This window comes from Pelodiscus sinensis, chromosome 25 (genome assembly GCF_052426305.1).
Source record: "Pelodiscus sinensis isolate ZL-2025 chromosome 25, ASM5242630v1, whole genome shotgun sequence".
NCBI classification, from domain to species: domain Eukaryota; kingdom Metazoa; phylum Chordata; order Testudines; family Trionychidae; genus Pelodiscus; species Pelodiscus sinensis.
This window is the reverse complement of record NC_143076.1, coordinates 20,033,956-20,155,851: the sequence shown is the minus strand read 5'-3', so window position 1 is coordinate 20,155,851 and position 121,896 is coordinate 20,033,956. Positions and strand designations below refer to the sequence as shown.

The following is a 121,896-nucleotide window of genomic DNA, read 5'->3' as shown; positions in this document are numbered from 1 at the left end:
CCCAAGGGGCTAGCAGAGCCCTGGCAGAGGCATTCATCCCTCACCGTGCCTCACATTGCCACCGGCCTGGCTGTTCCCTGCACAGAACCACACAGCACAGCCGGCGACTGACTGTCACCCCAGCGGCCATGGCGAACGGCTGTCCTGCAGAGCACTGAGAAGCCGAGCCCCAGGAGGTCTCAGTGCCGAAAGCTGACCTACCTCCACGATTGTTGGAATTGGATGGCGATTAGGTTTCAGGGGTGTATTTCCACTGCTACTGACTGAGCTAAGCCATACTTTAGACCAGGGGTGGGGAACCTACGGCGTGGGGGCTGGGTGCAGCCCCTGGCTTGCCTGGATCGGGCCCCTGAGGGTCAGGGCCCCTCCCAGCACTTGAGAGCCCGTGCCGGCGCTCCAGACCCCCGACACCCCACCGTGAGGCTGGAGCCCACAAAATCTAGGCGGGGTTCCCCGGCCTCTGGTGTGCGAGGGGAATGTGGGGAGCATCTTTCTCCTTTGCTCCTCACTCGGGGGCCATGTCAGGGAGGGGTGGTGGGTTAGTTTTCGCTTCGCAGTGTGTGCGGTCCCGTCTGATTTTATTGCGGGCAGCAGCCCCCAGCTCACACAAGGTTCCCACCCTGGTGTAGAAGGGCTGACAGGTCAGCGTCACGTTCCCTGCGTGGGCGCCGTGACCATGCAAGGCGCGCCCCGGGCTCTGCAGGCCCGCTGGAGGATGCCGGGGAATCGACGACTGGGATGAGCAAGCGAGCCAAGCTCCATCGCGCAGACAACCAAAAAGCAGCAACTCGGGCCAAAGAGGCGCCTAGGCTGCATCATTCAAACCAGAGGGTGAAAAAATCAAAGGCCCCACCTCTGTTTCCAGCATGTGCGTGCCGGAGCGATGGGGAGTAACGACGGCGTCACTGCCTTACGCAGCTCCAGGCGACATCGGCACCCTGCTTTTGCGGGCCAGTCACGTGGCTGCAAAATCAGTCCCGTCTGTCTGTCCAGCAGGGGATCTGTTTGTCCAGCTTTTAAAGCCAGCAGGACCCCCGGGAACCGCGTGCTCAGCTGTGCGTAACAGGCTGTGGGGCTTCCCTGCATTCACTCCGGTTTGAAATAAAGCAGGCCCGTTAGAACCTCAGCCCACCTGCCAGCCCCCTCCTCTGGAGCATTTGCCGCGTTTCCTCTTGAGTGCTTGTGCGCACTCGGGGCAGAAAATCCCGGGGAGCTAGTGAGACTTTACAAAGAACTCTAGAAAACTGCACGAGAGTCATAATTCTTCTTTTAATGTGACCCCAAAAGTAGAAAAGAAAAGTTAGTTTGACGCCCTGCCCGTTTGCAAGGATCTCTAGCAAAGCACTTGGTTTTGCTTGTGCAAGATTTATTGAGAGGCTGGGAAAGCCTGAGATACTTTCCAATGCTGCCTTCTTGGGGGCAGGGGTAACGCGGGAGGAGGGCTGTAGCAACCCTGTCCCGAACAGGAGGAACCCCTGGCTCACAGTACAGCTAAGTCATGGGGAGAGAAGCAGAGAACATGCACAGGCCGGAGAGGAAGGGCGGCACTGGGGAAGGAGCAAGGCTGAACTAAATCTGCTCCTAGAGAGAACGCTTGGGAGGGCCCCGCCGCGCTCCACGCATGGCCTGTGGGCTCTTTGGAAGTTACCTAAATGAATACCGCGGGTTTGCGTTTGTCCGATTGCCTGGCGCGCCGCGGGCGCTCTTCACGTTGGCTGCAGCCGGGCTCTAGGCAGGAGCTGGACCCAGTTCCCGTAGCGGGGCGTGTTCTCTCCGCCGGGGCTGTCTAACCGATGATCTGCCGGGGTCGCCCGTAGCCTGTCATGCCAGCCTGCGAGGCCCCCTTATTGGAGCCCATCTGTAAGCCGATCACATTCTTCCCTTCCTTCAGCTGGCCGTCGGAGAAATCCCGTTTGCACTCCTGCGCCTTCCTGGAAAGGGAGCGACAGTCAGACCCGGGGACGGCCCTGCCATGAGGCCAACTGAGGCGGCCGCCTCAGGCGCCAGACTGTGGGGGGGGGGGTCGCTAGGACCCAGAGTGTAGAACATGGTGTCTGCTGCTGGTGCCGATGGAGTCTCCTGCGCTGGATGCTGGGCTGGGGGAGGCTGGGCTGGAGGAAGGAGGCACCAGAGACACAGGCAGGCAGGAGAAAAGGGGGCGTCTTTGAGCTCCCCGCCTCAGGTGCCGCAATGTGCCCTGAGCTTGGCTCTGCCGTCCTGGGCAGCCCAGCCCGAAGGGTCGCAGCTGATGGATGGGGGGGGGATAGAGCAGAGATGGGAGGGGGCACTGTGCCCTTCCCCACCACAGCCCAGCCGGGCTCTGCACATCTCTGGGCTGGTGGGGGGCTTCCCTGGATGGAGCCGGGCTCAGCAGCATGGCCCCTCCATCTGGAACTGGCACTGGCCCAGACCTTTCCACTGGGCTGTCGCTTTGCCCCCAGAACGGCTTTTCTCCCCAGTGCTCCCTGCCAGGCGGGAGCGGGGCCAAGCCCGACCCTGGCCGGGATAATGGGGTTTTGTGATGGGTGTTCAGAGCCTGACAACTACCCGGGGGATTGGCGGGTTTTGGGGAAAACCAGACCCCCCCCCCCCCCCCGCTGGAAGTCTCAGCTAGAGCAGCGCCACAGACGTGTCCTGCCCCAGAGAGCTGACGGTTTGAGGGTTCCGCTTGCGGGAGCGTGGGGGGGAGCGAGAGACCCCATGCTCCCGGCCTGGCGCCCGCTGGGAGTTAGCTACCCCTGAGACCCCGTGCTCCCGGCCTGGCGCCCGCTGGGAGTTAGCTACCCCTGAGGCCGGGCTGCGGGGGGGGGGGCGCTTGCTGCTTACTTCATAAACCAGGAAGGGTCGCCGTGGTAATGTCCATCGTTCTTGGTGACCGCCAGGCTGCCCAGGGCCATGACTGTCCTCTGCACAGCCGCTATGTCCTTGCCTGCAGGGGGGAGCGGGTGTCAGCCCTGCCGGCTGGAAAGCTCTGGGACGGAGCAGCCGCCTGAGGCGCTGTCCTCCGCCCGCCACGCTGGGCAGCCTCTCAGCTGCTGCGGTGCCCGCAGAGGGGAGGGGCAGTGCCGGGCGCGCCTGGACCCCAGGAAACTGCTCTGTTGCCGCCCCGACATGCACGCATCACTCCTGGGGCGCCTCCAGGAGGGCGACCCGATAGCCTGATTTTATAGGGACAGGCCCAGTCTCTGGGGCTGTGTCTTATACAGGTGCCTATGACTCCCCTCCACCTCTCCCCCGACTTTTCATGCTTGTCTGGCGCCAACCCCTCAGTGCTCCAGCTCCGGCCTCCCGAGACGCCCTCTTAGCTCCCGGCTCCTGGGTTTGCTCTTTGGGGCTGAGCTGTAGAACATGCCTGCGAAGAGACCAGGCGTTGCCTGCTGGCGAGTGAGTCTCTGCCGGAGCTAGCCAGCGCAGCGCCGGGATTACACGCCAGTCACAGCAGGGCCTATCCTGTTTACATCCCCGTCCCAAAGGGGGAGGAAGCCCAGCTATGTCTCCTACAGGGAGCCCCTCGCGCCAGCTGCGTTTCCTCGCACGCCCCATCCCTGTCTCCCTCTCATGTCTCTTGGTTTCTGCTTGGACGGAGCTCTTGGAACAGGGGCCGTCTCTTGTTCCGTGGGGCCCTGGCAGTGGCGGGGGCTCCTGCAGGCTACGGTAGCCCAGGTGTGCCCCCGGCTCGGCCCATCACACCAGCCGATGTCCCCCTCCCGTCCCTCCCCCGCACCTTCGAACAGGTCGACTGTCTGGAAGATGTCGGTTTTCACCACGCCGTAGTCCTCTGCTGCCTTCAGGAACTGGGCCACCTGCTCCATCTGTTTGAAGACCATGGTGGGTGGAGGCTTGGGGATTTTCACAGGCTTGGAGCCCTCTGGGTACAGGCTGTTGACCAGCTCGCTCAGCACCTGCCCGCAAAGGAGAGGTGGGTCAGCAACGCGCGGCGGGCAGGGGCCGGCCCTCGGGCGTGGCAGCAGGGCATTAAACGGCACAGTGCCCAGGAGCCAGCAGCCAGCCTGGCCGCCGCCCGGCCCTCGGGAGGGCAAACGAGCCGCACTTACTATGCCGTTCTTCAGCCAGACCTGGAAGCCCAGCCGCCCCCTGTCGGGGCGTCCCACGCCAGGCCCGCACTGGGCCACGATCCACTCCACCAGGCGCTCCTCCAGCTCATCGTCGTACTTCTTCTCGATCTTGGACTGCACGTCCCTGCTCAGCCCGTAGGACGGCCCCTTGTTTGCCATGGCGCTGCTGGAGCGAGCCCTGCGGAGGGGGAAGTTGAGAGAGCCCTGCCTCTGGCGCAGACGCTGGGCTGTTCTGCTGGCTCTCCGCCACCCGCTCAGCCCCTCCCGGGCCACGCAGACCATGTGGTACGGGGGAGGCCACTTGCTGCCCACACGTGCTAGAGGAGTCCCATTCTGCAGCCTGCAGCGGGATCTAGGGGGACAACGGACCCCCCCCCATTTTATTTGCCCTCCCCAGCACATCCCGCGGCAGTGCCGGAGTCTGCACGCTGCGCTAGCGGGGGCGCCAGCTCTCGTGGGCACCTGCCGGCCCAGATCCCACCGCAGGAACAGCCCCCTTCCAGCCGCCAGCCTCTGGCGCAGCTGTGGGCGATGCTGCCGGAGGGGCGCAGCCCTGGGAAGACACAGCAGGTGGACTGAGCCGCAGGAGGAGCCCAACTCCGGCACCCTGGGTCTCCGCGAGGCCCCTGGAGCAGGGGCGTGGACAGGGCAGGGGAGCCTGGCTCCCGGTTTAGCCACCGCCCAGCAGGTAGAGCCGGCGCCTTCCCCTCCCCGCTGCCCTCTGCCATCTTGTCCTGGGGATGCCCTTACATGGCCATCGGCGCGGCTCCCGCGGCCTCGTTTTCCAGGGCTGCCGCCTCGTGCCAGGGCCGGCCCAGCCTCAGGGATCTCAGCAGGGCCTGGGCTGCAGAACTGCTCTGCCTTTGCCACCTCTGCGTGAGCCTTTCCCAAGGACGCCGCCCGAGCCGGGCAGCCACCACCGCAGCACGCGGGGCAGCTGGGCCATCCACCCACCGGGCGGGGCAGCTGCAATTGCACCCGCGCTCCCACCCCGCAGGCCCGGGGGCATTCTCGGGGGCCCTGCGACGGCGCCCGCCCCAGGAGGAGCGGCTGCAGCCTGCCAGGGTCAGGGGCTGGCTCAGCGCGGGGAGGCAGGCAAAGGCAGGGCCAAGCGCCAGGGGCTGCTGCAGAGCCAGAGACGAGGGCGGCCCAGGGCCAGCAAAGCAGCCAGCGCGTGAGGAGGGGCCTGGGCCACGAGGCTGGGGCCCACCGGGAGCTTCGGCTGGGTTTGCCGCCAGGCTGCGGGCCGCAGGACCAGGTCACATCAGCAGTGAAGGCCCTGGGCCGCAGCTAGTGGAACTCCTCCAGCTAGAGTGTTACTTGCTTCTCCCTCGGGGGACTGACCCCGGCCGGGTGCAAGGGACTCAGAGCGGGGCCGCCCTGGGAATCTCTGCAAACAGTCGGGGCTTTGAGCCCGGGGCGGGAGTCACACCCACCCTCCCATTGCTGGGGCCGGCAACGGCTCCCTGCTTACCCGCTGGGCATTAGCCCGGGAGGAGCCGCCTGCCCACGGTGGCTTGGCCAGAGGACTCTGGCCGCAGAGGCCCGTCCAGGAAGTCCAGCCCTCCGCGGTTAGCGGGTTATGCTGTGACCGGTTAGCGCTGGAAACGGCTATTTCCTGCCCCGAGACGGGACGGGGCTGCCGGTCGCGCACAGTGCACTGCCCGCCACCATGCGCTGGCTAACGAGACAGGCCGAACGCCCCTTGGCCGCGGAGCCAGGCCCGCTGGAAAACCTGCGCGCTTCCCGGGGAGCTTCTCTCACACATGCCCCACGGCCGCCCCAGCAGGAGGCTGTCTCCCTGGGGACACCCGCTGGGAGAGGCACACGCCCCTCGGCTTGACCCCTCGGGCCCGGCCACGCAGCCCCCACCGCGCCACGCTGCCGCTCCTTGGAACCTCCCAGCTGGCCATGCCCGGAGGTGCCCCTCTGGCTTGGCCCGTTCCCCCATTGGGTGGGGCGCAGGGGGGGGGGGGGGCATGCACTGACAATTGGCGCTTTCCCAGTGAGCTCCCAGGAGAAACGGAGAAACCTGCTGGCTCCCCAGGGGCCGCGCCCGGCCCGGACTCAGGAACGCCCTGGCCTGGGCTGTCAGAGTGCAGGGATCCGGGGGGCGAGGGGCCGGCAGCCCCCCCTCTGGCTGCACGGGGTGACGGCCCTGGATAAGCCGGCAGAACCTGCCCGTCAAGGCCGGCTCTCCCTGCTGCAGGAGCCAATTGTCACCTGCATTGGCCCATCCTGCCGGGGCGCCAGCCTAGGAAACGCGCCCCCGCTCCGGCGGCCAGCCACTTCCGCCTCCGCAGCATCTCAGAGGGCCAACCTGCCCTGCTGGCTCTGCCCAGGCCCCCCTGCATCCAGTCCCCCTGGGCGCGGCAGCTTCCCCGGCCCCGGCCAGTAGAGACCTGCCTTGACACAGGCTCCCCGGGACCAGCTCCGGTGGGGCTCGGAGATGGTCCAGAGAGTGCGGAACAGCCAGGCCGGGGCGCGTCCCTTTCCAATGCCCCAGGCAGACACGCGATGGAGCTGGCCGCTCCTTGGGTGCCAGGGGGTTCCTGTTGGCCCCCGGCAGAGGGAGGGTCCCAGAGGACGCCAGGCCTGCAGGGAGTGCACCACCCCACCCTCCCCTCAGGGGCTGCACGAATAGCACCCGCCGCACAGGCAATGGCCACGGCACCCGGGGTACCTGGGGCAATTCCTGCCGCCAGGCCAGGACGAGCCCCGCAATCCAGCGGTGCGGAGGAGACCAAGCCTAGCACGGGGCGCGTCGGGCCACCGTGCCCTCGCTGCCCTGCCCGGCTGGAACGGCAGGGGCGAGGCCGGACGTCTAGGAATTCCCAGGGCTGGGCGGCCTCGGGCGAATCCCCGGCACCAGGCTGGCTGCGTCACAGGGCAGCGGGGCCTGCTCCCGGTGCCCGGCCACTGGGCCGCTGCGGGGAAGGCGCCGGATCGGCCCAATGCAGCTGTGCGCTAAGTGCAGCTCCCGGCGCGTCTGCCCAGGGGCGTTTCTCGGGGCCCAGCTGGCTTCGCCCCCAGACGTGCACCCTGCAAAGGGGCGAGGCGCTACCCAGCGGGGCTGTGTGCCCACCGGTCCTACGGGCGGCCCACGAGACCCGTTGTTTAGCGTGGCCCACGCGCAGGTGGCCAGATGGCGCTGGTTTCCGGCGGCGCGGTTGTCTGCCTACCGGCGTTCCTAGAGCGAGGCGCCCGTGAAGCCAGGGCGCTGCCTGCGCGGGGATGGCACACGGCATTGCCTGGGGGCCGGGCGCCCCCTCTGCGGCCAGTCCCAGCCCTGCCACGGTTCCGTGGGCACCGCCCACGCGTTCTAGGGACGCCAGCGCCCCGTTGGCTGAGCTGGAGGGCCGCTCGCTAGCCTAGCTTGCCCATCACCACTAGCCATTGCCACGGGGGGCGGGGCTGGCAGCAGACACAGCCCCCGCCCCAGCCAGCTTCCTGAACTCGCTCTGGCAAGTGGCCTGTCGCTTTGGTGTCGTGCTCGGTCCTTTGAGAGCCCCTGGGAGACTCCTATCGGGCGGGGGCTCTGCTCCCCCCCCCCAGTGGCTGGGCCAGGCACACGAGCCCTGAGAGCCCCTGAGCCCCACCCTGGGCACCGTTTCCAGCCCCGGCAGGGTCCCTTGGTCAGAGGCCATTACTTCTGCCAACTCCCCAGTGCCCGCCTCCTGCCCCGCGCCCCTCTGGGGCTAGCACACCGTGCACCCGGCCGGGCAGGGCTCACTTCCCGCCCCCGGGGGCCAGGCATGCAGTGGGAGAGACAGACAGAAGTTTCGCTTTGGGCCGGGAACCTTCTTCCTTCCTTTAGCGAGCTGGCGGGAGCCCGCGGCTCTGGGAAGCATCGCTCGGCACAGCTGGCTGGGCGGGCACCGGAGGGGTCCTCACAGAGGCACAGAGGCCCTCAGCATCCCCCTTGCGCTCTCCGGCTGGGACACTGCTCAGCACAGAGAGGGGACAGGCCCCGCAGCCAGCCCCCGCCTGCCAGTGCTAGCACACAGGGACGAGGGGGGTCCACAGGGAGCAGCCTCCCCCCAGCACACCCCAGAAACCCGCCTAGGAGCCAAGGGCCCCTGTGCCAGGCTTTGCAATGGAGAGCCTGAGAAGCCTGCCACGTCCACCACTGGCTAGAGCCCCTGGCAAGGCCAGAGCCCAGAGCAGGGCTGCAGGAGGGTGCCCCGGCTTCCCCCGCTGGCTCGGCCTGCAGTCTCCTTCCCCTGCTCTCCCCGGCTGCCCGCTCCAGGCTGCCAGCTGGAGGATGCACTTACAGAAGATGCTCGCGGTGGACACGCTGCTCCGGAGTCTGGGCTCTGCAGACGCTGGAGGCTGGCCCGCGTGCTAAAAGGCCAGCTGTGAGGACAATGATGTCACCCCCCCCCCTCCTGGCTCTCCCTCCCGCCCCCGCCCCGCCAGCCCCTCCCCAGGCCCCGCATCACAGCAATGACTCCGTGCCCAGGTACCATATTTGGGGAAAGGCTGGGAAAGACAGTGACTCAAGAGCCTGCGGGGCGCATTCCCCACATGCCTGAGAGCCAGGGGCGCGGGGCTGGGGCACAGCAGGGCCTGGGGGCTGATGGAGCAAGTCCTTTTATAGACAGGAGCACGCCAGGCTCCAGCTGAATGCACAGGCAGCTCCGTGCTCTGGACCTCGGAGCTGGGTTTCCGGCGTGCGCTGGGCAGGGCTGAGCCTCTCCGGGCCGGGGCAAGCGGCTGCGGAGCGGCCAGAGGACGAGGCTAGCCCCCTGGGAGGCAGGGGGACCATGTGGCTGGCTTTCCGGCAAATCCCAGGGTCGGTTTCGTAGAGAATCCGTTCCTGCCTCGCTCAGCAGGGCCCCTAAAGAGCCTTCCCCCCGAGGGGCCTGTTTGCAGAACCGCCCGGCAGCCGCCCCCGGCCCGGCGCTCAGCCCCTCGCAGAAGGGGTGTCCAGGGGCATGTGTGAGAACAGACGTTGTGGGGAGTCGGCCTTGGCCCAGGCATGGCAGGGGTGGAGGAGTGACCGTCCCCCGCACGCCTGTCCTGCCCAGTGGCCCTGCGAGCGCCGGCAGAGAGAACGAGGCCACCTGCGGCGTAGCCCAGAGCCAGCAGCTTTTCGCTCATGCCGGAGAGGCTCCGCACTAGGCTCCGGGAAGCCGCTCGGGGCTGGGAGCGGCCGGCCGTGCCCAGGAGCTTGGGAAGGCCCACAGCCCAGGCGTGCCTGCCGGTGCTGCGGGGCGCGGAGTGGAGGCAGGAAGCGATTGGCTGGGCTGCCAGGGCCTCCCGGCTGACACAAGCGGCAGGGAGTGCGGGGTCTGGCCTCCAAAGGGGGCTCTGCCGGCACAGTGGCCCAGCGCTGGCCCGGGGAGGGGGCTGCCATTCTCTGCCTGCCCGGCCCCTGAGCGAGGGAAGAGGCTCCTACCGGCACTGACCCAGCCCAGCCCGGCTCGGGGGCTGAGGCCGGACCAGCTCGCAGCACCGGCGGGGGGCGGGGCGCATGGCCTTTTAGCTGGGAAAAATGCAGTTTGAGCAAATGCCCAGTACCAGGCAGGAGACCAACCCCACCCCCGAGCGGTCACAGCCCCGGTGCGAGGTGGCACTGGGCGAGCGCCACCCTCTCAGCCGCAGGGAAGCCGCGTGTGCCCCAGGGCTGCCCTGGAGCGGGGTGCACGTCTCGTCCTCCTCCCCCCGGGGAGTGAAGCAAAGTCGCTGGGCCTGAGTCTCCCGGCGCGAAGGGTGCCCCCTGCCGAGGCCCATTGGCCGCCCCACGCCGGGTCGGAACGAGCCCCACGCACACCAGGGAGCTGCCGCCGGGCTCATGGGAGGAGGGTCGGGCGGGTGCTGGTTTCCGGCGGGGCCGCGCACCCGTTGCTGCCCAGTGGCAGTGGGGCACGGAGCGGCGCTGTCTGAGGCGAGGCGGCGAGCCCCACGCTCCCACGGCGGGGGGGAAGGTGCAGCACCCGCTGAGCCCCACGGTTCCACTGCTGGACGCTCAGGGGTTAACGAGCCGTGGTCCTGGCGCCCTGCCCAGGCCGCTGGGCCAAGCTTTGTCCTGTTGCGAGGCAAGTCTTCCAGCAGCGCAGCAGCGTGACGCCGCCCGGCTGGCTTGGGCCGCGGGATGGGAGCAGCTCTAGCAGGCTAGCAGCCCGGCTCTCACAGGCAGAGCTGCGGGCAGAGCGGCCCCCAGGGACTCCCACCCCGGGGCTGCGTGGTGCAGACAGAACCAGGGGGCTAGAGGCCGTTTTCTCTGGGCTGGAGGGGGAGGTGGCTATTTGCAATAAACCGCTAGCGAAGGGCACGGCCGGCTCATGCGCCCACCTTCCCCTTTGGGGCAGAGGCGGCAGGGTCACCGTCAGATGGCTCCGGCAGGGCTCGTCTCGCCCCGGGGCAGTGTCACGGGGGGAGCCCAGCCCTCCACGGCCGGGACGGAGGGGCAGGAAGAGAGCTGTGGGTGGAGGACCCAGAGAGCATCCCGGCCAACCGTTTCTGAACACCCACAGTCCTCACCCAGCAACACCCGCGGCCAGGGCCCCGCCGGCTCTGTGCGGAAAGCGGCTCCTGCCCAGGGGAGAAAACTGGCTGCTGGACTCCGCACCAGCCCCAGTAGCACCGCCAGGCCTAGCCCCACAGGGCGCCCCCACCGGAGCCCCCGGGACAGGTAGGGCTCTGAGCTGCGGGACAGGCTTTCAGACACAACTTGTGTCTGTTCGGCACCGTCAAAGCTACAGCTCGTGGAGCCAGGGACGTGCACCCACAGCGAGCCCTGGGGCGAAAGGCCGAGACAAGTCCTGGCCTGCGCACCCATTGGCCACACGGACGGAGCCTGCTGCCTCTAGCAAGCGGGCTGCTCTGCTGAGTGCTGGTACAAACGGCTCCTGCCCCCCGCGGGTTAACCGTGCCCCTTCTGTGCCGGGCAGCACCCCCCTCGGACCACGCAGAGGCAGCCTGGCCCTCAGCGACACAAAGGCCCCTGGGCAAAAGGCCCCCGGTTCTTTGCAAGCAACTCTTGTCTGCGGCCCAGCAAAGGCACCGCTACAAATCCATCATTTACCGGCGGCTTGTCGGCACAGGGGAACCTACGAGGGCCCTGTTGCAAGCCGGTAACGCGCCGTGTTCACAGCCATGGTGCATCGGGTGCTCTTAAGGGATAAAGTGGCTATATTAAGTGTGTGTGCCCTGATGCTATTAACATGGACAGGTGCCACCAAGCAATGCCATCACACGGGGACGTCCTCTTCCTGCAGGTGGGAGCTGTCCCCCCTCCCTGGCAGCCAGTGATGTTATGCCAGGCTCTGCCCTCCCCCACCTCCCAGCCCAGGGCAGGCGATGGGAACCCATCCCAGACTCCTGCAACCAATGGAAATGAGCGGGAGATAAAGGGACGTGGTAACAGCCAGAGAGTGCCTGTCGGCACCAACACAACAGGCGGTTTCAGCGTGCGAGGCTGTAGCTTGTGGAGCGAGGGTGTTTCCTGGAGGGGTGGATCCTCTGCAACACACTGTCCTTTGTGGGGAGCTTCCTTTAATAGCCAGGGAAAGGCGCGAGCAACAAGCCCCGGCCCTGGTCTGTAGGGGAGGGCTTCCTGGAGCGTACCCATTTCCCCACTCCCCTTTCCAGTGGGATCACGAGTCTTTCCTCAATAACCCTCTGGGGTCAGCACAAGGGCTGCGCGGTTGCCAGGCCAGCCAGACAAGACGGTCTCTACGATGAGGGATTAATGGCCACACAGCAGATATTCAAAAAGGAAACCGAGAAACCTGTCGCAGAACATTTCCCCTTGCCCGGGCACTCACTAAGGGAGCTCAAAGTCGCCATTTTATTACAAGCCAGTTTTAAAAACCAGCTTGACAGGGGAGCCGCAGGCTTGATTTCATTCACCAGTCTGTTACCTGGGTAGAGGTTTCAACAACACCTTGAACTGCATTGCCCACTGTGCCGTAGTGGGGTACCTTGCTGGTTGCTGTGCTGGGCAGTGGGTTGTGAGTGACCTCCACTGGCTGCTGGCTGCAGCACGGCCCAGCAGGGCAAGGGATGAGTCATTATGCAAGGGGGCTTTGAACCTGTCTGACCAGTTATCTCCCAGGGAGCGGAACAATGGGAAGAAGGGGAGTGGAGCCCTGGCTGGGGGCAGGGCTGGGAGTGGGTTAGTTTCTGTCTGGGAAGCAGGGGAGAAGGAGCTAGGGAGGGGGCTGGGATTGTAGGGCCCAGTCACCCCCCATCTCAAGCCCCAGTTCCTGTAACCAGATGACATCTGTGCTGTGCTGTATCCTGGAGAAGCAATATACTCCCTCTGTTCTACTGGCTGGTGGAGTCTGTTTGTTTCACTATGGGGGTGCAGGAGGCAGGGGACCCCAATGTGCCATCACACCCGGTATTCCACAGCCCGATGACACAAAAAGCCGAACACCAGGAACTTATGAGCACTTTGACCTGTGGAGGCCTCTGCCTACTGTCAGCTTCATGTAGCATGGGCCCTCTGATTGGCTGCTTCGCCCATTTTTCCCTCCTTTTCTTTCCCTCCCCATCTTCTCTTTCTCTGCTGCTGACTCGGAACCTGGCCCCCTTGGACTCCAGTCAGCGGAGGAGGCGGGCTGTGCCCACCCAGGCATGCTCCCATCTCCAGCTTCTGCTGGTCTCCAAGGAGCCGCAGGACTAGTCACTGATATTAAGTTTTTTCAACTCTCCTGATGCACAACTGAGCTGTGACACTGTATTTGTGAGGCCCCTCCCTCCAGCCGGCACTGCCCCCAGCCTCCTGTCTCCCTACCAGCCCCTGCAGGCTTCAGCCAGATTCCTTCCCTCTGAAACCATGGCACAGCCTTGTATCTCACGAGCACGCTGGGCCAGCCCAGAGACAGCTGCATTTCCGCTCTACGAAGCGCCCTGCTGCACTGGGCTACACACAAGCAGCTAGCTGTGCAGCTCTGTATCCGGAATGCACATGGACTCTATTGCTCTGTTCCCAAGCCCTGGCCCTTGGGCCCTACCTGGCTCCCACAGCCCTGGCCTCCCTAGCCAGCCCACCACACAGCCTGAGCCCCCGAGGTGCTCTGGAGGGCTGTTATACAAGGGCTGAGCCGTGGTGATTGGCCGAGGAGGAAGGGGCGTGGGGGTGGCAGTGGGAAGTTTATTGAGAGCAGGTGGCAGGCAGAGAGGCTCCGGCTGGGTATGGAGCAGAGGCAGGGGGCGGAGCTGAGAGCAGGTGTAGCAGCAGGGACAGGTGCAGAGCCTTGTAGCTCAGTGCACAGGCTGTGGGTGGGTCGCTGGCTGAGTGTGGGAGGGCAGATGGGGTGTGCGGCGAGTCAGTGGTAGAAGCTGGGAGTGGCCCTGTGGGACAAGGGTAGGGTAGCTGTAAATACCCCCCCCCCCCCCCCCCCCCCGGCTCTCCAAGCACTCTGCCCGGCAGGGCATTGCCAGCAGCCCCGTTCCGGAGCTGGGGCCCTGCGTGGGGAGGCGATTCCCCAGCTCAGGTAACGAGGCTGCTGTGGAGTTGCCAGCTGGTGGTTCTCTGAAACCCTCTAGCAGCCCTAGGAAACCCGGACCCCCTGGCCAACCGGGTCAAGTGCGGGCGGTGCCTCAGGGCTCGCTTGTGCCAGCCAACCGGCCGGTCTCTGTCTCCAGCGACCCAGCATCTCCGGGCGGAGGCTGGTGCCCATCTCCACGGCTGCCCCTTGCGTGAGGAGGGGGGAGCAGAGATGCTGCTGGCGCTGGGGGTGAGGGTGTGCGCAGCCGGGCGTCGCTCAGCGTGAGACAGGCTGAGGAGCCGGCGAGGTGGCCCCAGGAGTCGGATGCTTGCAGAGTGCTCCCTCCAGAGGGAATCCTAGATACTAGGACTGGAAGGGACCCTGAGAGTCATCGAGTCCAGTCCAGTCCCCTGCCCTCGCGGCAGGACCCAGCACCATCTAGACCATCCCTGATAGACATTTCTCTAACCTGCTCCTAAATATCCCCAGAGATGGGGATTCCACAACCTCCCTGGGCAATTTATTCCAGCGTTTGACCACCCTGAGAGGTAGGAACTTTTTACTAATGTCCAACCTAAACCTCCCTTGCTGCAGTTTAAGCCCATTGCTTCTTGTCCTATCCTCAGAGGCCAAGATGAACAAGTTTTCTCCCTCCCCCTTGTGACACCCAGTGTCGGACGGGCCTATAAGATGGGGCCCAGTGCCTGGCGCGTTCCGCATAGGACTGGCCCTGCGCCCCACGTAACCCACCCTGGGAATAAATGCCTAGAGCTGCCTCGGGGAACGGAGCCCTGCCGGGATGTGAATGTGCCTGCTCTCGGCTCTGTCCCTGCGGAGAGGGAACCCGACCCCCGGCCCCGACTCTGCGTCTTCCTAGCGACTGCGCTCTCCCGGGAGCCACATTTCACATTGAACCCAAGAATCCCTCCCGGCCTTCAGCCTGGTGCCTGGGCTCCCAGGGAGCCCCGGGGCTGGGGTGGGGGGTACATAAGGAGGAAGAGCCAGGCTGCTGCTGATCCAACAGGCGTCTCCCCACCCTGGTTCGGAAGCAGAGAGGGGCAGGGTCCACACGTTGGGCTCCGCCAGGGCCAGAGGAGAGGAAAGGCCTGAGGGTTTTCTGGGTCAGGGCTGCCTCTGCCCGGGCTTCCTGCCTGGGACAGGACCTGATGACGTCAAAGCCACGGGGTGCGCAGCGGTTGGGGGTGATGTTCTGAGCGGCGCTACAAGCCCTCCCAGTGCGGCGCACGCGGGCAGAGCTCCCCTCCATCCCTCCCAGAGCCGGCCAGCCCGCATGCAAACTGGGCCCTCCCCAGGGCGGGTACACTGGGCCAGCTTTGGGGTGTTCGCCCCACTCACTGCTCAGTGCCCCAGGCTGACCGGGATCGCTCGGGAGGTGAGCATGTGCCCACGCTACGGCAGCAGGGAGGGCTCTGAACTTTGTCCCTCTAGAGCTTGATACGGGGGCTTCCCTGCCCCAGACCTGTAGCCAAAATGGAGTGTTAGTGTTGGTATCACGACTGTAATAAGCCCTCTAATGACTTGCTGAGAGTTCTGTGTCCCCCTGCCTCTCCTGATTAGGCAATGTTTGCTGTAGGATGTTTTTGTTAGCATCACAGATTAAGTTGTCTTGTCTGCATTGCAAAGCAAGGAGTAAGGGTGTAACTGCCTGAACCTCCTTGTTTAACAGGAAATTCTCTGCGCCTTGTTTGGTGGGGCCAGTATGTGGGGCCTGCAGCCGAGCAGGCTGGGATGGAAGTTTCCATCCTTGGAGTACGTCGCCTGGGACCCTGCAAGAGATGCCGGAAGAGAAAACCGCACGCGAGGGAGAAGAAAGCCAGCGCATGAGCCGCCGAGGAGAACTGCAGAGGAAACCCCCAGATGAGCGCAGCAAGGCCTGCAGCACGATGCTGCACACCCCACAGAGCAGAGTTCCTAGAACAGGTCCACGCGCCCCAGTGTACCGCGAGGCAGGCAGAGGGGTGCGTGGACAGAACAAACGATTCTGCTCCCCCGCCCCTGCAGAGCCCGGACACAGCTCCCGCTGCGGCTGCCCCCTCTCCCTCCAGCACGCCCGTCCCACGGGGCCTCTGGTGCCTTGCAGCCTCCTCCTCCACATGTGCAGGGGCCCCTTTTGCAGCTGCTGCTGGGAGGGGGAGAGTGAGGAGCCGCTCCCGTTAAAACTGCCACCTGCAGGGAACCCGGCTCAGGCTCTGCTGTTCCCCCCCAGCCCTCGGGGTGCGCTTGGGCTCTGCTGCCCCCCATACGCTGCTGCTCTCTCTCCCCTGCGCCCCTCCCCAGCCTGCTGGGGAAATGGCAGAGATTAACCTGGCAGGGATGGTTGGGGTTTCTGCACCTCTCGCCTCCTCCCCCAACCGCTGCCCTGCCAGTGGGAAGCCTGGCCTGGTACTGCAGCTGCACTGGGCTCCCCGCTGCATGGGTGGGGGGGAGGGAACTGAGCTGTCTACCCTCTCCCCCTCCCCAGGAACAAGCGCATGCTCCCTGGAGGCTTGCTGCCAAGCCAGGTAAGTGTCCCCCTGTGTCGTAGCGGGGGGTACCTTGCTGGTTGCTGTGCTGGGCAGTGGGCTGTGAGTGACCTCCACTGGCTGCAGCACGGCCCAGCAGGGCAGGGGATGAGTCATTATGCAAGGGGGCTTCAAACCTGTCTGACCAGTGATCTCCCAGGGAGCGGAGCAATGGGAAGAAGGGGAGTGGAGCCCTGGCTGGGGCCAGGGCTGGGAGTGAGGGAGTTAGGTTTCTGGCTGGTATCATGGAGAAAGCAGCCTAGGCAACGGGCTGGGATTTAGGGGCCCAGGCTCCCCCATCTCAAGGGGGGCTGAGGCATCCTAGGCCTGCCCTGGAACCAGATGACATCTGTGCTGTGCTGTATCCTGGAGAAGCAATAAACTCCCTCTGTTCTACTGGCTGGTGGAGTCTGTCTGTGCCATTACGGGGGTGCAGGAGACGGGAAAACGCCAACGTGCCATCACACCCCCTGTGACGTAGTGTGGGTACATTGCTGGTTGCTAGGGTTGGGCTGTGGGTGACCCCCACTGGTTATTGTCTGTACCACGGCCCAGCAGAGTAGCTGATGGGACAGGGAGGTAACCTATTCGACCTGTTACCTCCCAGGGAGAGGAACAAAGGGAGGAAGGCAGAGAGCAGCCCCTGGCTGGGGGGGCAGGGCTGGAAGTTGGGCAGTTTTCTGTCTGGTATCATAGAGAAAGCAGCCTAAGCAAGGGGCTGAGATCTAGGGGCCCAGTCTCCCCCATCTCAAGGGGGGCTGAGGCATCACAGGCCTGGCCCTGTAACCAGATTACATCTGTGCTGTGCTGTATCCTGAAGAAGCAATAAACTCCCTTGATTCTACCAGCTGGTGGAGTCTGTTTGTGCCACTATGGGGGTGCAGGAGGCGGGGGAACCCCGACATGACATCACACCCCCCTCATGCACAGACCCTGCACCCAAACCCCCCTCACTCCCCTCCCCTTGCCAAGACCCCACATTCCCAGCTTGCTCTGACACCCTGCCCCAAGACCCCTCTCCTCTCCCTCCTGGCCAGACACATGACCTTATTTACCATTTGTTTATTATCACCCTTACAGTTTTGTGGCCTACATTTTCAGACTGTCGTTGGGGCAGTATTCCTGGGGGGGTCGTAGCGCATTTCGACTGCAAGGTCCAGTGAGGTATTTTTTGTTTGTTTGCTTGACCAAAAAATCTTTGGTGTTCCCCCATTAAAAAAAAATTGTTTGGTTTTCCTCGGTCTTAAAGTTTAAGATATACCGCCCTAGCCCAAAGAGGGCTCTCAGAAGTATAAAATGGGGTGTTCTTGCCATGGGACTCAGGCCCGCCAAGCCCAGCCTCAAATCATGATCAATAGACCCCGACTCCTCCCTTGTGTTCAGTCTTGGCCAGTAAGCTTGCCTTGCGCCAGGACAGGTTGGTAACTAGAAATCCCGCGGGGTGGGGGGGTGAATGCAGGCGCTGCTTTTTCGTATTCTCAATAAACAGGGCATCTTGCCGTTCCCCTGGAGGAAAGACCCTGTGTGCTTATAAGCCCAGCGGAACTAGGGCCCTGCCACAGCAGCCCGCTGCCTGCACGGGGAGGAAGACAACCCCCAAGCCGGGGGCCGCGCTCTCCCCACTCAAGTACCTTGCTGCCACTTCTGCCCGCCGACTCAGTCACAGAATTGGCCTGGACCTGGGTCACGCTGGGCCTGGGTCTCTCACGTGCGTGGGGCGGGGGAGGGTTTCAGCACGGAGCAAATGGAGGCCAGCAGCCTGCCCCCCATGGAATCTGGGCCCCCCATGGAAACTGGGCCCACCGCCGATTGAAGGGGAAGTGCACCACTGCAGGGCTGACAGAGCAAGGCCTGCGGCCGACTGGGGCCCCCTTCCCGCCCCAAGAAGAAAGGAGCCTCGTGGGTAAAGTGCAGCTCAACGGTTTTATTGTTCCGTTCTCCTCGTGTGGAGGCAGAACTGTTCTTAGAAAACGCGGTGCAACTTGGCTGACAACATTGCACAGGGAGTGTAAAAATACCCTTGGAAACATTGTCCATGCAGTCCAGACCCGGCCCAGCGCGGCCATTCCAGCGCCACAACTCCTCTCTTCCCCTAGAGCCGGACACGCCCCGTTCTGGAGCTGTGTGTGTAACCAAGGCCCCTCCGTGCTGCCCCCCGCCGAACCAGCGCTGAGATGTCGGGGGCCAGAACAGAGCCCCGCAGCGAGAGCACATTGGAGCCGCAACCCAACCGGCTGTCCGGTTAGAACGCAACGTCCCGTCTGCAGTGTAAACAGCCCGGGGGCTAGCAGAGGAAGTCGCTTAGTGACACCCTTGCCGCAGATACGTGTGTTGACCCCGTGCTCAGTACACACGAGCCAGCGGGTGCCCAAGGCTCCACCAGGAGGAACTAGACACAGCTCCACTGGACATCCCCCCCCCCACCAAAATTAAAAACAATAATACAAATTAGGCACTGAAGGGAGCCACGTGCCCATGTGCTTCTAGACCCGCGATGCACCTGCCCCGGCGCGCAGGGGGGCCTCTGTCTGGGCACGCGGCACCCGCGGGGACGGCGTCACGTTGGCGAGTGGTGCGAGCGGCACTTCCTCCTCGGGAAAGGCCACACTTGTAACAGCAGCAGCAGCACCTTTGCGAGAGTCACGTTCCTCGGGGAGCCGGCGGCCCGGCTTCCGGCTGTGGGTCAGGCAGACCTGTGGTCCATAGCGAGGGTCAGAGCCTGGGCGGAGCGTAGGCACCAGTGACCACCAGTGAAGACAGCAGGGACGGTGGGTACGGTCCAGCACCGACTGGCTAGGGATGGACACTCCCTCGGGGATCCCCCACGGTGCATTAGGCAGAGCGGGGGCAGCAGCCCACCCCAGGAACAGCGCACGAGCGACCGACGGACGTTCCAGAATCGCCTTTGCCCATGGCCAGGCCTCACCATGGACGGCTTTCACCCTCCCCTGCTCAGGGGGCAGGGACGGCCCTGCAGGTGGGGGAGGGGGCAGGGACGGCTCTGCAGGTGGGGGAGGGGGCAGGGACGGCTCTGCAGGTGGGGGAGGGGGCAGGGACGGCCCTGCAGGTGGGGGCAGAGGCTCCTGCCCCTGGACCGGACAAGGGTAGGGGGCCCCAGAGAGGCTGCAGGGAGGAAAAGCCTTTCCTGAGCCCAGACAGGGACACTTGTACAAGGCCCGGCGCTCCCTGGGACAGCCTGGCACAGTAGGGGCTGGGGGGGAGGCTGTCCCGGGCTGCCCAGCAGGCAGGTTTCGCTGAGGGCTGTGCAGGTCCTGGGGGATGGGAGAGGGTAAGTGGCCGAGTGGCGGGGGAGGGGGGTTACACATGGCTCCCTCAGCACCTGGCAGTGCCCCGGCTTGGTCCATGCTGATTTTGGGCAGGGGGAGCATTGTCCGACTTGCCCGCCCTTCGCTCTGAGCGGCTCCCTGCCCTCCCGCCCCCCACGGGGAGGCAGGCTCCTGCGTCCCTGCGGGCCCCGAGCGACGGGCTAACACTGTCTGGGGGAACTGGCCCAGGTCCCCGTGCAGCCCGTCTTGCCAGGGTGAGGCCCGTGACAGGAGAGAACCCACCTGCTGCCAGGCCGGACACCTGGCACCAGCCCAGGACTCCAGCCGGGCCAAAGGGGCAACAGCTTCCACGGTGCGACCAGCCTCTCCCCCTCCCCACCCCGTGTACAAGGCCCTTGGCAGCAGGCGGGGGGCCTGCCCGGCAGCCCCTGGAGCAGCGAAAGCAGGGAGGCGACGTGCCCACAGGGGCGAGGCGCGGTCTGCAGGCAGGACGCCGCAGGGGAGGCATGGCCACGAGTCCCAGCGCCAGGAGCCCTGCGCCTGGGATGCTTTGCCGTGGCCTCGCGAGCTTCCCGCCACGCCCGGGGCCACATCGCAGAGAGGGCCCGGAGGCAGCCCCTGGGCGGGGTGATGTCCCCTCCGGGGGCCCCGGTGAACGTGCCCAGCCAGGCAGGCGGTGTCCGGGCGAGGGCCTAGAAGACGTAGATTTTGTCCCGGCGGACGCAGTCCAGGTCGTCGTCCAGCGTCAGTAAGACCTGCGAGGGCACGGGGAGCCGAGGTGAGGCCGGGGCCCGGCGTGTGGACAGACACTTTCCCCAGCGGGGGCAGGGTGCTACAAACTTCTAAGATGGCACGTTGGTGTTTCCGGGTTAGTACAGCTGGTGGGGGTGGTACCTGTCTCAGCTCTCCACTCCCCCCGCCCCCGGCTATTTCAGCACCGGGGCTGGCCCAGACAGGGTCCCATGTCCCAGCCGGCAGAGGGGGCCTCACGGTTGCTGCAGCATCCAGGGACAGAACAAGGCACCTGCCGTCCAACCCTGGCCTGGCTGGGGCTCTCCGCCGGCACAGGAAAGGGGCCGTGCAGGACAGGCGCTCCCACTGCTGGCTGACAGGCACCACGTGCTCCCCATAGCCATGGGCAAGTGGCTCTGGGGCTGCCCATGCCAGCCAAGGCGGGCGGACTCTGGGGAGCAGTGGGTGCTCCTGGGGACCCTCCGAGGTGCTCCCCCCAGGCCGGGCAGGGGCGGGAAGGGTCTTTCCGTGGCTGAGCAGGCACGGCCGGCACTGGGCCGTGGGAGGGGAGGGGCGGGAAGAGGTGGGGCGGGGCGGGAAGGGCCCTTGCACGGGCAGAGGGGGCGGCCGGCGCTGGGCTGTGGGAGGGGCGGGGCAGGGCGGGGCGGGAAGGGCCCTTGCACGGGCAGAGGGGGCGGCCGGCGCTGGGCTGTGGGAGGGGCGGGGCAGGGCGGGGCGGGAAGGGCCCTTGCACGGGCAGAGGGGCGACCGGCGCTGGGCTGGCAGGACCTACCAGGAAGGAGCCGAACATGGCGATGGAGGAGAGGAAGTGCCAGATGTCGTGGTCGTCGAAGAAGCGGAGCAGGATGCAGTCCCTGTTGTACTGCCGGGACTCAGCCGGCGTTATCTGCAGGGGAGGGGCAGCGCTGGGTGGGGATTCCCAGCCAAGTGCTCCCGCCCAGGGGCACGCTGCAGCCCAGCAGAGCGGCACGTCCGTACCCAGCGCCCGCCCCGTTGCTGGGATGCCCCAAGCGGGAGCCCCCGAGCGTGGCCCAGGCAGGGCAGGGCCCTGGCAGGCCTGAGCCACCACTCACCTGCCAGGTGCTGAGCCCCTGGAAGAAGAAGAAGAGGGCGAAGGCCCAGACCACGGCGGTGCAAGCGATGCAGAGCAGGGGGATGAGCTGGATGCGCTCGCCGCTGCGGAGCTGGGGAGGAGAGACGCGGTGAGCGGCGGGGGCCCTGGGCACCCGGGGCCTGGGAAGGGCTCTCTGGAGGCCATGGCCACGTGCCCCCCAGCGACGGGGGCAGGACAAGGCTGGTGCAGGTACCAGGGCTCTGGGCGAAAGACTTAAGGGCCCAGCTCCCCGGCTGGGGCCTGACCCTTGGGCACCCCCGGGCTCAGTCGCTGCCCGTTTGCCGCAGAGCTCTCCCAGGGCACAGCCCCCGAGACCCGCCCCCGCCCCGCCCCGCCCGCCGACAGAGGGCGCAGGGGCCGCGCACCTTCATGATGATGTAGAAGGCGAAGTAGAGCAGCAGGTTGCAGATGCCGATGGCCAGCAGGTAGGAGGCGAAGTCGTTGGGTTGGACGATGAGCCCGTAGGCAGCGCTGGGAGGGGGCGGGAAGGGGTTAGGGAGGCAGCAGGGGGGCTCAGCTGGAGCACGGCAGAGTCTGAGCCCCCCCCCCATCACTCTATGGCTCGGCTGCACCCTGCGGCCGCCGGCCAGAGGAGCTGGGTCTCCAGCGACGTAACCTGGGGCACCCGCGGAGTCATGGGGCTTGCCCCGCGGGCAGGGAGAGGCGTTAGCCTGGCCGCGGGCCCGGGGCAGCCCTCTCGAGGACGCTACCCCCTGCTTCAGCCCACGGCCCCTGGCTCACAGCTGGCACGAGCTGTGTGGTCTCAGCCGAGCGCCCGGCGTGGGCAGAGGGAAGGGCCGGGATCCCGGTGCGCTGGGCGCTCTCCTGCCGCCCCCTTCCTCGTACAGGGCGCTCCCCCCGGGCACCTGGGCCCCCGACTTACAGCGACCAGTTGACGATGTTGCCCATGACCAGCAGCACCATCCGGTCCTGCGAACACAGAGCAGGGGGGTCGGGAGAGGGCCGGGATTCATGGCTGACACAGGGGACATGGTGGCTCAGCCGTGTCCTGAAGCTAGCAGAGGGGAGGGCACCTCAGAGGGGCCCACGGCACGTTTTGCCCCAGCCGCCCTGGGTCCCGCCGGGGGCAGGGCTAAGGAGGGGATGGGGGGCCGAGAGGGGCAGGGCTGGGCTGAGGCGTAGGAGGGAGGCCTCCTGGAAAGGCCCCTGTGGTTGTCGCTTCTGGAGGCCAAGGCCCTGCTGCCGGTCAGCTCCGGCCGAGGCAGGTCCCAGACCCCACGAGGGGCCGAGTGGCACCGGGCGGGGCCACGGCCACCGGCGGGTCACCTCCGGGGCAGGCGCTCGCGTTAGCTCTGCTGGCCCCGCCGCGCAGCCAGGCCCAGGCCGGAGGATGCTGGGGCTGCCCGGCCAGAGGGGCTAGCGGTCCGGCACAGCGTGGGAGGGTGGCCCAGCCCCCGCAGCAGGAGGCCGTGTTGGACCATCCGCTCTCCAGCCCTGAGCGCTCCGGGTGGGCCCTGCGCCGGCTCGTGGCGTCGCAGCTCGTCCGGGCGCAGCACCTGGGGCTTTTCTGAGAGTCGGGGCCTCGGGCTGCAGGAGCCGCTCACTCACCACGTACATGGGCCCACTGCACTGGCGGATGCAATCCGTGTACAGCACGTGCACGATTCGGCGCAGCATCCCGGTGTCTGCGGGGAGAGGCAGTGCTAGAGCTGGGGGGGGGGGGCAGCAGGCCCTCCCCAGCCCGCCTCGCCCAGCAGGGCCCAGGGGGTGCTGTCCGCTCGCTGGGCGCTAGCTAGGGCTGTGGGTGACCCCACTGGCCTGTGTCTGTAAGTACGGCCCAGCGGGGGGTCACCCCGAGCCCCAGCACGTCTCACCAAAGGAAGGGGGGTGGCTACCTGGGGGAGGGGTGTTCGGTGGCTTTGGGAGAGGCAGGCTGGCTGGGGAAACATGAAGAGAAGAGACTGAGCCGAGTGCTGGGGGTTCAGCGGCCTGTGGGCCCCACCCCAAGGGGTCCGAGGCCCTGACGCCTGTACCCACGTCCCGTCTGTGCTGCGCTGTATCCCCGAGAAGCAATAACCCCCCTGTTCTACGGGCCGGCGGAGTCTCATCTTGCTGCAGGCGGGTGCAGAGTCGGGGGTGACGGCGCGTCGGGGTCCCCAAACCCTGCAGCCCTGTAGCAGCCAGAACAGACTCCGCCAGTAGAATCGAGGGGTTATTGCTCCTTCAGGACACAGCCCAGCCCAGACGGGACGTGGCTACAGGGCCCAGGGCCAGGATGCCTCAGCTGTAGGGTTAGGGCCCATCGCCCCCAGCTTAGCCTCTGCTCTCCATGCTTCCCAGACAGCCACTGCCCCCTCCCAGCTCTGCCCCCCAGCCAGGTGCTGGTCTCCGCCTCCCTCCCTTTGTCTCCCCCTGGGAGGCTGAGCCGGGGTGTCTGGGTATCACATGTGGGTGAGTCAGTGGGAGCCTCCCATCCCAGCGCAGGGGGACCCGGGTCACAGAGCAGACAGCCCCCCACTGCGCCACAGGGGGAACCCGACGCGCCGTCACCCCGCCCGGGAGGGAAAGGCCCGAGCCCGGCTCACGTGAGCACGGCTGGCCACTCAGAGCAGCCAGGAGGGCGCCGCAGGCTCCTGTGAGCGGGGACAGCCCCGAGCAAGCGCAGGCGTCTCCCGGGGCAGCGGAGCAGCCGGCTGTCAGTGCCCAGGCGGGCGGGAGCCAGGCCCGCTGTGCCGGCCATGGGATGCCTTGGCAGCAGGGCGCGAGGGCTGGGCTTGGCTGCGACGCAGGCCGGCTGGGCACATCCAAGGACCCACAGGGAGCCTGGCCACACAGAGCCCCACGCTCTGCCCCCCGCCCCCGCCTCACCGAATTTCCAGCGGCCCATGTAGTAGAGCTGGGTGCTCAGCAGCAGGGTGGCGATGATGTGGATGACGGAGAAGACAATCCAGAACACCATGTGCCCTTTGCCAAAGACCTGCGGGGAGGCGGCGGGTGAGCGGGGCCAGGGACAAGTGGCAGCGCTGCAGCCGGGAGGAGCTGGCAGTGCCAGGGAGCTGAGAAAGGGCTTGCGCTGGGGCAAAGCAGCCATCGCCCGCCGGTCGGGGGTGGCCGGCCAACGGCCCCTGGGCTCCGCACACGGGGCACGGCTCGGCAACGCGCCCTCTGCCCGGGGCCGGCACTCACCACGCCGACGACGGAGAAGAAGATGACGATGGCCAGGCAGGCGTAGGCGCTGTACGCGCTGGCGTTGATGTCCGGGTGCCGTTTCTGGTACAGCTTCAGCATGCAGAGCCCCGCGATCATGTACATGAAGGACGTGTCTGCAGCGGGAGGGGGCCAGCCTGAGCGCGGGGCCAGGAGGGGCAGCCCCTCGACACGGGCACGGCCGCAGCAGCCTGGCTCCTGCCCGCCGCGGGAGGGGGGAGAGAGGGCCGGGACAGCAGGGACAGGCCTGGCAGGAGCTTCGTGTCTGGGCCGAGGGGAAGCCGAGCACCGGGACAGTGCAGTACAGCCCTCTGGTCGGAGCACAACGGCTCCCTGGGGGCTGCCTCGTGCCGCGAGCTGCCGGGCCAACCTCCCAGGGCCGTTCCCTGCCAGCCCCATGGCAGGGCCGGGAGGGAGTGTGGGGCCGGGGAGGGGTGAGCAAGCAGGCTGCACGGGGAGGAGAGGAGAGCCCAGGACCCAGCAGCTGCCCCCCAGCGGGCGGGTGTCCGGCCTCGGCACTCACCGAACTGGAAGTTGGTGTAGTTGGGGCAGACGTGGTAGCAGGCGCTCAGCAGCCCCTCCATCATGAGCGCCGTGCCCATGGCGTAGAACAGGCCGAAGTGCTTGGGGATGCCGCACTCCTGGGGGACAGACACGCCCGCCTCAGACCACCAGCCCCGAGCCCCCCCTCCCAGCCCGGGCGGGGCCCCCTCGGCAGGACACCCCAGAGGGACTCTCCCCGGCAGCCCCCAGACCCTCTGCCCGTCCCCGCCTGCCTCCCACAGGGCTGCCGTCACCGGCCTGGGCACAGCGAGGGGCTCACCAGGGCCTGCCGGTCGTTGCGCATCAGCGCCCGGTTGTAGGTGATCTCCCGCTGCAGGATGATGAGCAGGAAGAGCAGGCCGAGCAGCACGTAGCCCAGGTTGCTGAGGATGTTGTTGAAAGCGCTAGCGGGGGGCAGGGCAGGTCAGTAACACGGGCCGGCGGGGCGGCCTCTCCCCAGAGATCGCAGCCGCTGGAGCCGCCCAGCTCGACCCCCCCCCCTCCCCCCGGCAGCATCAGCCTCTGACCCCTCCCCTCCCCGCCCCACAGCCCCACTCCCATCCCAGCCATCGTGCCACGCTCAGGCGCTCCCCTCCCCCCCGGGTCAGCCGCAGTGGGGCCCACGGGCAGGAGAGGGGCCCAAGCCAGCTCCTACCTGAGGTTCCCCAGGGGGTGGGCGCACAGGAAGTTATAGTAGCAAATGTCCTGGTTTCCCGTTATGTTCACCACCTGCAGCGGGAAGCAGAGCGCGGCCTGAGGAGGAAGGGCTGGGGCTCCCCTGCCGAATGGTGCGCTGGCAGGGCGGATGGCGGGGGCCCGCGGCGCTGAGTGAGCACAGTCTCAGGGCCCAGGCGGGGCATGAGGGGGCGTGACTCGGGGTGCAGGGGCTGCCCCAGCCTTGCAGCGGGAGCAGGGGTCGGAGAGGCTGCGGTGCCGCAGGAGGGCAGGCAGGGCTGGCGCACACCATATGCCCTGCGGGCCAGGGGGGTCAAGGGACTGCTCTGCTGGGGGAGCGCTGGGAAGGAGACTCGGCTGGGTTCTTTGGCACAGCAGGGAACTGCCCCCAGCCCAGCCCCATGGCCGGCCCTGGGAACGCCCGGCTTCAGGAGCCCGGGTGCTGGGCAGCCCCAGGAGCGGGAAGGGCTGCTGGGGGTGGGGGCCCCTCACCGTCTGGTAGGTGATGACCAGCTGGATGACGGGCAGGGCGTAGAAGACAGCGATGGTGGCGATGTTCCTGCAACAGAGAGGACGGCGCTGAGCCAGACGGGCGCTGCCCCAGCTGCACACGGGCTCCCCCACGCTGGGCGCGTCCGCCTGCTCTGCAGCGCTCGCTGGGCGGGACGGCCGGGGTGCCAGCGCCACGGGGGGATGGGTGCCGAGTGCCCACCACTCTGCAGCAGGGCAGGGCTCCAGCTGCCTTCGCCCCAGGGCAGACGGAAGGGGCCCGCCGCCCAGCCCCCTGCCCTGCCCACACCCCAGCCGGCCCCGCTCACCAGAAGTAAATCTGGTATTTCTTCCGCAGGATCCGCTTGTCCTTCCGGGCCAGGTCTGCCACGTAGAGGTATTGCTGGGGACAGAGGCAGGGTGTCACGTTACTGGATTTTGAGGGGAGCAGCCAGATCGCTGCTGCACCCATGGGGGGGGGGGGTGTTGGCCCCAAAAATGGTATAGAAGGGGCCATGTGAGGTATTGAATAGAAGCTCACTGTCTGCTGATCCTGTGTACGCGGTTCATGTGATTGTATAATGTCTGTGTGTGCAATTATTAGCATGTACTTGTATGGATACTGAATATTTCCCTGCATGTGGTTGAGCATTGGGCAGGGCCCGGCCTATGGACATGCTAATCAGCAAGGCCCTGTGGGACAATGGCTCTCAATGGGCCAAGGACACACCTAAAGAATGAGGGTGACTCATACCTAAGGGCTACCAGCAGGCAACACAGGAATAAGGTGGTCCAGGTGACCTGCTATAGCCAAGAAGAGACCAGGAAGGAGGGATAAAGAGGCCATGTGGTGGTCTCCATCTTGGTCTCAGCTCAGCACTTCATCCCAGAGGCAGCAGTGCAGGGATCAAAGAGCCCGGAAGACCTGTGGACCCATCCTGAACCTAGGATGCGCAACAAGGACTTTTAAACCAGCAACTGTAACATCTCTGCTAGAGCCTGCATCGAGAACTGGGAGATTCGATGCATGTAATGTACTATCCTTTAACAACCTCACTCTCAGGCTTTTCTTTCTTGTAAGAATAAACCTTTAGTTGTTAGATTCTAAAGGATTGGCCCAGCGTGATTTGTGGTAAGGTCCAGAGGGTAAATTGACCAGGGATCTGTGGCTGGTTTCTTGGAACCGGACAGAACTTGTTCGGGGTAGGTGGGATTAGGTGCTAGGACCCCCCACCTGTGTATGAGGCCCGGGGCCATCTGGGGCACGGATATTGCTGGGGTGTCGGAGGGGTTTTGCTCATGAGGCGTCAGGCAGGCAGCTGAAGCGCTCTGTGGGACTGGTTTGTGACCTGTTTGGAGAGGTCACCAGTCTGGGGGCTGTAAGGAGCCCCGGATTTGAGCAATTCGCCCTGAGCGGACGCCCTCAGCTGTGCCCAGACACGGCCCGGTCTGTCACACAGGGGCCCGTCACAGGCCTGGCAGGCGGCACACGGGGCGAGGGAGCTAGCACAAAAGCCCCCCCAGCCGGCCCAGGCTGCGCTGTCTGCAGCTGCCGAGCGCCCCACCTGCGGGAGACATCCCTGGAGTAAGACGTGCTCAGTCCCAGCACAGGAAGCGCACCCCACCCCAGCCCATTGGCACTCAGTCCTGGGCAGTGCCTGTGCATGCGCATGCAGGCTCCCCCGCACAGCATCCCCCCAGCCTGCATGTACCCCACTCCAGCCTCTCCCCATGGGGCATCGCTCACACCCACCCAGTGCAGCCACACGAAGCCATGCAGCACGTCCCCTGCCACAGCAATGCCCAGGGCAGGCAGGTGACCCGGGGGCTGGCGCTTCATCCCCCCCCCCCGGCCGAGTGACGCTGGACGGGCAGGGGACCCGGGGGGCTCGTGTTTCATCCCCCTTCCCCCTGCCAAGTGATGCTGGACGGGCAGGTGACCTGGGGGGCTCGTGTTTCATCCTCCCCCCGGCCGAGTGACGCTGGACAGGCAGGTGACCCGGGGGGCTGGCGTTTCATCCCCCCCCCCCGGCCGAGTGACGCTGGACAGGCAGGTGACCCGGGGGGCTCGTGTTTCATCCTCCCCCCGGCCGAGTGACGCTGGACAGGCAGGTGACCCGGGGGGCTCGTGTTTCATCCTCCCCCCGGCGGAGTGATGCTGGACAGGCAGGGGACCTGGGGGGCTGGCGTTTCATCCCCCCCCCCGGCCGAGTGACGCTGGACGGGCAGGTGACCCGGGGGGCTGGCGTTTCATCCCCCTTCCCCCTGCCAAGTGATGCTGGACGGGCAGGTGATCTGGGGGGCTCGTGTTTCATCCTCCCCCCCTGTCCGAGTGATGCTGGACAGGCAGGGGACCCGGGGGGCTGGCGTTTCATTCCCCCCCCCCTGCGGCCGAGTGATGCTGGATGGACAGGTGACCTGGGGGGCTGGCATTTCTTCCCCCTCCGGCCGAGTGATGCTGGATGGGCAGGTGACCTGGGGGGCTGGCGTTTCTTCCCCCTCCGGCCGAGTGATGCTGGATGGACAGGTGACCTGGGGGGCTGGCGTTTCTTCCCCCTCCGGCCGAGTGATGCTGGATGGACAGGTGACCTGGGGGGCTGGCGTTTCTTCCCCCTCCGGCCGAGTGATGCTGGATGGGCAGGTGACCTGGGGGGCTGGCGTTTCTTCCCCCTCCGGCCGAGTGATGCTGGATGGACAGGTGACCTGGGGGGCTGGCGTTTCTTCCCCCTCCGGCCGAGCGATGCTGGACAGGCAGGTGTTTCATACACCGCCCGCCCGCCCGTGCCGAGCAATGCCTGGGATGGGCAGGTGACACAGACCTTGGTCCGGATGACATTTTTGTCAGACTCTATGTCTGCCAGGGTGTCGTAGTCGTCCTCCTCCACAGAGCTGAGGGAGTCCAGGCGGGGCCGGCTGCTCACGTTCTGCAGGGAGCGCTCTGCAAGGGCACAGGGGGAACCAGGTTCAGTCTGGGCTGAGGCCCACCCATGCTGGGCAAGGCCTAGCCCGCCCCCTCCCCACAGCCCCCAGCCCCCACTCATCCCTATCAGAGCCATTCGCTTCCCTCTTGGCTCTGTGCAAAAGGCTGGGTGGGGCGGAGGGAGGCTGGTGGGGTGGGTCCAGGACAGAGATGGCCCCCGCCCGCTGCAGGAGGCTCCAGGGCATCCAGCAGAGCGTCCCAGCCCTTCGGCGCCAGGGGCCCCCACCAGGCCTGGGACAGGGCTCACTCGGCCTGCGTGACCCCCAGCCCATCAGGGCACAGGGCTGGGCTGGGCGTCGGCAATACAGCTGGAGCCTCCCTGGGCAGGTACTCCCGCCCAGGTCGCCATGCAGGGGCCCCCGGGCTGTGTGTGTCGGGGCTCACGAGGGAGACGGGGCCCCAAGTGCACCATTAGCAAGGGGCATGGCAGGTCCCCCACGCTCGCCCAGCCACAGGGCCCAGGGGTGGGGGTCAGTCCAGGGGGGATAAGCACCGCGCCCGGCCGCAGGGCCCGGGGGTCAGTCCAGGGGGGGGATAAGCACCGCGCCCGAACGCAGGGCCCGCTGGGAGGGGGGTCAGTCCAGGGGGGATAAGCACCGTGCCCGAACACAGGGCCCGCTGGGAGGGGGGTCAGTCCAGGGGGGGGATAAGCACCGCGCCCGGCCGCAGGGCCCGGGGGTCAGTCCAGGGGGGGATAAGCAGGGGCAGTGAACTGGCCGAGTGCCGCAGCCGCGCCCCCCTCTCCGGGGCTGCGTTTGGGGAGCTAACTCGCCTCCTGCCCCACCCCCCACTGGCTTTGCAGCTGGGCAGACCCTGTGGGGCGGCAAGCCGGCCCACACCCACTGCTGCGACCTTAGGCACAGGGCGTGGGCCGGGCTGGGCCGCCCTGCCAGATCCTGCCGTAACACGAAGTGACTCATGGCGATGCCGGGGACCCACCCCTTTGGAACAGAGACCTGCTGGCACCTGCGTCACACCACCCAGCGCCACGTCGGCCAGGGCACCAAGGGCAGAGACCAGAGCAAGACAAGCGTGGCCCTGGCCTAGCCCGCCTCCCGACCCACAGAGCCCCAGGGCAGCCCCCTGCTGCGTGTGGGTCTAGGGAGGGGACGCCGACTTCCTGGGGCTGGTGGGTGTCTTGGGCTGGCCTGAGTCACCGTCCCGTAACGCTGCTATGTGCCTGCTGCTCCCTGGCTCCCTTGGCTAGCAGCCGAGTGCCAGGCCCGGCAAGAGAGGCCAGGGCACGGGGCCACGGTGACTTTCTGGCTGAGCCACGTGTGATGGAGTCAGTGCCCTGCTGGGCGCTGGGCTGTGGGTGACCCCTACTGGCCGGTGGCCGGAGCACTTAGGTGAGCTGCCTAAGACCCAACCGGTCTGACCGGTTGAGGGCAGAGAGGGAACTAGGAAGTGAGTGTTGGGGGAAGGAGCAGTCTGGGGCTGGAATCATGAAGGAGACAGACTAAGGAGGGGCTGGAATCTAGGGGCCCAGGGACCCAGCTCAAGGGGGCTGAGGCATCCTGGCCCAGACTCCTGTAGACACATCACGTCTGTGCTGGGCTGTATCCTGGAGAAGCAATAAACCCCCCTGTTCTACTGGCTGGTGGAGTCTGTTCTTGCTGCTACGGGGCTGCAGGATCGGAGGAACCCCGACACATCGTCACACCAGGCCAGGGACTCCTTGCTCAGGGGAGCTCGCGGAGGCTGGGGACGCCCGGCCCCGCCAGCGGCCAGGGAAGCTGTAGCCGCTCCGGGTCCTAGGAAGGCAGCTCGTCCTTTTGGGCTCCAGCTATGGCCATCCCGGCTTTGGTGGGCAGGGGCAAGGCGCGGCCCACGCAGCGCGCCACGAGTCGGACCCCTGGCTGCCCCCTCCAAACCCACACCACAGCCCGGCCCCCCAGCCTGGCGAGCCTGGGCAGAGGTCCTCCGGGCTGCACGTTACCCTCTCAGACCCAGCCGGTGTGGGGGGAAGGGGGGTCAGCCAGTGAACAGCCCAGAGAGCGTCCCCCCCCCCTTCCAGACGGCTGAAGGGGCCCACAGCCCCGGGCCCGGCCACCACTCCCTGCGCTCGGGGGCAGCTGGAAGGGGCCTGGTTGGGGCACCTCACCCGGCCCGCCAGCACCACAGCTACGGGAGAGCGGCCACCGTCTCCGCCCCGGACAAAGGGCCTGGCGAGGATGGCCGAGGCACCCCCGGGCCTGGCCACCCCCCTGCCTCCGGAGATAAGGCCGGGCAAGCCAGGCTCTAGCTGACCCCTGTGCTGGCTCTGGACACTCCCCCTCCCTCACGCACCTCGGTAAACCCCACAATCCAGCCAGGCCCTGAGCCTCCTGGGGGCCCACGGCACTAGGGAGAACCAGCTGGAGCACACACGCTCCTCAGCCCTGACCTACAGCCCCTCCCACTCGCCCCCCAGCTGTGCTGCAGCCCCCTTTATCCCCGCCCCGTGCCCCCCAATGTTCCCCCAGCTGTGCTGCAGCCCCCCCTTATCCCAGCCCTGTGCCCCCAATTCACCTCCCCAACTGTGCTGCAGCCCCCTTTATCCCAACCCTGTGCCCCCCGACGTTCCCCCCAGCTGTGCTGCAGCCCCCCTTTAGCCCCGCCCCGTGCCCCCCAATGTTCCCCCCAGCTGTGCTTCAGCCCCCTTTATCCCAACCCTGTGCCCCCCGCTGTTCCCCCCAGGTGTGCTGCAGCCCTCTTACCCCAGCCCCACACCCCCATCTCCCCGAGGCTGACAAGCAAGCTGAGTGTGGGGCTCAGGGGGAGGTAGTGTCCCCGCACTGGAAGACGGGGCTGGCAGCTGGGGGGCTGCTCAGGGGCTGTCACTGGCTCGGGGACCCCGCGAGGGGGGAGTCAAATGCAGGGTCTGTCTCCAGGTAACGTGAAGCCGAGGACACGCCCGACGCCTCTGCTTAACATCCACATCTACCCAGAGCAATGCCCAGGTGCCTCGTCTGGCTGGAGGGGACGCGCCGCTTGAACCGGTCCAGCCCTTGAAAGCAAAGCAAGAGTTACTGGGAGGGCGGCCGGGGGCAGAGCCGCCTCCTGAGCCAGCCAGGCAGCCCCGCGCCTCCGCACCCGCTGCCCACGCCCACGCTCGGGCTCTGCTCAACCACCCGGAGCCAGGGGCAGCTCCCTTAAGGCCTGCCCCGCACACCGCTCCTCTACCGGGGGCCGAGCGGGCAGGCGGGGGTCTCGCTGGGGCAAAGTCCTCTCCCCGGAACCGAGACTCCCGGGCTTGGCGGCGGCGGAGACGGGGCGCTCCGTGCACTGGCCCCCGCTCCAGCTTGCGGGGCCCGCCTCTCACCTGTGTACCCAGAGATGTCGGCGGAGCCCGTGCTGTCGGTGGCGGCCTCGGCACTCAGCGTGGAACTGTTCTCTGGAAGCGCGGTGAGAACAAGCGGTCAGACCTGCAGCCCAGACGGCTGCCAGCGAGCAGGGGGCAGGCGCCAGGAGCCTCCAGTGTGCACGTGGGGGGGCCAATGCTCCCTGGAGCGTTTCCACGCGTGTGCAGAAGGACGTTGCTCTGTGCACTGAAGCACGGGCCACTGTGCCCACCACTAGAAACACGGGGCTCTCCTGAGCGGCCGCGCGAGCACCCAGCTTGCAGGGGACACTGGGGGGGGGGGGGCTTACTGTCTGGGAGAGGGGACGGACGAGGCTGGTCACAGAGTCAGGAAAGGGGCCCAGCCATGGCCAAGGGACTGGCGACCTGCCCTCCCCGGGGCCCACTCCCACGCGCTCACCGAAAGAGCCGTAGCTGTAGCCGTGGTAGGGAGGGTGGCCCAGGAGGGAGTCCGGGGTGATGCGCGGATGCCCTGGAAGACAGCACAGGAGCCCGTCAGGCAGGCAGCAGCCCCCGCCCGCATCAGCCCCAGGAGGGGGCCGGAGTCTCGGCGGGCTGAGCGTGGCGGCTCGGGCGCGTCTCCTCAGGGAAGGGGCATCAGCGGAGGCCGGGGGGAGAGGAGCCTGCCCAGCGCCCTGCGTCCCGCCCGGTAGCAGCGGGCATTTCCTGGGGTGCACGCCCGCAATGCGGCAGCCTGCCCTGCCCCCCTCCCGCGGGCCGGGGCACTGCCTCTCCGGACAGACGCCGGGCAGCCCAGGGCTCTGCTGACGGCCTCACGGAGGCGGGCGCTTACCCAGTAAAGCCGCTGGGAAGGAGAAGTCGCCCAGGAGCGAAGCGCAGGCAGAGAGAGAGAGAGACGCACAGACAGTCACTGACAGCAGCCGGCACTCAGCCAGCGCCGCGCCGCCTGGAGCTCCGAGCCCGCATGCCAACGAGCCGCTCGCCCGCCTCCCCACGCACCGGGAGACACGGGCACAGGGAAAGAGCCCAGGGCCCGAGCAGAGCCCCAGGCCAGGCTGGAGCCGGCCACTCCTTCCCCCCGGGGGCCCCGGCGGTGTGGAAGGGAGCTCTGCCTCTGAGCGGGGCAGCTGGCTAGCGGCTCCCAGGGAGCTGGACGATGGGGGGCAGGTTCCGTTCAAGGGAAAGGTCCCCCCAGGTCTGACCCCAGAACATTCGTCTCGCCAGGACAATGCTCAGCAAAGGGCCCAGGAAAACCTCAGTTCACGGGGAGAAAGACGCCGACAAAATCCCCAGCCGGCTCCAGCGCACGCGGCACCCGCCAAGAGGCTGGCCCCACCTCCACACAGCCCCTGCCTCCACCACACGAGCCAGCCCCTTCGCTGCCCCCGGGCTCTGAGTGACAAGGCCAGCTCCCGCCCCGCACCGGGGCTTCCGTACCGGTGTCCGTGACGGGCGAGTCGATGGCAGCCAGCAGCCCCTGCTTCTTCTGTTGCCTGCCGAAACGCAAGGGAAAAGCTGAAGCAGAAGGGCCAGGAGGCGGCTCCTTTCTGCGCAGGGGGCTCAGAGCTCAGATCGTGCCCGACCCGGCGCTAGCCTGGGCGAGGGGCTGCCCAGGGAATCCAGCTGCGGCACTGTCCCTGGCTGTGGCGCAGACCCCACCCCGCCGCTCGCCCCGGGCTCCCCAAGCGAAAGGCCCCCCTGCCCCGCCTCCGAGCCTTGGCGGCAGCGGCCACGGCAGAGGCACCTGCAGACTGCGGGTTGGGGAAGGCCGTGTGCGCCGCCGGCTGCTCCATGGAGCTCCATTCAGGGCATGGAGGAGGGGGTCTCAGGGATGGGCCCTGGAGACCGTGGGGATACCAGCCCTGGGCACGCAGGGAACCTGTCTCATCCCCGGCTGCTTTTTCTGGCTCTTCACTGCCCGCCTGAGGGGTGATAGCTGCCCTGCCCTGCCCTACTTCCCTGGGCTTACAGAGCGGGCGAGGGAGAGGGAAGGAGGAGGTGGGCGCGCCCGGTGCCATGGTGAGCCGACCCAAGCCAGCAGCCCGGCCCTGGAGTGCTGGGGGGGAGAAACCGGGGGGAGGGGGGACGCGAGGCCGGGGACCCACCTCCAGGTCTCCCAGCAGGCGATGAGCAGCGTCAGCAGGTAGAAGGAGAGGAAGATCCCCAGGCAGAAGAGCATGGCGCTGACGTAGACCTCCGCTGCGAAGAGGGGGCGGGAAGGGGGATTACGGGCCAGCACCCACGCACGGTGCCCCACCCAGGCAGCCGCTCGCTGGACAGCCCCGTCCAGGGGGAGTGGGCAGGCGGGTGGGTTCATGGCCCCCCACAGCCCCAGGCTGCCCCAGCCAGGCCCACCGGAGACACCCAGCCTGTGCCCCTCTGGGGGGACGCACAGCCGGCTGTATGGGGGGAGGGCTGCTCATCTTGGCCACTCTGTGGGCGTCTGGGCCGGCTCCACCTCACGCCCAGCACGTAAGGGAGACCTAGGAGCAAGCAGGCCCCCAGCGAGGCCCCCTCCAGACGGGGAGCCCAGGTGCTGCTCCACGCCACGGGGGCTCGGGGCCTGCCCCAGCAGCAGCGTGGGGCTGTCTGTTAGACAGCCGGCCATTCCCGTGCGCCCCAGCTGTGCCGGTGCCCCACGAACATGGGCAGCGTGGTCGGGGGCCAGCGGGGAAAGCCCCTGGCTGCAGCCGCGCAGTATCCGGGGGAGCCGCTCACAGGTAATAGCAGGCGACACCACCACGTCCAGCGCCTTCTGCCGACTGCCTTCGTCCACCGGCTCATCTGGGGGGTCAGAGGCGGGAGATTAGCCCAGCGCTGGCCGGCTGCCTCCGGTCCCCAGGAGAGCTGCTCAGAGCCGACGGGAGAGCCCCGCCCTCCGGCACGCCCCCACCCTGGGTTGCAACCAGCGTGCCCCCCGCCCGGGGGGGCTGTTGGCCCCTTTGTGCCCGCAGCGCCTGGCTGCTGGGAAGGGGCAGTGAGAGGTGGGGACAGGCGCGAGAGTCCCTAGGGCACCTGGAACGGCCGGATCCTGCCGCCGTGGGGGGACCCCCCTAAAGCCCCTGCCTAGATGTGGGCAGGCAGAAGAGCGGGACCGGAGAGTGGCTAAGTCCTGCCCCCCCGTACCTTTGGTGTAGGGATAGTAAGGCAGGGGCCCGCCACAGGCCTCGTCTTCCGTTTTCACCACCACCACCACGTAGAAGCTGTTGCTGGGGAAATCCTTCTTCTGGCGCAGCCGCCCGGGAACGAGAGAGGGGTCAGTGGGAGCAGCGGGCGGCTCTCCCCGCACAGCCCCCCCGGTCGAGAGGCACGGCCCAGGACCCCCCAGCGAGAGACCCGGAAAGATGCCAGAGCTGGTTCTGCAGGAAGCTGCTGGCGGGCAGGCGGCAGCAGAGCCCCGGGGAGCGGCAGAGAACGCGACCCGCCTGGACGGAGCTAGCGAGGGGAGAGCTGTGGCGAGGGGAGAGCGTTTGCAGCCAGCGCGGACGCGAGGCTACGCCGGAGGCACCGCCCCCGCCCCTACCTGCACCGTGATGGCTGCCTTCTTGGTCATGGTCTGGTACATGCCGATGAAGGCCACGTTGTTGTCCAGGTCGTAGACGGGGCACTGCGGGGAGGAGCAGACACTCAGCCGCACGGAGCCGGCACCCACCCGCCCAGCGACCGGCCTGGCCCAGCCCCACGTACCAGGATGTCCTGGACAGACATGACGGAGCAGGGAAAGGCCGTGCCCGAGGTCACCTTCACGATCACCGAGTCCACGCCCTCCGGGAACACGTACTTAAAATACTAGAAGGGCAGGAAACGGGGCACGTTATTGCCACGGCGCCCCTGCCCTCCCCAGGCAGCACCCCCGCCTGCCCCCCAGAACGGCACCAGCCACCTTATTCCGACAGAAGGCTGCCCTTCCCCCGCTCCTCTCCCCTGAGGAGCCCAACCCGGACCCCCGCGCCGGCAGGCTGGGCAGGGCCATGGCCCCATGGCCCAGAGGGGGCAAGTGCCAGGAATGGAACCCAGGAGTCCTAGCTCCCCCCCCCCGGCAGCCAGACAGGCCCCTCCCCGTTACGGGGAGTCTGGCCAAGCGGGTTTAAGGCCCCCCAGCCCCCCGGGCCCAAGGGACGTTACCTGCGGCTGGGCTGCTGTGGCATTGAAGCTGAAGCGCTCGTTGGTCCTGTGAGGAGAGCGTTAGACACACAGCGGCCCCGACGCCTGAGCACACCGAGCCCTGCTGCAGCAGAGGAACCACCCCCCAGCGCCTGGCTGGAGCCACAGACCCCCAGCGCCGGGAGCAGCTGCTCCATGGGCCCCCACCCGCTCCCAACTCTGGGTGGGGAGCCCAGCTGGCAACGCCTGCGTCGGTCCCAGGGAAGGCCCAAGAGGAAGGGGAGATTCCCAGCCGTCTAGGGCAGTGGGGGGGGGGGGGGAGCAGGACGGTCCCAGCGCTGTCCCTCACCTCAGCACAAAGTTCTCCACGCGGGAGACGCGCAGCTGGTAGGAGGCGTTCCTGGCGGACAGCGTGGACACGTCCACGTAGAAGAACTGCGTCTCCGACTCGCTCTTGGTCGGGGGCTGGCACAGCGTGCGGCTCACGTCCTGGTACAGGTACTTCCGCTGGTACCTGGCAAAGGCAGAGACCCCCCGGCTGGATGAGGGGGGCGGAGGCTGCGCTGCACCCCTGCCTCCAGCCTGGCCAGCAATGTCCTGCCGGGAAGCACCGGGCACCGTCCCAAAGCCTGTGGCCTTCCAGGGGTTCGTTCCCTCAGCGGCCCGGTCGCTGTCCCCACCGGAGCTAGGCAGGCGCTCGCAGCTGGGGCAGCTCCCTAAAACTCCCTTCCCCAAGAGCTTGGGGATACAGCCCCCCAAGCGGGTGCACCGGCCTAGCTAATGGTGCCCCCTGCCCTCGCCGGCGCTCGGGAGCTGGACCAGGTCACAACGGAGACGACCCAGGGTGAACCTGCAGCCGCTCCCCACGCCCCGTGGCCCAGGTGTGCTGGGCCAGACGAGAGCACCCTCCGGGCTCTGAGGCCATTTTTATGCCTCGGTCAGAGAGCCGGCCCGGGGGCCCACGCTGTCGCCGGCACAGGGACCCCAGAAAGGGGGCGTCTGGTCTTTGGCCCCACTGCAGAGGCCACTGCTGACAGGGGTGGTACTCACAGGCCCCTGAGGATCAGCGGCACCTGGAACGACACCACCGCCTCCTGCTGCCTCACCACAAAGAGAACCGGCGTCTCCTTCTGCTCAGACAGCACGTTCACCGTCACCCGCACGCCCTCCGTCTGCGGAGCACAGGGGAAGGGTCACGCTGGCCGGGGCCCAAGAGACCCCGGGGGGACTGCGCCTTGAGCCTCAGGCTGCTGAATTTCCTTAGCTCCACCTCGGGCAAGCAGTGGCCAAGGGCACCAGCCCCCCCGCAAGGACAGCGTGGGTCACACGCGGCCCTCTGGTCCCCCAGAGTCTGGAGCCAGGGCGGCCGGCGTGAGAACCGCCCCACGGGAGCCCGACTCGCACGTCCAACGGTTCACAGCTCGACACTCGTGAGCACTGACCGACCGGGGAGCCCAGCGCGCTCCCGCACGGCCGGTACGCGGCACGCCAGCCGGTCACCGCACGTGCTGGGACGGGGCGGCCGGCGCTGGGGGCTGGTGCCCTGAGACCGGCCGCGCCAGGCAGGGCTCTGGGAAGGGGGACGGAGGGGGTGGGGCACAGAGCTCGGGGGCTGTTAGGACAGAGGCTTGGGCCGCGAGGGAGGGGTGAGCAGCTCAGTGACAAGGAGACCCAAAGCAGAGGGGGTTTCCTGCGGCAGGGGAGCAGTCACGCCGTGCACCCTGGGAAGGGATCCCTCGCCACTCTCCGCAGATCCAGCCTAGCCCCAGCCCCGCCGAACTCGCTGAGACATCTGGGCACCGTCCAGCCAGGGCAAACCCGCCCACCCTGCCGCGGGGAAGTGGAGCCTCGGGAGGGTGGGGAGATCGGGGGGGGGCGGGATCAGCCTTTGCAGCCCTTCACTTTGCATCAGAAACAGGGACTTATCAGCGGGTGGGGGCAGGGTCTGTCCAGTGCCATGGGCAGGACCGGGCAGCCTGGCTCCGTGCTTAGGGATGGAGGCAAAGGTGACCCTCCAGCTGGGGACCTGGCTTAAGCACAGCCCCCCCCCCCCCCCCCCCCCGCACAAACAGCTCAGCGGAGTTTGTGGGAAGAAAAAGTAAAGACTCATCCGGAGCCACCTGCTGTTTAAATGCCAACTCGCGGCTGCCCAGCAGAAGGCAGAGACGCCCACAAGACCCCCCCCTCCCCATCACACACAGCTGGGGTGTCAGCAGGAAGCCGGGGGGGGGGGGATCTTGCAGGGTGCTGCAGCCGGGCCAGGAAGCAGCGTGGTGCACGCCCAGGGAAGGGGGAAGTGAAACCAGGCCCGGGGTGGCTGGAGCCCCGGGGAGAGGACTCACAGCACAGCCGGGGGAGATGGGTGGGAGAAGCCAGGGCCCAGGGGGCCGGATTCTCCGCTGCCCTGCCCACCACGCAGGCAGAGCTGATCCCAGCAAAGCATCCTGCACGGCCTTGGCGCTAGGGCAGGGCACCGAGGGACTTGGCATCCCCGACCCCCAGCACCCTGGCAGCTGTTCTGTGTGGGGCCAAAGGCGGCCGAGCGACCCCCTGGCTGAGGCCGGGCTGGGGCGAGGGGTGTCCCCGGCACGGGGGGCCCCCAGGCTGAGGCGAGGGGCAGGTGGCGGGCCAGGTGCGGGGGGCCCCCAGGCTGAGGCCGGGCTGGGGCGAGGGGTGTCCCCGGGACAGGCGGCCCCCAGGCCGGGCTGGGGCGAGGGGCAGGCGGCGGGCCGGGCGCGGGGGCGCTCTCACCCTGTTCCTCACGACGGTGTGGTTGAAGGCGTAGATGTTCAGCAGCTCGCCGTTCACCGCGTCCGTGTAGGTTCTGTCGAACTCGGCCTCCCTCTGGGAGATGTTCTTGGCGGCCAGGCCCTGGAGGAAAGCCCCAGCCCCCAGCGGAGCCAGCAGCAGCAGGGCGAGGGGCAGCGCCGGGGCCAGCATGACGGGATCCCCCGGGCAGGCAGCGCGTCTCCTGGAGCTGGGCTACGGCGGCAGCAGCAGCTTCCAGCATCACCGGGGTCAGCAGCCTTTTGACCCTGCCGTGGGCCGTCGGCAGGGCGGGCAGCCGCACCTGGCCAAAGGCTGCAGGGGGCACCTGCCAATCAGCCGCGCTGCCAAGGGAGCCGGCTCCTGGGCACATCCAGAAGAGTCTACGGAGCCTCCCGGAGCCAGGGGACCCCCGGGCCGCGCTGCCCCATGGCGCTGCGGGAGCGGCCCCCTCGAGCAAGGCTCGCAGCCGCTGTCCTGCCCTCTGCAGACAGGCCTTGGCCTGGCCACGGCGCCCCGGAGCGGGGGGCTGCAGGCAGCTGGGACGTGGGGCTGGGGCTGCCCTGAATGCAACAAGCCCAGGCTGTAAACACTGAAGCGGCAGGTGACGTCAGGCAGGGAACTGACACACTCTTAAAGGGACCAGCCGCAGAAAATCCTTAAAGGGGACCCGACGGCGAGGCCTGCGTCCCGCCCTCTGCGCTGGCGGCTCCACGTGGGCTCGCGGGATCCCCGTGGCTGGAGGGGTCAAGCCGCCAGCTGTGGACACGGCCGCCTGGCGAGGTCCCTTCCAGCCCCACATGCCACGGCCCTTTGCGGGTTGGCATTTCCCTCCTGTGCCCCGAGCCAGCCTCCTCTGGGGGCTTTGCTGCTTCCTCGGGGCTGCCAGGCCCCGCTCCTGCCCCACTGCCCAGGGCCTGCGGCAAACCCCTGCCCCCCAACAAGCCGAATAGTTCCCACTGGAGCCAGCCCCCCGGAACAGCCCTGCAGTGGTGTGGGGGTAGCTCGCCCCCCGGCAACCCCCGTCCCTGCGCTGGGGATAAGCAGAGGCCCCGCGACAGGTGCAAGTCCCATGCCAGGCCACAGTGGAAAATGCGCAGCCTGACTGGTTTGCTTTGAACAAACAGAGCGAGTCCAGGGAGCCGTGAGCGGGGCCGCCGGGGGACACGCAGCACGGACGGCCTGGAAGCGCGCAGGAGCCCCACAGAGTCTTGACTGCGGCGCGGCTGTAGGCGCCGGATGCCGTGATCCGCAACCCCGTAGGGCACGGCCGCCTTCCCTTAACTCGGCTCCAGGGCCCCTCTCCGGCGCAGCTTGGCCTGGTCACTTGGCTTCACGCAGCAGGAGAGGCCTTTGCTGGCAGTGGCCCTTTAACACGAGGGGGGACGGGGCGGCTCGGTTCCACGGCCGTTGGCCAGGGCAGTTGGTCTGAGCCGGTGCAGGGAGCCGCAGGGGGTCACGCCCAAAGGCCCCCGTGGCCCAGCAGCCCAGTGCGGGGGGCGGAGGCTGGATGCTGCATGAATACCTGGATGCCCCCGTCCCTCTGGGCTGCACCAGGACGTTCCAGAGGCTGGGGCAGGCGACGCGGGGTCTGATCAAGGCCACAAGAAGCGGCTGAATCCCAGTTTCAGGTGCCGGTCTCAACTCAGCCCTAAGCGTAGCGTCACTGCCGCCACCATTTCGTTTCCTGACTCGCTTGAGACTCGTGCTCCGTACACATGTTCTCCTCGCCCTGGTGTGAGTCAGGAGCGACCTCCCTGTCGTCAGGGAAACCGCTTGACCAAGGGACCGTCTTGCACTGCATCCACACGCACGGAGCCCTGCAGCTGAGAGAGGCCAGCCTGGCGCGGTACCGGCCCAGGCCTCTGTCCCAGGTCAGGCCGGTGGGAGCAGAAGCTGGCCCTTTGCAGACGCAGGCACTGAACGAGCTGCAGCCCGGCCCGAGGCAGATGCTCACTTGGGCAAAGCGCCTGTGCATGCACTGAAGTCAGGGCTAATTAACACAGCAGGAGGGGGCCCAGCATGCAGGGGTCTGTGTCCGTGGGACGGTCTCCTTCCACCGATATTTCCCACGTAACGGCGACTGGCCTGGGAACGGCCTGCCATGGAGCGGTGGCGTTCCATGGGACCGAGTGCTGGGCGTGCGGGGATTACTGCAACCTCCAGCAAAACCATCGGTGTCCATTGCAGTAGATACACTGCAGTCAGAGCAGGGCCCAGCCAGGCCCCTGCCTGTCTCTCATGGCAGCTACTCGCGAAGGACTCTGAGGAAGATGCAAGACGCCCCATAATGGAATAACTAGTCAGAGAAGATTTCCCCTCCCGCTCACTGCGTGTCTGTGCGGCTCCCACCCCATGGCTCCAGGCCCTGGGCTGAGGAAATCGAGATGCTTCGCAATACGAAGGGGAACAAGGACAGCCCAGGAAACTGCAGACCAGGCAGCTTAACTCTGTGCCAGGACAGATAATGGAGCAAATTACTAAGGAATCCATCTGCAAACACCTGGAAGATAATAAGGGGATAGGAGACAGCCAGCATGGATTTGTAAAGAACAAATCATCAAACCAGCCTGATCGCTTTGCTAGAATAACGAGTCTGGTGGACAAGGGAGGAGCGGTGGGGTTGGATACCTGGACTTTAGTGAAGCATTTGCTACAGTTTCACATGATCTTCTTATCAATAAACTAGGGAAATACAAGCCAGATGGGGCTACTGTAAGGTGGGTGCATAACTGGCTGGATAACCGTTCTCAGAGAGTCGTTATTAACGGTTCACAGTCATGCTGGAAGGGCAGAACAAGTGGGGGTTCTGCAGGGGTTAGTTTTGGGACCAGTTCTGTTCAAGATCTTCATTAATGATTTAGATGATAGCACAGAGAGGACGCTTATTAAGTTTGCAGATGATACCAAGCTGGGTGGGGTGGCAAGTGCTTTGGAGAACAGGGTCAAAATTCAAAATGATCTGCACAAACTGAAGAAATGGTCTGAGGTAAATAGGAGGAAGTTCAATAAGAAAAAATGCAAAGTACTGCACTTAGGAATCTGTTTCTCACACGCAGAATGGGAAGTGACTGTCTAGGAAGGAGTACTACAGAAAGGGATCTAGGGGTCAGAGTGGACCACAAGCTAAATATGAGTCAACAGTGTGACAAAAAAAGCAAACATGATTCTGGGATGCATTAACAGGTGTGTTGTGAGCAAGACACAAGAAGCCATTCTTCCGCTCTACTCTGCACTGGTTAGGCCTCAGCTGAAGTATTGTGTCCAGTTCTGGGAACCGCATTTCAGGAAAGATGTAGAGAAAATGGAGAAGGTCCAGAGAAGAGCAACACAAATGATTAAAGGACTAGAAAACATGACCTATTACTGAGGAAGACTGAAAGATCTGGGTTTGTTTAGTTTGGAAAGGAGAAGACTGAGAGGGGACATGATAGCAGCTTTCAAGTACCTAAAAGGGTGTTACAAGGAGGAGAGAGAAAAGTTTTTCTCCTTAATGTCTGATGATATCCTCTGAGGATAGGACAAGGAGCAATGGGCTTAAATTACAAGGGAGGTTTAGGTTGGACATTAGGAAAAACTTCCTACCTGTCAGGGTGGTGAAACACTGGAATAAATTGCCTAGGGAGGTTGTGGAATCTCCATCCCTGGAGATATTCAAGAGCAGGTTGGACAGACACCCGTCAGGGATGATCTAGATGGTGCTTGGTCCTGCCGTGAGGGCAGGAGTCTGGACTTGATGCCTCCCTTCCAGTTCTAGTGTTCTGTGAGTCTATGAAATACACAGCACCTGTATCTGTGGAAGTTCTATTTCTCCATTTGCAACCGCAGCCCTTACTGGGACCCTGCCGATCTGTTTGCCTCAATGTCTCGGTCCTGGGAGTTCCACAGCTGACAGCACAGAACTGTCTCTGCCCCTCGCAATGGAAGCCAGGAACAACCAGACGACGACTGTTTCACAATCTCTTCTGTCCCAGAATGTTTCCTCCCTGAGCACCCTTCCCTGTTTGTGCACGGAGGGGTCTGGCAGGCACTGATCCTTGGAGGACAGTGGAAGCGCCTCTCCTGCAGTCACAAAGCCCAGGGCGAGGCATGTCACAGCTGGGGACAAAGGGTCCTGGGGGAGGGGCTCTGGCTGTGGAATGAACTTCCAAAGGAGAGGGAACCGATCCAGAGGCTGAACCCTGATGGGCAACTCTACCGAACCAGAGCCCGATCCCTGATGGGCAACGCTACCAGGCCTCCGGCGGCAGGAAAGATTTTCCAGCATTGCAAGAAGCCATTCACAGCTCTGAGGCCCCGTGAACACAGCCCCGTCCTAGCGTCCCAAGCAGTTTGTGCTCCAACCGTGGAAAGGCACCATGGACTCCCAGCTTGACACTCGCTATGGCTCAGCCATGATGGGGAACAGCAGCAGGAACCCCAAGACAGAGCGATATTTTTGCTTTTCAGGGGAGAGCGCGTATGGACGTTGCAATTCATTATTCAACCAATACTTGTTCCTTTTTCACCTGCTTTGTGGAGCTGGGTGAATGCTGAGCAAACATCCCCCACCCCTCACGTACTTCACAGACATCTCTGCTATACGCTACCAAATTTTATGTACCCATCCTGGCTGGTGGAGGATCGTGGATGTTGGAGGGTGCCTTCTCTTTCTCATTCTCTTGCTGATCAAGGAACAGCCGGGCTTTGAGGGGGACATGCCGTACAACACCGAAGACGCCCGCCCCAAACATTGCTGCAAAGGAGAGCAAGGCACCAGGGACCGTGTGGAACTTGGAATGGGGGCGAGCACTGTGGGGGGCGGTTTGTGAGCTGTGAAACTACGGCTGTGCTCAGGGCCTCGGGCAAGCGAGCCTCCTACGTACATACAATTGTGCCACTTCACATAGCTGAGGTAAAGTCCATCAGAAAACCAGAGAGGAAAGCAAAGGCAATAAAGAGCAGATAAAGGCTCTATTGAGCTAGTGCAAACACCGTTTTTCTACTGTACCTGTCATGCTCAAGGGCTAGTTGAAGGCTTCTCGCTGCACGGAGCGGATGCCGAGGAGTGGGGGGCGGGTGTGTGTGTGGGGGGGGGGAAGGCTGTGCCAGCCAACTAAGCAGCCGGGGCGTGCTCTGTGGTGGTTCACACGCAGCTGGCACTGACTTCTTCGGGAGCTCCCATCCCCGCTCCGACCTCTGCCGTGTACACAGCCACCTACTCACCAAGCCCCAGTTCAGACACAGCTTAAAATAATAGTCTCAGAGGGGTGGCCATGGTAGTCTGCAACTTTAGAAACAAGGAGTGGTCCTGGGGCACAGGGGGTCTTGCCCATGGAAGCGCATGACCCTGCATACGGTTGTTAGTCTCTAAGGTGCCACAGGACTGCGTGTCTAACAGTGCAATCCCGTCATCGCGTCTGCTGGCAGGTTGCTGCAGGCAGACTCGCCGACTTGCAGCCGCTGGGACTCCACGACCGGGCGGTTGAGTCGATAGTTGCCCCGTCAGCAGGCAGGGTCCTGGGCTAGATGGACGTTGCTCTGACCTGCCTGGTAGGAGAAGCTGATGGTGATTTGTACTACAACTGGGTGTTATTAAAACAGTTTGTACATAGCCAGGTGCCCTGTGAGAGCAGCTGTTACAGGAGTCAGGCCTCCTGGGCCAGCAGGGCTGGCATTAGGCTCACTGGGTCCCAGGGCAGAAAGCAAACATGCCCCCTGTGAAGGGCTGAAGACTGGAACCCCACCCCCACGCATTGGGGCTGCAGCCAAAGCAGCGTAGCTTCGTAGGGCCCCCTATGGCACCAAGCCCTGGCCCCTGCCCCACTGTCCTGGCGTTTACAAGCAGAGAACCAGCGTTGGGGCCGAGTTTTTACAGCCTGGGGATGGGCTCCCAAGGAAAGAGGTTGAGAGCCCCTGCTGCAAGATGCCTCTGTATCCTGCGGCGGGGCAGGGCCCCTACCGCTGCAGGGCGGGCTGGGTTCCAGTCACATCTCCCCACAACACATACACTAGATGGGAGCTTCTCCTGTGTGATGAAGAAATGAAGTCCCCAGCAACGCCATTCAGACATGCCAGCCTCAGCGGTGCCTTCCAGCCCTACGCCCTGGGCCTGGCTTGTTTCTGCAATTCAGACAGGCTCTGCCCCCCGTGGCAGGCAGGCGGGCAGCTCCCTCTGGAAGTTAGAATTGAGAGGGGAAACCCTGACCAAGGACTCGCCCACAGGACACAGTGTGATGCCAGAGGTAACAGCTCTTACCCCGGGCGGCGGCAGCTGTTGCCAGCCAGACTCAGTGACAACTCAGACTGTCACCAGTGCCATGACAGTCAGTTAACACGTCGATGAGTGGGGAGGTCAACTTCCAAAGCCAAGCAATAAATCTGCCACATTGTCCCGAATGACAGGCTGTGTTTACAGTCCGATTCCCCGTGGACTGGAACGCTGACGACAACCCCTCCTCCCCTACCCACCCGGTTACTCCTGAAAGTGCTGGTGAGGCAGGAGCCGCGGGCAAGGTTTGCAAGAGAAGGAAGTGACCAGACAGAGTAACACTAGAGGGCACTGCTAGCATCTTCCAGAGCCCTGAGCAGGAATCTCTGCAGGCAGCAGTGCAGTGGGCTCACCACCGCCTAGCAAGACCAAGGGCCCTGTCCTAGCTCAATGCTGACTCTGGGCAGGCCGCTAGGATCTCCATTCATTTATAGGTACAGTCTCCGTCAGCACTAAACAACTTACACATCCCCCACTGCTAGGGCCATCTCTGACAGCAGCAGCAAGAGTATCTCCATTTATAGCTACCAGGCCCTGCTCTTCCCAGCCAGCTCATGCTCCCAGCTTATGTTAAAGGGCACCCTGCTCCTCCCCCTCAACAGACAGGGGAGGGGTGGGGGGATTCACCATTTGCTCCAGAGAGCTATCGGATAAGGACAGGAAACAAGCGATGCTCTCTACAGCCTGCTCCCTCGGATCGCAAAGTTCCTCCGTTTTGTTCGTTTGTTTAGTAGAGCAAGCTCCAGCTCCAGCTTCCCATAACGCTCAGCATTGCAAGTATCCGCCTCTACAGACGGGGCGGGGGAATGTGCCACAACAGCGACGTGTCACTCATGAAAGCTTATGTTCGAATACCCTAATCAACGTGTTAGTCTGAAGTGCCACCGGACTCCTTGCTTGTTTTTTAAAAGAGCTTTCTCATTAATACATGGTCCAGAGGGGCTCTACTCTGATGTCACCCACTGGGGCACCTGCAGCCCCACATGCAAAGCCTGATGCCAATTTCTAGCCCAAAAATGAAGTGTCAGTGCCTGTTATGAACCTTTGGTTACTCCCAGTGGGACAGAGGTAAACCTGGCAGGCAAGGTATGGATGCAATAAGGGAATTTCCTTTCCATACCTTTCATCTGAAGATTTGAAAGCACTTGCTGACAAGTCTCACAACAGGCTTGTGTATTACTACAGCAGCTTCCAGGTGACTGCACCGGAACACAGAGCAGCTAAGTGATTTGACCAGGGTCACACGCGATTCCTTAGGAGGAGCGATATTATCTATGCAAAACTTCTTGTCTCAGCCAGTGGCACACAACGGTCTGCTCTCCTGAGGGCTGTCCCGCACTGGTTGAACTTTGATCATGGCATGTAGGAATTGGTGGTGCCCTGGGATATAGAGCTCAGTTAGGATCTGATGCTCTTCTGCCCTGAAACTCTCTGCCTAGTCTCGGGCTGCAGAATTTCCCTACATTAAGTCCTATTTGATTTAGAGCAAATCTTTTAAAATCAAGATTGGTGGTCGAAGATTGTCAGTGACGGCGACTTCTCCATGACCCTTGGCCAATTGCACACATGGGGCATTAGGCTCCCTGTAAAAAATTTGCACATTTCCAGTCTGAATTTGTTCAGCTTCAACTTTCCCTGGCAGAGTGGGCTCTGCCTTGCTCTGCTCCACTGAAGAGCAGAGGATCAGATTTTGGTTCCACAGCACTTCCAGAGCATGATGAAGTGGCCCCTTCTCTCTTGCACATCAGGCGTGTTTTCCAATCCTTTTGGCACCCCTGCGGCTCCTCTCTGAACCAGCTCCTGTTATCAACTTTTTGGAACTGTGGGCACCAGCACTGGATGGTACTCCAGGAGCACTCGCGCATGGGCCGGATACAGAGGTAAAATAACCTGTTTTCTCCTTTGTCGCTCCAGCGGTCACACTGGGAGGATTATCCCCACCACCACCTTTCTAGCGACTGCTTCCATGTTGTCCCCTCCATACACTGTCACCCTTCCTGCTGCATCACCCGCACATTCTAGTGAACCCAGTGGAGATCGACACCCGTTCCCCCTCCCCCAGACACACACAGACACCACAGAGACACGCACGCCAGAACTCACTGGGGTGAAACATTTACATTTATATTGAAATATGCACTAAACAGAGTGAGTTCTATCAGTCAATGCAATTTTGCCAAAGCAGAATCACAGCTTTTCTTGGGGAAGGTTCAATCAGCTCCCAGCAGCTTCCCCGAAGGAAGGTCACTGGGAAGCAGGGCTGTAACTGGATTTTACACACTGTGCAAGCGTCCAGCCTCAAGGCCTCCCACCCTGCACTTGGAGCCCCCTTGCTTGCACTCGCATGCGAGTTCAGAGAAAAGGACTTTCGCCTTCCTCCCCCCTTTTCCTTTGCATTCTCTTCACTGCAATAAATATCAAATTGGCAATGCTCATACACCACAGCACAGACAAGATTCCAGGCTTCAGCATACAACTGTAAACGGTAACTAGATTATTTTAAAAAACTAGAAGTTCAGAAAGGATCAGTTCTTCACAACCAGCCAGGTACAAGGGAGGCAGCTAGTCAGGGGCTGCCTGGACAGGGGCTTGCGGGGCCTGACCCCCAGAGGTGGAGAGCACCCTGGAGTTGAAATTGCAAAGGCTCAGTGAGTCCGAGGAGCAAACCCGACTGTTGGTGCAATGAGAAAGATCCCGATGCCCGTGCCAAAGGATGGGTGGTTACACTGGTCACTTCCAGAGGGGTGGTGAACGCTGACCCGTGTGTAAACATGGCGCCCCAGCAAGACCACCTGGACCACGGGCAGCCAACTGAGCTGGTTCCCCTCTGCCCAGAGGGCTTGTCCACACGCCAGGACCAGCCCTCCGCAATCAGCCCCTCATCAAAGGGCCCAGCTCACAGCTGGTCTCAGCGGCAAATGCGCTGCAGCGCTGAGGGCTACGTTGCTAGTAAGCGGCTGTCTGACCAGCGCGGGGCCGCCCTGGAGACTCATTTAGTGCGTGGGTCACACGTCACTTTTCACAAGCCTACAGCCCTCCGCCTGGCAGAGTCCTGTTGCCCCTCCCACTCTTCCTACAGGCATGCCCATGCCACCCTGCCCAATCTTCCCCCTTCCCTCCTTGGGGCAAAGTCTGTTCACCCTCCCTTCCCAGCCCCAGCAGAGCAAAGAGCTGTTTTGACAGACGACTGGAGGGGAGGGGAGGGGAGGGTGCTGCTGAAAAATGGAGCACCCACTGGCCTAGGGAGAGCCCACCCGGCTACTCTTCTCCCGCAGAGCACTATCCGACTCCAACCTTTACTTCTGGGAAGCAGGATTCTTTGGCTGTCCTGCACATCTGCGTGCATCACTTGTGCGGGAGGTACACACAGGCCCCGCATGCAGTCTAGGCAGAAATCCCGCCACAACCAATGTTATAGCAGCAGGGAAGCATGATGGGGACAAGAACGTGCTCTTTAATGCTAGATTTAAGCCTGCCTGAAACAGAATGGGCCAAGACAGGCGACATGCCCTACATGCATGCTACTTCTCATAGTGAGCTGGAAAAACCAAAGTAGGCAGCTAAATGCCACCAATGTAAAATAGGAGATCACTGTAAACCTCTGAAACAAAAATCAGTTCCTCTTTCATTTACCTGCCAAAAAGCAGCATAACAGTTGAAGGCTGGTGCCTTCCCAAACCCTTCAACCAGGGCAGAGGCCTGCATTGGTTGTGGTATTTCAGTGAGCGGTGGTATGAGCCATGACAAGGGATAACACCACTGCTGAACTCCAATTATGGTAGGTAAGTCAAGGAAGAACAAACTTTGTTTAATGTATTTTTATTTTTAAAGTAGCAAGGTTCTGCACTGGGTCCCAAACAGTTTCTTATTGATAAGAAAAAAGCTTTCCCTGTTCACCTTTCAATGAATGAGTTTTATACAGCCATTAGGCAGATTATAATTAGCTCTCATATAAAAAGCTCTAGCAAGACAGAGTCCCTGTGAACAGGCAACTCTCCACACTAATTCCCTTTGTTGGAAGGGGAAAGGGTAGGGCCCGAAAGAGGAAAAGGCTACAGACTGACTCAATTCTTTACTGCCAAAGGCCTTATTTGCTTGAATAAAATGTTTGTACAAGTAAGTAAAACAGAAGCAATAAAGAAATATACACCTTAGAACTCGTAAAGCATTAGATTGGTTCAGGCTTCACAAAGAGGGACTAAGTATGGATTTTTTTTTTAAAAAATAGGTGTAACAGTCATACTTAAAAAAAAATCAGAACTATGAACGTGAACAGCACTGCACAGAATCCTGAAGCACAACCCCCACAATGGGATGAAATGTCAGTTCTACGTCTCTGACTGACTTGTGTTTGACATTCGCTGGAAAACTAAGCTCCTAAACCAAAAAACTGTTAAAAGCTGTCAATACTGTACACAAACAAAACCAAAGAACAGGTTCTATAGGAGACATGATATGCAACAGCACCCAAATGAAACTGCCCACAGCCAAGCAACAACGCAATGAGGTTTGTCACAGCTAACAGACTTCGTAAAACAATCACATGAATAATATTTTGGGAGTGTTAAATGAGTTCAGCTCAACTAACACTTTGGTTTTTGACATTTCTGAATTCCAGTTATTTAGTTTCATGCTGCTTCAAAAACAGAGTGCCAGAAAGCAACAAGTGTCTCTTAAAAAAACCTTAGTAAATAAAATTTCTAACGGTGGGAACTTTTTTTTTTTTTAAAATGCACCTGTTTTGTTTCTCTTGAGTGGAATGCAAGTCTGGTTCACAAGCTAATACATGAAGCCTAATGCCTAGGAAAGAGGCAAGCTAAACCAAGAGCTGCATACGGGTTGCTCGAGTCAGCATGACAGGGTGGGTCTAAGGGCACCATAGAACACTAACGTACGCGAGGGGCACACAGGTGATAGTCTTGTTCTCATTTGAAATGAGGAATGGTTTACAAGTAAAAATCTTCTTTAGCTAATTTCTTCCTGCAGTGACACCAGTCAGCTCTGCCCTTCTGTGGACAAGACCAGTTCGACGTTAGCCCTCCCCCTCAAAACACTAGATACGAACATCCAGTAACATTCTACAATGGAAAGTGCTTTAAGAAAGAAGGATTCTGTAGTGCCAGTGACAGAACTGATCTGATGAGGCTGGGATGACGTTGAACACTGATTTTAGCTTATCAGGCCAGAGCAGCTTGCTTCTCCTCAGGGGTCTCCTCCAGCAGCTGCATGATCAGTTCATGGAGGGGTTTGCAGATCTTTGCATAGCCCCCTCCTGTCAGGTGCAGAAAATCAAACATGTCATGGCAGGAGATGGCACCATCCGAATGCACGAAGCCCCCGCTGACATCCAGGAGCTGGACACTGGCAAGTTTTGGGAGCGAGACCTTTAGCAGCTGGTTCACCTTGGCATTCTTCTGCCGCAGAGGGTTTGGCTTCTCGCCTCGAGGTAGCAAGCTCTGATATAGTAAGGAGGCAAGAAAAGACCTCTGAAGTGGTTCAGACAATACAGTACTTCACTGGGTGCGTCTATACTGCACCCGTAGCTCAAAAAGAGCTATGCAAATTGTGTCGCTTATTTTGAGTCAATCTCAAAATAGCTTATTCCATCATTTGGCGCTGTTGACAGAACAGATTTCGAAATAAATCTCTACTCCGAAACGTCCATTACTCCTCATGGAATGAAGTTTACAGGGACGTCGGAATAGCAAGTCTGTTATATTTCGAAATAACGGGTGCGCTCAAGAGACGCAGAATAGCTATATTGGGTTACCTCCGGTATCCCGAAATAGCACTGCAGTGGAAACGTAACACTCCTCCCCCTGTACATCTGCCTCAGCCCCTTCTAGCCCCTCTGTGAAACGGGGCTGACAATAGAGTTGGAAGGACACTGACTCAGGGGCTGAACCTGCTCCTCCTTCCCCCCGTGCTCCTTTGTTTGGCTTTAGCATTCCTATTTATGCTCCCCTCTGCACAAACAGGAATGCTGAAGCCAATCAAAGGAGACAACCTTTGTCTGCCTCTGCGGAAGAGCAGTGGGCCAGTTTAAGCTGTTCCCACACAGGACCAGAATGGGTAATGCTCCAGTCTAGTCCCAGCTCTCTCCCCATCATCCTCAGCCCGTGTGATGTCACTGCCTCCCTGTCTCTGACTGGGACACAACTCCTCTCACGAGAAGAGAACGCTTACCTCTCGGAAGGGGCTGGAAAGCTAGATACCGTTGAGAAAGCTCACTGAAATGGAGAAGCCATCCTCTAGAGTTTACCATCAAGTTAGCATTCTCCCCCCAACATGCACAGGAAACTCCTGACAGCATTGGAGCGTGGTATAAAGGACACATGACACAGGCTGCTCCAATGGTGCTGTATTACCACAACCCTCTGATGCGCATACCAATACAATAACTTTGGCCTGTGGCTGCTGGGTATTTATGAGCCGCACGATGGCCTCGATTCCACCTGCTACTTCCTCTGCCGTATTTTCATGGTTGTTTGTTCCAACCCAGACAACAATGACCTGTGAAGAGGAAACAGGAATGGTGTAGCAGCAAGTTTAGCACCCACAGGAGGCTCTGCACCAGCTATCCTGGCTACTGCAACAAGGTCAATAACTCAGGCCAAGGTGCTCAGCAAAAATTAAGACTCAATAATTGCAAATTAAGCTTAAATAGTGAAAGACACAGACTGTCAGCTTTTGCGGATTCTTGAATCATTTCGAATCAACTTAAGACTCCTCCCTCTCACCTAGTATAGAACCAGAGTCACAGTAAAGAAAAGCCACCCTGATCAGCCCACTAACAGCTTTGTGATACTTCAACACAGTGTAATTCAGACGTCTAGATGATCTTGTATCTGGCCCAGGCTTACAACATACTGGGTGTGCATGATGCAGCCAGTAAGCTCCACATGTGAAGGGCCTTATTCGTTCGTAAAGCACCCAGATGAAACCCTTTTACAGAGCTTCTTTACTTTTAAATCTTAAAACTTATGCTAGGGTCATTCGCACAGCACCCCACACGACACCAACACTGCACGTCATTTAGAACATGTTCGGAGCTGTGTGAAACCTCATTGCAGCCTGAGTTAAAACCTCACTGAGATAGATAGGAATGAACGCACTCTTCAGTTACCGTTACTGTAAAAATTAGACAACCTGAAGCAACAACTAACTGCACAAAGAAATTTAGGGAGAGGTTTTTGGGTCGGGGTATTGGATGTAGAGAGTGTTGTTGATGCTGTGAGCAAAAGAAGCTGCTTCTTGCTATTTGATTCCTTCTCTGTTCAGAGACTCAGGACTTTGTACATTCCTTGTAAATAAACAAGGCTGCAGCAAAGCGCCTCCTGACAGTTATCAATTTCTCTTCCTATCTGGAATCGCCCTAGGGCCCCAATTATCTGCTCAGATTAAAATGGACAAGAAAGGAAAAACAATTCTATACACAATTTAGGGAGTCAACCCTCGTATGCAGAATGTTATACTCTTTGCAACGTATGTCAACTTTCCCTTCACAGAGCTCTGCTAGCATACTTCCTAATAATAATAGTGCCTGTTTCTCACATGGTACCTTCCCTCAGTAGATCTCCAACCACTTCTCTGTCTTTGACATATGTAGCCTTACAACACCCCTGTGCAATAGAGCAGTGGTTCCCAGCCACTGCATCTGCAGACTGGTGCCGGGCTGCAGCACAATGCCAGGCCATGCCCATGCCTTGATGATGGGCCTGGCGAGAATGTCCTTGTTTAGATAATGATCGTGCTATCAGCTGTTTAAACTGGACAGCGGCACGTGATGGAGGACTTAAAACTTCGTTGAATGCATCCTCACCTGTCGCCCTTCTGGATTAAAATAAAAGGGGGACTCTCCAGAACTCAGCACTCTAGCTCTGAAGAGCCTGCTGCTATTTCCATCAACATACCTTTGTGAAGCGGATTTCTCTGCAGTGACTGCTGCCAGGACCAGACATCGGAATAGGTTTGACGAGAGGAATACACTGAGACTCTTGCTGCCAGGCATAATGCCTCGATAGAACTTGTGTCAGGCAAACAAGCCCAGTGATCCCTCTGATGTGATCTTGTCAGACATTTTCATGTTACGTAGGTAGTCTAGCTAGCCAGACCTTATGGACGATTGCTAACTGTGGTGTGATAAAATACTTTGGGTAGCTAGCAATGTGTTATACATGATTTTTTTTTTAACGTGGAAAGCAAATACTTTGGGGGCCAGGGGGGATAATACAAAAATTCATTACAATGACATGTATTGTGTGTGTATAGATGCAATGTAAAATAACATGCGACCTCTTGAAATGAATTGCCATAATGAATATGCAAATAAAATGTTTTTATACCAGTCTGCCAAAAGTTTTTGAATGAGTTTGCTGGTCCATGGTATAATAAAGGTTGGGAACCGCTGCAATAGAGAAACATTTTAGCCCCATTTTGAAGATGGGGAATTGAGGTACAGAGAGACTAAGCGACTTGCCCAACGTCACAGAGGGTTTATGGTGCAGCAAGGAACTGAACCTGGGTCTCCCACAGTGCTCTGATCACAGGACCATTCTTCCACCTGACTAGCCCTCCTTACTCAATCCTGATCTGCATAATGTCCTGCTATTGCAAACTCAGAAAGCTTTTGACTGGAGACCATTATCTACAGCAGCCCACAGCAAAGTTCTCACTAGGGACTACAATGCCATCAACAAATCGGTTTATTTTCAATGTGTCCAATTTGCTACTTCACTTCCAGAGGTACAAGCGGACTGTATAAACACAATGGACCCTTCATTCCCCACAGAACCCACTTTAAATACCCCCTGCTTAGCTGGCTTAAACCTGTGTTGGTCCATTACACATATTCAGTGCCAACATTCACTCAGACCAGTATCTCCTGTTGTAAAGGAGTTCTAAAAAAGAACCCAAGAGTTCATTAGTTAGAGAGGGATGGCATTTTGGTGCCTTCAGCTCTGGTACTAAGCAATGTTCAGAGGGTTTTTTCTCAAGTGAAGAATGAACATAAAAGCCAGCTATGTGAGCATTTATACCTTCGGTTTAATGTTCTCCAGTTCACCGTTCTTCAGTCTCCAGAGAACATGCGCTGTTGTGTCCCCACCAATCCCGAAATTCAACGCATGAAGGGGTGAAAAGAGCTCTCGCCATATCTGTAACCAGGAACCAATTCACTGTTTTAGATTAAGCATTATCCTTCAACATAAAAAGTTTCTCATAAATAGGTAGCTCAGGGAATGACACAGTCAAAGTGAGTGAAGCTATTTTCAAGGGGAAAAGTGCTGCCCACAAAAGCATTACATATTCTCTATCAGAATTGGCAGAAGTAATGGACTTACTCCTGGCACAGAGAAAAGAGGGGATCATACACAGCAATCTCCCTTCAGCCTATGCAAGAGGGATACAGACGGCCCGACTGAGCTCAGCTAAGCACGGGACTTAACAGGAGGGCAAGGAAATGTTGAAGGAATTCCTTTTATTGCCCAAGAAGCTAAACAACTGTAACCAAATGTGTCACTCTGGAACGTAACACTGGCAGAGCAAAGCGGTTTGCCAGCCATTACCGATGAAATAGTGGATGAAGGGACAACTCTGAAAACACTTCACACATTTTTTAAAAAATATCTCCTAGCTGCTGCCTTTCCTAGTCTCTAGACACTGGGATTGTCAATAGAATGACGCTCTGCCGGCAGCAGCACAGCATGCTGGAACTCCATATGCAAGAGAGTTAAACTGTAATTCTCTGGTTAAGGTAATAGACCCAGCAACTTTCATATTTGTACTGTTGTGAGATAAGGAAACCTCATTATTGAGAACCAGGTGATAGCCAGTCACATTGGAAGCGGGATGGGCACAATCAAGAACACAGAGGATGTGGGGAGAAGAGAGGACAGAATTCATTTTAAATCTACAAAAGGGCTCTCACAGCTCCTAGACAGAGGGACAAGGAAAGAGGGGCAGAAGAGGGATCTGGACTGTTACACTGAGAAGGCTGCAAGTGACCTCTGGGAAAGGGGGGGTGGGGTAGAGGTTGGAAGTTACTGCAGGGACGGAACTGGAGAAGTTGAGGACAGACACAGGGAAATGGAAGGGATGAAGAGTTGGAAAGCAGTGGCAGTGGAGGTAAAATCAGAAAGAGCTGGAGGAAAGGGAGGCACGGTCAGTACTGTGCATGTTCACCAGTGACTGGACTAACAGCAACAGGGAGGTACCATCGCACACATCTCCCCCACAATTTCATCCCCTCCTGCGATACCTCATACTGCTGTAGCAACTGCACCATGGAATCCCCCACAAACAGCACGTCGGGCTCCTTGTCCTTGCAGTCCAAGACAAACCTGTTGTGCTGTTGAAAAGAAAGCAGCAGCATAAGTTCCAGCTGTCAGTTCCCCGGTGGTATCTGTAGCCCCGGCACAGAAAGTGATAGTTGCCCAACATGTGCCTCTACGGCCAAACTTTGTGACTTTCTGTTGTGTCTGCCTCTCAGGCATATAGCTTTAGATTAACTCCTTAAATGCTGGGCCTTCCTCCCTGCCTGCTCCTTCCTTGGCACACTGGCCACTCCTGAAGTGACCCATCAGGCTACATTACTTTTTTATACATGCACAGGCTACGTCTAGACTGGCATGATTTTCCACAAATGCTTTTAACAGAAAAGTTTTTCCGTTAAAAGCATTTGCAGAAAAGAGCGTCTAGATTGGCACGGACACTTTTGTGCAAAAGCACTTTTTGCGGAAAAGCGTCCGTGCCAATCTAGATGCGGTTTTGCACAAGAAAGCCCCGATCGCCATTTTTGCCATCGAGGCTTTTTTGCGCAAACAGTTTTTAGCTGTCTACACTGGCCCTCTTGCGCAAATACATTTTCCCCCGAACAGGAGCAGCATAGTATTTGCGCAAGAACACTGACAATCTTACATGAGATCGTCAGTGTTCTTGCGGAAATTCAAGCGGACAGTGTAGACAGCTGGCAAGTTTTTTCCGCAAAAGCAGCTGATTTTGCGGAAAAACTTGCCAGTCTAGAAGCAGCCACAGAGTGCTTGCTGTCAGATGCCTGGTAGCGATATACCCAGCAGTTCTAAATCTACTGACATTCAGGTTATTGGTTAGCCAGAATACAAGTCTGCTCAAACTACTTCACCCTGTCTAGGAAGTGATATGAACTGGAGACTCGAGACACTTGGGTTCAGCTAGTCTCAGCTTTATCACTGCCCAGCTGTATTACATACTTCAGTGAGGTTCATTTTTTTTTTTTAAATAATCTGGTTGGCAATTCCTCTCAACCAATAAGCCAGCTGAAATCTTCAGGAACTCTGTTCCAAAGTGTGGTTTTCAGGGCATGCCACAAAGCTGCTTTTTACCTCTTGTGGTGTCAGGTTACTTCTGGAACCCATCAGAAACGCTGCTAACGTCTAAGTGGCTGAGCTCCCCCAGCCACAGAATCAGAAACAGAAGTACCTGTATTATGCTCATCATGCACCTGACCACCTCAAAACCTGCTAGTAAAGAGGCTCCTATCTAATCCGTCAACTCTGTTATCAGTTTTACCTGTGACATCCACCTGTCATCTCCTTGAATATCTTCAGCTGCATGTGGAACTGCTGCTGGGTTTGAGTCTCCCTGGCTCATTCTATTCCTGTAGAAAGAACATTCAATACGTGTTAGACCAGTATTTCTCAACCTTTTTTTAAATAAAGTAACCCTTTGAAGAAAATATTATAAGTGCCCCTAGTACTTATAGTTTTCAAACACACCAGACTTTTTTTCTACCATTGCAACACATTTGTTCAAACAACTTAATCGTAGCCAGCCAGGTGATGACATTTTTGGGTGTAAAAAGTCCAAAAATAATAAAGCGCTGTAAAACTTAAAACAAAAATTCAAATCCAAATTCCGCTGTGCTGACGTACCCCCCCAGACCTCTCTCAAGTACCCCTAAGGGTACTCGTACCACTGGTTGAGAAACACTGCCTTAGACTATACACTGAGGATCAAAAATCAAGCTCTGACTCAAGAGGCCCAAGCTGGTGCCACACACTAGCACAAGGAATCAAGACCAGCAGTGGCGTGGCTTGCAAGAACTACATTTTCAGACATTGGTAGGTAATAATCATTTGCATTTGTTTTGCTGAAAGCTAATATGCCGGCCAGACTCACATGAGCAAGTTTTATTCCATGCAGGAATCCCAAATTATCCCTCTAGCATGGCCTCATGGAAACCATTCTACTGACTTGTGATCAGTGACATCCAGACAGGCGAGAACAACTTTTAATAATAATAGCAAGTGCCTTTTAATGCAATCTCTGCAGGAGCACCTAGCACACATGCTAATTATCACAGGATTTGCCACTACATGTATAAAACTCAGCTAGCAGCTGCATAGACACATTTCAGATGGGTCAACTGATTTCAAAAGACAGCGTACCCTAGCTCCATTGGCTGAAGAGGGTCTCAGCCGAAAACATTAGAATTAAAACATGGGGCTGGCACCTCCAAAGTGTCTTTAGCTGCATTTCTGTGTAATAAGACAAAAAACTTTTTTTCTGAAGCCAGTGGGGTAGCCTAGTAGAGAATACCATTAGCCACCACACAGGAGACAGACATAAATGTAACTTAGAAAGAAAAGAATGGAGCAGAGATATGCGGCGATGAAAGAGTTAGGTAAAAGCCTAGGAACCCTCATTCTGATAAAACTAGTTTTAAGTTAGATGCAGGATGTAGAGATAGCAGGTGGTCCCTTTTGGCACATGCCAGTAGGGCAAGGGAATACACATATCCAACGCCCACGGACCGTAAGTCACAAAAGTACATTTTACAAAAGTTGCTCTAAAGTATTTTCATATTTAACCCTAGACACAAATGCTTCCCTCTGAGTGACACACAGAGAATAATACTCTTCCCTCAGCTTGCAATTTTTCTTCAAGTCTTTTTAGACAAAATATCATTAGTGACAGTTAGTTTATATTAACTTACTCCTGAATCTTGCATTCTCTCTCACTTTGTGCGGTATTTGTGCATGCATACATATTAGGGATATGAACTTTTAATCAGTTTACTGGTTAAGTTTAACCAGTGTGGGCTGGAGCAGCCCCCTGTCCGCCACCAGCAGAAGGCTGCTCCAGCCCTGTGGTGGGCCTGGGTGCCTCACAGCACGGAGGGTGGGGAGAGAGAGGAGGGGAGCAGGCAAAAGCCGGGGCTTGCAGGGAGCCAGCTCTTAAGCAGGGTCCTCACAAGCACTGGCTCCTGGGGAACTGCCTCCCCCCCGACTCCACACCCATGCTGCTACCTGACCCAGAGGAAGCAGCACAGGGTCGGGGGAGGAGAGAAAAGAGGTTGGTGGGAGCTGGTGCTCACGGGAAGCCAGATTAAAAGCCAGCTCCCCGCATGTAACAGCTTCCAAAGAGCCACATCCCCTGTTCCCCTGCGCTGCTGCCTCTGCATCAGAGGCAGCAGTGCTGGGGGGAGGGAAGGGTAGGCAGGAGCTGGTGTTTGCAGGGCAGGTAGGTGGCTCTGTGGGAGTCAATACTCTTCCCCTCTTCGCTGCTGCCTCTGATACAAGGCAGCAGCATGAGAGGGAGGAGCACTTAAAAGCCAGCTCCCTGTGCACACCAGGTCCTGAAGAGCCACCTCCCCAATTTCAGTGGGTATACATTTTTTTGTTTTGTTTGTTTTTGATAAAACAGACAAACAAAAAAACACCCAACACATTTTCAGATCCCTAGTGCCAAACACACACTGGCTGCGTCTAGACTGGCAAGATTTTGCACAAAAGCAGCTGCTTTTGTGCAAAAACTTGCCAGCTGTCTACACTGGCCACTTGAATTTGCGCAAGAGCACTGACGTTCTAATGTAAGAATTCAGTGCTTCTTGTGCAAATACTTTGACGCTCCCGCTCAGAGATAAGCCCTCTTGTGCAAGAATACTTGCGCAAGAGGGCCAGTGTAGCTAAAATGGCCATCAGAGCTTTCTTGCGCAAAAGCACGTCTATACTGGGCACGGATGCTTTTGAGCAAAAGCATCCATGCCAATCTAGACGCTCTTTTGCGGAAATACTTTTAACAGAAAAACTTTTCTGTTAAAAGTATTTCTGCAAAATCATGCCAGTCTAGTCGCAGCCACTGTGTATTAGTTTCACTGCTACACATCTACACAACGAGCTCCAAGGCAAGTAACTGGCGGGATCACACAGTGCTCCCACAAAGCAAACCATTTCTGGCACAAAAAGTGACTGACTGTATTTATTCTAACCTTTTTTGCCACAAGTGACTCTTGCTAAGGGATAAGCGATACTGCCTTCCATACACGTTCACCCCTGTAAAAACTCAAAAAACAACAAATAGTCCAGCAGCACCTTAAAGACTAACAAAACATGTAAAGTAAAACTCCAGTTGTCCGGCATCCAGTGGTCTGGCACTCCTGATAGTCCGGCACCACCTGGAACTCGGAAGTGCTCCAGACAGCCGGACAATTGGAGCTGCTCTGCCCCGGGCTTCCCCAAGTCAGCCGCTGGTCAGTTTTCAGCAGTGGCTGACTTGGGGACGCCTGGGGCACAGCAGCTGGGGTGCTGCTGGGTTGGAACCGCAGGGCCATCCCCCCATCCCATCCCATCCCATCCCATCCCAGACCTCTCACAGACCCCCCCCCCCGATAGTCCAGCATATTTGATAATCTGGCACCCCCTGGGTCCTAACGGTGCCACATTATTGGAAGTTTACTGTAGATAGTATCGTGACTTTTTATGGGCACAGCCCATTTCTTCATCTGGAGTTATTAAAGTTTTAAAATAAATTGGGAATGGGGAAGAAAAGGAAAAAAAAGGTGGTGGGAGAAAGAAATAGTCAATTAGAACAGATCATCCCTATGTTTAAGAGCAGAACATAGCCTAGCACTGGAAGGAGAATGTGTCAAAACTAGGCCTACACAACTGATGCCCTCTTCACAACAGGAAGTGCTAATATTAGTGGCTGACAACCACAGATAAAGGGATTGTTATGGAGACAAAGGGCTTGATGCACAATAGCACTTACTCTTTTTGGTGAAAACAGTTTCAAGTTTCCCCAAAGCTTTCTGGGTCAATACTGCCCTAGAGTGCATGAAGTGAACGGTCTGTGGCACACAAGATAAGCTGGCCAGAGCAGAGCAGATGATAGCTCCATTCAACCTTGTGTTACAATTGCCAATAGCTTATGCTTCAGAGAAAGGAGAAAACTCAATTCACTAATCAAAGAATACATGAATTTTTATAGTGGTTCAGATCTGTGGTGAGCCCATCCAGTCCAATATCATACTTCTGGCGGTAGTGAGCAACAGATGAAGGCCAAGAACTCCACAACAGACTGTGAGATAATCAGACTGTGAAATCACTCCCCAATCCCCAATAGATTTTATATTCCTTTCAACACCTTTTTGGGGACAGCATAGTCTATTAGAGCCAATATTCTTATTAGGTATTCATACACACATCCAATTCCTATTCCGTACAGCATAGTACAGCAAAAGGGGCCTAAGTCTCATAGATGAGATCTCAAGCTACAGCTGTGGACATGAAATTAACCAGCCCTTTAAAAACCCAGTTACATAATTTGATCTAATAATCTACATTCACTTAAAAGTCTCATAGGGGTAGCCATCTTAGGCTGTGTCCAGACTCCATGCCTCCGTCGACAGAGGCATGTAGATTAGCCAGATCGGAAGAGGGAAATGAAGCCGCGATTAAAATAATCGCGGCTTCATTTAAATTTAAATGGCTGCCCCGATCTGCCGATCAGCTGTTTGTCGGCAGATCGGGAGAGTCTGGACGCGATGCCCCGACAAAGAAGCCTTTCTTCATCGACACAGGTAAGCCTCGTGAAACCAGGTTTACCTGTGTCGATGAAGAAAGGCTTCTTTGTCGGGGCATCGCGTCCAGACTCTCCCGATCTGCCGACAAACAGCTGATCGGCAGATCGGGGCAGCCATTTAAATTTAAATGAAGCCGCGATTATTTTAATCGCGGCTTCATTTCCCTCTTCCGATCTGGCTAATCTACATGCCTCCGTCGACGGAGGCATGGAGTCTGGACACAGCCCTGGTCTGTAACTGAAAAAAACTTAAAAGAATAGTTCTGCAGCACCTTAGAGACTAAAAAAAAAAAGCAGATGGGGGGAGCTTTCATGGGCACAACCCACTAAATACACCTATCACTTACAAATTCCTTAACATCTCCACCAACACCTCTTTGGCAAGAACTTTGACTGAAACCCTTTTGATTGCCACAGATAACTTTCATGGTAGTAAAGGATGCAGCATGTATTGGGTATAAAGTCCCACCTAATCAACTGATCAGTGGCTTTTATGTGCAATAGCAAACAGCATTAGTGTTGATAGACTCAGGAATTTTTCCAGAACTATACTATTAGTTTCCATCCACTCCACAATGGTCAGCCTCTCTTCTAGAATACTGATGTGCTTGGAATACACAGCCTCAGAGAGACACCAACGTGTCTCTGTAATGCTGGGAACTACAAGAATTTAATGGGAGAAAGCAATGATCCATCCATACAGATGTTAGTCTCACATATACAAGCATGTGGGGTTGACCTTAAATGAGACAAAAGATTTTTACGCCTCCAGATGTGCGAGCAAAAAGACAGAGCTCCCTGAGGTCTGCATTAGAAGACTGCTCTGCAGTATACTATAGGAAGTATTTCAGGAACACAGATCAGTTTGGAACAAAGTGGAATAAAGACTCTTACGAATTCTCTTCCATCCTTTAACAGGAAATCCTTCTTTTTACTTCTACCTCCCATTATGATAAAGATTATACATTCTAGTCACTTTCCTCCTCTTAAATTTGATCCCACAATGACATAGGAATGATGAATTTTTGGACAGGATCAAGCAGAAGCAGTCAACTGATGAGGAAAAGATGCATCTCTTTACACCACAAGTGGACAAATACCAGCATATGGACCGGATGCAATCTCTCAGGGTTAGCCTCTGGCAGGCCATCACTGCTGTATTTACCCGCAACTCTGCAGGTATGGGTGCTTGCAACTCCCGTTGACCATAGTTCACCATTCCCAGCCATTGAGAGCTGTGGCAAGTGGTGTCCCAGTGGTGTCATTGGCTGGGAACAGTGATCTGTAGCCAATGGGAGCAGCAAGCAGAGGCGCAGGCAAATATAACAGTGGCAGCTCGCCAGGGGCTAACCCAAGTGTCATCTTATTGCCTATGCCTGCTTTAAACAAAGTTTTGCCAATTACAGCAGAGGGAGAAAAATGGCAAAACTGTTTGCATCTGACGATGTCCCCCTGTGAAAGCTCTTCTTTAAAGACGCAGGGCTTCGTAACCCGGACAGGCCTCAAGTCGCACACTCAAGGCTGCAGGCGTACATCGTTCCCATTTTACCTTTGCAAAGGCAGGTGCGGATAACTCTGCTAGTTACACTTTTCTGAGGTCGGGTTTCATCGGGGTGTAAAGGGGACAAGGACCAGTAACTCGCTCAAAGCCTCCGAGGGTCCCACGGAAGTGAGAGCCGCTGGGTCGGCCAGGCCAAGCGACGGACACGTAGGGCCCCTGCCCGACGCCGGGAGGATGCTGCACGTCTCCCCGCGCCCCCCCCCAGAGCGGCACCGGCGGCTCGCGCGCCCCAGGGCGCAGGCGGGTTCCCGAGGAGCGCGCAGCCGCCGGGAGAGGCGCTCGGGGGTCTCCCCAGGCTCCGCGACATGGCACCCGAGAGCGGCCACGGGGACCCCCCGCCCCCCGGCATCGCCCCGGGGGAGGCACAAAGGCGCCGGGGCTCGGCGCAGGCCCCGCCCCCGCCCCGCGGGACCCGCCCCAGGCCGCGGGGGCGGCTCGGCCCGGGCCCGGGTCTCACTCACGCCGGCTGCGGCTCCCCCCGCGTCTCCATCTCTCTCGGGCGGGCACGTCCCTCCCCCGCGGCCCCCAGACTGCCGCTGCGCCTGCGCCCCGCGCTGCTTCCGCTTCCGGTCGCCCTGTCTGGGCCAATCAGCGGCCGCCTGCTCCGGAAGTCCCACCCCGCCCGCGCCGCGGCTCTCCTGCCCCCCGCCCCTAGAGGGCGCTGCGGGGCCCGTGCTGCTGCGACTCGTCCGGGCACAGCCCCGGGGCAGCGGGAAGCCTGATCCCAGTGTCACACCAGGGGCCTCTCGCCCCACAGGCTGAGAGCAGCACAGAGCATTAGTGCCCTGCAGACCTGCAGATACCCCCTCGCAGCGGCGGATGGGGATAGCTGTAGCTCAGTTCGGTGGCTGGAGAAACACGTTTTGTATGCAGAACCCTGAACATTTGCAAAGATCTGCTTTATACTCCTGGGTATCCACATCCATGGATGGGGATATCCTCAATCACTTTCCCAGATGCAGCTGCAGATACCAATTTTGTATCCACACAGGGCTCTTCGGGCAATCATAGAGCTGAAGAGACCTTAGGAGGTCATCAAGTCCAGCCCCCTGCCCAAGGCAGGACCAATCCCACCTAAATCAACCCAGGCAGGGCTTTGTCATGCAGTGACTTAAAAACCTCTAGGGCTAGAGAGTCCACTGCCTCCCTAGGTAACCCATTCCAGTGCATCAGGTGATCTACCCCCTGTTTATTCACAGCTCTGGCAAACAGGCGACACACCATCCTTGCCCATCCATGAATTTATAGGAATTGTTATTGTCTTAGCCTTCACAACATCTTCTGAGAAGGATTTCTACAGGTTGACCATGTGTTGTTTGGAGAAATACTTCATTCCTTTTTATATAAACCTGCTAGCTATTCATTTCATCAGGTGACTCTCTAGTTCTTGTGCCATACAGAATAAATAACATCTTATCTACTTTGACAATACAAGTCATGATTTTATAGACCTTTATAGACCCTTTCACCACTTTTCCAAGCTGAAAAGACCCAGTCTTATTAATTTCTCATCATACATAAGCCATTCTATACCCCTACTAATTTTTGTTTCCCTTTTCTAAACCTTTTCCAATTTCAAAATATCTTTATTGAGATGGGGCGACCACATCTGCATGCAGCATTCAAGATGTGGGCGCACCATGGATGTACAGAAGCAATATATTTTCAGTCTTATGTACCCCTTTCTTAATGATTTGAAACATTTTGTTAGCTTTTTTGACTGCCACTCTATATTGAATCCACTATGACCCTAGACCTCTTTCATGAGTGGTAACAGCTAATTTAGACCCCATCATTTAATATGTACAGTCGGGATTATGTTTTCCATTAGGAATTTTGCATTTATCAACATTAAATTTAATCTGCCATTTTATTGCTCAGTCACCATGTTTTGAGAGATGATTTTATAGCTCTTCACATTCTGCCTGGGACTTAATTATCTTCGGTAGTTTTGTATCATTTGCAAATTTTGCCATCTCATCAGTTACCCCTGATGTCATCACAGAACGATGATGTGACTGATGACATGATAACTTCACTGGAGATGCGACAGTGGCTCAATGTGATGATGTCACTGCGCGGCATGAGAAAATCTAGTGTTATCCCAGAGCAATGATGTGTGCTGACATGATGACCTAATCGAAGATGAGGCAATGGCTCAGCCTGATGATGTCACCACACTGGGCATCATGAAGATATGCATAGGTTCCTGGCTGGATCACAATTTTACCCCAATTGAGGTCATGTTTGAGATATTTTTGCCCAGGCTTGTGACACAAAATGACAGCATTTTCATTATCATGCTGATCCACTATTTCAGCATGGTGACTTTTTTACAGTATAACTTTTTAGTGCCATGGTGTATTCGTTTTGTGGTACAATATGATGATAGAGTCCTGCAAATTTCCGGATATCTGCTATATATCTGCAGAGATGTGTATATCCGCAGCTCACTTTGGCAGATACAATATGTGTATCTCCATACTCATCTGTATCTAGAACCCTGAGAATTTGCAGATATCTGCAGGTATCCGCATCAATGGATGTAGATAGCTGAAAATCATTTTTGCTGATAAAGATAATTTTGTTTTCATGAAGGGCTCTACTGATAGTCTCACATAATCTGACAACCACAACAGGTGGGGGAGAGGGCTTCAACTCCCATGTTCTTGTTGCCGGCACAGAGTGTCTGAGGGAGGCAACAGCTGCGTTCGGTGCCCGGTGTGCGCGCTCCAATAAACACACCGGTGTGGAGAAGCAAAAAAAGTTTATTTGAACGCTCAAATAGGTGCCAGGAGACTAGACATCTCAGATCAAGCACACCAACATAAGCAGTTTTCCCTCCTTATATACCCAGGTTGTTTACTTGCAGGAAAATAGTGAACTGTAGCAAGATTCCCACGCTGGGACATGTTGCCAGCCCTATCCTCCTCCTCCACTCTACAGAGACACATCTGAATTCTTCTTCTATACCACTGATAGTAACTAGGCAACCTCAAGGTCTGTCTTGCCGTTCCCAGCTATTAGCGAGCCAGAGAAAAGTTATGCCGGGGGGGGGGGTGCTTTTAGGGTGCTTGGGCCTAGAGTGGGGGCGCTTCATCAATTCTTTTGATCTTCCACTCCTCCGAGTTACCTAGGATCATGCCCAGTGACCCCAACATTCTGAACTTCTAACTGCCAGAAGCTGGGGAAAAAATCACTTTCTTATGATGATGCATGGCATTGCAGTGAGATGACACTATCATTCAACATAGCAGTGCTGGGCTTCACTAGACTGGAATTTATGGCTTTGTCTACACTACGAGTTTTTGAGGCAGAAAATATAATAATGAGGGACACAATATCATTAGCATTCCTGCTGGGTTTTTTTGCACAAGGGGTTTCCTGGAGAGACGTAAGGATCTTGCACAAAACGGAGTTTTTGTGCAAAACAGAAGCAGCTACACTGCTTCTTTTTGTGCAAAAAAACCCGGCAGAAAATATGCTAATAATATCGCATTTTATGATAATGAGTCCCTCATTAGCATATTTTCTGCTGCAAAAACTTGCAGTGTAGACATAGCCTATGTGTATTAATAGCACCTAGGGACTCAGTCATGGCCTAGGGCTGCATTGTGCTAGGCACTGTATAAACAAAAACAAAAGACAGTCCCTGCCCCAAAGAGCTCACAAGCAAGTAGAGCTTTTATTCTAAATTCAAGATTTTATTTAAGATTTCTTACAGCAGATGTTCTCATCAGCACTGGTTTGGTATTTCAGCTGTGATCATGAACACTAGATTCTGCACTAAGATTTTCTCTCTCTTGCACAGCACTGAAGCATCCTAGTGCCTTATTGCTGCAGGGTTTCTCATGAGTGCTTGGGCTACTGGCAGTGATTTACTTTTTTTTAAGTATAGAGTCATTTGTTTTGGAAAAAATCTTTGTTTAAAGAACCATACACACTTTACATATAATAAAGAGGTTTATCAAAACTGGAAAGACTATTAAATGTTTTAAAAAAAGTTGTACTTTTTATCACCACTATTTATAACTCCCTTTGAGAACAGGTGAGTGCTAACAGGGAGTTTTGAGAGGGAGTTCTCCAGGTGAAGGAGAAGCAGATACAGGACTCTTGAGGGAAGTGGGTGTTGTGTTTGGGGCTTTCTTGCTGTGTGCTGAGCTTGTGTTTGTGAGTGAGGGTTGGTGTGTGGTCTTTTTTGTTTTTTGTTTATTTATTTATTTTCCCCTGTGTTTGAGAGTGAGGCTTTTTTTCCCCCACCTCCCCCTCCCCTTGATGGAGTTTGTGCTGTGATTGGCTGTGATTGGCAGGTGGAAACTGTTGGCTTCTAATTAAAGTTTGAATTCTAGAAGCCTCTGCTGATTGGCTGAGCCTTGGTAGGGGGAGGGGCTTTATAAGGCAGTGGGCAAGCGACCAAGGAGCTTGTGAACAGGTGATTGCTAACAGGGAGTTTTGAGAGGGAGTTGGGAAGGGGAGAGGGAAGGGCGGGAGGTTCTCTTGCCTTTCTTTTTAAATCCCTTTTTCAGGACAGCAGCGATGGTTGGTGATGGGTCTGCTGTTGTTACCTGCACAGCGTGTGCCATATTTGTCTTCCTCCCGGAATAAAGAACAGATTTCATCTGCACCAAGTGCAAGCTGGTCGACATTTTGGAAGAAAAAATTAGAGGACTGGAGGCCCAAGTGTTGACCCTATGCTTGATCAGAGAGGATGAAGACTTCCTTGATAGAAGGCAGCATTTAATCCTTCAAGCACGGCAGGCAGAAGAGCCAGAGAGGGCAGTACATGACTAAGAAGAGAACTGGCAGCATGTAACTTCTAGAAGGGGAAAAAGGCCAGCATGGGAATCCCCCGTTGCTATAGAGGTAAGCAATCGCTTTCAAGCTCTCGCCACAGGCTCTGCAGTGCTGAAAGCTCTGGAAGGGACCTCACAAGGAAGAAACCAGAAGGGAACACCATCTACTGGAAGGCATGGGATGCGTAGTCCTACGGATGGGGGTTCCACGGCCACCACCCCCAAAAAGAAACGACGGGTGGTGGTGGTCGGGGACTCCCTCCTAAGAGGGACTGAGCCATCCCTCTGCCGTCCGGACCTGGAATCTCGAGAGGTGTGCTGCTTACCGGGAGCTCGCATTCAGGATGTCACTGAGAGGCTTACCAAGCTGATCAAACCTTCGGATTGCTACCCCTTCCTGCTTCTCCATGTGGGAACTAATGATACGGCCAAGAATGACCTTGAGTGTGTTACTGCGGATTATGTAGCGCTAGGAAGAAGGATCCAAGAATTTGGAGCACAAGTGGTATTCTCCTCAATCCTCCCTGTTGAAGGGAAAGGACTGGGCAGGGATCGTCGAATTAAGGACGTAAATGCGTGGTTGTGCAGGTGGTGTCGGAGAGAGGGCTTTGGTTTCTTCGACCATGGGACTCTGTTCCGGGTGCAAGGATTGTTAGGAAGAGATGGGATCCACCTAACGAAGAGAGGAAGGAGCATCTTCGCGGGCAGGCTTGCAAACCTAGTGAGGAGGGCTTAAACTAGGTTCATCGAGGGATGGTGACCAAAACCCTGAGGGGAGTGGGAAAGTCGGATACTGGGAAGAAATGCAGAGAGGAAGGGGCAAGAAAGGAGGACCCATGTTTCGAATGGAGAAGATAGGACGATCAACTGGTTACCTGAAGTGTTTGTACACTAATGCGAGAAGCCTGGGCAACAAACAGGAAGAACTGGAGGCCCTGGCCCAGACCAAGAAATATGATTTAATTGGGATAACAGAGACTTGGTGGGATGACTCGCATGACTGGAGCACTGTCATGGAAGGGTATAGACTGTTCAGGAACAACAGGCAGGGGAGAAAAGGAGGAGGAGTTGCACTATATGTGGGGGTATGTCTACACTACCCTGCTAGTTCGAACTAGCGGGGTAATGTAGGCATACCGCACTTGCAAATGAAGCCCGGGATTTGAATTTCCCGGGCTTCATTTGCATAAGCGGGGAGCCGCCATTTTTAAAACCCCGCTGGTTCGAACCCCGTGCAGCGCGGCTACATGGGGCACGATCTAGGTAGTTCGAACTAGGCTTCCTAGTTCGAACTACCGTTACTCCTCGTGAAATGAGGAGATGAAGATGGGATGCAAGATGGGATGAAGATGGACAGCCCGTGGTGGGTAAAGAACAGGTTAGGAACTATTTAGAAAAGCTAAACGTACATAAATCCATGGGTCAGGACTTAGTGCATCCGAGGGTACTGAGGGAGTTGGCAAATGTCATTGTGGAGCCTTTGGCTATTATCTTTGAAAAGTCGTGGAGATTGGGAGAAATCCCGGATGATTGGAAAAAGGCAAATGTAGTGCCCATCTTCAAAAAAGGGAAGAAGGATGATCCAGGGAACTATAGGCCAGTCAGTCTTACCTCGGTTCCTGGAAAAATCATGGAAGAGATCCTTAAGGAATCCATATTGAGGCACTTGGATGAGAGGAAAGTGATTAGGAATAGTCAGCATGGATTCACAAAGGGCAAGTCGTGCCTGACCAATCTGATTAGCTTCTATGATGAGGTAACTGGCTCGGTGGACATGGGGAAGTCAGTGGATGTTATATACCTTGACTTTAGCAAGGCTTTTGATACAAGTTAAGGGATTGTGGATTGGATAAATGGATGGTAAAATGGATAGAAAGATGGCTAGAAGGCCGGACCCAGCGGGTAGTGATCAATGGCTCGATGTCAGGATGGTGGTCGGTTTCTAGCGGAGTGCCCCAAGGTTCGGTTCTAGGACCGGTTTTGTTCAATATATTTATTAATGATCTGGATGAGGGGATGGATTGCACCCTCAGCAAGTTTGCGGATGACACTAAGCTGGGGGAAGAGGTAGATACGCTTAAGGGCAGAGATAGGGTACAGAATGACTTAGACAAATTGGAGGATTGGGCCACAAGAAATCTGATGAGGTTCAACAAGGACAAGTATAGAGTCCTGCACTTGGGACGGAAGAATCCCAAGCATTGTTACAGGCTGGGGACCAACCGGTTAAGTAGTAGTTCTGCAGAAAAGGACCTGGGGGTTGCAGTGGATGAGAAGCTAGATATGAGTCAACAGTGTCCCTTGTAGCCAAGAAGGCTAATGGCATATTAGGTTGCATTAAGAGGAGCATTGCCAGCAGATCCAGAGATGTCATCATTCCCCTTTATTCAGCTTTGGTGAGGCCGCATCTGGAGTATTGTGTCCAGTTCTGGGCCCCCCACTGCAAAAAGGATGTGGACGCATTGGAGAGGGTCCAGCGGAGGGCAACCAAAATGATTAGGGGGCTGGAGCATATGACTTATGAGGAGAGGCTGAGGGACTTGGGTCTGTTTAGTCTGCAGAAGTGAAGAGTGAGGGGGGATTTGATAGCAGCCTTCAACTTCCTGAAGGGAGGTTCCAAAGAGGATGGAGAGAGGCTGTTCTCAGTAGTGACAGATGGCAGAACAAGGAGCAATGGTCTCAAGTTGTGGTGGGAGAGGTCCAGGTTGGATATTAGGAAAAACTATTTCACTAGGAGGGTGGTGAAGCACTGGGATGGGTTACCTAGGGAAGTAGTGGAGTCTCCATCCCTAGAGGTGTTTGTCTTGGCTTGACAAAGCCCTGGCCGGGTTGATTTAGTTGGAATTGGTCCTGCCTAGAGCAGGGGGCTGGACTTGATGACCTTCTGAGGTTTCTTCCAGTTCTATGATTCTATGAATGATATTTCCTTAGTTGCCAGTTTTGTCTGTTTGGCAAACACTCCTCTTTTGTGCTGTATTATAATTTTATCTACATCATTTTACAAAGGATGAATATAGGCAACAAACACAGGAATGCAGGGGCAAGATTAGAAAGGCAAAGGCACAAAATGAGCTCAAACTAGCTACAGGAATAAAGGGAAACAAGAAGACTTTTTATAAATACATTAAAAGCAAGAGGAAGACCAAGGACAGGGTAGGCCCACTGGTCAGTGAGGAGGGAGAAACAGTAACAGGAAACTTGGAAATGGCAGAGATGCTTAATGACTTCTTTATTTCAGTCTTAACCGAGAAGTCTGAAGGAATGCCTAATATAGTGAATGCTAGTGGGAAAGGGGTAGGTTTAGAAGATAAAATAAAAAAGAACAAGTTAAAAATCACCTAGAAAAGTTAGATGTCTGCAAGTCACCAGGGCCTGATGAAATGTATCCTAGAACACTCAAGAAGCTGATAGAGGGGGTATCTGAGCCTCTAGCTATCATCTTTGGAAAATCATGGGAGACAGGAGAGATTCCAGAGGACTGGAAAAGGGCAAATATAGTGCTCAGCTATACAAAGGGAAATAAGAACAACCAATGAAACTACAGACCAGTTAGTTTAACTTCTGTGCCAGGGAAGATAATGGTGCAAATAATTAGGGAAATCATCAGTAAACACTTGGAAGGTGGCAGGGTGACAGGGAACAGCCAGCATGGATTTGTAAAGAAGAACAAATCATGTCAAACCAATCTGATAGCTTTCTTTGATAGGATAATGAGTCTTGTGGATAAGGGAGAATCAGTGGATGTGGTATACCTAGACTTTAGTAAGGCGTTTGATACGGTCTCGCATGATATTCTTATCAATAAACTAGGCAAATACAACTTAGAAGGGGCTACTATAAGGTGGGTGCATAACTGGCTGGATAACCGTAGTCAGAGAGTAGTTATTAATAGTTCACAATCCTGCTGGAAAGGTATAACAAGTGGTGTTCCGCAGGGGTCTGTTTTGGGACTGGCTCTGTTTAATATCTTCATCAACGATTTAGATATTGGCATAGAAAGTATGCTCATTAAGTTTGCAGATGATACCAAGCTGGGAGGGGTTGCGACTAATCTGGAGGATAGGGTCAAAATTCAAAATGATCTGGACAAATTGGAGAAATGGTCTGAGGTAAACAGGATGAAGTTTAATAAAGACAAATGCAAAGTGCTCCACTTAGGAAGGAACAATCAGTTTCACACATACAGAATGGGAAGTGATTGTCTAGGAAGGAGTATGGCAGAAAGGGATCTAGGGGTTATAGTGGACCACAAGCTGAATATGAGTCAGCAGTGTGATGCTGTTGCATAAAAAGCAAACATGATTCTGGGATGCATTAACAGGTGTGTTGTGAGCAAGACACGAGAAGTCATTCTTCCGCTCTACTCTGCGCTGGTTAGGCCTCAGTTGGAGTATTGTGTCCAGTTCTGGGCACCGCATTTCAAGAAGGAAGTGGAGAAATTGGAGAGGGTCCAGAGAAGAGCAACAATAATGATTAAAGGTCTACAGAACATGACGTATGAAGGAAGGCTGAAAGAATTGGGTTTGTTTAGTTTAGAAAAGAGAAGACTGAGGGGGGACATGATAGCAGTTTTCAGGTATCTAAAAGGGTGTCATAAGGAGGAGGGAGAAAACTTGTTCATCTTGGCCTCTGAGGATAGAACAAGAAGCCATTGCAGCAAGGGAGGTTTAGGTTGGACATTAGAAAAAAGTTCCTAACTGTCAGGGTGGTCAAACGCTGGAATAAATTGCCCAGGGAGGTTGTGGAATCTCCATCTCTGGAGATATTTAAGAGTAGGTTAGATAAATGTCTATCAGGGATGGTCTAGACAGTATTTGGTCCTGCCATGAGGGCAGGGGACTGGACTCGACCTCTTGAGGTCCCTTCCAGTCCTAGTATTCTATGATTCTATGATTTTCTGGACACATACATCTCTGATTATAAACTTAAAAACAACATATGGTCTGGTAGCACTTTATAGACTTACAAAACATGTAGAAGATGGTATATCAACTCTATTCTTTAAAAAGGGTATAATAGTTTAACTGCTGTTTGACCAGTAGAGGGTGCTCATACATCAGTTTTGCTTGTCTTATAACAACAGGCCAAACCTGGGTGCCTAATATCAGGTACATAACAACCATTCTTTCAAAACTGCTAAGCCGCTCAATAGCTCTTGTTGAGTTCAATGACAGCTGTTAGGTGCCCAGAATTTTTGAAAATCAGATCACTAAATCTATATCTAGGAATCCAGATAGCTGGCTCAATTATTTCACTAAAGAGCACGTGAACTATAAATGTTCAGCATCTCTGAAAAAGCATGTTACTTATTTAAATGCTTAAATTTTGGCAAAAACTTGAAAAAAATGTCTATAGTTTTGCTAGAGACTGAAGTTCTCTGTGCATGACTAGACACAGCAAAAAAAGAATCCACTGAGTTCTTGAAGTCAGTGATAACACAGGAGCCAGTTAATAACAATTTCTGGCTGTGTGATGTGAACAGCTGTCCACTGAAAAATGAACTGAGTCCTACCAAATTCACTTCACACAGGCCACCATATAGTCATCAAATGGGTGACTGTTTATGTAATTTGGATGTGAAGGAGGTAGAGAGAGATGAAAACCTCACTATCCTATCACCATTCTCCTAAAATATCAATTTCCTAGGCCAGGGGTGGGGAACCTTTTTTGAGTCGGGGGACTCTGACTATGCAAAAATCAGTCAGGGGCTGCACACAAGTGAGAAACCAACAAAAGCCCATAAAACCCAAACCCTCACTGACATGGCCCCTGAATGAGAAACAGAAAGACAAGCCCCACATTCTCCTCGCATACCAGGGCCTAGTGGGGCCCATGTTAGTAGACTTTGTGTGCTCCAGTCCCTCTATTAGCACAGGCTCCTCAGTGCTAGGTGGGGAGCCCTGAGCCTTGGGGACCAGATCCAGGCAAGCTGGGGACTGCCTCTGAACCCCAGACCTGAGGTTCCTCACTCTGTCCTAGGCAGTAGGACAGACCTAAAGGAGGAACAGACTCTCAACTTACTTGTGACACAAAGGTTGCCCCGATTCAAGTCCTGATTTCTGAGTGGCTGAATCATACCTTCCATGAATACTGCAGCCATCTAAAGAGGTTTACTACTTTGTTAATCCCACAGCTCACAGATTAGCTCTTAAAGAGGGATTTAGGTCCTTTATATTCCTGTTGAAATCCTGAGGATTCCCATTTCCAAAATACCATCCTTGCATAGTGGTTGTTATCTTCCTTCCGGCCAACGAGGTTTGAGAGACAATCAATACAATTTTTCAGTTAGGAAGAGGAAGGCACTGAAAGGGATGTAGCTGCTCTTACCCTTCTTTTGTAGAGAATGAACCCCAGTACAGCTTCAACCCAGCCATTCAAATATTATGTATATCGAATAACATTTTCAACATCACCTAAGACACCTAGGAACTAGAGTGCCACTAGTCCTAAACCACTTATGTACTTTTAAAAAATTCACCTATTATGGAAAGGACAATTAATTGTTATTGAGGTCACCAACGATAAAAATCCTTTAGTTTATCACCTGTGTCCTCCCCCTGTACTTACAGGAAAGATATATTTTATGTTGCTTTGGATTACATCTGGCCTATTGGTTGCAGGTTAGAAGAGGGAAGCTACAAAGGCACTAAACATGATACCAGTGTAGCGGAAAGAAAACTGAGGAGAGGCAGAAAATAATTGAGTGAATAAACATTGCAGAGGCTTTGACAGGGGCTGAGACAACTGATCAAGGAGTAGAAGGAAAGAGGCTGAGGCCCATCAACGGGACTGAAGCAGTCATGAGCAAACCATGCCCGGGAGCCATTCTCCTGTCCATTGCTGGTACAGTGTTGCTTCAGGCACACTGAAATGCAGTCACCTCTAGGGTGGGCTGGACAGCTGTTTAACACCTGCGCAAGGTTTCAGGCAGGGGGCAGTGCGGGCTGCCTTCCTGCAGAGCCTCCATCCAAACTACTGTGCCCTCCTGGCTTAGGAAAAGAATAAATAGGAAGAAAGGAAATTAATCCACTCAGTCTCACGTCCCCTAGGCAGGGAATGAGCCATCTACATTAGGCCCCAGCTGGAGTATCATGTCCAGTTCTGGGCTCCACATTTCAGGAAACATGGAGAAACTGGAGAAAGTCCAGAGAAGATCAACACAAATGATGAAAGGTCTAGAGAACATGGGATATGAGGCAAGGCTGAAGAAATTGGCCTTGTTTACCTTGGAAAAGGGACATGAGAGCAGCTTTCAAATATCTAAAAGAGTATCATAAGGAAGAGGAAGAAAATTTGTTCTGCTTGGCTACTGAGGTTAGGATGAGAAGCAATGGGCTTAAACTGCAGCAAGGGAGGTTTAGGTTGGACATTAGGAAAAACTTCCTGCCTGTCAGGGTGGTTAAACACTGGAATAAATTGTCCAGGGAGGTTGTGGAATCTCCATCACTGGAGATATTTAAGACCAGGTTAGACAGACACCTGTCAGGGATGAGCTAGGGCAACTCAACTTTGGAAGCCCCAGGGGCCACACTGATACTTACAGAACATGCTGAGGGCCTCAACTTAAGTGTGGTTACATATGCAAGCAAATAGATACAAATAGCTTCTCTTACACTGACAAGCATGAATACAAAGATTAAGGCAAGACTACACAACACACAGGCCCCATTTAAGTCAGTTCTGCTGATATTAATAAAATGCAACATTTATCCGATTTCTACCCATGTGACAGCACTTTTCATGAGCAATGACAGTCCAAGAATTTAACTACTAAAACACATCTCAACAGAAGATTATTACACTGACTACTTTTGTTTTGGCTCCCACTCGCCTGCCACATGTTGATCCCCACATAAACCCAAACTGCACTGCGGGGCGCAAACAAACTGGCAGTGGGCTGCATACCAAGTTATTAATAAATATTTGTAAACCTTTACCTTTTCTCTCTGCTGCGATGTCTCCTCTCCTTGCTCCATCATCTCCCCTGGTGCCTGCTGCCCCCCAACTCCTCATCCTCCTCTGCTGTCCTGACTCCTGCCCTTTTCACTGCCCTCAGCCCTCCTGCGACCTGCCCCCTTCCTCCAGCCCTTTTCTCCTCCCTGTGCCCACTCCTCCAGTAGTCCCACTCTGATCATGTGAGCTACCCCTCTTCTAACACCTCCCTCTACACACCTGCCTTGCCTCTCTCCTCTGGTGCTGGTCCCTCCCCTGCAGGTGTCTGCCCGTCTGCTTCACCCCAGAATCCCCTGGCACCTGCACCTTCCCTTAGCCCTGCACCCTCCTGGTGCCCCCCCTTCCCTTACTGACCCTGCTCCCTTTGCCCTCTTTTTCCCTGATGCCCACCCCCTCACCACTCTCTGCCTGTTTCCCTTCTGCCCCTCTGTGCCCTCACACATGACTTGCTCCATGAGCAATGACAGTCCAGTGTGCAGAGGGAGGTGTTAGAAGAGGGGTAGCTCACATGATCAGAGTGGGGCTACTGGAGGAGTGGGCACAGGGAGGAGAGAAGGGCTGGTGGAAGGGGGCAGGTCCCAGCACCTCCCCCTCTCCCTCTAGCCCCCAATGCCCTTCCCCTCTCCTCGCATCACCTGTCCCCCCTCCCACTGACACCTCCCCTCCTGCCCTTTCCCTCATTGTCTGCACTTGGCCCCCTGCCATTTGTCTCTCCTCCACCCTGCCTCTTGATTCCTTCCCCTTTCTTCCCCCTCCCCCTAAGCCCCTCTGCCCAAGCTCCTTCCCCTTCCTCTCTGCCCAAGCCCCTGCTCCTTCCCTTCCTTTCCCCTCTGCCCCTCCTCTAACTTCTGCCTTCCACGTTGTGGGTCTGGAGTTTGCAATCAGGCCCAGGAGGCCGAACCCGGAGGCAGCCACGCAACGTGCCTCCGAGGAGTTTTAAAATCCCAGGCTGTGACGTCATGCTCAGGCATCCTCCCCGCCCACCTGCAACGCGCATGGAAGCAGCAGCAGCAGCCGGCGAGGGGGAGCCATGCTGAGCCGCGCACGGCAGGGATGGTCCGGGGCTGAGGGGGACACTCTGGGGGCAGGGTGGGAGGACGCGCGGGGGGCCAGCAGAGAGGGTCCGGGGCCCATTCCAGGCAGAGCTGGGGGAGAGACCCAGCTCCACATATTGCTGGAGCAGGGCCCCCGGCTCTGTAACTCGCCGGCACTTCCGGGTTCAGGGGCGTGGGGTCTGATTCGGCTGAATCAGCTTAAGGCCGGCCCTGGCAGGGAGCACAGGATGATTCGGAATGCAAGAAATCCCTGCTCGCCCTGTGCTATCTGTGGCATCCCCCCTTTCTGCCTCTCTGAGAGGCAGCAAGTGCGGGGACAGTAGCTGGTGCTGGGGGGGGAGCAGGCTTAAAAGCCAGTTCCTCCCAGCACTGTCTCTGGAGTGCAGCCTGCCCCCTCTCCCTCTGCCTCTATCAGAAGCAGCAAGGGGGCAATACTGGACGCTGCTGGGAAGCAGCCCCTGTCCGCCTGCGTCCGAGTGGGGAACTGGTCCCCCCGTGGACAGGGGCTGTTGCCACCAAGCAGCCCCTGTTCATGGCAGCCAGGGCTGGCTGCAGGTCCATGGCCATCCCTAGCTGCCGCAAACGGGGGATGGTGCTGGAGCAGGCTCTGTCCAGCTGCTCTTACTACATTTAAAATTCAGAGCAGCAGTGCAGGTGGCTCTGGAACTGGCTCCTAGAGCTACCTCTGCTGTGGTTCTGCACAGCAGCGCTTATTGACTAATCATATAGTCAATACAAATTGTATTGATTAAATGATTACCCAGATAATCACATTTTAATATCCTTAATCCCAGATATAGGTAATGCTCAGGACAGTGCCACAAGAATGGCATGTACTGTGTGCTGAATTACCAGACTTGTTCCTGTGTTGGAGTATGAAGTGGCATTTCAGAGGTAGCATAGAAGACCCCTCCCACTCTCATTTTCATAGAAGGCCACTCAAGAGTGAGAATTTCCTGAGATAGCTAAATCTAAAAATTGAAGTTGAATCTGTGAAGAGTCAAAGGGACAAAAGCAGCTAAGTGTGATTTTCCACACCTGCAAACCATCATTTAGTGACAATCAGAGAAAATCCAAGCAGAACTTTATACACTGAAATAGTGCTATGTAAGCGATGCTTAATAGAGACCTAAAGTTTTAAAAGTGAGCTTAGAGAAAACTTGATATATGTTTAAAATCAATGAACTGCATACTATTTGAAATCCTGCTTTCCCCGTTACATATGTATTATCTGTCATTTTGATGTATTTGATGAATATTTGAAAGCGATGAAGGCAAACTTAGGCTTCCTTTAGTGATTCATGTTGGGTATCTTTTTAAACACCCCTAAGTGACTCGGAAACCTGAAACCAGCAAATTTGTCTGTGACAAAAGTCAGGTTTGCCCCCATGCCCAATCTCCTTATACTAATGGGGTTCATATCCTGCAGTAAGGAATTCCTAGGAATTGCCTATTGATTTAATTAATGTATTATTTATTGTTTTTTTTTAAATACTCCAGAAAACCAGAAGAAGTGTATCTAGGAGATGCTGGTGAGGTGCTTTTCATGGCTTGTCATTAATCTGGGAGTCTCTCATGTTGGCCAGTTTTGATGGGATGTGGAAGAATTAATTTATTCTTTGGTTATGCTGCTTGGGAAAATTATGAAGTAGGGAGGTTAGAGTGTAACCAAGTAACTGTTCAACCAAAAAGCTGATGCTTATCACTTAATGGTGTCGGTTACACTCTAGCTCCCAGGAGATGGCTTCACTCCTCCCAGGGAGCCAAGGGCTGCCCGCTACACTTCCCAGGAGGAGGCTTCATTGCTGCAGCAAAGCCACCTTTACAGGAGTGGAGCTGGCTGGGGAGGCTTTATACCGCAGAGCTCACAATGTGTAACTGCGTAACCGCGGAGATTTTCAGCAGTTACATGGTTTCCTATTTAACCAAATTTTAACATCCCTATTGTGAAGGATGCAGCCACAAAGAGGAAAATCTAAAGGAGGCATTGCATAAATGTTCCACGAAGACAGTCTCTGTGTTAGAGGTTCCCTTGATGTTTATAGCAGCAATGAATTCTCACCATATCTTGAAGGCTTTTCCCATGTACACATGAGGCTGGCTCATTATGTAATAAATATTAATCTTCAAAGTCAAGGCCACAATTCAGCCGCGTCTTATTTATATTTTTAAATATGCAACTAGCACACCTGTCTCTTGTTTGATGGGGAGATGCAGCTAGAGTGTTGCCGTTGGCAACTGATAGACCACTTGAGGTTAATTCAGCAGTTTCCCTGGGCAACCTTTACAACAAAGTTCTGTGGAATGTCCTTAATGAACGAAAGACACAGATAAAGGAAGATTTATTAGTGAAAAAAATTAATGATGAGGTCAGAGCCCTGAGCTCCATATTTATCGACCCAGGAGGGGGTGAGGACAATAATATAAGAGTTAAAGGTTCAGGTTTTATTGTAGATTTTATCTGAGAACTGCATCATTTTGCATTATTTATATCTTGTGCCTGAATTTACTCCCTTCAAATCCCACTCCTCTTCTTTTGGAGGGCTGCCACCTTTTTGAATATCATATGATTAATTCCTTCCCCCACAAAATTTATATTATGCTAGGGAGCCATAGATGCTTCCCCCCCTAAATACTGGGGTCAAATTAATCTCAAGTATGAAGTGAACAGATTGGCAGCATCCCCGGTAGGGATGTGAACGGGTAAAGGGGACTGCTCTAGCCTGCTTGCCCCTGTTTAAACAGTTAGGCTGAGTCTAGACTGGCAAGTTTTTCCGCAAAAACAGCTGCTTTTGCGCACAAACTTGCCAGCTGTCTACACTGGCCGCTTGATTGTGCGCAAAAGCACTGACGTTCTACTGTCTGAAAGCAGTGCTTCTTGCGCAAATGCTTTGACGTTCCCGTTCGGGCAAAAGCCCTTTTCCGGAAATGTTTTTGCGCAAGAGGGCCAGTGTAGACAGCTAAAAACTGTTTTGTGCAAAAAAGCCCCAATGGTGAAAATGGCGATCGGGGCTTTCTTGAGCAGAACCGCATCTAGATTGGCACGGACGCTTTTCCGCAAAAAGTGCTTCTGCGGAAAAGCGTTCGTGCCAATCTAGATGCTCTTTTCCGCAAATGCTTTTAACGGAAAAACTTTTCCGTTAAAAGCATTTGCGGAAAATCATGGCAGTCTAGACTTAGCCTTAATGTTTAACTGGTTAATGAATTAAACAGGACTTCAGGATTTTACATCCCTAGCCCCCAGGGATGCAACCGGTAAGGATGTTAAATTGTGGTTAACTGACTAGTCAAATAGTCAATGGAATTTCCATCGACTACTCAACTAAGTCTATAGGCACCTCCGCATTCCTCCTTTGAAACGTACATGGGGCTCTTGTACATTTCAGAGGAGGAATGTGGAACACTGCTGCAGCCTGGGGCCAGCAGGAAGTCCCGCTGACACAGGGCTGTGCCAACTTTGAAATGTACAAGAGCAGAGGTGTACAGAGGGTGTTATGCGCCCGGGGACAAAGGCAAAATTTGCGCCCCCCTGGACTCTACCGCCATGCAGCAGGGCCCCAAACCTGGCACATGTCTGAGCCCAACCCTGGGAGGGGGAGGGAGCTTCTACTGTATCTTCCCCCGCCCCTTCCAGTTTGGGGCTGGGCCCCTGCATGCACTAACCCACTGGTGGAGACGGAGAAGCATCAGGTTGGGAGCAGAGAGGAGGCTCCAGCCGGTGCACGGAAGAGGAACTGGCAAGTCGAGGGATGACAGGGGGAGTGGAGGGAGACTAAACTGTGGCCCCCCCTAGAGTTGCACCCGGGGGTAACTGCCCCCTCCGCATCCCACGTGCTACATCACCGTACAGGAGTCCCCAGTGGGGGCTCTTGTGCATTTCAAAGCAACAGCACAGCATGGAGCCCAGGGTCAGTGGGGGACTCAGAGTCAGAGTGCTCCATGCTGCACTGCCAATTTGAAATGCCACATGGACCTGGGATCAGCTGGGGAGCCTGGGATCAGCTGGGGACTACCCAGCTGACCGCGGGTTCTGTGCAGCATTTCCCCAGAACCCGGGCTCCATGTGCAGCAGCTCTATCTGATAGAGGCAGCAGCGGGGAGCGGGGAATCGACTAGTCTTTAACATCCTTAGCAAGTAGGTACAATAAGAACAGTTTCCATGGGCTTTCTACTGTCCAAGTGAATCACTTATCGACAAGTCTTTTTTGAGTGTATGGGTGTGTTGGGAGGTAGAGGGGGGAGGGCAGAAAGGAGCCTGGGAAAAAAACTGAAAAAATTCCAAGCCTGTTTCTTCATTACCCTGTCATTTCAAAAGCTGCGAAAAGGGAGCCTAAAATGCTACCCTTTCATCTTGCATCCATGTAAATGACTAAGCAAGGTGCCAGGCAGTGGAGAATCAGGTCCCACAACTTCATCTCCTGTGGATTCTGAAGTCAGTTGCTAGAGTGAAAAGCAAGATTCTGTTTTCATCTAGCGTGGAAGCACACAAAGCTCCTTGAACCACAGTCAATGAAACAATTGAGGGCTACTACCCCATTTTCTCTGGCAAATAAATAATACTGCCTCAGGCTGCTTATTCTTTGGACACTTGGTGCCCATTTTAGTTTCCACCATGATCCATCCTTTCGGAAGGCTGTTGCTGTTTCATGTTGAACTCTACTCTTCTGCTCCTGTCCCAATTAGTCAGCAGCAAAGACAAGACTAAAAGAGAGGCAAACAGCAGTATGAGAGTGCTGCTCATACTGGCCACACGTGAACATTTGAATGTGTGCTGCTTTGCGGTGTTCTGGGTTGCAGTTAGCTGCGTGCATGCCTTCACACTTCCCCAAAAAGCATTGCTAATGCACCTCAGTCCTTACATCTGCATCATCCCCATGCTGTTCCGCTCTAGAGATGTAAGTGACTAATCAACTAGTCACCACTTGACTAGTCGCTTCCTCTCCCACTTGCTGCCTCTATCAGAGAGAGGCACCAAGGGGGGGGGGGAAGAGAGCAGGAGCTGGTGCTGAGGGGAGACAGCCTAAAAGCCAGTTCCCCCAGCACAATCTCCGCAGGGGGGCCTAGGAAACAGAGGTGCAGCAGGGGAAATGGCACAAGCAGGAACCTCGGGGGGGGGGGGGGCTCTTGTACATTTCAAAGGGAGAGGCATAGCTGTCAGGACCCTGCACAAGTGGGGAATGCCTTGGTTTCCACTCGCACAGGTTCCCCGCTGCACCTCTTCCTTTGAAATATACAAAAGCCACTGGCAGCTCATGTGCATTTCAAAGGCAGAGGTGCAGTGGGATAGGGAGCACCCCCCTTATCGACTAATTGAGTAGTCAACAGAAATTCCATCGATTACTCGATTAGCTGATTAATTGAAATGTAACATCCCTATTCCAATCCAGAGTCTTTCCTTGGCAAGGATGGACAGTTGTGCCAGACAGCTCTGAAATTCTGTGATGTACATTATATAATCAGGGCTATAACGAGACTAGCAAACTTGTCTGTGACCAAAGTCAAACTTTGCATTCTGTGCCTGATCTCTCAGAAACTGACCCTGAAACGCCAGCATTCCTGAAGAGCTCTGCATACAACTCCTAGAATTTCAAGCATCCAAGAAAAACTGTAGATCTTATTAAAAGCTCAAAAATGCATTATTTTATTTTCATTTCAAAAGGAACGGAGCATCTTTAAAGACATATAAAGTACAAGCCTATCTTAACACTACGGAAGAGAGCTGTTGAAGACTTAAATGAAATTTAGGAAAAGGAAATGGAAAGCAATAAGAAGAGCTGTAACTATTACTCATTGCCCTTCAAGTGTAAATTGCAATGTACATGTTTGCTTGGCAATGATTGTGTCTAAATCAATGAAGGCTTTGCAGGTAACTGATGACTATGAAGTGGTTTTCATTTGATTCCTCCCTAGCTCTTTTGTATCTGTGCTTGCACATCCATTCCACAATGGTTGGTTTGTGGTTAGGGGAGGCTCACAGAGGTGGAAAGACAGAGTTGCCACAGTTTGGATGAGTGGACTCAGGATAGAAATAACAGGGGATGTTTCAGTGCTGAACAGAGCGCACTGGCAGAGCTGTGCTCACTATAGTCAAAGCTATCAGTCTCATGCGAGATAAATAGCTATAAATATGAATGTGTATATAAGATATATATGATTACCCCCACTTTAATAGTGAATAGGGCAGGGTAATGCTCCCCTGTAGCAGATCAACTCTTCTTAGCATCCCAATCTATTTCTTAGTTAAACATTTAATTTATAACAAGGTGCTGAGGCTCTGAGCACTGCAGGTAACAAGTGATTTGCAATTACGTATTTTAAAATAAAAACAAAAAGCAAGGGAATGCTAATATTTCTTCCTTGGGAGCAAAATAAAAATAGCTAATCAGGTTGAATTGTTCTGAAATGTGATTTGTCCTTTTCATATGTGTTCATTTTTTTAAATTGTGTCCTTTGGTATATATGGCTGTGACTATTTTCTTCCACTATTTGATCTGAGGAAGTGGGTCTGGCCCACGAAAGCTCATCATCTAATAAACCATCTTGTTAGTCTTTAAAGTGCTACATAGTCCTGTATTTTGTTTCTTCTAATTATAAGCTGCACTGCTCAGCTTTTCCCAGTGGTCAGTTCTTAAGGAGAGAGTACAGCCACACACTGCCTTATTGGACTCTGAGAGCTATACTGGGCCATTGGGCTTCACTTTGAGCCCCACCCCCCTTCTGCAGATTTCTGGGGAAGCATGTGAGAGAAAACTTTTAATCTCCTGATTTCTAGCAGGACACAAAACTTTTCTGCAGTTAAATAAAGGATACAAAATATGTGAAAAATACAGAACCTGGGAAAGTAAACTGTGGCCTTCACTTGCCAGGAATGTTGAGACTTGAGCATAGCAATGTACAGGCTTTACAACTGAGGGTAAGGAGAGAGCGATTCTGGTATGGGGCCCCAGCTTCCTTTTCCTGAGCAACTCACAGCAGTGACTACAGTGGTATGGCCAATGGCCAAGCCTGACAGGTAATTTGTTCCAAAGGAGCTTGTTATGCTGTGAGCTAATGATGAATGAACAAAGAGCTAAGACAAAGAGAGAGGCTGGACTAACAGAGAATGATTTAAGTTCTGCTATCCAATGGGTTGGCTGGAATGCCTGTTCATGTAAGGAAACATTTTAGTCTCAGCCTTGCTGCTAGGCATCACGGGAAATAATTTCCTTATAAAAGCCCTAACAGAGCGCATAGACAGTGTTATAACATGAGCCTCCAAAAAACAGGAGCTGTGGAAGAGAATACTTGGGTAGGACAAGATTAGTGCTGTGATAGCCACTCTAAACTTGAAGAATGGGAAATTGATGCATCCTTGTCTGGTATGTTTCCTTGGCCTTTGTCTAGTCTCCAAAGATCTTAAATGGGTTTTCTGGAGGGGTTGTTGTCTTTGTTGTTTAGGGCTGGGCTATAAATAGTTGAACTATAAATATAAATAGGGATGTGAAAGGATAACTGGTAAGCATCACCCTTAATGGGTGATGTTTACCGGTTCCAGTTAACTAGTGGGAGCTGGAGCAACTCCCCTCCTGCAATAGGCAGGGGGCTGCTCCAGCCTCACTTCAGACAGAGGCTTCTCCAACCATCCAGAGAAGCCCCTGTCTGCTGCAGGCCGGGCATGTCGTGGGCAGGGGCTGCTCCCGCTGGGCTGGGGCAGCCCTTGCCTGTGGTGCTGGGGGGGCACTCCAGATCAGCCAGGCTAGAGCAGCCTCCCGCTTGCCCCCCCCATCAGTTAATGGGTTAAACATTATGTTTAACCAGTTAATCAATTAAACAGGATTTTATGTCCCTACTGTGAGTAGCCTGAAACATTAATGCTGAAGTAATTCATTGATCACTCAGTGATGGGATTCCACTGAACAACCCCAACATGCATCATTATTTATACACATGGGCAGGAGACAATTTCCGTGATTAGCTGAAGCAACTATTCCATCAAAACTCTCCCCTCCCCCTATGGCCTCAACCTTTTGGAATAGTGTGAAAGTCTGTGTTAAATCCTAGTTTTGTAGTTTAGATAAGAATTTCCTGGGACAATTTCTGGATCTTTGTGGTCAATACTGGCATAGGGTGGGGAGCTAGTGAAGGGGTGGGATCAGTTTGAATGCTAGATTGCATACTATCTTGTTAATGATATTCATGTTCTAATAAACAGCCTGTTGACCAGAGCACCTTGTACTACAATTGGCAGTGCTTTACCAGTTGGGGTCACTGCAGTCAAAAGTTCTTGTGCAGGCAGCTTTTTGGAAATTATGTTTTAAAGAAAGGTTTCCATAAGAGGGCAAAAATAAAACCACAACTGTAGCTACATAGGACAATAGGCTAATGTATGTGAATCGTCTGTGACTACAGACTCTCTGGCTAGGAAGCACATTGGTCCAATTATATTTATTCAGAAGAAGAGGGTGAATCAAACACACTGTGTTCTTGCCTCTCTCTGAAAAATTAGACTTTCTGGTAGCTTTCATTTTCTGGTGCCTATGTTTTGGTAAACAATAAACAGTAAAACAACTTTGGTGTTGAGGTGCAAAAAGCTGCTTGCCTCGAAGTATAGGGAAAAATGCTTCAAAAGCAACAGGATCAGACTTTAGTAAGCATGAAGAGATCTAACTCAATCCTTTTTCTCCCTTCTTACGCATTGGTAAGGAACTGTTAACACCACAAATGCATTGCAGATTTCTTGGTGTAAGTCCTGTTCACAATTTTAGCTCTGAACATTGTCCTTAAATTATTTTAAAGTATTATTTTAATATGGTTCCTGGTGCCTTGATACTTTCCCTTTAAAAAATATTTAGGTGTGTTTGTATGAACGGTTCTGGTTTGTCCTATATTATAATCTGATGGGGAAAATCCTCTAGGTTTGGAATATTTTTATCTTTGCACCAAAGGTTAAATTTTAAACAAAGACACTAGGGCTATGTCTAGACTACAACCCTCTTTCGAAAGAGGGATGTAAATTAAACATATCGAAATTGTAAATGAAGCCGGGATTTGAATGTCCTGTGCTTCATTTGCATAATCACGTCATGGCGTTTTATTTGGAAAACGCTATTTCAGAAATAAAACCGTGGTCTAGACGTGGTTCTTTCGAAAAGAAAAGCCTTTTTTGAAAGATCCTGTAAACCTCATCTGCAGCTGGGACTATGTGGGCACTGGTGGCCTGCATGCTACCGGGAGCCATGTGTGCACGTGAGTCCCTGCTAGGGATGTAAAATCCCAGTTAATCAGTTAACTCAGGGGTTCTCAAACTTTGTGATACCATGACCCCCCTCTAAGTTGCTCACGACCCCCCAGAGGGTTGGGACCCACAGTTTGAAAAACACGGCGTTAACTGGTTAAATTGGATCTTGGTGGCCCCCAGCCTCTGGGGCTGCCTGCTTCTGCTCCCAGTACCCCCATGCGGCGACTGGAACAGCCCTCTACCTCCAGTGGGCTGCTCCCCAGTGCAAGTTAACTGATTATCTGGTAAGCATCACCTAGTAACGGTACTGCTTACCAGGTAACCAGTTACCTGTTCACATCCATAGTTCCCGAATGCCCCGCTCCCTACTTCCAGACCAGCAGTCACACAATCCTGATTAAATAACTTTCAGAATATTTTTCAGGCTGGATTAGGGAGGTGCTCAGGCTGCAGATGGCCCCCAGGCAGAGAGTTTGAGTCCCCTGCCATAGGGGTCAGCATCCCATTGCATCTCTGTTGAAGACCCTGCCTCAGCCCAGCCCAGCCAATGCCACATTCAGGTAGGGATGTTGTTTTGAAGTCCGTCACAATGATTCGTATTGGCCATGGAGTAATTTGTTTAATACCTAATGGTACCATGAAAAGTTGCAATCTCCTGACTGTACATGGTACAATCTGGGTAAAACAGAATTCCTTAATAATGTGGAGATGGTAAAAAGCAAAACAGCCTGTAGGACTATAACGATTACCCAGTTCTGGTCCCAGTTACCTAAAGCTACTGCCTCCTTCTCTGCTGATCCTGTTGCAACTGCAGTTCCTGTCCCCTTACAGACCCTGGGCTCTGCAGACTGAGGTGTCCCTGAATTCCTTGTCCTGCTGTTGGACGGTAGGTCATTCTTCTCCAGTCATCCCCCTATTTCTTACCTACGATGCTTCCTGAGTGGGCAGCCTTTGTCACAGAGGTGGGAAATTCCAATCCTGGAGAGGGGAGAGGTATTGTTGTGTCCCCCGGTTTAGGAAGAAGACATCCTAGTCTTAGGGGAAGGGGGTGTGTTAATGGTGTTGAAGGCACCCCACTATGAGCAGCCTATGAGGCTGGGAGGGTTTCAGTGCACAGAGGAGGTGCTCCATTAGAGAGTGGGCTGAGCTGGGAGAGTTGAAGGAGAGCAAGGGAGGGGATATCTCCATTTGTGGGGACTGAGTTGGGGGCCTGAGGTGGTAATTGGGGGCAGGCTGTGAGGACAGATGGGTGGGGCTGAGCTGGTGAGACTGTTGGGTTACTCTATTAGGGGGAAGCTGAGGTGGCAGGGAGGGGAGGGGTGAGCTGGGGGTGGGTGGGGTGAGCTGGAGAGGCTAAGAAAGTAAGGGGAGGGGATTTCCCATTTAGGGAGACTGAGGGGCATCCTGTTCAGTGGGGCTGAGGTAGCAATGAGTGGCAGGCAAAGGGGGGGGGGTTGAGTTGGCAGGTTGAGCTGGGGTATCTGATGTAGTACCTTGTCTGAGGGGGGCTGGGCTGAGCAGGTAAAGGGAGGGGCTGTCCCATTTCGGGGAGTGGAGTTGGCAGGCTAGGTTGGAGGGTCTGACAAGATACCCTGTTCAGGGGAGCTGGGGAATGCTTCGGGCCAGCTGAGCCATTGGGCAGAGGAACACCTTGCTCAGGAGATGATGATGGGCAGACGCGGTGGGGGGGGGGAGAAGGGTCTGACAGGGTGCCCTGTTTGGAGGGGGACTGAGGGGGATGAGGTGATGTAGGGGGTGAATTGGGGAGAGGACAGAGGGACAATAGCTCGGGGGCTGGATTGGGGGGTCAGGCTCAGGGACAGTAGCTCGGGGGGCGGTGGGACTGCAGGGCAGGGGGTGGAGCTGGGGGGCGGGGGGGGGGGGGTGGAGAGCTGAGGGACTGTAGCTCGGGGGGGGATGGCTGTGGGACCACAGCTGGGGGCAGGGGGGCAGGGCGGGGGGAGGCATGACCTCAGCTGGGGGGTCGTTCGGGGGGGGCCTAGGGCGGGGGGAGGGACCTCAGCTCGGGGGGGGGGGCCGGGGGGAGGGGGGGGGGGGGCCTATGGGACCGCGGCGGGGGGCGGGGGGGAGGCATGACCTCAGCTAGGGGGGACGGGGGGGGCCTGTGGGACCGCAGCGGGGGGGCTCCGGGTCCGCACCCCCCGCCCCGCCAGAGCCGACGCTCCAGCCGCAGCCGCGCTGTTGGCGTCAGCAGGCCCCGCCCCCGGTGGTTGCCAGGGCAGCGGCGGCCCCGCCCCCGGCCGATGAGCTCACGCGCTGCCGCAGCCCCGGGAGGAGGCGCGGGGGGGAGGGGGGTTTGCTCCTCGCAACAAGATGGCGGCGGCGGCGGCTGCAGCGAGCGGCGGAGCGGGGGGTCCCCCTGCAGCCCCCGGCCCCCGGCTGCCCCCGGCCCCGCCGCCAGCCCGGCCGCCGGGCCCCGCCCGCATCGGATACTACGAGATCGAGCGCACCATCGGCAAGGGCAACTTCGCCGTGGTCAAGCTGGCCACCCACCTGGTGACCCGGGCCAAGGTGAGGGGCGGGGGCCGCTGCGCGCGGCGGGGGGGCCGGGAACGGCTCGTGCCGCTGTCACAGCCCCGCCCCCAGCGCCCCCCCGCCTGCCCTGGGGCCGCGGGCACGGCCTGGGGGGGGCACCCGGGCGCCCCCCCGCGCGGGCTGGGGGGCTGTGGGGCCGCAGCGGGGGGGGGCCGTGCCCGGCCTCCGCGCTCAGCTCCGCAGACGCGAACTTCATCCCCAGCGGGAGCTCCCCCCCCCGCCCCGGGGGCTTCCCCCCCCCCCCGTGCTGCGGGCTTCAGGGCTCCGCCGTGCCCGGCCGGGGGTCGGTCCCCTGCCCCGCGCTGCTGTTCTTATGCAACGGCTGCCGCACATGGCCTGCGCGAGGGGAAGACATCTCTGGGGGGCACAGGCGGGGTCTCTGTGCCCGGGGCAGACCGGCTGCACCGTGTTTCCAGGGCTTGCCCGTGGCTTAGGATCCAGTCCTGCCGGTCAGCGGGGAGTCAGGAACCTGACAGGTCGGAAATTGTGTCATCCCCCCGCTCTGCTTTATCCAGCACCTGCATTTCTCACTCGCGCTCCTACTTTCTCCTCTTGGTTCCTGAAGCATCTGTTGGTCACTTTTACTTGCTAGTTCAAAGGCTGTACTCTTTGAATTCCAAACTGTTCAGGGAGGAGTTCAGATCCAAACCAAAAACAGTTGTTTTTAAACAAAAACAACGCCCCCCCCAAACAAACAGGCAAAAGCATTTCTCAAGATGAAGTTTTGTGAAATCATGGCCCTCTGAATCAGTGACAGCAACCAGTGAAATGTCCTACTTTGTATGACGGTCAAACATATTTTTGGCTTCTCATTCCTTCCTGTGTCCAAAGTTGTTTTTATGAAAAACTTGGCTAGGCTAACACCTGTTGATATAACATTCTCAGGCCTTAATGATACAAACTTTTTGTATTGCTGATGCTTTGACACAGCAAGCCTTTGAGTGTGACACAGGGTTGGTGTCATTTAATGGGGACATAGACCTGTCAGCATAGCTGACAGCTCACAACCCCCTTGTCACCACCTTGTGATTCCTTGAGGGGTCATGACCTCCAGTTTGAGAGATCCGGATCTTGTTGGTACAAATATGTTGCAGAAAATGATCTTTCCCATTTGGATGTGAATTCTGACCTGGTTGTCTTTGTCTTAGTGTTTTAGTCAGGATGACTGTTATGTGAAGAAGAGCTTTGTGTAGCTCAAAAGCTTCTCTCCCCAATAGAGGTTGGTCCAATAAAAGATCTTCCCTCACTCACCTTGTCATTGTGATATTGGTGCAATACTCTTCACCACAGACATTTCTTATGGGGGAAAATAACATCCTGAGGAGTGTTTATTATCAAATGCTATGCATCTGCTTTGATCCTGATTCTTCCTTAATTAATTTCACCTGTATAAACCTGACTCATTGGAGGAGGGGTTATTGGCTAACTTGATAAAGAGCAACACTTATGGTTCCATTTAAAGACAAATTTTCCCCCAGATTTATTTTTCAATAAGAGTTTGAGTCTTTTGTGGCTATCCCATTAACAGTATGAATAAAACAGATGAGGAAAATGGACTTGTCCAAATGCTGTGTATTGGCAGTTCACTTTGGAGTATGGATTCGTTGATAGATATCACTCATTTTAACATCAGAAGTCGCATTCCAGCAACAAATAAAAGCATCATATCATTTCTTTAGTACCCTATCCTCTGACTTGCAGTTTTTAGTGAACAATATGCCAGTATGTGCTAGTAATGGCAACAGTGCAGTAAGATTAGTTAATTAATTGACTAGTCAGTGGGATTGCCATCAACTATTTGATTAGTCGATAAAGGCGCCTCCATCTTTGCTCTGTAGCAAAAGCCCTGCCAGGCTCTTGCTACAGTTCAAAAGCAGGTGGGGCCAGCGGGGGACTCCCCTGCTGTCCCTCTGCTCCCTGCAGCACCTGAGCCTTTGAAATGTACAAGAGCCCCACTGGGGCTCTTGTACATTTCAGAAGGAAGCCCTGCAGGGTTCAGGGGGTGGCCCCATGCTTCCTGCCAGGCTTCCGCTTTTGAACTGTATCAAGCGCCTGGTAGGAGATGCCCTTATTGTGCCTCTACCTCCCCTGCCCTCCTCAGAGACCGTGCTGGGGGGAACCGCTTTTAAGCTTTCGCTGATAGAGGCAGCAAGGCAGGGGGGAAGTGATTAGTCGACTATCCAATAAGCTTGTGCTTATCTGAGAGTCGACTAGTCTCTTACGTCCCTACAGTGCTCTGCAGGTTCCTCTGTAGAAGCCAGTGTCCTAAAAACCCTCGTGGAAACTTAATGAGGGGATATGTTGGTCCAACAGGGCTGTGGGTCCTGACCATCACACAATGGACAGGTGTGCAGAGGAGACAGTCTATCAGCAATTTGAGAGCAGGGGAAAGTCAGCCAGTCAAGAGTGTCTTGGCTTGCATGCTTTAATTGCCATATACATTTCAGGAGCCAAATCCTGCTGTTACATGTGTAACCACAAAGTAATTTCTCCGTTTACTTAAATTTTGGATTTACACCCATTTACCTGAGTCGACCTTGTCCCAAAGGCTGTCAAATTGTAATCTATAGTAATTTGATGCCTATTAGATAGTATCTGTTAGTACTGGATTAGCTGCATTTGCATATGTAATATTTACAACAGCGATGCCTCTGCCTTTAATTTCAAGATGCTACATTCTAACATGCATTTCAGCTTTATGGTTTGATCATTTGCCCAGTGATTAAAAACTAAGCTTTCTGAACTTTGCTGATAGAAGCAGAAATGTTCCCACTACAGCTGCTCTAAATGCTGAAAACTGAGCATCTTGATTAGAACCCAGCCCTCCAATTATTAGCTGAGCTCCCGTTTTCAGCGTTCCTAGCTGAGGCAGGCTTTGTACTGAACATTGTTAATTTTGAAGGCTGTGAAATACTGAAGTGTAGAGTTGGCTTATTGCCCATGAATGGCTAAAGATTTTGCAAGATAGTGAAAAGATGAACACAAACTTAACCTTTGACTGGTCAGTTTATGACCAGATGGCCAGTAGTGCCTGGATTGAGACTAATAAATGCATATAATTTAGGACATAAAAGTGGATTGAATTTGAATCACCAATTTAAGACCAACACACTTACATCTGTAATTCTGAAGTTGCTAAACATAATTGCCCTCTTCCATATAGAAAAAGCATATGTTACATGGCATAAGGGTATATGTTATATACTTCCAATCCGGAAGATCAAAGAGAGAAATTATAGGAGCATCTTATATACTTGCTAGTTCTTTGCTAGTAGATGTGGAGCAGGTTTCCCTTATCTAGCTGGAAACCAAAAACTTTGAGCACCTGGAAATTCTGGGTTCTGAAGATCTAGTTTACGTAAACATCCACCTCCGTCTGAGAAGCAGAGAGAAAAAATGAAAAGAAAATCACTTCATATGTAGGACCTATGCCTTCTCCCCACTATTATTTTTATGCTACTCTTGCTCTGTTCAGGAGCTGTCAGTGGTTTGGACATTGTTGACTATGTTGTACTGATTGAACCTCTCTAGTCTGGCACCCTCAGGACCTAACCGGTTTTGAACCACAGAATTTACTGGACCATGGGAGGTCACAGTTGTCTAGCAGCATTACCAACACTTCCACTGCATACTGGGTTCCTAAAGCAAAATACAGAACTATGTAGCACTTTAAAGACTAACAAGATGGTTTATTAGATGATGAGCTTTCGTGGGCCAGACCCACTTCCTCAGATCAAATAGTGGAAGAAAATAGTCACAGCCATATATACCAAAGGATACAATTAAAAAAAATGAACACATATGAAAAGGACAAATCACATTTCGAACAAATGTTCCTAAAGGACATTTATGGATAAATTAGAGCTAAATAACAGCAGAGAACTCTGAGAGCCAGGCCTGGTGGTTGTAAACAAATTGTACGGAACTGTGGGAAACTTGGCCATCCCCATGATAAGTGAACATCTGGCTAACTAAAATCATGCCAGACCACAGATTTTGCCAGACTAGAGTGCCGCACTAGAGGGGTTCAACCTGTACAAACAAGGAGTAAATCAAAAAGCTATATTTCAAGCTCCATCAGAAATTATGGAGATTGTTGGGAGGAGTCTGTGTGAAATTGGAAAGAGTTAATGTGATATGGAAAGTCCACTGCTTAAGAGGATATTGAAAGTACCAAATTTATACCTATCAAGGATATGGTTACTTTTAAATCCATAATTGAGTGACCAGGTCGCACCTGGTCACTACCTGGTTACTCAATCATGGATGTAAAAGTACCCATTCTTCTGTAAAGGAATTTCACCACCCAATTACAGAGACAGAATGCAGAACTGGAATTCCTTTACAAATTTGACACTAGCTAACACATTACAAAGCCAATTACCTCTGTCTTTGAAATCCACATTTTCACATCAAAAGCTATGAATGGGACACATCGAGCCCACTTAATTAGCTTCATTGACATGGGTCTACAATTGACAGGTTCTGTGTATCTTGTATTCTGTTATTTCTGCTCCAACTCATCTGATGAAGTGGGTCTTACCTATGAAAGCTCATGATACTATATATTTTTGTTAGTCTCTTAACGTGCCACAGGACTACTTGCTGAATCTCTATGAAATAACCCTGTTTAGTAATAAAAACAAAATTGTTGATCAAGAAACTCAAGCATATTCAGTGCTAGCAGCACCTTCCAGAAATAATCTTCTTTTAGCCATTGCATAGAAGGATAGTGCAATGTTAAAATTTAGCAGCTGAATCAAATCACGTAACAAATTTTACTCTGACTTCTCATTGGGAGAAGCTTAGTTTATTCTTCAGTGGCTCTCAAACTGGAACTGTTCTCTTCCAAAAATAATCACAGCAAATGTGTGTAACTTTTAAATGATGATGATTAACTTGCTTTGTACAGTTCAAGGTTTTTATTTACCACTGTAGGTCTCTCTTCAGTTCCCACCTGAAAAAGGAAATAAAAATCTTAAGCGCAAATCTTGGGTCTGTGGCATACACCCTTTCCAAACTACTCTACCCATTTCAGGAGTCTGGTTTGTCTTGCGTATCCTCAATTTCACCTTGCTTAAAAACGACTTGCTTACCAAATCGGATATAACAATGCAAAAGTGTCACAACATGTTATGATCGAACAGTTGCTTACATTCTCATTTTTACCATGTAATTATAAATCAGTTGGAATATAAATATTGTACTTACAGTTCAGCGTGTGGTATATCCAACAGCATAAACAAGTAATTACCTGTATGAAATTTTAGTTTGTACTGACTTCACTTGTACTTTTTATGTAGCCTGTTGTAAAACTAGGCAAATATCTAGATGAGTTGATGTACCACCAGAAGACCTCTGCATATGCCCAGGAGTACACGCACCCTAGTTGACAACAGCTGATCTAGGTTGAGTATTATAATATGTAGCCATTTTGAAACTGACTGGGGCATAATTTATTTACATAGTTAGCATGTTCCCACATTCTGTATACTTCACAACAGAGGTCTGGTCATCTTGCTGACACAAGACTGTTGTTTCAACAATGGAATCTCACAACTTAAATATGGGTCAGTAATGTTGGTGACACTTGTGAAAGGGAACATTAATCAACTTAAAGGGCAGGATGCCTGATGTCATAATTATCCCTACAGGAATCAGCTGAATAAAAAGGAATTGCTTGGCAGCTTGTGTATTAATTAAGCTAGCAACTTCAGGCTCTGTTATGTCAACTTGGAATCTAGTGTGCTTTAAGACATAGCTATTCTGATGGCTGGACAGGAACTGGAGTTGTTTTTCTGACTAGGATTAATTGGGCACCTGCGGGATATCTTGCTACATCTCTCCATTTGTTTCCTGCCTCCTGTCCTCCCTTCCTCTGTCAGTGTTCTGGTGTTTCACAAGAATCAGTCTTTGTTTTTCTTTTTAAAAATCCTCCAAGTGACCTATTGAATGTATTGTTTGCTTAACAATTTCCATTTATATATCATCCAAGGGATTTGATTGGTATTCTAGCTCTGGTGAGAGCTGTTTTTAATGCCATGCTCTTTCATGAAAGTTGAATGATGTTTGCTGATAGAGATGACTGCGTGTACTGTGTCACATCTACCTTCACCTTCCCTCATATTCTGGATAGTGTAGTAAAGCTTAGAGTCTATTATTTTAAGGTCTGTCTTTAACATCTTTGTGGTTGTTGTGTAGGCCTGAAAGCTCTTTGCACCTGTTTTGCTCCTTTTTCTCAGCTGCAGCATGCAGTGATCTACTCAAACTCTACTGTGAGGACATGTAACTACATGCCTTTCCAAGGCTATTGAAAAGTTTCTGACATTTTTTTTAAAATAAGCAACACGTCATTACGTGTCAAGGCCTTTCTGTAAATTGAGATTTTACCAAGAGTTCGCAACCCGTTGTAATGAACTTACTGGGTTTTTCAAACATCAGTGAGAGTTAGGAGTTACATTTCCTCAGTTTCCCCAACATGCAGCTTGTCCAAGCCCACCAAAGCACTTAGTATCAGGAGTTCCTGGCTTCCAGTCAAGTGTGTGGTCTACTAAACCACCTGTCATCTTGCCAGCTAAATATGCATATTCTTGGGTTCTTAGAACTAGATAACATGCAAAGCCCAGAGCAGGTAAGTCTCGCTCATCCAAGCATTATTTACCTGGAGTACAGTAGTTTCATGTTGTTCATAAAGAATTCTATCTGGTATACAAATATGGTGGTTGCAGGATAAATGTAATTCCTTGCCATGACATAGATCTGCTATTTCAAGTACAGAAGCTGGGAGAGAAGTGAAAACGCTCACGGTGAACTGATATGTCCATTCTTCTGTTTACTTCTGTGTTGCCTCTGGTTGTAGAACCAGAGTGCTTCCCAATATTTGCACTAGAAATAACACTTTGCTTCCTTTGTAGTCTGTCAAAGACATTGGTTAATTAGTTTCTAGGCTTTAGACATATAGCTGAGTAACTCTGAGGAAATAAATCTGGCGTTGAATTCAGACAGCACTTGTAACACAGTGTGAGAACTGGTTGGCTGACCTAGCTGGTAGAGGGAAAGGTCTGCCTGGAGAGGGCTCATTCTGTGATTATGGTACTGTAGTTCCTGAATGCAAAAGGCTCCGGGAGCCACTGAGACTCTTGTCTGGATTCTTTTTTTCTGTACAAGGCGGAAAGTAAAGCTGTTGTAAGAGAGGCTGGTGAAGCGGAGTGACCATAGACTCTTAGAACACTAGAACTGAAAGGACCTCGAGGTCAATGAGTCCAGTCCCTTGCCCTCATGGCAGGACCCAGTACCATCTAGATCATCCCATGTGATGGCTGTACCTTGCTCAGCCAAGTTGGTCTTCATCTTGGGTATATTGGTGAGAAGTGTGGGCCTGGGGTAACCCCAAAGTCTCTGCCCAGAGCATTCTTAGTGTTACGATGATGAAGGGTTGTTCTGCTGGGTTCAGTACGCTGTGATGAACCAACACATTATCACATCAAACAGAAACAGTTTAATACTGTTGCCGTTAGCTCCTAACATAGCTTATTATGAAGCTAATATGGTAACCTTGTTAGTCACTTTCCCTTTCAGCAGTATCCATTAGCACATATCTTTGCTGCTGCTTTTTTCCCCTCTTAAACATAAGAAACCCGATAGTTGTGAATCACAAGTAATTCCTCTGGCACGCAGTATAATGGTATTCACATGGTGCTGTTCTTGCTGCTTACATGTTCCAAAAGAGCCACTGTATTTCAGCCATTTAATACCAAAGCTTAGTGAATTCCTAAGTGAAGGAAGGGGTCTTCTGGTCCAGCATATTTACTGTTCTTCACTTCTGTTGACAGCCTCTCATACACTCTTCCTGGACACCAGTGGGGTGTGCATATGTAGCTACTGATTGCAGGCTGAACTAATGGCACGAAACATTTCACTATATGTTTCTGAGTTTTATAAAGGAATTTGTAATAGCCAGTAGGTTAAAGCATATATACTGCTGAGCCTGAGACCTTGTGTGGCAGGCTCTGTCCTGATGACAGCTTACATTTAAGACCTTGAAAATAGGATTTGTGTATCATTACCAGCCGATACTGCTTTAACATTCGCATTTCAAATGTGATGAATTGGCCTCTCTAGTCAAAACAATTTAGTGCTCCCTTAGCATTTTTTGTAGGGGATAATAGTCCAATCAAGCATGGCTTGCTGGCAGTCTGCTCTCCCAGCTTGTCACTGGTAGCTTCTTAGGCAATGTTATGTCTTGTTTACTTGTTATCCGTAAGGCATTCTCTTCCCAGTTTGTAAAACACCTGTGTCCTAGCTGTGTGCGATATGGCGGCACTCGTGGGTAGATGAGTTTTGCTGAAAAACAACATAAGATTTGGGCTGAGGGGTTTTCTTAGGGTACCCTGTTTGCGGGGAAGACATTTCTCTTGAGGCTTTGGTAGGTTTGACTTTTTTCTCTAAAGTAACCCAGCATTTCATTGCTTATTCTGTTGAGGCTTTGGAGCTTTATGCCAAGAGGCAGAAGCCCAGGCTGTGTGTGTAAAGAGAATAACTGACGGTCAAAGTTCTATTTCATAAGCTAGATACAAAAATAGCCTCCCTGAGGGGAAAAAAAGCAGATACTGTGGTGACTAGTGTCCTATGGGGCTAGTTGTCTCCTTTCTTAGTACTGGGCTATGTGACAATATAATCTATATTGGCCACTTTTTTTGGTCTTATCCCTTGTAGCGCAGAAATATGGTATTGGGTGTTTAGGACTCTGTCATCTTGGTGAAGAAATAGCACTAATAGCAAGTACCTGTGTAAATACCAAGTTTTTACGGGAAGATTTGACTACAGTGGAAAAAAATCTTTAAAGGCAAGAAAACACACAGTACTGTAATCTTGTACAACTATCCTGTAAACTTTCTAGCCCACACACTTATCCTTGCTTAAATAATGAGGGGTGAGGGAAACTCTACATTTCTGTCAGCAGCAAAGACAAAAATGGTAAGACTCCTTAAACATATTTGTTAAGCAACATCACCCAAACGTTCACATGTCAGAAGTCTGTTTAGAATCCTCACTGGGCAGATAACTCACAGAAGACAGTGCAATTTTGTTCACTAGTGTCTTGACTTGATTATAGGAACTGTGGCAAGTTGACATGTCACTTATTGTCCCCTAATTATCACAATCTTTTTTGCTACCTGTAGTCTTCTACTTTGAACAAAATACGTAGTTAGTAGTGGCTGAAGTGTCATAGGGATAGAACCCCCTTTCCATTCCTAAAGATTGCTCCTGGAATTCAGAATGGAGACAATGGTGAAACCATGTAGTACAAGAAGCCGATAATGCTGTTCATTTGTTCAACTCATCAGTGAAAGCTGGGAGGGTAGAGATTCATTTTATACAGGATTCTCTTCCTAATTGGTCTTACAGAATGCCTGCTTGTTTATCCATAATGAACACTGTGCTTGAGCTTCATTTGACTTCAATAGTCCAGAAATCATTGATATTAAAATCACGAGTTTCTATAGCACAGAGATAAAATTGCCACTGATGGGCTTAGGCCTTGTCCATATGAGAAAATGTGATGGTTTAGCTAGATTATTTTGTAAAACTCTCCTGTTAAACCAGTGAAAACTTCTAATACAGATAGTCAAAATCAGTTTAACCTTTGGATAGTCAATTCAGCAATGCCAACTTAAGATGAATTGTCATAAGCAAGGATTAAACTGATTTTGAATATCCTCATGAGAACTTTGCACCGGTTTAACTGGAGAGAGTTTTCAGATGATTTAGTTAATAGACAAGTGCAGTGGTTAACAGACTGGATCTTGGTGATGCCATTCCAGAGCATTAATATGCTGCATTAATACTCAAGGAGAAGGATTGCTTCATTGTTAGTCAGTGGCTTGTTTTGGTAACTGACCCTTATGTCCCTATAATTGAGGCAAAACCTCTCGTTCTGTTGAATGTCCATTCAAGCAATTCCATACAAAGGGAATTAGGTGGCCTTAGCTAAGATTGTAGTCAAATGGCACACAGATCATGCACGGACTCCACCAATGGAATTGAGAGTTTGTGCTCAGTGCAGCACACAGTTGCCTGCATCTTGGAGAAGCAGGGGGAAAACGGCTTCACTTCAGTAGTCAGTATTGATCAAACAGTGAGGATGGACAGGATATCCCCGGACAGCCTGGACTGACTGAAATGAGCCAAGAAGCCAATATATGGCTATGGACTCTCCAGTAAGATGTTACTGTACTAGGGTAAAGTAGCCAAACACTGTCGAATTGAAGGACTTCTAACACTAACATACACTGTGCATACTTCACTTTTACTGTTGGAACTTCCTGTTAACCCAGCTGCTTTATGGATTCCGTAATGAAAATTCATGCTGGGAATTATTAGTAGATCTGCCAAGTACTTGCTTGGGCAGCTATAATCCAGTATAAGGTATTGTGGTTTATATTTGATTTAAAATCTAATTGGAAAGCTGTTACCTTTTTCCTAATCTATCAATTCTGGATATAGTGTTCAGCTTTGCTATTCTGAATAGAATACTGTGGCACTAATTTTTCCTCTCAAATCACTTTGTCTCAGAAGAGGGCATGCGCTAAGGACTGAGGATATTTTTTCTATGTTGGTAATATGCCTGGGTAAGATTCCCATTTTTCTGGCCAAGCAGGATGGGACATTGCTGTTTTTGGAGGACAGTTAATGTTCCATTTACTAAAATAAAACCTACTCTTGATTTGGCAAACGTATACAAAATTTCAAGATATAGCCTGACATTTACTCCTCAGGTTTCTTGTCCTATATAAAACTATGGTACGCCCACATCTTGAATACTGTGTACAGATGTGGTCTCCTCATCTCAAAAAAGATATTTTGGCCTTGGAAAGGGTTCAGAAAAGGGCAACTAAAATGATTAGGGTTTTGGAATGGGTCCCATATGAGGAGAGGTTAAAGCGACTGGGACTCTTCAGTTTAGAAAAGAGGAGACTGAGGGGGGATATGATAGAGGTATATAAAATCATGAGTGGTGTGGAGAGGGCGGATAAAGGAAAGTTATTTATTAGTTCCCTAAATAGAAGAACTAGAGGACACCAAATGAAATGAATGGGTAGCAGGTTTAAAACTAATAAAAGAAAGTTCTTCTTCACACAGCGTGTAGTCAACCTGTGGAACTCCTTGCCAGAGGAGGCTGTGAAGACTAGGACTATAACAGAGTTTAAAGAGAAGCTAGATAATTTCATGGAGGTTAGGTCCATAAAAGGCTATTAGCCAGGGGATAGAATTGGTGTTTCTGGCCTCTGTCTGTCAGAGGCTGGAGAAGGATGGCAGGAGACAAATCGCTTGATCATTGTCTTCAGTCCACCCTCTCTGGTGCTGGCCACTGTCGGCAGACAGGATACTGGTCTAGATGGACCTTTGGTCTGACCCAGTATGGCTGTTCTTATGTATATCAAATCAACACAGTTTTGTGATAACCTTTTAGCTGCTGCTGCTGTGTCAAGGTGGAAATCTTGTCTAATCTGATTTTAAAACCAAAACACTACTTCATGATAGCAATGTGTTTTCACTCTTTACAGAGGAACTGTAAGCACCAGGGCACTTAGAATCCTAGAACATTAGGGTTGGAAGAGACCTCAGGAGGTCATCTAGTCAGTCTCCTGCTGAAAGCAGGACCAATCCTGTTTAAACCTGTTCCTTTGTGTGATGTAGAGCCCTGTGCACACCAAACATAAAAGTGCAGTCTTCCAGACCATGTTAATAAGGTAGATCAGTTGTTGAAACAAAATTAGTTTAACTGTTTGTTTCACCTGATGTTTTGATAGAGCTCTGTTCTCAAATCACCTAAATAGCCAGGAAATGTCCTTCTCTTCTCATCCAACCCTAGACTAGTTTTGTCTTCAACTTTTCTGTAAGTTAAAAATACATAATGCTAATGATATTGGGTCACTTTCTTACACCAGTGGAGTATTTTGTCTCTAGTAGCATCCGGTATTTTGTGAAGGAAGACAAACCTTGAGGTAATGAGACATATTGGAACTTTCTGGTACAGTAGAGTATTTCGGATCAGTGTGAATTAATCATTCTTGCATAGTGTAAAATATGGCTTGATTGCTTACAGTGCCTCCAATTTGTATGTATAATGTCCATATGGTGATTGATCCTTTAAGGGGAGGGAGATCCGGTCCCAACTGTAATGCATTTAACTCTTCCCAGATGGAGAAAATGAGTACATAAGGCAAAGTCTGAGGAGTGGAAGGGAAAAGGCTATAGGTAGTAAGTTCTGGGAATTCCTGCTTGGTAGAGAACAGCAAGTGGGAGGGTGACTGATGGGCTCTACAGATTTCTTGTGGTTCTCTGGAAGATGGCCTGCTGGTAGGAGTTGGCTAGTAAGGATGGACTGTGGAGAGGAGACTCTCAGCAGTAACTAGGGATGTTAAATTTTGATTAATCAGCTAATCGATTAGTCGATAGCATTTCCATCGTTTACTCAATTAGTCGGTAAAGGGGGCGCTTGCTCTTCCACTGCCTCTCTCCCTTTGAAATGTACAAAAGCCTCCCGCGGCTCCTGTACATTTCCAAGGGAGAGATCCAGCAGGTTCTCAGTGCCTCTCTCCCTTGTAATTGTACAGGAGCCGCCTGTGGCTCTTGTTCGTTTCCAAGGGAGGGAGGCAGGGGACTGAAGCAGTCCCAGCTGGCATGGGTTCCCCTCTGTGCCTCTTCCTTTGAAATGTACAAGAGCCACAGGCAGCTCTTGTACATTTCAAAGGGAGAGGAGCAGCAGTAGGGACTGGCATGAGCCGGACTGTTTCAATCCCCGCTGGGGTCGTTTCCCTGTTGCCCTCTGCTTTCCCTGCCCCCTGCAGAGATGGTGCTGGGGGGAACTGGCTTTTAAGCACCCCAGCACACCACTCCTCCCCCCTTGCTGTCTCTCTCTGATAGAGGCAGCAAGTAGGGGGAAGTAACTAGTCAAGTTCCTACTCGACTACCCGATAAGCATTTGCGTATTGTGTAGTCAACTAGTCACTCTCATCCCTAGCTGGAACAGGACAAGAACTTTGCTTCAAAAGTTGTGAGCCAGCTAGAGAGTCTGTGAGGAATGTGTGTTTCCTTTTGAACTTTGTTGTTAAACCCAGATGTCAAGAAGAGCTTATATATCAAATATGTGACAGCTAGAGGGATGTCCAGTGAGGGAAGCTGAGGTCATGGCTAGCCTGAACTCAAACCAGGGTTAGGTGGTAGAGCTTCCTGCTCCTGTGTAGGGATGTGAAAGTGTAACTGTAAATGGTTAATCGATGAACCCAGGTTCATCGGTGAACGTTCATAGTTACATGCAGACTCCTGGTATGCACAGGGAGCCGGCTAAAATGCCAGCTCCTGGCACACACCAGTTCCTGGATAGCTGTTTGCCCTCTGATGCTTCTGCCTCTGATAGAGGCAGTAGTGCAGGGAGGGGGAGGAGGTGGGAGTCCGTATACACGGGAAGCTGCCTGCCACCCTGTGTTGCTGCCTCTGTATGCTCCCCATGCACACCAGCTCCCAGGAAGCCAACTGCCGCCCCATGTGTAACCGTGGAAACTTTCAGTGGTTACGTGGTTATTTACACACATTTTAACATCCCTACTCTTATGTAATGATAGTTCTTAAGTTTCAACCAAGCTCCTGCCAGCCATGGTAATTAATTGTCAATCTTAGGTATGGAAATAAGATGACTAGCTCTTTACATTTTTGATCAATAAGATTTGGAACCAAAATCCTAGATAGACTTATTCACTAGTATCTGACACTGTGATTGGCTCCAAGTTACTTACTGCTTTGGGCCAAAAAGTCTGTGGAACTTATCTTCAGCACCAAATGCTTCCCTGATCTTAAAGCTTTCTCACAAGAAAGCTGGGAGCCAAGAGTTCTTAAGACTCCCTACCCTAATAAACACGTGCACACACACAAGTGGGAAATAACATTTCAGTGACAAAGGATCTTGGCAGCTTTCAGATCTGAGAGTGTGTTAGCTTTTATAGAACTGTTCGAAAACAATGGAAGAAGTTCATGAGATCCAATCTGGGGATGAGTCAACTAATTTGTAGATGACTGAACTCAATGCTCTGAGCCATTCTCTTATTTTTGATTTTATACAGCAGAAATTTCTTGCCTATTAACAGTTGATCTAATCAGTCTCCACAATACCTTTTGAATCCCTCCATTTTTGCTGTCTTTGCATACAGTTTAGCACTTGGAAGCTTTGCCTTTGGTTTCTTAAAGCACTTCTTGATGTAATTCTGTTGTGTTACTGTGTAATTATCAGGTTTGGGAGATTGGAGGGAGGAGCAGGGGAATATGCATAGGATTCCAGTTTGCAACTGAGAGATTGAAGCTCGGGTTAAAATGGTTTAACAAGACTGTTGGGATAACCCAACAGTTATCCATACTCAGTTAGGGAAACACATGGCTTGACATAAATGGGAGTAAGACTATGGGACTGACAAATTGTACCCAGGTGGGTGCCTCTATTATAGTGGGTTTTGAAACTTGAGCATTACCTTCTCTGTATGTATTTATGCTTACATCAAACAGCTCTATACGAGTTAATGCTTCATGCCCCTTTCAGATGCCCATTTTTCCTAGCATGCTTAGCCCCTGTTTTTAGCCAGACTTAAATATGTCAGTAGTATCTCTGTCACATTTCTAAATGTTATGCAGTTCTGTAGGAAATTTCCTGTAAAAAACTGTTTCCTGCATCAAGGTTCTCAAGTCCTTAGTACAGTTTCTCTTCATTCTGTTCTTTTAGGGAGGTTAAATACTAAACCCTTTGGTTTTGTCTTTCATTCATATTCTCTGTAAACTCTATGTAGTGTTGTCATTTGGTATAACAGCGAGCAGAATTGAAGGAACAGTAACCTTTTCCCTGTGTATGTGACTGACAAAGGATTGTCAATAGAGTTCAGTGATGCGTGAAGAAACACGACGCTCTTCTAGATGAAAATGCTTCGGAATTTTCTCCACCCTCACCAGCTTTTGAGGAACTTGGTTCACTGGAATCCTATTCTGGTTCATCAGTTATTTTCCAGGTGTGTTTGTGGTACCTCTAGACAATGGCAATATTTTCAGGTTTTAAGCTTCTCAATAGAATGCTAAAGCAGCTGAATTGAAACCACTGAAACTCAAATTTCACCTGAAACTTAAGTGTACTGGTTAAGTCTTCAATAGGCTTTGAAGGAATAAGCTTACATATGAAGATCTGGTTAGCTGTGTGGTATTATGGCTAAAAATAAAAGTCTGATAAGACAGTATGCTAAATTGCAGTGAATTCTCATTTGTGGAAAAAAGATGCACGGTATTGAAATCAATTTTTGCTTAAATATGCAGGCTTGCAGGTGTCTAGCATGAGACTGATCGATTGTATTTAAAAACAACAGGGAATCCAAGGGAACGTTAAAGACTAACAAATGTATTGGGGCATATGCCCTAAATAATTAAGTTGCTAGTTTTTAAAGTGCCACCACACTCCCTATTGTTTTTGCTGAAACAGTCTAACACAACTACCCCTCTGAAACCTGTCAGTTGTATTGTTGCCAGGTCAGTAGGCAGCCATGTTATTGTAGGAGGGAGCACCTCCTTGGATAAAAGACCATTTAGTCCCTCAGCTTTCAGATTTAACATCACAATCTCACCTTCTGCCTTTACCCTGCTTGACTGTTTCTCTCAGGCACCTCTGAATTTTCTCTTGTGCTTTTTGAAATTCTGACTTAAAATCAGTTTTTGCTTGGATGCCTTCAGACTTCTTCCATCTGGCATTGGTTAGGCTGGACATCTCCAGTTGCTTTAAGTCTCCCTGCTGATTTATTCAAGTGTGTATTAATTTGCTGACACTTTGTTCATGTCACCCCACCCCATGTTTGTATACTGACCTGTTGCATGCTGTCAAAATCCTAGATTGTGGGCTCTTTGGGATAGGGATGGGTTTTTATTTCTGTGCTATGTACAGTGGGGCACTGATCTCTAATTAGGGTCTTTGAGTGCCTTTGCTCTAGAAAAATACCTACCTTTGGCCAGTTACTGTGATGCATAATTCTTTGTAGATTTAAATTTTACAATAGTGCAACATTAAGTCCTATACAGTAGTGTTAACTAGCTAAAGTTGAAAAGTCTTGTTCTATGTACTTCATCTTTCCTCTTAAGATACTACACTTGAAGGAAATCCTTACTCTAGAATCTTGCAAGTGGTTATCAGCTAGCTTGGAGTGCTATTGGTAAATATTGGCTGTGGTAATATGCATGAAATCTCTTGGACCTGAGGAACAAACAAGCTTTGCTCTCACTTACCAAACAGTATGCTGACACTCATACAGCTGATATAGAGAATCACATCGGTCTTTCCAAGATTAAAAATGAGTGGATAAAATACCACTTGAGTTATATTGGGTTATCTTGTCATAACAAGTTGACATGAACAGAATAGTGTTCTGGGGAACATTTCACATTGGAACTTGGCTTCTTGAGGCTGGTAATGACTGACTTTAACTACTTTGAGGTGGCAGATCTTTTCCTGTAAGTTTTGTTAGTACATACAGTGCCATTTTAGTCTGCACTAATAAACAACTTTCATACAAATACAAGTCTGTTATGACCAGTGGCTATAGTGAAATCCATTATCAGCAGTGTACAAAGCCTGTCTGTTGCATTTCAAGCCTTCTGTCTGAACTAGACAGATGTCCTTAATATATAGCAATTTATTGGTTGCCAGTAAGATCATGGTTTGAAAAGTCAAGTTCATTGCTGATTCTGAGTGCAGATTTAATCTTGGACTTCAAGGAGGTTTTCACAAGAGCTGCTTTGCGTGTTTCAGATAAATCTTTGACTTTCCATTCTCTGCCAGTTAATTCAGCTGCTAGTAATTTACTTCCAATCATACCCAATTGATGGGGGGAATTAAAGTAATAGTTGCTTATATAAGGTTCCCTGCAGGTTGGGGTGTTCTATGTCCTCTGGAGAAACCCTTCCCCTTGCAGAGAAGCAGGGGGTGTACCTTTTCCTACACTGGCTGACTTATATGGGGAAACTTTTGTTCAGTCAGAACAGAATATTATTTTTTTCAGATTAGCTAAGAATAACAATTCATAGTTAAAAGCAAAATGAAGTCTGAATGCAGGTATTTTCCCACTCAGCCGCTTCTGCAGTTAGTCATTTGCCAGACATGTGGGCCCTGCCTGTAACCTCACTTTTTCAGTTGTTAGTTGAAACATGCCGCTTGTTCCAGTTTGGTGCAGGGGATAAAAGTGTTTGTCGGTTTCACTTACTGGCCCAATGGAGTCTAAAGTGACCTGACCCATATAAATGGAGACTGGGAAGTGCCCTCGTTTAGCTGAATGAAATACATCTCTGTTTAGGGAAGATATAAGATGGAAGATTATACCCACTAACCTTTCAAATCTGCTCTGGATGCTCATGTGTTAGTGTGGAATGAATTCAATGAATAACAAATTACTCACTCTCTTTAAATAGCTTTTCGAGGAGACCTGGGGAAACAAATGAAATGTACTCAAAATGGCAACTTTCCCAAAGAAGTAGGCTGATGGTTCAGCCTAACTTTATTGTGGTTGCAGAAAAGACTCATGTGTATACCATACTCCTCATCAGCATGCTCAAATCTAAACAACCCAACTGACCTAAAAATGTGGAAGATAAATCAGAACAGACACTAATTTTATAAACTAGCCTACAAATATCAGAAATCTCCAACTCAGACTTCAGAGCTGTTTGAGACTCAGCTAGGTAAGCAGAACAAATCACAAGTCCTCTGCAAATACCATCTGGTTTTTCCTCAGGACAGGGTTGACTGATTATAACATCCCGAGCCCTTTCTCTTAAAACAAACTGATCAAGGCTAAGGGATATGCTAAAATTGCCCAATGATCTGGGGAGGGTCTCCATAAGAAGGGATAGGAGACAGCTACTAATGCTTTTTGTTAAAAGTGCTCTGAAGGATGGGAGACCTAAAGTTACTGCTCACTTTATGGATATGTAGTGGATACGCTGTCCTCTACTTGTGAACAAAGGATCAAAATTCACAATAATCCTGCTCTGTTTTAGTGGTCAGGGACTTGCATTTCTCCATACTGTGTCCGCTTACGTGAAGGGACAATGATATGAAAATGTGCAGTTAGTGGGGGAGAGGAGACCTTCAGCTTCCGAGGTTTGACAGGTCAGCAGCAAGAGTTGAATTATTAGTCTTGCACCCAAAATCAGGAGGTCAGATATAAATTTGAATCCCAAAAGTAGGAAAAACTTTGTTTCGTTTCCTGCAGGAAAGCACAGTGATTTATTTTAAACATCTTTGATGTGTGCTGAGCACTTTATGAAAAGCGAGCTGTTAAAAGATTAGACTCCGATAATGAACAATCCCACCTCTTCGGTATTTACTCAATACAGTAATCACAGTTGTAGCTTGCCTCCATTCTCCCTTAATGGCTTGCAGTGGCTCTGTAGAGGGGTCAAACACTTCTAGTGAAGTCCAAGGGAATGAGTTCATTTGCTGACGAGTTGCCTTGAATTTAAGGATGCAGGCCCAGGTGAAATTTTCAAAAGCCCAAGTAATATCAGTGCCAGGGAAAAGGAGTGGTGGTACAATGAGAGCCAACACATTGTCACATCCTAATGTAGACAGGGCAAACTGTGACACTAATCTAAGTGGCTGCGAGTTCAGCTCCCACAGTGTGGAAATGGAAGGTGTTGGAAAAGAGCAGATGGCTAACTCAAATCTGCCCTTGAGAATTCTTGTCTCCTAGTGATTTACAATGAGGTGCTCCACTTGAGTAACTCACGGTACTGCAGGAAATCTGTGAGAAAACGAAGTGAATGTGTCAGAGCTTTCACCATGGCAACAAAGTACCTCAGAGACAAGTGTACAGCCTGATGGCAGGATGAGAGGAAAGCAGGTCAAATATGTGCATGGCAAAATGGAGACCTTTTGAAGATGTGCAGATATGTAGTCTGCCTCTGAAACTGTTGCATGAGTTGCAAACAGGAATCCTTTAATCCTGGACAGTAAAGCTGCCTTGCTACTAAAGGATTAATAAGGCAGCAGTGCACTTTGTCAAGTTGAGATTAAAAGTGAGTTCTGCTGATTGGCTGTGATCTTGGTAAAAATCTGGGTTATTTTTTTTAAATACAACGGATTTAAATATTGAAATCTCCAAATCTCTATTCAGAGTATTTATCTGGTGGTGATTGTTTCTAAATGAGTGTGTGCACAACAGTAATACTGTTAGTGATTCAGCTCCCTCTAATAGGGACAGTTTCAACATTATGACCTCTGGGCTGGTGAAATAAACTGCAAGGCAGCCATACAAAGAGATCATGGATGAGTTGCATCATGGGATTTTGCTTAGAGTTATAACTACTTAGCAAGCTTCATATGCCACAAGCCAGTCAAGTCTTATTTATGAAGTCTTGTGCCACGTGAGACAGTAATGCCTAACTATTTCATGAAGCAAAGTGCCAGGTACTTGATGCCCATCTCCTCTGTCACGATGTGCATAATTAAATTACTCTCACTGAGAAATCATGAATAGCTTTTAATATACTAAACTGCTTTGGTTCATGTTTGTGCGAAGGGACTAATGTGCTTATTAGATGTTTAATTGATTGCAGTATTTACTGGTACTGCAATCTGCAAATGACTACAAGGAGAACATGGTGACAATGACATCACACTCTAGTAAGTGACAGGATCGCATGTATTACCTACTGTTACCTTCAGACATACCCAAGTACTCACTTCTTAAAGAACAATCAGTGCCTTGACAATGTGAAGTATTCATTAGCAAATCTTCAGTTGCTTGTGAAATTCCACTTGCCATTTTCGAAGCTTACTCTGAAACTCATAATTCATACTCTAGAGAACTTGGATTGGGAGGTTCTTAATTGTTAGTATGATGCTTTCTTATTCAAGAGTGCCTTTTCTTCCTATTTAAGCGGGGTATTAAATGGATTGTAGTTTACAGATAGTTACAGGCATAGTTCTTTCAAGGCCAGAGGTGAAAACTGATACAGCAATTATTGCTAGCACTTGTCATGGACTGTGACTCTCTCATATACTTCATGGAACAAAAGTGGAAATCATTGGAATGGTTCCACTGGAAAGGCTTTCTGGAGGCTTATGCAGGCTTACGTTTTGAAACAGATACTGTTGTATCTCAGGAATAACTACAAACGGGTGGCATTAAGAGGCATGATGAAGCTGCAAATGGCATATCACAAGTCCCTTGGAAGATGAACAAAGACATTTCAGCCATGGTCTGACTTTTGTGAACACAAATATTACAGAACAAAATGACTTGAGCAACATTGAATAAAAACTGGAATATTTTCTAATCAACTTCTCGTACGCATTTTCTTTCCAAGTTTACCCACTGGGCCGCTATTGCAGCGGTTGATGGTTGAACTGAAATTTTCTTGTTAGACATTCGTGCTATCAGTTTTGTTTGTAAACAAACAAACAAAAATCCCCAACACTTTTAATCCTCTTGTTAACAATGTAGTTCATTTAAAGCTCACATAGATGTCTGTGCAGACATTCTCATGGCTATTGATGCTAGACCAATATAGATCATAATACACTAGTAATTTTAATCATCTATCTGTATGAATAATTCTCTTTAAAAAAACTATTTTGAGTTACATAAAATAGCGTGACTCTTCTTGCGGTCAAAATAGTCTAGGTACAATGAGACATCCTGTTTCAACGTGCTTTAATGACCAGGTCTGTGCCTCTTGGCATTTCAGAGGGAAACACTGTTTCCTAACAAGCTTGCCTCACAAACTCTAAGTCAGCAGTTTGGGGTGTGGTCTGACACGGTGCCCTGGCTTGTTTGAATTAGTCATAACTAAAATAGTCATGGGAGCAAGTACTCTTGTCTAAACAGGAGATGGTGGATAGACACCCTTGCATGTATAAAAGCTTAACTTTTATTAGTCATATTTTTAAAAAAATACTTATTTCTAAGGTATATGGCTAAAATTATTTCTATTTTATTAAGGGTGGGTCTCGCAATTTCAGAAGCGTAAGTATTGGTGCTAGTATTAATGCTAAATCATTTGTTTTTAAGTTGAACTGACTTTTTTGTCTGATTAATACACGTAGTATTGGTGCAAAAGTTACTTGGGCTAACTGTTCTGGAGCCTTGTTGAGAAAAATCCTGAATATTTTAATATGCATGCTATTCATGGTAGCATTCCTCCCTGTGTTGGAAGGAAGGAAATGTTAGTTTTGCTTGGGAATTATTGAGAAATAGTTAATTTCAATGCTGTGATCTAGTTATAAGCCCAATATTAATAGAACCATTAGTAAGAAGGAAGGCTTAGATGCTGCTAGCTGATTTAAACGCTGAATTGATGTGGTTGAGATTTTTGCCTTGGGGAGTCATTTAACTAGAAAAAATCCTGACATACCGACACAAGGCTCCAAACTAGTATTCCTTAGGGACCTCACACTCCTTTTGTTTTTTGCATTTTGGTGAAGCATGCAGAACAATGCCAGGCACCAAGTTGATGGGGGAGGGGAATGGGGATTCATTTGATTTCATATGGGACCTATTCACGTTCTCATGAAGTTGTGCTGTTAGTGGGCGATGCTGGTTAAAATTAGACACATCTGGTAATTCATAAATTGCATCATTTGGAAGAATCTATTTCAGAATTTTCGTATCTTAGTTGAGATGCAAGCCTGGACTATTCTACACAGTTAAGGCAGTTGACACAATTAGATTGGGTTGACTTAAGGCAGCTTATGTTGACCTGGTCAGGTCAATGTACACGCTCTAGCCTTGTGCTGTTAATATAAACGTCCTACACCAGCATAAGCCCTGCGCTCTTGGGGAGATGGAGTTATGGTGTTGTTGGGGTGGCATGTTGTCTGTGTAGACGGACATCAGCTGTTCACTTTCTTGTCAATTTTCACAACTCCATACTGGAACTGGGGAATGGTCGGGGAGGAGAAAGGGGGGAGGGCAGCTAGGGCCCAGCTGCCCCCGGCTCACCACTCCCAGTTAGGCGCCTTCCCGGAGGCTCCCCACTCAGGGACTGCTGCCCCTTGCTCCCAGCTGGAGCCGAAATCCCAGTGGGCAGCGGGTGTCCTTGCAGGTAGCAGTGTAGATCCGTGAGCCCTGTCTCTCAGCCTTTCACACTTCTCCATTGGTGGAAGTGCTCTTGGTAAAGACATGCACCATTGACAGAAGGAGGGAAGTGCACACATCTACCACTGCAGTGGCTGTAAGTCAGCCCACCTTAGGTCAGTGTAGGGCTGTACTGTAGGCATGTGCTAGGTTACGAGGTAGCTTCAGAAATCACCCAGTGTAGGACTCCTATTTGCTGTCAACCATATGTATTGAAACAGATTAATAAAACTCAGTTTCTCAAAACATGGAATGCACGTTTGTTACACTAAGCCGAAGGAAGTTGGTTTCCACTTACAGTTCAGTGTTTTAGTATTTAAAGTTGCACAAATGGGGTACCCTGTATGGTCCACATGTGGCAAAATTAATATAGACTAGTTAGGCAATATTGTCTCATGGTACAAGATTGTGCAAATGAGTTGATCGGCTGTGACATATGAAGGTTGCTAAACAGTTAACACTAAGTGAAAAACCTTGTTTCTGTTCATCCATAATCTTTTTGTGTGACTGTCTTGCAGAATATTATAACATCCTGTCTTCTCTTATGCTGCCTCCCGATGTGGCATGTTGAGTAGGGGTTGACATGAAGAGCAGAAGACAATGGCTGCTCTTAAATAAAATAAAGATCTTTTGTGTGTCTTGCTTATTGTGCCTGTGTAAGTTAGTAGGCTTGTTAATACACCATATAGTAACAGGGCCAGGAAGTAGTGGAGTACAGTGCAAGTGCCCATATACTTCTGGTATTGAAGGTGCATTTTAGTGAGTTCTTCCATGTGCTCTTGCATGCTACGTCTTGCCTTTGTGGGCTGTCACAATGTTTACCCTGGAGATCCTAGTGTCTACTGGGAGAGCTGTGTTATCTAGCTCCGTACCAAGTGGAAAGCTCTATTAACAAGCATTTCTGATAGCTCCCAATAGAAATCTTCAGTATAGGGACTGGGACTAGTATACTGTCCATGAGAGCATGCAGTTACATGTTCGGCACTCTGCTTCTGTGTGTAAACAAGGCAAAACAGAACAAACAGACAAAAAAGTAAGCTGGTATTGAGAATTTATTACAAAAAGCAGCTTTCAGGATGCGTCCGTCATTAGATTCAGCCCAATCTCCACACATTCTTTATCTGCAGTGCTAATTGATGTTGATAATTATGACCGAGAGGCACTGCAGGATCCTGAAGTGCCTTCTGAATCATCAAAGAAAGATTAAATTATGTTCAGTATAGTTTTAGTGTTAAGTACATTTGTAGCGTTCTGGGTGTATGCCATACAGTGCCCATAGTGAGATGTAGTATCACAATATAACCTGCTGTATAGAAAACTTTATTTGTATACACCTATGTGCTTTAAGAATCCCACCATTCTGCAGTGCAGTACCATTACCGAATTTGTGAATACCGGTATGCTATTTTATACTGTATTCATTTTTGAAAAATGGTATTCCATTGGTAAGTATAACTCTTAGGTAATTGGAATAGTTGACTAACTCGCACCCCTCATTTCCCCAACATGCTGGATAACAAAACTTTTACTTTACATACTGTTAGGACGTGGCCAGTTGAAGCATGAAGTTAATAACTCTGTTGGGCTTCTTGTAAGATGCTAGTAGCAACCCAAGCACGCTCCTCTTGGATTCCAATATGAACTAGAGTGCAACAGGATTATTGTTCATTATGCCAGTTTTATTTGGACTGGCTATTTTCAGTTACCTTAAGGATATCTAGAAAATACAGGTTGAACCTCTCTACTCCAGCATCCTTGGGACCTGACCTGTGCTGAACCAGAGAATTTGCCAAACCTTGGGAGGTCACCATTGTCTAGCAGCATCGCCAACACTTCCAGTGCTTACTGGGCTCTTAGAAGACATGTAGGGGTAAATTAGAGCTGCGTAACAGCACAGAGCACCGAGAGCCACGACTGGTGGCTGTAAACAAACTTTACTGGACTGCGGAAAACTTGGCCACACCCATGATAAATGGACATCTCTAAAATCAGTCCAGATGCTGCTGAGCTAGAGAGGTTCAACCTTTAGGAAATAGGTGCTGTCTTGTGTGTGTCCAGATGTGAGAAATCTTAGATGTAGTCCTGCCCTTTCTACTACTCTGCTGGAAGAGAGAAACAGATCTGATCTCCAAGATCAAAAGTTCTCTGGTGATAAACCTCGTGTAAATGTCCAGTGAAAGAATGTTCAGTTGGCAAGAGGCAAAAAGGAAAGGGTTGGCACACCATTAGAAAGAGAGCTACACAAACGTCAGTACAGTCTTTGCTTCTTAGACACAGTTGCCTGAGTCAGTGTTGGGGCATATTGAGGTGGGTTAGTATTGTCAGTTACAATATTCAAAATCATGAGTTAGGCCCCCAAATATTGAGAATTTATTTGAAAATCATGAGACTTCAAACCATTTAGGGTTCATTTTCTTTGGTTTCTGAACAGTTAGGTCTCACTTTTTAACCCTCCCAGTCACTGGGATAAAAAAAGGGTGAAACTTTTTTTTAAATGAAAACTAAAATTCTGATGCATTTACATGACTCTTGGAGCTGGAATTTTAAGAAACAAAGTGGCCAGGCTCAAAAAAATAACTGCTATAATTGTCAACAAGCTGTATTGGAAAACTGTTAGTGAGGTGTATGAACTGCCTGTTCGAAAGTAACTAGGAATGTGGGAATTATCTGTTTCATCTAATTAGTTGTGTATCCCGCCCTGATACTGAGCTTTAGTTGTGCCCAATTAAAAATACCCATCCACCTAAATATGGGTATTTAATTATAGCAAAGTGATGTAATCTGACTAGCTTTGCTCTTGTGCTCATTCTGTCACAGGCTCTAGCTCCATCAGGGAACTCTCTTTCATAGTTGCCAGGATTCCTAGTCCTCAAACAACTATTTTAATTTCTCTCTCCTGCCATCACATCTGCTGCTACTCTCTGGTGAGTTTGCCTCTTGCATGGTTCTCTTATGATCTAAGGGGTTGAGGAAGAAATGAAGGGAAAAGGATGACAAAAGATGAATCATCAGGAGTAGGGAACATCTTTAGCTGAGCTCTTCTGTGGCCATCACAGATCTGTAGGGCTGTTGGTACTTGAGACAGGAAGGCAGGTTCTGTCAGGTGCTCATGGTCTATTTAGAGAAGTAGTTTAGGGGATAAGGGAACAACCAAAGCAAGAGTGAAAGCAGTGGATGAAGTAGAGGTTGTCTTGGTAGTTCCTTGATTACATTGTAGTGTGTGTACATCTTTAAAAAGTAAACTAATAGGATATCTGAATGGGCTTATGTTCTTGGACTGAAGTCTGACTTGATCAAGCAAGAGCCCTGCCTTTCATAGCAACTCCTACAGCAATGAAATCTGTAGAGACAAGCGCTTGTCCTAGAGGATAATGGAAACATGAATAAAAAGCAAGAGAAATTTGCCAAGGAACTTTTAAAGCTAGAATTGATAAACCTTTGCGTTAATTCCATTTCCCTCAAAACTATTGGTGACTCGTGATACTGCTGAGGAACACTAGATTATGGAGTGCTCCATTGGGGATAGGAGAATTGCTCTGTATTATTCACTGTATAGCTAATGGTGACATTTACTGCACCGCTTTGTGTGTCATAAATACTACAGGCAGTCCCCGAGTTACGCGGATCCGACTTATGTCGGATCCGCACTTACGAACAGGGCTTTCTCGCCCCAGAGCTCGCTGGCAGTGGGACTGTCCAGAGCGCAGCGGTCCCGCTACCCCGACCTCCGGGGCGAGAAAAGCTGCTCCGGGTGCCCCTGGTCTGCTGGGGACCGTCTCCAGCAGACCAGGGACACCTGGAGCAAAGCCGGGGAGGCGGAGGGGTCCCGCGCCTCTGAGGCTTTGCTGTGGCAAAGCCTCAGAGGCGCGGCACCCCGCCGCCGCTGCCTCTTTGCTCCCAGTGCCTCTGGTCTGCTGGAGACGGTCCCCAGCACACCAGAGGCACCGGGAGCAAAGCCGCAGCAGTGGCGGGTCCCGCGCCTCTGAGGCTTTGCTAGAGCAAAGCCTCAGAGGCGCGGCACCCCACCGCCACTGCGGCTTTGCTCCCCGTGTCCCTGGTCTGCTGGGGGGGGGGGGCGCAGCTAGTGCGCCTTTCCCCCCCATCACACCAGGCTTTTGTTGTGGACCCTGGGGTAGAGCAGCTGGGGTGCTGCCGGGTTGGTCCTGCAGGGACCTACCTGGCAGCCCAGCTGTTCTGTCTCAGGCTCGAGATTCAGCCGCTGTTGAAACTGATCAGTGGCTGATTCCAGGAAGCTGGGGGCAGAGCAATTCTGCCTCCAGCTTCCTGTAGTCAGCCCCTGGTCAGTTTCAGCAGCAGCGGCTGAATCTGGAGCCAGTTCCTACTTACATACAAATTCAACTTAAGAACAAACCTATAGTCCCTATCTTGTACGTAACCCGGGGACTGCCTGTACTTAGGTTACTGATATAAGAACAGGCTTTATTAAATGGAGTTGATCCACTCTTGTGCCCTAGGAACATCATGGCCATGCTTGCTGTTGCACAGAATTATTAGTAAGGTTAGGTCGCTTGTCCCATAAACTGGTGTTGACTACAGTCTTAATGTAGAAACTATTTTCTCTAAACATTCATTTGGCCTTCAATCTTTCTCTATATAGCTGGGCCTCAGAATTCTGGAGTGGGGAAATTTACCTTCTGCTGTGGTGAACTCCTAAATCCCCATCCTTTTTAATCTACTTATGTCTTAGTATCTTGTGCCTTCCCGCATCTTCTCAGTTCTCCCCCAAATAAACTAGTCTTAGGGATGTCTGCTGGAGGAATACAGAAGGATATAAATGCTTCCAACTTACAAGTCATCTCCCACCTTCTTAAAGCCTTTTTTACTTTAAGTATTCTCATTCTCTTCTCTACATACCCCTCCCCTGCCTCTTGGGTTGGTATGACTGATTCAGGTAGCTGTGTGTGCAGATAATTTCCTTGAACACCCTGGGGGCCTTGTCTAAAACCAGTTTTTTATTTCTGATATCATGGCAACACATTGCACAGTTAATGCCAAGATTGGTGAATTTCTCATCAGTTAATTGAGACCAATGCAGCTGCAAATGTTGTTGTCAGTCACTGAAATAAATCTCCTGTAGCCAGTCAAGGTGCAGCTCCATTAGTTCAGTTCCCTAGGCAGTAATTGCTGAGCATTTCTGAAAACTCAAGTCATCTGGACCGGTGGATGTTGAGGCTCTTGCTGTTGACCCAGCAACTCTGGATTCAATTGACTTGAACTTAAAAATGTGTTGTCGCAACAGTCTGAATCTCCTACTGTCAACCTTATTGTGCTTTGGAAAGAGCTCACTATTGTCCACAAATTGGATTACATTTTAGGGAACAAAAGAAATATAACCTCAAGAGATCAACAATCTTAAGACTTTTTTTGAAGTCTCATGAGCTCTAAATCAAAGAGCATCCTTTTTTTGTTCTAGCTTCTGAATTTTTAGAGGTGCACTTGAGTTATGTTTTCAAGCTTTACTCTGCAATCAAGAGGACCAGAAACTTACTTTTAAAAAACAAAAGTGGAACTTCTTATCTGATCACGTCTCTAGATGCTGTGGCTTTATGGGAAAAACCCCAAAACCCTCTAGTATCATAATAAAAATGACAGAAGTTGGTGACGTGGCCAAAGGAATTGCAGAAGATGGAAAAGACCTTTTGGGTCATACAGTAAGTTTTTGGTTTATTCTTTGTTGTAGATTTCATAGTGCTCTTTCAACTCTTGTTTTAAAAATGTTATAAATCACTCCTAATAAGCTAATTTATTTCCTTTTTCAGATTATTTTTATGCTACCTCTTGTCTTTCACTGCCTCTGCAGTTTTCTATGACTTTCTTAAAACCAAACAAACTCACAAATGTTGCCATACTAGGAAAATAAAAATAAGCTGATTCTTACATATTTGTCCTTCACCAGGGTCCCCTCAAATTTAATGTATAAAGAAAAATAACAGTCCCTCCCAGATATGCCAAGGTTTGCTTTTAGTTGTGTATGACCTTGACTATATAAACAAATCTTACGTGTATCTACCCTAAAACTATAGATTTCTTAATGAGCACAAGCAAGGTAGATCTCAACGTGAAAGAATGTGTGTGAAGTACTTTGTGACTGATGAGATATCCAGCCCTTTGCACAAGAGAACTGAAGCTTGAGGGTAGGGCATCTGATCATCTTCAGCCAGTATTTTTGAACCCGGATCTTCAGGCACCATTTTTTGGTTGAAAGGAAAGCTCATGTTACAGCCCTGTGGTGTCCAACCGGTTCTGAAGCAACTACTGCTATAGCAAACTAGCTACACTCAACTGGGCAAATAGTAACGTGGCCAGTGGCTAGTGTGTTGGACACCACGTCTATGGCCTGTCCATTTCCACACCGCTTCCTGGTTGGAGTTTTTAAACTAGACACTATTAGATATTTTGTGACTTTTGCTTATTTCTGGATTTACGCTTCTTTTCTCTGCCCATCTCCTTTCCTTTCCAAGCCTTTCTAAGCAAAGGGTTACTGTATGATTTTTTTTTATTTGCTAGAATCAGCAAAAACTCTTTATGCTAGTCTTCTGTCCTTTCAGCACCTAAACAGAGCTGGGGTCTCCTCTGCAGTGGGGTTGAGAATTGTTTACTCCCACCGTACTAGTTTGATTAAACCTGTTGAATCCTGCTACGCCCTCGGATTTCTTAAATGGCATTCTGTCAAGTGTCTTGACTTCAACTTTACTGAGACTGAAATAATAATTCTGCATCCCAACCCCCCTCCTTCAGCCTGAGACATCTGATTGTATATTCCTTCCTGCAGATGCTGAAGGCTGCCCAGACTTTCCCACATGGCTCCAGGGCCATATCCAGAATCTTCAGAGGGGTAGCCGGGTTAGTCTGTAACTGGAAAAACTTAAATGACAACGAATAGTCCAGCAGCATCTTCGAGACTAACAAAACATGTAGATGGTATCCAGAATGGCTGCCTCTGGTAGTGCAGCCAGCAAGGTGACTCAGCACTATTGCCTTTGTCTCTTAACATATGGTCTTCCAAAGCTAGTCAGAGCAGCACCAGTCTCAAACCTTTTCCCTGTCTATTTTAGGCACTGACATAGAACCCCTGTTACCATATTATGAGAACTTCCCATTTCCCCTGTGAGGCAGGGACATGTTTCCATTTTACAGATGGGTAATTGAGGCAGAGTAAGACTGAGGGATTTGTGGAGGAGCAGGGAGTTGAATCTCCTAAGTGTCAGACTAGTGGCCTAACCAGTCCTCTCTGGGGCTCCCTCCCAATCCCCCCTAATGGGGACCAACAGTTCTAGACTTCGCATCTTGGCAGAGCGTGCTTGATGCCCCTCCTTTCCGCTCCAGGCCCCACTCCGGCCTCTCCCAGCCTCTGCTCCTTCCTCATGCATGGCTCATCCCTGCTCTTTCCCCTCCCTCCCAGAGCTTGAGCACCACAATTCAGCTGTTGGCAGTGCTCTGGAGGAGTTGCGGGGACACTATGCCGGGGTGGCCAATCCGTGGCTCATGGCCGCATGTGGCTTTTCAAAGGAAAAATTGCGGTTCCTGCGCCTGCGGCTCTTCTCAGTCTCCTGCTCTGACCTTTTTTCTTTGTCTGCGCAGGGCGCCGTGAGATCAAATGCCGCAGCAGACGGAAGCCTGCTTGGGCCACACGCAGTTCTTAAAGGGGGACAGCTCCCTTCCTTTTTTTTTTTTTGGTCAACAACTTCTTTCCCTCTGTTCTTTGCGCTGTATTCGCCACTATTTTGGCCCTTCGTCTGTAACGGGTTGGCCACCCCTGCACTATGCTCTTTATTGAAAGGCATAATATGCATTATGAAAGACATGTACAATAGAAGGGAAGATGCACTGCACTAAAACTCTAAATCACGGCTGAGAGCAAGAGTTTATTTCTGCAGTTCCTATCAAAAGGATAGTCTGTTAAATACCTACCAGCAAAGAAGCCCAAAAAGGAGAAATAAACACGGGAGCATACAGACCCTTTTCTCTTTCTCAGGAACTAGTGCATTAAGCATTGTAAGCCAGTTGATCCCATAATCAAGCAAGCAGGGCATGCTAACATAAGAAAAGGCTACTCGGAGGTCATTGTTACAAAAAGCCAACCTGGTTCTGTAACACTTGACATAGGAAGAAGCAGTCATCAGTAGCTGAAGGTTATTTAAAAGTACTAGGTAATTAATGAACCTGCTCTTTTCACCTGCTTAGTCAGTTACCGTTTGTGAAGTAAATTATGGTAAAGACAGTGAATGACACACATCCTCCAGAAAACATGAGATTATATTATGGAAAAATGAAGTATTGGCCCCATGTCAAGGCTTGCTGTGTGGGGGTTACAGTAAATGAATTGCGTGTTTCTGAAATGTCAGCGATAGCTCATGTGGACACTTAGGTTCTCCATGGACTAAGGCAAGCTTACCCACATAATGACTCAATCCTGAGCTGCTGGAAGTACATCAAGGGGGAAAGGGCTGCTAACTTCCGTGCCCATCCATCTTTCAGCTGAGATCAGTAAGGGTGAAAACTGCAGTATTGTAGACTCTTTCCACTTAACAACTAGACTGAGAACACCAGCTTTGTCCTGTCACTGAAAGGATGATGGTCCCTTTCACTTAGGTGCAACTTGAACTTTGTCCAGAGCAGTGTCCTAGTAGTGAGCTCCATTTCCCCCATAAAATTACTTCATATTAAAGAGGGAAGAGCTTTAAACAACTCAAATCCTATATCAAAAGCCTAGCAACAAAGAAAAGATCCTTTTAGAGATGGGGGCTAGTCACAGTAACACATTGATACCAACCTTCAGAGAGAAAAGAGGTAATGTTACTTCTGCAGGGAACCAAAAAAATCTCTGAACTCTAACATTTTTCTTTCAACAGACCACAGGACAGCTAGGCCATCTTTATTGATTCTGAAGAAGGCCCTCCTATAGTTAAATTCCTTACATGTGCCTTCTCGCCGTCTCCCTACTTCCTGCAGGAAGATAAAGGTGGAGCATGCTGGCCTTTGTGGAGAAATGCAAGGTTTTTTTACATCTGTATTTTGAATCCCTAAAGTCACAGGAACATAAACCTAGTGAGAAAAGACTTGGAGATCATCTCCCTACAAGTGTCATAAGTAGCCTTAATAAAGGGTATGCCAGACACATTACTGATATTTCCCTTGATCTTGGCCAACTCCCAATTCTTTTACGAACCTTTGTAAGGAAGGGTTAAAAGAACTCCAATTTGGAGATGTGCATTTTCTGACCATTGCTTTAAAGGCATATAAAGGTGAGTGAGGAAACAAAATGATGAGGGGGCTGGAGCACAATGACCTATGAAGAAAGACTGAAGGATTTGGGTTTGTTTAATCTGTAGAAGAGAAGAGTGAGGGGGGATTTGAGAGCAGCCTTCATCTTCCTGAAGGGAGGTTCCAAAGAGGATGGAGACGGGCTGTTGTCAGTGGTGACGGATGGCAGAACAAGGAGCAATGGGCTCAGGTTGCAGTGGGGGAGGTCTAGGTTAGATATTAGAAAAAACTTATCTCCCTAGGAGGGCGGTGAAGCACTGTGATGGGTTCCCTAGGGAGGGGGTGGACTCTCCATCCCTAGAGGCGTTTAAGCCCCAGCTTTACAAAACCTTGGCTGGGATGATTTAGTTGGAGTTGGTCCTGCTTTGGGCAGGGGGTTGGATTTAGTGGTCTTTTGAAGTCTCTTCCAGCCCTAGGATTCTCTGATTCTCTGAAAGCGTATATGCTACAATTAAAATAGATGTGTCGCTGTCTTCCTCTTCACTCCCCATGAGGGTCCAGAATGCTTGTAGATTTGAGAATGGCTTTTTACATTTCTCTGCAAGCAGACCATCAAGGCCATGTTCTGTGTAGGATTCAAGAAGACAACAGGAAGTTGTCCAAACCCGAGGAACCCAGAGACTAGCAAACAAGATAAAAAAAGACACATTAGGAAGTATTAAATCTTGTATCAAGTATATTCAGTATGTCAGGGTCTCTTTCTTTACTTTCTAACTAATTATTTTGGGCTATTTTACCTGACTCTCTTCCCCGCTATATGTGCTGTATGCTCTGGGTGTTGTTAGCTCACAAAGCTAACATATTAAACTGGAAAATTGGGGCTTTGTTGCTGTCCCTTAATCTTTTGAACCCAAGCACTGTGCATGGACTGAATGGTTACAACATTTCAGTGCATACACTTTTTGCATGTTTCAGACTTTGTTTAGAGTACTGTATGCTTTTAGGGTATCTTCCAATGCTGCAATAGGAGAGGGTTTGAATAGAAAAGTATCTAGAGTATCTGCTACTTACAAGGTTCAAAAAAGAAGGGACCCTTTCCTAGCGTAGAGCAAACGAGGCCTAACTTCAGTGGTTTCAGGTCTTGCTTCAGGTTCTTCATACTTTCATACCCTTGTTGTTTTAGTACCTATACCCAATTAAAGCCATTAATACTATTCTACTTTATTTTTTCACATCTCCGCAGTGGAATACAGCTGAAGCAAGGATGAGTAATATGTTTAAGAAATGCTACTATAACCTTTAAACCTGGATGGGTAGATGGAGCATTTTAAATGTTCTAGATTTTTCCATCGCATCTGGATGACTGAACATTCCTATCAACTGAATCATTTTATTAACATATGTAGCTTTTCTTGTAAACCAAAGTGTCTCTCAAGACCCTCAGTGAAAGTGAACTTAAGCATGAAGCTACTGATATTGTTAAAAGCATTGTTCATGTTTTCAGTGTCCTAGAGTGCAGACATGGGTTGGTAATGCTGTCCTGGCTCTCCCCTTTCCCACCCTCCCCCAACTACTCATTTTTTCTGTGTAATTTTTTCTCACGTTCCATTTTCATGACGTTGCGTGTCTTTTCTTTTTCTTAACTTCCCCCTTGAGGGCCTGAGGAGCACTGTTTACCCGCAGCCAGAGCCAGCTTCCCCTTAGAAAGACAAACCAAGAGTTCTCATTTTACAGTAAGATGAATGGAGGGAGATAGGAGATGATCACTGAAAGAGTCACTATAGTAACCAGTGCATTTAGCTGTGTTCTAATGAGGTGCTATGCCAGCATCTTACTTGCTCTCCTTCTCTCCTTCATTGTGCTCTCAGACCTGCTATGCTAGAGATACTATCATTCAATCCATTTACAGGCAGTCCCTGGGTTACGTACAAGATAGGGACTGTAGGTTTGTTCTTAAGTTGAATTTGTATGTAAGTCGGAACTGGTACATATTGTAGGGGAAACTCTAGCCAAACATTTCTCCAGAGCTCAGTTTTATTCTCCCACACCTCACTTCCCTCAGTCC

General features: G+C 52.9%; 4 protein-coding genes across 9 annotated transcripts in view; 1 reads left to right on the top strand and 3 right to left on the bottom strand.

Annotated features, from left to right (window-relative positions):
* Positions 1–1,250: 1,250 nt before the first annotated feature.
* On the bottom strand, positions 1,251–8,472 carry TAGLN (transgelin). Its single transcript, XM_075909351.2, has 5 exons — positions 8,351–8,472; positions 4,056–4,254; positions 3,725–3,902; positions 2,827–2,929; positions 1,251–1,931 (listed from the first exon to the last, which is right to left on the bottom strand). Exons 2-5 carry the CDS (start codon positions 4,233–4,235, stop codon positions 1,787–1,789), a joined length of 606 nt encoding a protein of 201 aa, XP_075765466.1. The 5' UTR covers positions 4,236–4,254; positions 8,351–8,472; the 3' UTR covers positions 1,251–1,786.
* Positions 8,473–17,945: 9,473 nt separating this feature from the next.
* Positions 17,946–39,803, bottom strand: SIDT2 (SID1 transmembrane family member 2). 4 transcript variants are annotated; one of them, XM_075909716.2, is made up of 28 exons: positions 39,210–39,803; positions 37,509–37,630; positions 36,808–36,972; positions 36,480–36,525; positions 36,042–36,143; positions 35,878–35,961; positions 35,481–35,580; positions 35,073–35,138; positions 34,460–34,553; positions 33,792–33,847; positions 33,187–33,198; positions 32,794–32,865; positions 32,355–32,426; positions 31,977–32,039; positions 28,890–29,008; positions 26,400–26,473; positions 26,074–26,140; positions 25,562–25,635; positions 25,187–25,310; positions 24,887–25,004; positions 24,343–24,479; positions 24,025–24,133; positions 22,765–22,841; positions 22,079–22,125; positions 21,561–21,666; positions 21,155–21,265; positions 20,854–20,967; positions 17,946–20,083 (listed from the first exon to the last, which is right to left on the bottom strand). In XM_075909716.2, exons 1-28 carry the CDS (start codon positions 39,396–39,398, stop codon positions 20,021–20,023), a joined length of 2,583 nt encoding a protein of 860 aa, XP_075765831.1. In that variant the 5' UTR covers positions 39,399–39,803; the 3' UTR covers positions 17,946–20,020. The 4 variants fall into 4 exon arrangements, with proteins under 4 accessions (XP_075765831.1, XP_075765833.1, XP_075765832.1 ...); XM_075909718.2 differs by lacking the exon at positions 31,977–32,039 and having other exon boundaries at positions 39,210–39,802; XM_075909717.2 differs by lacking the exon at positions 33,187–33,198 and having other exon boundaries at positions 39,210–39,802.
* Positions 39,804–47,573: 7,770 nt separating this feature from the next.
* PAFAH1B2 (platelet activating factor acetylhydrolase 1b catalytic subunit 2) lies at positions 47,574–63,484 on the bottom strand. Of its 2 annotated transcripts, none has more exons than XM_075909720.2 (6): positions 63,337–63,484; positions 57,022–57,109; positions 55,733–55,822; positions 54,513–54,629; positions 51,865–51,987; positions 47,574–50,930 (listed from the first exon to the last, which is right to left on the bottom strand). In XM_075909720.2, exons 1-6 carry the CDS (start codon positions 63,363–63,365, stop codon positions 50,652–50,654), a joined length of 726 nt encoding a protein of 241 aa, XP_075765835.1. In that variant the 5' UTR covers positions 63,366–63,484; the 3' UTR covers positions 47,574–50,651. The 2 variants fall into 2 exon arrangements, with proteins under 2 accessions (XP_075765835.1, XP_006121733.1); XM_006121671.5 differs by lacking the exon at positions 63,337–63,484 and adding an exon at positions 59,723–59,925.
* A 24,708-nt stretch (positions 63,485–88,192) lies between these two features.
* The window catches only part of SIK3 (SIK family kinase 3), a 145,201-nt gene continuing 111,497 nt past the window's right edge, over positions 88,193–121,896 (top strand). For both annotated transcript variants that reach the window (XM_075909532.2, XM_075909531.2), the window contains exon 1: positions 88,193–88,425. In XM_075909532.2, the coding sequence (XP_075765647.1) occupies positions 88,228–88,425 (198 nt within the window). In that variant the 5' untranslated portion in view covers positions 88,193–88,227. The remainder of the gene's footprint in view (positions 88,426–121,896) is intronic.

Coding starts and splice junctions, on each gene's coding strand:
- TAGLN (XM_075909351.2), bottom strand. CDS start 4,235: ATGGCAAACAAGGGGCCGTCCTACGGGCTGAGCAGGGACGTGCAGTCC. Junction 3,903..4,055: donor TCTGGCTGAAGAACGGCATA/GTAAGTGCGGCT, acceptor CTTTGCGGGCAG/GTGCTGAGCGAGCTGGTCAA. Junction 1,932..2,826: donor GACCCTTCCTGGTTTATGAA/GTAAGCAGCAAG, acceptor CTCCCTTTCCAG/GAAGGCGCAGGAGTGCAAAC.
- SIDT2 (XM_075909716.2), bottom strand. CDS start 39,398: ATGCTGGCCCCGGCGCTGCCCCTCGCCCTGCTGCTGCTGGCTCCGCTG. Junction 32,040..32,354: donor CGACATCTCTGGGTACACAG/GTGAGAGGCGGG, acceptor TTTGCTTTCAAG/GGCTGGACCGGTTCAAGCGG. Junction 21,266..21,560: donor CCTTCTACATCATCATGAAG/GTGCGCGGCCCC, acceptor TCTCCTCCCCAG/CTCCGCAGCGGCGAGCGCAT.
- PAFAH1B2 (XM_075909720.2), bottom strand. CDS start 63,365: ATGGAGACGCGGGGGGAGCCGCAGCCGGC. Junction 55,823..57,021: donor ATGACAGGTGGATGTCACAG/GTAAAACTGATA, acceptor TCTTTTCAACAG/CACAACAGGTTTGTCTTGGA. Junction 54,630..55,732: donor AGTTGCTACAGCAGTATGAG/GTATCGCAGGAG, acceptor TCCTGGTTACAG/ATATGGCGAGAGCTCTTTTC.